This window comes from Thunnus maccoyii, chromosome 9 (genome assembly GCF_910596095.1).
Source record: "Thunnus maccoyii chromosome 9, fThuMac1.1, whole genome shotgun sequence".
Lineage (NCBI taxonomy): Eukaryota > Metazoa > Chordata > Actinopteri > Scombriformes > Scombridae > Thunnus > Thunnus maccoyii.
The window spans coordinates 7,844,918-7,989,096 of NC_056541.1; the positions used below are offsets into that span (position 1 = coordinate 7,844,918).

At 38.4% G+C, this 144,179-nt stretch overlaps 2 protein-coding genes and 1 long non-coding RNA gene across 4 annotated transcripts; all 3 read right to left on the reverse strand.

Annotated features, from left to right (window-relative positions):
* Positions 1–4,541: 4,541 nt before the first annotated feature.
* On the reverse strand, positions 4,542–19,440 carry hspb8 (heat shock protein b8). Its single transcript, XM_042422043.1, has 3 exons — positions 18,715–19,440; positions 13,709–13,772; positions 4,542–6,099 (listed from the first exon to the last, which is right to left on the reverse strand). Exons 1-3 carry the CDS (start codon positions 19,139–19,141, stop codon positions 5,925–5,927), a joined length of 666 nt encoding a protein of 221 aa, XP_042277977.1. The 5' UTR covers positions 19,142–19,440; the 3' UTR covers positions 4,542–5,924.
* A 1,828-nt stretch (positions 19,441–21,268) lies between these two features.
* On the reverse strand, positions 21,269–87,538 carry srrm4 (serine/arginine repetitive matrix 4). Its single transcript, XM_042420136.1, has 13 exons — positions 86,615–87,538; positions 44,272–44,412; positions 34,116–34,199; positions 33,905–33,985; positions 33,787–33,813; positions 33,433–33,483; positions 31,444–31,527; positions 30,660–30,825; positions 26,499–26,821; positions 26,086–26,280; positions 25,457–25,558; positions 25,189–25,338; positions 21,269–23,564 (listed from the first exon to the last, which is right to left on the reverse strand). The coding sequence occupies exons 1-13, from the start codon at positions 86,815–86,817 to the stop codon at positions 23,300–23,302; spliced, it is 1,872 nt and encodes a 623-aa protein (XP_042276070.1). The 5' UTR covers positions 86,818–87,538; the 3' UTR covers positions 21,269–23,299.
* Positions 87,539–130,430: 42,892 nt separating this feature from the next.
* Positions 130,431–139,901, reverse strand: LOC121904185. Of its 2 annotated transcripts, none has more exons than XR_006098182.1 (3): positions 139,693–139,901; positions 136,647–136,705; positions 130,431–131,799 (listed from the first exon to the last, which is right to left on the reverse strand). It is a non-coding gene; the product is annotated as an uncharacterized LOC121904185 (long non-coding RNA). The 2 variants fall into 2 exon arrangements; XR_006098181.1 differs by lacking the exon at positions 139,693–139,901 and adding an exon at positions 138,587–138,708.
* Between the last annotated feature and the right edge of the window lie 4,278 nt (positions 139,902–144,179).

The following is a 144,179-nucleotide window of genomic DNA, read 5'->3' on the forward strand; positions in this document are numbered from 1 at the left end:
CCACCGTAGGTTCTCCTACATGCTTGGAAGGGGAGGGGGAGTGAAAGGGGTATTGAATTGGTTGCAATCTGCAACTTCACTGCGAGATGCCACTAAATCTTACACACTGGTCCTTTAAAAGACAGATTCATAATTTTTCAATTCTGTCTGAAAGTAGAGAAAAACAAGGTAAACATCTGATTTGTATCAATTTTTGTTATATTATTTACTTTAAGGGATGATAAGTTTCCCTCTGCATATTCTTTTCATTTTTATCTCAAATTTCTATTACTGGAGGCATTGTCCAAGCTGTCACTAAAGCAAAATACATCATGATGCATTATAAAAAATAATTTGACTACAATTGGCTTTAGATAAACTAAGCAAAAGATAATCAAAAATGTAATCAGGTTGACACTCACATATTTGAGAAAAACTGATGCAATTCAAAATAATTTGCTCCAAAAAAGATAATAATATATTATATATTTTATATACAATATAAAAATATATTCCTCCAAATATCATCTTCAAAGCTCACAACTTTGACAAATTACATCTTCACCTCAGCCTCCCAAGCTACTTTTAAAGTCTAGCATGAACACCTTTAGTGCGCCGTGACCATATGTGCCTTCAATGTGAACAGGATGGAAGTCTCTGATGATGGTTGTAACAGAGGAACCAATTTTTCAGGCGACTCCAGCAGCAGCAGAGAATCCCAATTTAACCTCTCACAGCGTAACCTACAGACAGAATCTGTGGGTGAGGCATCACACAAAGTGTCAGAAACATCTGCTCAATCTGTTTTGTGCTCCAATGGACAGTATGCCAAGATCTCAGGGCACATGGCTCTAAAAATGAAACACTGACAAGTCTGTCACACTTGATAAAAGAGGGAACAATAATAATCCTGTTGAAACTGCAGAGCAAAAGAAAAATGTAGTGGAAGGGAGCTTTGTACACTCAATACACACACATGCCACTGAAACGTTTCAGATAACACAAAAAAGAACATTTTGAGTCCTTCTCAGCCTCTAGCAGAGGTATTTCATGCTCCAAACAAATCACTGCCACTGTGTGTCCTTTGAGGGGTGAAACAGGGGGAAGAGAGTATCACTGGCTCATGACAAGACTGAGGAGGCCAGTCACCACTGACAGAATAGAGTTCACTGAGATGTGAGAAGAACAGTCTTTAGGCAACAGATGCAACAGTTCAAACACAAACCAGCCTTAGCCAAGTGCTCGCTATTTGCCATCACGCCCTTAAAAGTTATAAATACGACTAATTAGTCTGCCGCCTTCTTCAGGCCAGCGAGAGGTAACAGCCTCCCTCAACGCCCATCACCCCATGCCTACACACCCTTCTCATGGGATCGGCATGAGTGCTTAATAAGTGCTAAAACAGACAGGAACACTATATAAAGCCCCTCAGAGATATCTCCATCTCACCACACTTAGCTTTGGTCAATCTTTCTTTTATCATTCCCTCACTCATTAAATAGATTTTAATTGCTGAGATTTCACAGAGTCAACCCCAAGAGTCCAAAAGTTATTCGCTGACTGTCATCAAAAGAGGGCTGCCATTTTTTAATCTGTGTAATTTTATTTCTGGAAGCATGAGCGAACAGGCCAAAACAGAGTCGTCATGTGGGGAGTACAGCAGGGGTGCCCCCTGGTACCCCCTGAGAAAATGGTGGCAGTCCAGCCGGCTTTTCAATCAGGATGTTGGCCTGCCGCCTTTCCTGGAGTCAGGGGACCCTCGGTGGATGGATGTGGACCGGCTCCAGAGGAGTCTGGCAGTCTGCTCCTGGCCAGGGTACATACCCACTCCCCTGTTTGTGCCCTACATCTCTCGGTCGATGCATCATACCAGCCAGGAGATTAGCAAGGAGGAGTACAAGTGGAGGGTCAGTCTGGATGTGGCTCACTTCACCCCCTCAGAGATTTCTCTCAGCGTCAAAGACGGATTCCTGGAGGTTGGAGGTACAGAACATTTGCATACAGCTCTGTTAATTAAACAGCTCCAAAGTTAAACTAATTACTTTTACACACAGGATAGTTTCTACTCTTGATAAAGTATTAATAATCTAATCTATCTAATATTATTATCTCAGAGTTATCTAAATAGAGTTCTCTCACAGTCCACTGAATAAAACCCTTAAAACTAAACACTGATGAGAAGGAAGCTGAATGTAACAAAATTAGAGCGCTGCTTAAATAATGTGCTTGGGGAAATTAAAATCACAGCTCTGTGGCAGAAATTAATTTCTGTGTTGAGTGGTTTCTCTGTGTTGCCTGATTCCTCTGTGTGTCCTCACATTCTTCCCCATAAATGGTAATCCATCCCCAGGGAAACACGAGGAGAGGCCAGACGAGCATGGATTTATTGCCAGATGTTTTACACGGAAATACAGGTATGTAAAGTAAACACTGATATTATTCTGCAGACGATGAAATATCCACAGTTTAAGCTATTCTAAACATCAGTCAACAGTCAGAGTGTCTCACTGAGGGTGTGTTTTTGATAGTATCCAATCTCTAAAATGCTCACTGGGCTGAGAAATTAGATATTATGTACATGAGTTTCAGTATCTGCAACATTGGCACACTGTATGTAGTGATACTCTAAACACGGCTGTGTCTTTTTCAGGCTCCCAGCTGAAATCGATGCTACCAAAATTGTATCCACGCTTTCTGTGGATGGTATCCTGACTGTGGAAGCTCCAGTTCCTGAAACCTCCGTTCCTGCTGCCATCACCATACCTATAAAGGTAATTACAACCGGGAAGTTTATTGACATTTAAACTGGAGATTTTCAAGAAAAGCTTTAAACAATATCCCCCAACTGTATCCAATTCATTATTTCTCTTGAGCCTCCACTTCCACTGAAAGGGCCTGGTGTAGAAATTCAGTACTGAGGTGGGCTGTTGAAGCTGAGTCAGCTGACCTTTAATCAAAACCACTCACTAAATTTCACTGCTGACATTTTCTACATATTTATCCACAAATGCAGATGGAGATGGAGGTTACTGAAGAGCGGGAAGAAATCACCCTTGATACAAACCCAGAGATTCCGTCTGCACATGAGGATCATGGGGAAGAGTCTCCACTAGAGGTCCATGGTGATCAAGCCCACCCTGGCAGCTCCACAGCTGGGCTTCAGGAGCATGAAGAGAGGAGGGAACAGGAGGAGGAGACCCATGAAGAGCCAGCTGGTGAGTCCCTCCCTTCAGCGCCTGCAGATGGCGAAGGCACAGAGAGTCTTCCCGATTCTTCTAAGCACCATGAAGCCCTGGAAAGCCAAGAAAGCCCAGACACAGACATGTCCCAACAGCCGGAGCACAAAGAACCAGCCGTGGATGTAGAGATCCAGGTAATGGCAGGCTCAGAAGCCCTGGAAAGCCAAGAAAGCCCAGACACAGACATGTCCCAACAGCCGGAGCATGAAGAACCAGCCGTGGATGTAGAGATCCAGGTAATGGCAGGCTCAGAGGAGGCTGCTGAGGAGATCACCCAGCCTGAGGTGCCAGAGCTGGGCCAAAGTCCAATGAGTGAGGTCCCAAGCCAGGAGCTGGAGGCTCCTGAACAACAACACACCAAGTAGACGGACACACAGATATCGCCAAAATGTTGTTCACACCACATGTAATGCATCAGCCTGCATATGCTTGCCTTGCATCAGTTCAACAGATGCATTTTAGTCGATACCTTTATAATAGCCATATAACCATGCTGTGTTTTGAGCTCCAATAAAGCAATAGCATGTGAAAATGTTAAATATTGTACTGGCGTTACTCATCATGTCTACATGTTTTTACATCCTCTCAATCTTAACCTGAATAGTTCTGTCTTTGTCTGAATTTGCAACTGTTTATGAATATGTGATCACATTCATGAGCATCATGCTCACAGCTAACTCCAAAAATACGTGAGTGCAAAATTTAAAAAGTGATTAATCATCATGCGGTTTCAGCTAAGAGGTTTTGACATTAATCAGATACTATACATTTGCACAGCTGTGCATTAGTCACTTCTACATGAGTAACTTGCTCAAGGAGAAACTGGCATGGTTCCAGTTATGCTGTTGCCATGGCAGCACAAGTCCACACATATCATCCGATACCAATAAATATAACAGTTTATGTGAGCTGCACATCACAGAAAGCAGTGCTTTTGTACAGCCAAAACTGTGGGGGCCTCTTTTTTTGTTGTTTCCACAATGTGGCTCCAGTTTGAAAACTTTAAAAATTCAAACTGATCATCCCTCTTGAGTCCAACATACAGAGAAGATTATATTATTTTGCATCACACAACATGCAATGGAATTGCCCCAATTTTTGCACTCACATTCAAAAGCTCTGGCATTGCTGCCTCCATGAGTTCGGCCCATTCTGCAACACACAGCGGTGCCAATCTCACCCAGCACTAAGCCCTCTGCAAATCTGCTGCCCAATTCCTTCTGTTATCCAACAATAACACCACAGGCTCCCTGGATCCCTGGAACCAGGCTGGTGAGTGGCACGGTTCTCAATAAAAGACACAGATGTTAAGACACACTGGGAGACTGGCTGGACATTTTTTATTGCATCAGCCAATACAAAGACATCAACAGAAAAGAAGGCAGGAAACAAACGTCTTTGGCAAAGAAGTCAGTCTGTCCGCACCAAAATCATGCAGCCATCTTCCTGAATGCTCAAATAGAAAAGAAAATGCAAACCATATTGCAAAACCTGGAACACTTCAGATCAATGTTTATAATGAATTGTCACATATTAAAGTATATTTACAATACACTTTGGTAGAATACAGTATTAATGCACACAGTTCACCCTCTAGTGAAGCCACAGGAGGTGACTTACTTGCGTTTCTTGTCAGTTTAAGTGACATTCATTAACTTAAAAGATAACAGTCGAACTGAAGGAAGACACTCAAGTAAATAAAGGCACATTTGTCAAAATTGCTAAAATACTTATTTTTTTAACCAAAGAAATCATATACAATAGATTTTATGCAACTGTACCACAAAATTAGATGTTAATATAAATACAAACATAAATGTGATTCTTGAAAAGTTCACATATGGTGTCATCTTAACTTACTGGTTGGTTGAAAATGCTATGACTTATAATGCATTAGTGGCCCAACAGCTCTAGCATAACCTCAGGATACATCCACATGTAATATTAAAGCTGCACTAGGCAAGTTCATACACTGAGGGCTCCGTGAGCTGTTTGGGTAACACTTTTTTTTATTTTGGGTAACACTTTCACAACTTTTGCATTCAAATAGAGGTAAATAATCAATCAATAAATTATTTATTAAACATTTTAACACACTATAATGTAGTTATATTAAGATTTAAGGACATTTTAGCAACTATAGTATAACTCCTTCAAAGCATTGGCTATTGTGTAACACTTAACGAATACTTGGTATCATAATGTAACACACATTAATTGCAATCTTATATATTGATATGTCTTCATTAATAAAACATTTTATGACACACTGTGAGGATTTTATTTGTGTGTTATCATTCATCATTATATATTATTACATCTATGTGATACTAATGTAAATGTAATTAGCTGTGTATAAACAAGTTATGGATGCTTCACAAAAGGATTTATAATTGTTGATGCAATAATTATAGAGTCCTGCCTCCTCTGGACATGTGTCATTTGTTTTTCAGGTTAAAATGAAAGAGAAGTGAACAAGAATTTCATTAAGGCAAACTATTGCAGCTTGTAAAAAGGTGTATTTTTAGATAAAAAACCTTGCCTGGTGTAGCTTTAATATGGACGTCAAAGAAGATCTCCCTACCATATTTTACACATTTTAATTCTAGATGTTTAACAACATGAAGCTGAAGGCCACACATTTCATATCAAACTTCAAATCAACTGTGCTGTTTGAACTGTTATGTCAGTGGGAAGGTTGGGGGTTTAGACCATGGTGGCCTCCTGGGGCTTGGGGACCTCTGCCTCCTGAATGTTGCCACCCTGCGAGCCATCGTTGCTGAAGAGGTAATATGGAGGCGTCTGCCGGGCTTCGATGATGAGGACGCCCTCAGGGGACAAGGAGGCGAAGACTGTCAGAGGGTCCACATCTATCGGGATCCTGGTGAAACGGAAGAGAAGAGGGGATGTGATTCAGGTGTTTTTTTATGCAAGGATACAAGTTTAGTTTTTGGTTGAGACTCTGTAAGCTGCTGTGTGTGTTCGGCATGTTTAACTCTCATCCTGCCTACATACAAGTTTAACATACAAGGACTACCAACTGGGGTCCTTGGAGACCCCAAGAATAAACTACTGTAAGAAACAAGCATCATAGCAAAATGTTAACTTATTTCTTCTCAAAACATTATGAGTTATGTAATTAATGTAATCTGAAAAAAACAAGATTATTATTATTTTAGGAAAGTCACAGTTAGTTTAGTCAAATTGCAGCTTTTATCCCAAGTACAATCTTTCCACAAAGCCTTCAAAATGACTGACAGAGTGCCCCCCCCCCCCCCCCCCCCCGATAGTGTGTGATACTTTAAATTAGGACCCATGAAAAACATGAATTCAATAAATAGCTCCATCTATTAAAATTGCATGGGCGTAATTGGGTCCTTTAGACGGGGGTCCCCCAGGACCCGAATACATTGGTATTTTTAAAAAGCAATGATTAAAACAGAAACAGAAAACAATGATGTGAAGTCATTAGGAACAGATTGATTGACAAAGTAATGAAAAATTGGAATGATAGAATAAAGCACCCGTGAGATATGACAAAAAGTATACCTCTGGGGTCTGCTAGTACCCCAGTCGGTAGGATTAAGGTTAAAGGCACAAGTGAGAGGTACAAAATAAGGAGAGCGGTGAGGAAAAACAGTCTAGAGAAACAGTAGTTACTTCCTGCTGGAGGTCATGCAAAACTATGTGACATTTTCCGCTATAGGAGCCGATGTGCTAACATTGTTAAATGCATGGATTTTTTATTAACACTTTGTCAATACCCGTAAACAGCTTCCAGTCGGATGATTTTACCACTGTATGTCCAGGGGGAGAAAAAAAAATGACTTGGCTCAGGATTGTGGCTGTTATTAAAAATGTTCACCCTGTCCTCCTCGGCTAGCACTCATTCTACACTCACAAAAACTATCTCACACCAAGGAGATGAAGTGAAAGCCATCCTCAGTTTTCATTATAAAAAATCCTCCTGCTCTGCGACAAAGTCGAGGGAGAGAAAACACACAGTTGACCCAGGTGTGAGGTTTGCAAAAATGAAGCCTGAATCCAATTAAAGCGAGTATCTGCTTGCAGAAGTTTAACACTTATAAATTTCCATCGACGTATACTTTCCTAATCGGCTGCTCTCATCTGTCATATAGGCAACTGCTAATTTGTGTCAAGTATATATATTTTTTTCCCTGTTTGCTTCATTTTTTGACACTTCTCATGGTGAAATATTATAGTTTTTATTTCCAGAGCAGAGCAGGATAATTGGCTTCCAAAACTTGCAGCAAGATCGGCCAGAACTGCAGCATGTGACAGCTTCATGTTATACAAATGTATAGAGACTTTAGGAACAATGATATCTTGTCATCTTAAAATGTCAAACTGATAAGTATTTAGTTCCAGCTCTTCGAAATAACGCATATATCACTTAATAGAAGCCCTCCAAAGTCTACTGTAGTGGTGCTAAAGTTCAACACATCCAGGCAAACTCTGCTCGTTGTCAGACAGCATAGCCAAATATGGGTATTCTAGGTTTTCTGTGTGAGCAGCCAAGTGTCTTTGGGAGTTAATATAAACATCAGGCTCTGTTGTTAAGAGGAGACTGTAGGTCTGCCCTCCATTTAATTAGAGAAGTCTCTCCACTGGCTTCCCACTCCACTGAGAAATACAAGTCAGAAGGGACAGAGGAGTGAAGACAGAAAGAAAAGGACCTCACCTCACAGAGGCAGACAGACATAGAGGTCGAGTATAGCAACAGTACGTCAAGCCTATTTGTGTAACCAAATACCACATACAATGTCTCATTGAGCTTTACAGGTTAACTTTAATAACAAGTTCCATACGTAGCCCAAGATCTCTAAAGGGACAAGACAAGGAAAAACTCTCTACAAAAAAATGAAGGAACACAAGGAGAAAACTAAAATTAGATTAAAAAAAAAAGTCCATGGTGACAGGACAACAGACTGTAACAGGAGCTGTAGGTGGGGGGAAAAGCAATTACAAAAAATAAAAAGAAAGATGTGACAAAAATAGAAATACAGATTACAAAAATAGTCATGATGCAATTATTAGACGAGTTAAAATTTTGACTTGATGATGGCCCTTGATGAAAAGTCAAGGGATCATATAAGTTGTTAAAACTCATTCCTAGGGGCGCCCCGGTGGCTTAATGGTTAAGACGCATAACACATAACCAGAATGTTCATGGCTTGACTCCTGGCTGGATGACCCTTGTCGCATGTCATACCCCCCTCTCTCTCTATATATCCTGAAGTTTCCAGTCAATTCCCTACAATGTCTGTCAAATAAAGGCATAAATAGCCAGAAAAAATAACCATTCTGAGAGGAACATGAATGTCTATGCCAAGTTTCAAGTCAATTTATGAGACATTTCAATCAAAATCATAATGTCAATCTCATGATGACGCTAGAAGAAATGTCAGCAGGTCACTTAAGTCAGCAGGCTTCATCCTCCAGGGACCATGACTGTTGGTACTAAATTTCATGGCAATCCATCCAACAGTTGTCCGACAACAATCCGACATTGTCGTCCCTGGATTCATGCTGCTAAGTCCCCCTGTTTAACACTTATAAGTATAATATAAACAATTAATAAATGGTTTATAACACACTATAATATAGTTATAAGAAATAAGGACATTTTAAGTGTTTATTAGTACTTCCTCTATGAAGGCATATTTTATATTATTACAACTGTGATTTATTATATTGTCATCATTATCTGTTTGTCATCATTATCTGTTTATACACCAGCTTTCAGTTATGGGTGCCCACAGGAAGAGCTATACTGCAGTTGTTAACAAATATATAAAAAAATACTTATATCTGCTTATAGTGTCTCATAAATGATTTATTAAATGTTTATGTACTGCTTACAAGTGCAAAATAGGGGGACTCAAAGTAAAGTGTTACCAAAGCCAGTATTTAAAGTTTGTAGAAGCCAGTATTAATATTGAATATTTTTTTATCAGTTCCCCGCTCCAGCCACAAACACACATAAACACACAAACACGTACTGTACCTACACATGTTTCAGTATCTATCTCCCTCCACCTTCCTTCAAGGAGCCAATTGCTGTGAAGCAAAGTTGCCCCTTCTGACAAAGTCAAATCACTCAGTCGGCCCATTACTTGGGACTCCGGCAGAAACCTTATCTGTGCAGCTCGGTGAGTTTATTTACCTCTGGCAAGCGCACATTTTATCTCAGACATTGATTTTGTACAACTGCCAAAAAATTGTCCAATATACTTTCCCCCTGCACAGATGCTGAGACAGAGACAGACAAGACAGTGAGACCTGACAGGGTGTGTGTGTGTGTGTGTTAAACATATAACCCATATGTTCCTTCCAACTGATACAGTGCACATATGGACTAAGTACTATAATGTGTCTCATGAGGATAGATACAGAGGAAGAACAAACAGAGATTCCTGAATAACAAGCCGATCTCACTGCAGACTTTCACATACAGTACAAAACATATAGGGGTTACTGTGTTGCTGCTGGGCCACATGACCTCAAGTTTCAAAGCTACCTTTGCTCTCAGAACTGATTTTACAACAACATATTTGGTTAATAACTGACATATTTCTCACTCGTTTGGAAAAACAGAAAAAATAACCCTTGGTCTCTGTTGTACCCTTCAACTTATACTTTTGATCAATTGAATAACAAGGGTTATCGCCTTCAAACTGTTTGTTTTGTCCGACCAATAGTCCAAAAAACAAAGATATTCAGTTTACTATCACATAAGATGAAGAACTGCCATAAAAATGCTATATTTCTAATGGATTAAAGGTTTTTACATTTTGCTGTCTTTATCTTGTTTTTACATGTGGCAGGTAATTGATAAATGTGATAATTTGTATTAATCTTTGAAGGATAATGCTGGTGATTTTCCATATTTCTCTTGTTGTCAACAAGCCAACAAGGGAACCATGCGTCACTGCACAAACGTGGGAACGTGGTTCCGTTTACTTCGCTTGTTTACTTAGCTTGTTGTGCTGCATATCACAACCTCTTGACTTTGTACTACGTTGCACATTGTTAAGATGATTAAAGTCAACAGGTTGTGATATATAGAACAACAAGTTAATGAAGCTCTATAAACTGAAAAGTGTTCTGGTGCATGCACAATGGTGTCTGCCTTACACAAAACTACTCTCCAGAGACTGAAAATGTGATTGTTTTTATTACTCTTTGGAGTTTTCTTTAAAGAAACTACCGTCATCATAATCTTCATGAAGAAACATGTCACCCAGTTTTTAATAGTTTTTTGGACAACAACAGAGCTGTGTATCCAAACTCTGATATATGTTATTCCTGAGAGCTCTAGGGCTCTTAGGAATAACATATATCAGACTAACATACATCAGACTTTGGATACACACACAATACTTGTAAGTAGATTAATTCATTGTTGGTTTTGGCTCCGCAGGAAATTTGTTGTCTATAAGAAAAGTATAGAAAATCACCAGCCATATCCTAAATATTTTGCCTTTTTAAAAACTGTAGTACAAATAAAGTTTATTGATATAATTACAATTTAAGCCAGAATAAAAAAACATAGTTGTGCTTCAATTAAAAGTACATTCACAGTCATACAAACTATCCAAAGGAATAATATGTCTGCCCTATGCTCTCTCTTTCTCTCTGTCTCTCATATAACCAGCGTATTTGTGTATTGAGGGCAGTTATTTATATGTGTGCCCTATCCCCCCTCCACCACCACCACCACCCTTGCTCTATATATTCTATGTCATTCACTTTAGGTTTTGCCCAGCGGAAGAGCACAGGCCTGATCTCAGAGCTTTCCAATTAAAAGGATTGTGATATGAACAGTGCGGGGCTAGCACAACTGCTTACTAATTAGCCAACAGGAAATTAACAGAACTGGAGTGACGCGCCAGTGAGACGGCGATTCGCACCAGCGATTAGCACTGCTGTTTGAAGTCTTCCCGCTGCCCAATTAAACAGGCAGAGGCGGAGAGCCAGGCAGGTTGTGGAAACTTCTGTGGCCTGTTTGGCTTGGATGACTTACAATATGAAAAGTCTCCTCCTCCTCCTTCTGCTCTACAATACTTATTACAATACTTATCCATGTAGTGCCTGCTTTAATATTCTAGTGTCAGTAAAGATTGTTTTTTATCAGTGACAGCTATTTAGAGTTGACAAGTTTTGATTGGAGAGTTACGTGTCCACTCGGAGCTGATATGACTCTGGAGCAGCTGTTCGAAACTATTTTAAGTGAGAGGGGTGGAATGACATAGTATTGACTTTTACACACTTACGAGATAAATAAACATCAATGATACTAGAGCTTCAACGATTAGTCGATAAAACGATTAATCGACAAGAGAATTAATCTGCAACTATTTTGATAATCAAATAATCGTTTTAGACATTTGCAAAGTGAAAATGCAAAATATTCACATGTTGCAGCGTCTCAAATGTGATGATTTGAAGCTTTTCTGTGTCATACTTGGTATCAAACTGAGTATCTTTGTATTTTGGACTGTTAATTGAACAAATCAAGACATTGGAAGGCATCACCTTGGGTTGTAAGAAATTATAAGGTGCAATTTTGACTATTTTCTGACATTTTATGGACCAAAAATTAATCAATTAACTGACAAAATAATCAAGAGATTACTCGATAATGGAGATAATCATTAGTTGCAGCCCTAATAAACACTCAGTGGTTTGCTATAAGCAATAAATTGAGATTTCTGATTTTTGAGTCATCTCTAAAATGTAGCACGTTGCATTCAGGGATTGTTAGCAGAAAGTAATGTACATGATATGGACACTACTTCAAAATGCCACCACTTCTTTTATTCCATTGTGGGGATTTATGAGGGCACTATAAAGAGAATAAATTTTACAGAGTACTCTGACACCCGGATTAAATAGTGAACAATAAATATAGTGCACTATGTAATAAATAGGGAGTGATTTTAGACACACAGTCTTGCCCCACTTCCAGCTTCTGATACATATATATATAGTTGGATATAACTTTTAGCTCTCAGTGTATCATCTGTTTTTTGTCTGTATTCTAAAGTAAACTGGTATCTATCACTGTAGTGGACAGTTTATTTTGAACACATTGTTGTGTATGTACATTTTTGTATTCAGAAAGGAAGCAATCTTTATATGCGTAGTTACAAACAGTATACAAAGTGATTTGCAGAGGGCAGAAAAAAAGAGGGACTGAAAGAGGCAAAGAAAACAGTATATATAAGAATATAAAAAATATAAAGTTTGAAATATTATGTGATAAAGTCCAGAAAAAATGACTACAGCTTCCATGAGCCTTTGCCACAGGTACGATATTAAAACCTTATTGGATGTCATTTGTTGGATGCTAACAAAACAATTTAGTTTATAGTCAGTATGTGCAGATTTTTATGTGATTATAATATATTTAAGATACTTCTGATAGCAACAGTTTCTGATTAACAACCACAGTGAAAATTGATACAATCTATGTGTTGCTTTCAGCTCGTTTATCTTTGAATCCCCTGGTTAGAATCATGAATGGAGGCTGGATGTTTGTGTCTTTTTTCATACAACAAACTACTGAGACACATCACTGTGAGACATGTTTAAATCCTACATATGGTGGCTTTAAACTAAAGGTGTGCTCACATTTTACTGTCCAGTTTTGTAGTAGATTTATCTTAGCACATGGACAGTATAATGTTTCAGCTTTTTAGAAAGATGAAGATGAAAGAGGCTCTTGATGGGAAAACACACTGTCTGGCTAAAACCATTAAAACAGATGTCAGCAGGAAAATTTGGGCTCACTGTGGCAGTGGTTCCCAATCTTTTTCTTCTTTTGGCTCATTAATATGAAGCCATATCTGCTTGTAGAGAGTCGTGTAATCGAAAAATGATTTTCCTCTCAACAGACCATTTTATTTAATAATTTTAGAGGTTTGAAAATATAAAACTGCTCAATATGTAATCAGGCAAAAGGCTGAGCAGCCTTTTCTCAGCAGCAGATTCTAGCAGAGTTTTGTTTCTTATTACTTTTTCTTGGTAATCATGTCTCGGCCCTTTTCAGGCGCCCCAACCATCAACCACAGCTCTGTAGCATTCGTATTGTATGTGCAATGGCTTCAGCAAACAAGATTTAAGTATATAATGGTAGATATGTAATTTAATTACACGGTAAACGGTCAGTTTAATTTAACACTGCCACCATAAAAATCAAAATGTTGGTAATATTTCTATCAGTCTTCAGCCATTAGGGATAATTTAACGGTTTTCATAGCTCTGAGAAGCCACTTCACGGTCCTATCAGCTCAATGTGTGGACAAACAACTCTCCATTAAACACTTCTATGTTCCATAATGATAAATTATTAGCTCTTGAATATGCGGCATGCGTCATAAATATGAAGAAAACTGAAGCTGTTTGTGTCCATAATGAGCAGAAAGCCAGTGAGGAAAACAAGAAGGAGGAGTGAAATTACTCACTGTATCTTCTTTGTGAAATTCTTTGTCACTATGCCTCCTTCTTCTTGCTTCTCTTCATGTTTCCCTGTTTGGAAAAAAAACAATGAGTGAGCCATGCAACCTTAAATAACTTCAGGGATGAGCGTTACACAATAGTTTAGCAAGGTCATGGATCATAAATGGATGTCCTCATCACCAGTTCAATAGGACACTAATCATAAATACCTGTCATGACTCTTTCAAACTTTAAATTTATCCGTGGTATTGGAAAGAAATTAAAAAGGTGATGATGACACTAGAATAAAAACAGATTTCATTTGGTGCACAAAGTTTCCATTGCTCAATCCAAATGTGTTTTTGTAATGTGACATTGGGTGGAGTGCAATGAACATGTTGAAATGATGAAACACCCTTTCATTCTCTCAGACATGTTGAACTTGGGGGAGAACAGCTCAGCCTGGAAAGCCCCCTTCTAACCCCCCCTTCCTTCCAGAGCAACAAGCCTGGTCTCTTCCCCGCACTGTTTATGGCCGTTCTATCTCTCGGGCCTGCTAGCAGCTGCTCTGGGGCTGCTAAATGTCAACGCCGCCGCCAGCAGTGTGGCCTGCCCCACCCCTCAACCCCCATCCAGCTCGACTATGCGCTACCCTATACCCCCCCAGTGACGTCTCTGCCTGCCGAAAGTGCTGGACTCCACCAGAGATCCAGACTGGAATATGTAAAGCTCCAGAGAGGACTGAGCTACAATCACCGGTGAAGTCATGGGATTATTATATAAACCTCACCATGACTTAAGAAGTCAAACTGCTCCCCTGATTATCTCTATAAGATTTTTCATGAATAACGGAGGTTTGGGCAGAGAGTATCCTCTCCTTTTTTTCAAGGCTTTTTATGACAGAGATACCAAATTCCAGATGCTCTGTGTAATATGTTCTGGGAGGAGTGATGACAGACAGTGTGTTATCGTAACGGATAACGCACTAAAAAGGTTTTCTGCCTGTACAAATATCAAGGACAGGGCTGTAGCTTTCACATTTGCAGACGCAGGATGATGCTTTTTGATACAACTTTTGTTGCGGGGAAAGAAGGAGGTTTATGTGTTTCCTTCTGTCTATTTTGCAAGACTTGGATAGAGGTAGAAATCAAGGATAGAACATGCTTCTGAAGGCTACATATGCTGCAACTAACAATTGATTATTCTGCCAATTATTTTCTTGATTTGTCTATAAAACACGAGAAAACAGTGTACAATGTCGATCACAATATCCTCAAATGTTAAAATGCCAAAAATATTCAATTCATTATAATGTAAAACCAAGAAAAGCAGTAAATTCTCAAATTTAAGAACCTGGAACCATCAAATATTTGGCATTTTTGTTTAAAAAAATGACTTAAATGATTATTTGATTATCAAAATCCTTGTTAATTAATTTTCTTTGAATTGATTATTCAATTGATGGTTGTATCTCTCATGTGAATGTATATTTCTTTTCCATTTCAAACTCGACTCATGACACTAAATTTAACCAATCAGTCACACAAGTTGTTGTTTGGGATTAAGCCTGTTTGACTAACCCATAAGGCCCTTTCCTACGTAGATCCACAGAAACATTTACACAACCTCCAACGTTATGAGTCACTTTGCTGACTGGAATTGTTCGATTTAACTCAAAGATTTGTTGTCACTTAAGTAGACTTTGACCTGATGTTTGAATACATAGTATATGGACAGCTGTCCAATCAAAGGTTTACTTCAGTGATTTAGTACTGCACTTCCATAAAGTTGGGGGACTAACAAGAGTAAGATTAACAAAACAATGACAAACATTGAAGCAGGAGAGGACGAGGTATGCTGATGTTTAGTCTCCGGTATGGGTCACTTGATCCTACATTTCCTATAATGCAACTTGATGCTCTTTCAAGACCCACATCTCCAGTTTTAACACAGACTTTCTGTTATGAATTTTGTTTAGGGCTGCAACTAAAGATTATCTCCATTATTGATTAATCTGTTGATTATTTTCTTGATTAATCGATTAGTTAGTCGATTAGTTAGGTCTACAAGATGTCAGAAAATGGTAAAAATGGTTAAAAATAAAAAAAATGGTTGATCGTTGTTTCCCAAAGCCTAAGGTGACGTCCTCAAATGTCTTGTTTTGTCTGACCAACAGTCCACAACCCAAAGATATTCAGTTTAACCAAAAAATATTCACAACTGAGAAGCTAGAATCAAAGACTTTTGGCGTTTTAAAAAATGTGATCACAGTGATTATCAAAATAGTCGCTGAATAGTTTTCTGTCAATCGACTAATCGTTGCAGCTCTAATTTTGAGTCTAAAGCCCAAGCCAATATAACTCTGATGATATCATTAGTGTTATTCTCTTCTTACTTTGGAAAGCTTCATCCAGAGCCACAGAGGAAATCAAAAAATCAATTTTTGTGACATGTAAACTGAACATAAGTAAGTATAATTGGTGGATGGTCCTTCTATGAGCCTAAAATTAAAGAGTCCTTGACAAGAAGATTCTTAAAAATCAAGAAGTTGTATCACTCTTGATGATGTTTATGTTGGTTGGTTATTGGTTTGAACTTTAGGGTCTTTCTATTGGAACTTTTGGCCATGCTGAGCCAAATCATGCCACATTGATTTGCGTTTCCATTACCAGTTTGTTGCCAAGTTGTGCCGAGTCATGCCAGAGATGGACTATCTCTGGAGTCGGGCCAAGTTGAGTTCAGTACAAAACCAGGCCTCTAAAAGTGCTGATTAAAAGCTCAGCAACCACCATTATGAAACCAGATTTTTACGTTAATAGTTTGTTAATTTACCCATTAATAAAGATGGAATTACGGTATTTATTAATGGGGTTTTTGGGTGGATGGATTGAAGTAAATCAAGGTATTTTTAATGTATTAATTTATACCTTAAAATACCTTAATTTTTATAGTTAAGGTGAGTAATTGGTGGTATTTTAAGGGATTCTTGTTTCATAGTGCGCCTACTGTATGTGCAACAGAGTTTCCGCATCATGACTGTTTTCTGTGATTTATCAGTGCAAGTCACTATGCAAAAAAAGCAACTGATTTGGTCAGTGACAACAATCAGCTGGACGGTTCCGTGTTAGGAAATTGTTGGTTCACGTAGTGAGCACCGCTAGCCTCAAACATTCATGTATCACACTCCCCAGTCACACGTTTAAAACGGGGTCGAGTCACCATGGCAGGCAGGCCCAACATGGCGCTGATTGAATGACCCAACTGGCATACCAACAATGTGTTTATAAAAAACTCAGAGTTAGGGGGCCTGCTCTCCTCTGTGCTCCCTTCAGTGCGGGGTATCCCTGGAATTTGTCTGTCTTTTGAAGCACGGACATGAGGAAGCAAATTTCTACAAGATTTAGTGACCAAGCTTGAACGTGATACCAGCGGAGACAGAAGCTGCACAAGGCCTTCTGGGTAAAAGTCTGGTCCTATTTCCAGAACATTCTCTCCTGTGTTTAATGGCAGCGAGTGGCTTGTCTTATTGTAAACAGAGACTGTTGTCACGGGCCTTGCCTTAAATCTAAATCGAGCTCATGTGTGACTGCGGGAGTGATTCTCCAGGAATCTGAAACAGGTGTCTAAGCTTGAGGATCTGCCTGCCAGCGTGCAAGTCCCAGTCCCCAAAATCTGTCCAGCTCACTCCATATCAAGACTCATTAACGATGAGACCATGTTACACTGCCGAGGCTTTCATTGTGCTGCTTCGAATCTGCTGCCAAACTAAAAGAGATGATCTTTCTTGGCCAGATTTGAACGAGAATCCTCAGAGATGCTCAGTAAGATGTTGTTTATGCTTTGTTTCAATAAAATCTGCTTGGCTCTGGCACTTTGATTTGGCTGCACTCCTGTTATTTAAACAATTAATTTTAGACTTCAATAGAGCTGCGAAGATTAGTCAATTGATTGGTTGTTTGACAGAAAATGAATTGTCAACTATTTTCATAATTGATTCATCTTTTAGGGGCACTTTTCATGAAAAAAATGCCTTAAATGTGTATATTTTCTGGTTTTATTACTTCTGTGATGGTAAACTGAACATCTTTGGGTTGTGGACTGACAAGTCGAGATATTTTAGGTTGCATCTTGTTCTTTGAGAAACAGTGATCAACATTTTCACCATTTTCTGACATTTTATAGACCAAAGGATTAATCAAGGAAATAATCAACAGATTAATTGATAATGAAAATAATCGTTAGTTGCAGCCCTCAGACTATTTTGTGATTTTAAATGTATTTTACTTGTACATGTGGACATTTGTCTTGCATGTTTAAGACGTTTTGTCTAAATGTGACTAACTGGTGAAAGTTAACTACAAATAAAAATACATTAAACAGGACTGTTGCTGAGACTTTTGAAATATCGAGGTCAGAAGTCTTAACTCCCTCTGCATAATCCCTCCCCCTTAGGTCGGTTTTGACTTGCCACCCAAAACAATCTTGTAAGATTTCCTAATTATTTATTATTTTAAATATGCCGTAACTGTTTAATTATATTTTCTGTCAATTTATAATCACTTTAAACTGTTTTTCCACTTGTTTGTGGTGAAATGCTTTTGCCTTAAAATGTGTAATTTCTATGTAATTATATAAAGTAAATCCCCCAAATTATGCTGGGTATATACTGAGGGCATGACCTCCATGTCCTCAATGGCAGCTACAGTCCAGCAGATAATGTTTTTCACAACACAATGTAGGCCTATCTGTGTACCTGTCCTGTTTATAATCTATTTAAAGCGGTTTCTGTGCAACTTTTCAATGTAATTTTTCATTCTGATTATTTAATTATTGTCTGTAAAAGCACTTTGGACAGTATGTGTTGTTTTTAGATGCACACTATAAATAAAACTCATTCGTATTCTGCACTGATGTTTGTCACAGTGGCAAGTTGTCTTGAGGCTCACTTTGACCTCGAGTCACAGCAGTCAAAATTGCCTTTTCTTCCATTTATCCATACAGGTTTAGCCATCAGAACAACCTCACAACTCACCTGACACTTCTACAAATCCATCTCTCGTTTTGACGTTTAATTCCTCTGGTTTAAAGCTGTGGACGTTCACACAAACTTTCCAGGGCTCGCCCCCGGTGGTGATGGGGGAGCTCCGGGAGGAGGGCTCGTTGTACCTGCTGGTGTACAGCGTGGGGCCTCCCTGGGACTGGCGCGGGGGGAAACCTGTGCGTAAACTGCTGCTGAAGGGCGAGGAACTGAGGCGTGTGCCTAACCGGCCCGGCCGAGCCCAGCCCGGCCAGTCCATTGCGAGATCATCGGGGAAAGGTGGCATCCCAAACTCATCTTCCATAAACCGAGGTCCGAGCTGATCCCTGAATGGAGACTGCTCTCTGAACGGCGATTCTCCAAACGGATCCCTGGGAAACCTCTGTCGGTTTCCCATCGTGTAGAAGTCTCCCTCTGCCATGTCCAGCTGAGGTCTAAACCTGAGAAAGTTCAGCTGTTTACGCGAAAACAACCCTAACACAAAATCTTTTCCTTTTTCAAACAGGACCACCCAAATCTATGTGTAGCAAAACTTTTATCTCTTTCGGATTACGTGCATCACCGTTACGCAATCGGTCACCTGTTGATCCAACAACAAACACTTAGGAGGACTCACTTTCTAACGCCTTCAAAGGAACTGATCTAATTCCTTCTGGCTGTGGGTTTTATACTGGGTAGCGATTTCCCAGACGATGAGTCGGCACAGGGCAAGTGTCTGGAAAGTGCTGGGAGGATCTGGAGATCATGCACACTGCAAAAAAAATACCAATTTGCGAAGTAATATCGTAACTTAAACACTTAAAAGTCCTTAAAACAAGAGGAAACTGTTCCTGTTATGATTCACATCAGCGTTTTCAGCTGTTTATTAGAGTCAAATTACATGTCAAGACTTTAATAAGGATTACATGACTTGCTACGGTGGATATTTTTTGCAGTGCATGCGCAACAGCTGACCAAAAGACCAGCCTTCCTTTTACCAAATTAAGTCGCTCTCCACATGTCACTCACACAGAGTTGGAGCTCCCTCCTCTTTGTGACTCACTGGCTTTTTAATAGAAAATAACGCAGAGCTTCAGGTCAAACACACTGATGTCACTGTACGGATAAAACAAAACCACTAAGAAGTCAACTTTGTGAGGTTAAATCATCTGTTTGTTTGAACACAAGAGAAAACTGCGATTGCGTTTTTTTATTCAGAACATGATTTTATATACTAGCTTATTCTGAACACGCAGTGAAAGGGAAGGGAAAGTTGATTTCATGGAGGTTTATGGCGGGGACAATTCAATTTCCAGGTGACACATTATTACAACGCGAGTTCACACTGACACAAGAATAAATGTGACAGTATGAAAAACATGTGTTTTTGCAATATGCTGGTCCATATGGGAAACGGGAGAGTAGCCTATGCATAATTTTAACACCAAAACACTGGATCACTATTGCTATATGAGCTTCTTATTGGAATTTTTCAAGATAACAAAAGACATGATCAGAGGGATCTTCAGCACAAAGACATCTAGAGTCCATTGATTGATGCGTAAGTGGCATCTTTTCCTCTTCCACATCAACACCATTTTAACACATCCAAGGCCCAAATATCACATTCTGTAAATGAAATTATCACATCCTTTGAATAATTTATACAATGCAGATGCATATTTACACCACAGTAATTACATATTCGACATTATTTTGCACAAGAACTAATGTAAACTTTACATTGTGAGATGGGGAGAGGTGCCCATCCATAAAGTTTATCAACATGACTGCACAAATCTTCCGCTAGCACATAGTCAACACTGGTTGAAGTCATCATCCTCTTATACTTTATGACTTTATGACTTTTGTGCCAGGTTCCTTCCTATTCCAGCGTTATATTTCCCTCATTCGTTCATTTTACTTGACATTCAGGGAAATAAGCTGCAAGTATTGAGTGCATAGAGAGCAGTCTGTCAGGCTTGGAGCAGTTACACAGACAGGATGACGGATACAAAATCAGAGAAATATGACTCTTAATTATGTGGAAAGGCAGTTTCAGACTTCTGCAGATTCAAACTCTGCAGTCAAAGCAGCCGCAAAATTAACTTTAAAGGAATAGTTGGAGATTTGGGGTAATAATCACTTTCTTGCTGAGAGTTAGCTGAAAAAATTGATACCGCTTTCATGTTTGTTTCATAATATGAAGTTATCATCATTAGCTGCTTGGCTTAGCTTATTAAAAAGACCGGAAACAGAGGGAAACAGCTAATTTGGCTCAGTCCGCATGTAAGAAAATCAACCTACCTCTAAAACTATCTTTTTTTTGTTTAATTTGTACAAAAACCAAAGTGTATAGAACAAGTTGTGGTTTTACAAAACATCATGTGTTAGACTGTCTGCTAGCACATAACACAACTGCACTTGAAAAATGAGGAAAACTTTCTACAAAGCAAAGAATACAAAGCAGCAACCTTCTGCCTTTCTTTATTCTTTGACCTCTATTGAGTTTTAACAAATATTAAAAAAAAAAAAAATCCAAAAATATAAAAACTTGGATTGCCAGAGAAATAGTCTTGTAGCAAGCTAACCTCCCTACAAAATAGGACCTTATATCCATTATGATTAAACAAACATGAGTCTTGAAGTTCTGTTACGGCAGAATCTTCTCTCAAATTCTTGTCGCCGGGCTAAACATTTTCAGCTCTGTTCAGAATATCTAGAGAAATATCAGATGATGAAGAGGACGCAGCTCAGTGCCGTTAATGTATTAGACAACAAACGTAATTTTAAACAACCAGTTTTCAGATTAAGCCTTACAAAACAACATTGTCAAACCCACAGCCAACGGTAAACCTGCCAGTAGATTAGCTCAAGAGTCTCTCATTTCCATCTTTATGCTAAGTTTAGTGAACCGGCTCCTGGCTGTTGCTTCATATTTAGCAGACAACTATAAGAGTGGTACTATTCTTATCTACCTCTCTGCAAGAAAGCAAATGCACATATTTTCCAAAATGTCAAACTATTCCTTTTTCTGTTGTTGTGTTTTTTTTTTTTTAAGCACCCAAAACAAAAGGTCAGACAGGAAGGAGCTTTTCTGCAATTCCAGTTTGTGCTCCTTCTTTATTTGAAAACACTGCCTTCTAATTTGAGGTTTATGTGTGAGTCAGGTGGCAAAACCAAAAGGGATTATTTACAACATACCAAAAATAAATTACAGCAGTGTCATAACTATAAATTGACAGTGTTGCATAGAAAGATTGACCACTACTGATAGGGACAACAAACCAATAAATATTAAATAAGTAATAAATATGTATGCTTCTGCACAATTCAAAACTTGACCTTCTGTGTTCATGTAACACTGGAAAAAAAAAAAAATCAGTGGCTATATGTGTTTGGTTCTAGTCTTGTAGCAGGAAAACATTACTCAAGTATATTAAGATTCAATGTTATTCATAAGTTCTGACTTATTTTCAGTTTGTTGCAACCAAGTGAGGTGCAGTTTTTTCTTCCTGTGCTCGCTTTTTAATCTAATGTATCAAATAAACAAAACTCTGAGACTAACACATGCAGTATAATAACTACAGACAATCTAAGATGAAAAATTAAGCATTGAAGTCGATAAAAATGTCTATTACTTTTATCTTTAAAGTATCTTTTTTGCAATTGTTTTCATTTTGAGATGTCAAGGAAATACCTCTGCAGACACTGAGGATTTTGTCAGAACAAATCCTCCTCCCTGTCCCTGCGCAATATTTCAATCGCTCTCTGTTGTATTACATGGACTGACATTTCAATTGTTTTCCACTTGATCAGAGGATAAATTAATTTGACATTTGAGCTGACAGGCTGTTTGCTCGCTGTCAGGCCACCCTCACCGTTTCATTTTTCAGAGAAAACACGTCTGTTCCCCACCTTGTGAAACGCTGAGATCAGAGCAATAAACCGTTTCCTTATTCCTGATAACGATCCCTCTGAAGCCATTTGTAAACACTCGGATCAAATGGCCGAAATGTTACCTCGATTCTTCACTTCATGGTGCAAAACCTAGAACATGCTGTCCTGTGAAACTCTGCCTTTCAAGAGTTCAGTGTTCACCCAGTGCATCTGCACCTGCATATGGCCAAAACATATATTGCAAGATAAAACAATTATGGGAATTAAGTAGTTTCAACCCATTTAAAAATAAATATTAAATTTACAGTTTTAAAGCATTTAAAGTAATAATTTAATGGGAAGTGCACAGGCATAAAAATAAGGATCTTAGTTGACCAAATACAATAAATGTGTTTCCCTCTATGTGATATTGTAAATATCTAAGAGATGAACAGTCTCAGGCCATTGTGAGTGCTGATGCAAGAGGATGCTGTACATGAACAAAACAAACAAAGACATTCGGTCTCCAGTAGTCTCTGTGGGCAGAGTGAACAAGACTGCCTCAATGAAAGACATGGTTGGACCCCTGCTGGGACATTTCCACTCGAGCGTCAAAGACGAGCACGGAGACGCACACAGTCGATTGTTCCAACATCCGCTGTCCTCGCTCTCAACTGGAAACACGGCAGATGTTTCTGTCCCGTAATGTTCTCTGGGAAACCTAATGCCTGGTTTTGTTGCGTTTGTTCAGCGAACTGCGGCTCCGGCTGCGACTGCGGGTCCCAAAGATTGAGTTCCAGGATGAACTACGACTGTAGCTCCTGTAGGAGGAGTAACTGTGGCTCCGGCTCCTGCTCCGGCTCATGCTGTGGATCGGGCTGCGACTGCGGCTACGCGTGAAGAGGCTGCTCCAGGATGACACGCTGGTTGATCGGCTGCTGGAAGAAGGACTGGGTCTGAAGTATGGGATGGGGCGCTTCCTGGCACTGTGAGGAGCCAAATAGATATAGATTTTTATATATGAACAATGGGTCGAATGACTATGTTTAATGTGAAAGAACCCACAAAGAATTTTCCACCCAACTGCAATTCACTTCAGCTCTATGGAGCGTTTTAGTGTCTTTCAGCTCATTGGTTTGAGTTTACAGACCGCAACATTACTGTTTTGGCTCACTCTCACTCCCCTCATTGTGTCATTTTCAGTCGCAGCAGGCAACTGTTTCAGTGAAAAAGTTCTAAAAAACCACTGTACACTACCTGCTCAGCACCAAACAGCAAACAGACACAGTTAGAGACTAGCTGGTGAACATAACGTGACATTTAGCAGCTAAAGTGACAGATACTTTCCTCAGGAGGCAAAAACAGCTAAAAAGAGAGTGAATATGAGATTTAAAGTTGTCAGGTGGACATAAACATGACTCCAAATGAATAATAATATTGCTGCGTATCTAACGGATAGGTAAGTAAGCAACTGTTTGCCATATCAACTTAGAAGGTGATAAAAAGTCAGGGTGTCGTGGCCAAGTGGCCAAAAGAATCAATTAATGGAGGTTTAAAGCTAATAGATTTTTTTGGTCACTCACAAATTTTATAGCGTTATAAATATGTTATAGCTCATTTCTTACCAAAAAAGTGCCTATTTACACATCCAGCAGATGACATTTTGGACATTTGTAAAAAAGACTTTTGCTTTAAGAAATACTGGCTGGGATAGATAATAAGCTTATTGAGCTGTTCTACGGAAATGTCGAAAGCAGTGCGACAGAGTGCGGAAGCAGGGTTAGCGGAGAGCAAGCTAGGCTAACTGCTAACCTTTACAAACCGGCAGTTCCAACAATCATGCTGGTTAATGTTCATTCTCTGGACAGCAAAATGGATTATATAACCCCCCTATCAGTGCTGGTCACTCGTTGACATGCATGACATGCCAGTTTTTTTTTTCTCTTGGGATTTATATGTTTGTTATTATTTTTAAGGGAATCTTTAGATATATATCTTTTCTGTTGTTGCACTCTTGTGGGCCGGGAGGAACAGCATTTTGTTTTTTGTGTATGCAAATACACAAGAAATTGACAATAAATTAGATCTTGAATCTTGAATCTTGAATTAACATGTCATGCTTCTGGCCACCTGATGAATGTAAGTCCAGCATTCACTCCTCTTCCAGCTCAGTTTTGTTCTCCACATAACCAGGAAAATATCTGTCTTTTTAACCTACTAGATGCTCCACTGTGTTCGCTAGCCAACATACACAAGCTAATACAAGCTAAATTTATCTGTCTGCCATATAATGCTGAGCAGGTAGCGGTTGATGAGGTTGATGGGAAAAGTTGTAGGCTGTAAAACCAAAAAAATGTAGCTGGGTTTGTCACTACAAATGATCAACTTGATCCATGTTTTTTTTTATTAAATTAATTTTTAAAGTATTGATTAGAAGAGCTTTAAAATAGAATTACAAGCACACAGCTCATCAACATGAGGGAAAGATTTCAGGTTGGGGCCTTGTCCAACTGAGGGGCTGGAGGGTGGGACCAGCAGTATGATTTTGCTGCCTTTGTGCATAAAAATATATGTTGTGGCTATAAAAAAACCACAAAAGAGAAGTTGTACCTCGTGATTCTGCGTGCTTCCAGATGGCTTGGTGAGTCTCTCCTCCTTTTCTTCATGGGAGAGTAGGATTTGCGTCTTCGTCTCTTCCTGCTAACCTTATGCTTCGCATCCGTCCCTCTGGAGCTAGGTGTTCTCTTTCTGTCCCGTAGTCTGAGAAGCAGACATAATAATGTGAAAATTTCAGCACCAACAATGTAAATACAGTATGGATTTGTTGTACGTCACTAATGAAGAGTCATTAGCAGCTGAAACATTCAGTAAAATTCACCTGTCAGCGCTGTATCTCGAGTAGCTTCCTCTGGAGCTCATGCTAGCCACGCTGCCTCGTCGCCTCAGATCAGCTGAATAACTTGGTGAGCGTGAGTATGAGCTGCAACCAGAAAATGACCATTAACCTCTTGAATCGAGCAAAGCACCAGTAGTTATGTCTCTATAATATATTGGACAAATTTTCATGCAAATTTCTGAAATTTCAGCAAAATAAAACATGTGTGTTTATGTTTCCATCACCGAGGAAGTCACTGCTCCCTGCCAAGAAATAGGCACTATATTTTACTGTCCACTAGTTTGACAGTGAAATTCATACACAACGAAAAAAGTTGTATCTACTAATGACCCCACAATGCAATGTGTTACATTTTATAGATGCAAAGATGACCATTTTATGACTCTACACCTGTTAGGGATGATGTAAAATGATGATAATACATCATTTATTGCTCCCTACACTGTAGAGTAAACTACTGAGTGGTATACAGGGAGTGTGTGGATGAGTAAATGAGGAACATAAGCACATAAGCCCCAGTAGTTTTTACACATTAAATTTTTTTTATACAAATTAAACAAACAAGACATAAAGTGTTAATCAGTGTTCCTCTCTGTTTCCAGTAAACCAACCTGCAGGATGACAGCGACGGGCTTCGAGAGTAGTGTCCGGAGTATCTGGAACTCCCCGATGATCTGCTCCTGCTCCTTCTGCTGGATGAGCGGTGTTTCCGACGCCTTCGAGACGACTCTCTCATCCTCTGTGAACAACCGGAGGTCTTTGGAGATCTCACAACCTCTACCTGACACCCCAAGGTTATCTGCTCTCTGCAAAGCAAACACATAAAGACATTTCAGCGCTTCGACTGATAAAGCTTAAAACATATCCTGGGTTGTTTTTAAAGAAATGCTCTTCCTCATTGTAGCACATAAGATGAATATTTCAAAAGGCAATGGAGCGTGGGAACAGAAGATAAACAGCTTGAAATTTCCCTGAGAAGAGTTCGCTCAGATGCACTATTTATTTATTACGAACACAACCTTACCTCTTGCCATTTCCACTGAAAAACGTGGCAGACAGGCCGTCCTCCCCGTAAGGTTTGCACAAGGAAGCGTAGCTCGTCACAGAGTTCCCTGAGTCAGAGGCATTGTCTCTGTCAGTGAACTTCAGCTTCTCTGGTGAGGCCAGACGTTGACAGTGTTCCCGCTTGCTGACAGTGACACTCGCCCGAGAAACACCAGTTTTGCTTGACGGCGGCGAGGACGTGTCATTCCCAGAATCGTAATCGTGTGGAGCGTCGGTCTGGCTCAATAAATGGTGAGACCCTTTTCCTTGTAAGAGCTCGCTTCCAGGTTTTGACGACAAAATCTGTAAACAGACAAATAGGCTACAGCTTAAAACCGAGCGTGTGTTGAAATATGGAACCTGCTACCTGTTTTGATGCACTGTGAATACTCTAGCACAAACGCACATATTCCCTTGAAAACACAGAGAAGAGATTTCTTTTTTTTTTTTTTTTTTTCTCGGGACAGAAAACTTTGAAAGATAAAGACATCATGCAAATTTGAAGCATGCGATTAACCTCAAAAGAAAGTCTGAACTCAACTAAAGTCAAAGAAGTCAACAAAAAAACAAACTTAGAAGAAGTTAAGTCTAAACTAATACAATTATATGAAAGGAACAACAAAAGAGCAGAGAAGAAAGAAAAAAACTATGCGTTGAAAGATCTACCGGCTCTAACTGGAGTGAAGAGAAAAAGAGTAAACAATAGCCCCCATTGAAAAGCCTCATTTAAAGAACATTGAACAAACATCACAAAAATGGGTATTATGTAAAAATGAAAAGGATTGCAGACAAAGAGAGATCCCATCAGTCTAACTAAGAAAGCCCTCAGAACAGGACAGATGACTGTGCTCTTTCTCCTGTAAGAAGTAAATAATTAGCCTGCACCGACCTACAAGTACATCCCTAAATCTGCGGATAGCATCGACTTACCAATCAAGATTTCCTCCTTAAGTAGGTAAGGTGTAAGAAAAAGGGAAGAGCGGGCAACATAAGTGCATCATTAGAGTCGTAAATTGCAAGAAAAAGACAATAACCCTCTCTTCAAACCCAGAGCCAGATAGACTATTATTGGCATGTTCCTTTTTCTTTCCTTGATGGTGTATTGTTTTAGAGTTTTTACCGGAGCGAGAAGTCCTTTACTTTACATGTGTGCTTGTATGTGAGTTCAAGGACTGCACACTGAATTTAGAAATGTTTTTTTTCTGTTTTTTTTTTCTGTAAACATCCACAGATGGAAAAAAAGATACTGGCCCTCCAAGGACCACAGTTGACTGATCTTATTAAAAATTATGATCTCTCTTTACTTATTGATTACGAGAAACTCAAACTTTAATCCAGTCTGTCCTCCCGAAGGTTTTCCTATTATCTAGTCTAAAAGTCGACACAAGAGACCAGCCCTGAGGGAAATTTAAACAAATCTTTACCAGTCGCATCTGCACACAATCTGTGCATACACAGGAGTAAAAGATTTCACTATCAGAAAGACAAATCTTAAACAGACACATTCTTCAATGTCACCTCGAGATATTTTGACAAGGCTGCCTGCTTCAAATAAACATTTCATCATCTTCATGTCTTGGTATTTTTGCAAATGTTTTTTTTTTTTTTGTGTGTGTGTGTGTTTGCTGTCTTTCTCTTTTGTTGCCGCATCGATTTTTTATGCTTCCACTACAAAACAAATTCAACAATTCACCACTTCTTTGTATACAAGAGGTTGACATATTTTATAATCAACCACATTCATGTAGATTATTCATATTTATGAGGGTTTTTCTGTTCAGTTACTGTATGACATACCTACCTTTCCCTTTATGGATTGCTTTTTTAAGGAAAGAAATATTAAGCAAAGGAAAATACTGCATTACTTTTGAAATTATGTGCTTTTATTAAAATCAAATCAAAGCCCATAAATAAATGCAAACACCAATGAATAACACTGATACAGTAGGTCTACCCCTCAGTAACCAACTGTGAAGTCCTCCTGAAATACTTTGGGATATTGAATGCCAGGCATGATTCAATCTATGGATTAATTTATTGAAATTCAATTAAAACCCTGTGGTGTGTAATTAAAAACACCCGTCTGTGCAATTAGCATAATTTAATGATTGCTGGAGAGAAATTCAATATATTTTATGCTCCAATAAGCATGAGACAATGAGTTTAAGGACATAGCTGCATTTATGAGGCTCTTTGGGGAAAATATGCCTTAAAAAAAAATCAACCTGTAATAAACAGCACAATTTTAAAATTCAAAGTCAGCCTTCTGGAAGTTGCCAATCACACTTTTAAGATGTTTGTTTTCTCTCTTGGTTTCATTTCGGTTTCAAGTCACGTCTGCGATGTGAACAATTGAAACTGTCTGCTGGAAATATAACATAAAACAGATGCAATGACTGGAGGGGACTGAGGAGGGCCAAAGTGAAAAGGCAATTTTTTTTTTTTTTTTTGTCGCTTCAGTGTCATATGAAGGCTCCAGGCTCCTGGGAGAATGCTAGTATGCAAGTATTTAGAGGTCAGAGACAAAATAAGTTATTTTTAAAAAAAACATACTCTGTATGCACAGCAGGACAAGATATACCTCAGTCTTATTCACTGTTTTAACCACAAAGGTTTCATTAGGTCAGTCTATGAAAGTAAATACAATCAACTTGGCATAAACTAAAATCTTGTCACCTGCTTTTGTGGTTTTGTTTAGGTCCAAAGGTGAATGAAAATGTTAATAATTCCTGATTATAAAATTATTTTATGTGTTAATTGTTCCATCTACGTCTCCTGCTTCAACCCAGACTATGTATTGCTTATGTTGATACTAGACAAGCAAATGATATGCATCCACACTGTTTGCCACAACAGAAAGCAGTTTGCCATTTGTGTAGCACGGCATAAACTAATGGTGTATGTCCCATCTCAGACTGTCTCTAACCTTTAAAGCACTGTGTGGTAACTTGGCTCAACTGCAGTCATTAGACAATAAACAAGTATGTGCTGCCTGCTGCTGGCAGATCAAAGTTTAAGAAACACATTTTTGTAATTTCTGTTCATTATAAACAAAAAATGTTTCACTTCCTGTCGCAGCACTACTAGTTTTGCACCAGTGTATTATCCAGTATAGTAGGAGTCCTACAAAATTAGTAAAAGCTAAAAGACGAAATTTAAAAGTGAAGACGTCTAGTGTGTCAAGTGTTTAACTTGCCTAACAGTTAAGCGTAACTGTCTAATAAACAGCCTTGTCCTGCCAACTAGTGGTGCTTTTTCCTCCCTCCTGGGCAAAGGTGACATCTGTAAGTACTGTGATGTTGAGTGTGGTCAGAGGTTAAAGAGGCTTATACCTTACAAACCTATACAAGCCAGTACAACTACACTTTTCCTCTTTCAGAAATCTAGTAAACTAATCTAAACCAGTAGACTAATTTAATGTACTATACTATAGTTGCAAAGTGCTTATTTTGTAGAAATAATTGATTAAAAAACACTGATACTACTCATTCATTCACATCATCAGTGAACATAATCTGGGAATTTAGGGCTGGTATAATGTACTGTACATATAATAAGACAATACACATGGATACTGAGAAATAGTGCTAGGGCTGTTCGAAGTCATTCTAATATTTGCATTTAAATATGACCCGTTATATATCTTGACAAAAGGAAAAATAAGCTGAGAAATCTCTACTCACATTGCTGTAATTTTTTTCAAAATTGTTGTTGTTTGGAGTTCTTTCTACCAAGCATGTTACATACTTAACGGTGTGGGTTTTTAAAACAGAAAAACAAGAACTTACTGCAAAATGAGGAATTACAAAACTGAGCTCAGAGTCAGGCCATGTACAATTTATTTAATATTAAAAAATTCACTCCTTACAGGATAGCTAAGTGGGTTTAGACATAATTTCCAAAAAATATTCTATTTTGGCTGGATGTCAGTTGAGCCGGGATGTGTACCTTGCATCTTAATTATGAGTTGATGAAGAAATTAATAGATGTCTTCATTGAAAAAAAAATATGTCCAAACCCAAGTGCCTCACTGCAGGTATTACTGTATATTTTGATTAATAAAAAGCTGTTTTACATGGCCATAACTGAGAAACCAAACTGAACCTTTGGCAGCATTGTTAGAGTCCCAAAGAGTACTTACGGTGCCGGTTGAGAGGATGGAGCGATATTTTGGAGCCGTTTTACACACTGATTTGGTTGCAGGTCTCCACTGCATGTCCGTGCGGTCCAGCACTCCATTTGTTTCCCCTCTTACAGCTGCCAGGTCTCCTAACGCCTGATGTACCACAGATTTCTGCAGATGGTGTCTGTGGGAAAATTCAGAATTTAGTTTTCATGACACAGCATCGTGACATAAAAGCTTCTGCTCTATTACACGCAACACAGCACTTCAGGGAATAATGCAAAAACTAGTATTCATGCATATTTGATGTCAGTGAGTCATTTGAATTTATATCAGCAACATAGAAAAATTTGTTAAGGGGATGGTTTCAAAGTGAGGTAAATATCACCTCCAATGTCAAAGTTCACTAACTGAGCTGTGACCCTGAATGCCATTCTGTCTCTAAATACAATATTCTGCATTCAATAGCGACTAATGAATGACCAGTGGAAGTGTCTAATTATTCCAATGCTATCATCCCCGTTCAGTGCAATCCATAAAAACTGTCAAAAACAACATCTTTAATATTATCACTTGGCCAAGATTTTGCAATATGTCATCATAATTTAGTGCATCGATCCATGGAGTGAATTTGGGGGCATTTCCTGTGAAGCTGTGATAAGAGCTGGTCTTGCCTGAGATCAGGAAGTCACCTCTGCCTTATCAGTCATCGCTGTGATGTGACCAAGAACTCAGCAGACACCTCGGCCTGATAAGATAAACTGAGGATCAGGGGGCGGAGGGGGGATGGATGGGTTCCTACCTGTCCTCTGTGGAAGACTGGCAGGAAGAACTGTCTGACTCTGACCTCCGATAGCGTCGTCTCCGACGTGAGTGAGTCCGGGAACTGGAGGTGATGAGGAGAGCAGAAGAGGAAAACACTCAAGTGGATAAGGAGCCAAAAAGCACCAGTGCCACAACTATAACTTGATTTACAACCAGTCGATTGAGAGAAATTACTTAGGAGCAATTTTTTAAATTAAATATAGCCGCAAGCGGCAATTTGTGAGTTCAGGCCTTTTTCGCGTTTAACAGAAGGAAGCAGCTCAATCAGCCAAAATTAAAGCTGCAAGAAGCAACGAGCAGGTTTCAGGCCTCAAACGGTGAGCGAAGTCACTTCAGCTAGTTTAATTCTGTTTAAAGGAGTGAGACCAATCACATGTGTTTCCATCTGTTATCTGTTTTATTACTGTTGCAAATTGAATACTTTTGGGTTTTGGACTGTTAGTCTGTGAGAAGCATTTTTGACCATTTGTTTGTATTTAACAAATTCAAGGTTTGTTATTTTCATAATTTTGTAAAGTAATTAATGAGATCTGGTAATATGCCGATATTGCTACAACAAAGTTGTTTGGGGTAAGAAACAGTTATATGATCAGACAGGTTGTAAACAAGCCAACAGATTATCTGAAACAACTTTCATTTAATGGTAAAACCGAAAGTGAGCTCAACGGTACTGCCTGTAATAAGCCTTCATTCTACAGGAAAAACTGAGTGTGTACAAATACGGCAAGTATGATAGGTCAAAGTTGAACCGAGAAGTTGGTCTGTTTGCTGTTATGGAGGATTACAATGGACAGTTTAGATTATAATTTTACTGTTTACTTTGTTTTCTTCTCCAAATAAGTTTGGCTAACCTGGTGGTTTATTTAAAGCCCCTGGAGAAGCATCTCTCTATAACATTAAGTATCCATGACTAAATAAGCAACAGCAAAATTCTTTAACAGATAACGGATACATTAATTAAAGATTAAAATAATCATTAGTTTCAACACAAAAGAGCACATACTGTATGTAATGTTGATGACATCTCCAAGTACTTGGATCTTGTTTTCTGATCATTATTCTTATTTGAGCTGAACTGTGTGAACAAGTAAGATTGTGTCTTTCTTTCCACCGTTGCGTCTTCACCTCTCTCTGTTAAGGTGTTGCATCAATTATCAACATTTTGGCACTTTTTCCAAATACATTTACACAGATCAGATTACAGATTTGGATCATCTGATGGATATGAACCACGTTTGAACAAGACAAGGTCAAAACCCAGTATATAGCTGGACCATGTATGAAACGCTAGAGGGCTTTTCATTTGAAACGATGGATACAGGAAGTGGCGACACTCGGACGACTGATGACGCCAATGGAAGCCAAACTTCCTCAGTCAGGGACAGACTTTCTCGTTTATAGGGCTGGCCTGTTGCCGTCCAGCCAAAAATAGGAGAGCACATCAGAGAAGGTGAAAGTACAAAGGAACAGCAAAAACATGAAAGCGCGATGTGATCAGAACAAAGGAAGAGAGAGTTGTGGTGAGCCGGAAAGCAGAGGTTTCTGTTGAAGTAAGCAGCAACTGAACTTGGCTCTGTGATTACACACAACAGCCTGCTCATCCAAAGTCGAATTATAAAACGTTGCAAGATCACAGCATGAAATTGGTTTCTCTTACCCTCTTTCACCTCCTTTTTTTTTTCTCTTTGTGGCTCAAGCTTTCAATCTGCTTTCCTCTTTATGAGGGTTTTTTCACGCTTTGCCAAAAAAAAAAAAAAAAAGCTGCACATTTGTGTATTCATCCATCGTACCCTACATGAGAGCGTTTTGGAGGATCCTCTTTCTTTCCTCCTCAGCAATGAGTGTTCTGAAAAAGGGTGGATGGGCTTATAGCACGGGGGAGGAAGAAGGGGTACTGTAGGGGGTTAAAAAAAGTTGTGTAGGATTTGGGATGTACATGATTCTGATGCAACAATCACAGACTGACCTTTTCTTGTGCTTGCGCTCATCCTTCCTCTTATGTTTTAAACTTGAAGAGCTGGTGGGATGAAAGAGAATAGAATCATGAGCGAGGAGTATTAAGACTGACAAAGGCTGCACAGACACCCAGCTCTCTTGCTGATACATAAAGGGCATTGGCTTTTATGGTAGAAATTCAACAATCTTATGGAAAGCAGGCGCTAAATGTTACAGCACATTTATGACAGAAATGCATCCAGGTGAGAACTGTTTGCTTTTGAAGTTGCTTTGAACTTTTAATTAAATATTTGAACCTTTAGAAATTACAGATACACAGTCAGAAGACATGCTGAAATTATGCATAAAGTAATCACATACATACCTGTGTTTTGACTTTTTGGAAGTATACCTGGAATGAAAAAAAGAGAAAGTTGTATTTGGTAAATATAAATGTTTTTCCATAAACAATGTCTCTATCATGTAAAGTAAGCAAGAACTACCTATGTCGCTTGCTTTTCTTGGAGCTCTTCTTCTTCTTCTTTTTCTTCTTCCTCAGTGGTGAGAGGCTACGGGAAGGAGACCTAAAGCGAGAGGACAAATAAATATGAGCTCTCGAGAGCGCTGAATGTCCTCCTGTACAGATGCAAACATCGCCGAAGGTGTCCGGCAATATGCCTCCTCACAAGGAGTCATCTCATTTTGGGAACTGACCTTCTCCTTTTCCTCTTCCGTTCGGACTTTCTCTTCTTCTTCTTCCCCTTGGGCCTAGGAGAGAGTTCCTCATCAAAGGAGGACCTGCAAGCAGAGATAGAGCAGAGGGGACATTTCTGTATTCATTCCAGGGATGGGATGTGAAATGTCAAATCTCAGCAGTGAGGTAATAACATTTTTGGACGTGAGTTATAGTTTCTGACTCCCAATATTTGGACTTTTGGACTTACATATTGAGTCTGCTCTTACTTAAAGTGTTACTCCCTAGAGTTCATCTGAATATTTTTTTTCTGCCTGTTTACCTTACCTGCAGTGGTCTCTAGACATATTTTGTTTTATTTGTCCAGGTTTTCAGAAATCTTTCTATCGCCATCCCAATACAATGGAAGTTAATGGAATTTCATCTGTTGTGCTCTAAATATTTTTTCCCATTTGAACCATTTTATGCTGAAGAAATAGTACCTATGAAACCAGTTTATGGTGTATTATTTTTTAAATGGCTTTTTAATTGCTGTGAGCACCACAAAGGGAATTCTATTCATCTCCATTATAGATACTTTTATATATGAGACACAATTCAAGGACGAAAATCTTCCAAGTAATTTCAGGTCTTATTTTGAAAGGAACTCAGATTCACTCTTACTCAACCAGACAGTCATCTGATCTTCATCAGATACAGGGGTCCTAACGTATGGAACTACTTCTCATTTGGTTAAAATTTTCTCCTCCTTACAGTCCTTCAGAGCATTTTTTTAAAACTGGCTTTAATCTTGGTTTTATAATCCAGTTTTAAACTGTGTCAATTTGTTTTTCTTCATACATAACATATATGAGCATACAGTATGTATATTATTGAGGGAGAGATAATAAATCTGCCCATCTGGGCTTTTTTCTTGTCCCTGCACATGAATTTTTAAAATGTTATTTGTGTGTCTTTGTTGGATTTTAACCTGTGCAAATAAACTGAAACTCAATTGGAGTCGAGGAAGATTCTGGAGAAATCAAAACCTGAGCAAATAAAACTTTGAGTTACTTAATGTAATCCCTGGTTCTTTGATAACAGAGTGAAGTGTTTCACTATGGGGAATCACTTCAGCTCAAATGACACCATGTCTGTCCGTGACAGACAGGTTGAAGTGTGCAATATGACCCCCTCATATTGCACAGTAACAGTTTCAAAATGGTGAGTGAGCACTCCAAATGATCACAGCAGTGCAAAGAACTCCAACAGACTGTATTAATAGCTACATTAATACATTATTCTAATGTGTCAGAACTTGCTCAGAAACACTTATGATATAACGAAACTGTTGCTTACAGTTTTCTCTGTGAATTTCATACCAAGTAAGTGTGAAACTCGCTCTACAAAAGTCTGCACAGCTTGTGAAAATCCACATCAAATATTTGTGGAATTGGTTCCAAAAGTTCAGACATTTACAAGGCCAAACCGAGACAAGTTCAAATGTACAATTATTTTTATAGAACCTAATGGGTTGGAGATCCTATCTGCTCAGAAAGCTACAAAATACTACAAAAAAATATATTCTTTCGGAGTTTGCTGTAATTTATTTACTAAATTCTTTGCAGACAAATACCCCCCAAACAAAATGGGTGGGGTAAAATAATCCTCATGACTCATCATTGGCATCACATAACTGCACATAAATACTTCTTGATTCCCTCTCACAACAATCATAAACAAGATTATCTGCGAGCTGAATGTCCCATATGAGATGATCCCATCACAACAAGATGATGAAATCCTCTCCAGACTGGTATAAAGCAGAAGACTGATCGAATGCCAGTGTGCTTCACTGAAGTCAAGACCGATGGCGACACGGCTGCACTCAGAAGGGGAGATAGATGTTTGTTGCATGCCGTGGACTGTCAGTGCCTATAGCCGACTTCACAGCAGTCTTCTATGTTTGATGGGCCCTTATCCTTTGTTCTCCCTTTCTTACTGTTTCACACTCTAACATACACAACACAGCAAGATACATAGTTTAACATTTCAGCAAAGTAAAGGCTTTCGTATAATGTGATGAACATTAGTTCCTGAACAGCAATGCCTGGTGCCTGATAAATGTGTAATTTAGTTTTTATAGCAGAACTGAATAGACATTTTAAATTATTTTTTTTATTTATGCCCTTGATATTGCAGCACATAACTTATCACCAAGGTACATGTTGGAGAGTAGAATTCTTAATCAAAGTTATTCTTAAAAGTGTACTCCAGTGATGTAGTATTGCATCTTCATAAAGCAAGAGGAGAGACAGTTATCTAGACTTTAAGTACCTGGTATGGGTTAAACTCCCAAAACACTGAATCCTATACCTCCCATAATCCAACTAAATTGCGCCTTTCATTATGATGTGCTCATGTTATGTTAAATACCACAATTACCCATTTGTTAATACCGTTCTAATGAACATCCATGTCATAATCACAACTAGGAAACTCAAAAGCTCTGATATATCCAATTTGACGCTAAAGAAGAGCCTGAAAAAGCAAAGGAATATGGATGTCTCTTGTCAGCCAAACTCTGTGTTTAAGGTAGTTTGTATATAGTGCTATATAACCTGCTATATAACAACTCTGACATTGAGTGGTCCAATGACATGATCGCTCAGAAGTCGTAATCTTCTGGCATTAAACCCTCACTGCAATGCAAATGAGTCCCCCCCCCCCCCCCCCAAAAAAAAGTAATTGTTATTCACCAGACTGAACCTAAAATTACTCAAGTGATGTCACTTGAGTTATTTTTGTCATAAGAAGTCAGAACAGAAGACATACAACTGCTTTCACAGTCTGAGAAATGCTCTTCATGACCAGTAAAACTATCAAGGAGTAGTGCTCCCTGTGTAGTAACTGGTAAAGTTTAAACAGTTAAAATACATTATCATGATGACACTTGCTTATTCAACAGACCTCCTCCAAAACAAACTCAAAGCCCTTATGGTTTAGGAATGCCCAACCACCTACTGTAAATAGTTGCAGTCTAGAACTCTGATTTTGAGACTGATCACATCAACTTAGGTGTAAACCTTTGTACCTTCCACCAATTTCTGTCCCCAAGCTGGTACATCAGATTTGTAGTCCTTAGCTTATCTAGTAGAAGCTAATGCTATGGCTGTGAGGACATCTTAACATAAACACGGGTTTCTTTACTGATTCTACCAGCAAACAATGACAAAAATCTGTTTTATTTAGACTCTACTTGCTCTCAAATAGACCTTTGTGCTCAACAAACACAGCATGTCTGCACACTACTGACACACATACTCATGGCTAGCCTGAAATATTCCAGTAAATTCCAACCATTCTTCTCAGAAAGTGTGAATTTGTCATTATAAAAAAAAAGGAAAGTGTCAGATTCCATCTGTTGACCAGCTTGATTGCTGTCCAGAGGTTCACTTCATTTGCTTGCTGAAAATGACTGATGTGGAAATGGAGATGAAGGCCTTTGAAGCACCACAAGCTCATTGAATGTGCCTTTCATGTACAGACCGACTGAAATTCATAAGAAGCAAAGGCAGGAGGGCGTGAGCGTGCATGTAGGGCGATACAGACTAAAGCAGAGATGTGCAAGAAGATGCTGTTGACTACAATTCATTCGGGCAGCTTTACCGTGGCTTTGATAATGATGTGGAAAATAAGCTTTTTTGCAAAAACTGGAAAGTGAAGTGAATTGATGTGAATTTTATGGAGGAGAGATGGAGTATTTACATCATTAATGGCAGGCTAGTAAATAAAAAAGAGGAGTGAGCTGGCATGGAGACATGAGGCACTTTCTTATTACACCAACATGTCCCTTTACTCTCGCACAGACAGAGAAATGTATGGGTACATGCAGACACACTGACCTGTTATATGAATCAACAGATGCAGCTGATGATGACTGATGTTTGTCTGTCCACATGATATCATTTTCAGTTAACACAAAGGATGAAATTAAAGCAGCTAGGAGTAGATATCTTGGGGTTTATCATTACAATCAAAGTAAGATGTTACTTGTGATATGTAAAGCTATGCTCATTTAAATGTTATTTTTATTATTATTTATTTTTACTTGATCCTCCATCAAGGGAGACACAACTAATCATGGATCTTCTTTACCCATTTCCCCAAATCTTGGGGGCATTTGGGCTCTGGTACTGTTAGTTGACCTTACTGTACCTACAGAAGCTCCAGTTCAGGGCTGTATCTACCAATTACTCTCATTATCAATTAATCTGATGATTATTTTCCTAATGATTTGATTAATCATTTAGTCTAGAAAAAACTAGTAAAACATGTTAATCACAAGTTCCTAGAGCCCAAGGTGATGTTGTCATATTTCTTGTTTTATCTGACCAAGAGTCCAAATCCCAAAGATATTCAGTTTACTATCATAGAAAACTAAGACAGTTAGCAAGTATTCACATTTGAGAAGCTGTAACCACTGAATTTGTGGTGTTTTTGTGTATCAATGACCTAAAAATCAACAATCAATTCCACTCTAATTCCAACCATGGAAACAACCATATAAAAGAGCAACGTTAGTCTTTGGAGTCGCTGGGCAAAATTTGGGATTCAAAGGTCTGGGGCTACAACAAAGGCACTTTGAAGCGGAATGGATAAAAACAGATAAATCATTTTTGCCATTTGAGATAAAAAAATAAAACCAAAAAAGTTTTAGAATAATACAAAACAGTAACTGAAAGATAATGAATTTTACACCTTACATGCTTTTGCAGGGCTTTCCATAAGGATATGGAATAGCCAGCCAATGGGAAAATGTAGCCAGCTAGGGGGTTCTCGGGGAATGCTTCCTTGGAGAAAAATTTTGTCCATAAAAGCCCAAATTTGGTGGTCTCTGGCACATTGTAATGACACATATAGACTGATCTTAATTATCACATGTTTTAATGAGTTTGTCTACCTGATTTTAAACATGTGGTGAGTTATTGTAAAGGAGAATTAAGCTTTAGCACACATAGTCTGTAAATAGCTATTAATATTTAAAACTATTCCTGACTGATCAGAACTTTGACATTAAGAATCATTAGACCTTATTTTTATCTATATATTGACACCTTCACTTTAAGGTTTATCAAGAAATGCTACAATGATGGTTAATGTATTGTTTTACTAGAAACATAAATGCACTCATATTCAATGATAATAAACAAGGTTATTTTAAGGGGGGACATGTTTTTAATCCCATGTTTTATCTAGTCTGTGCATTGGTTTTAAATTAAATTATTTATAAAATATACCTATGCCAAAAATAACTCTAAAATAACAAAACTTTCATTTTCTTTCTAAATTTTCATCCTGAGTGTGAGGCTGAGGCATAGACTACATTTTCCTCACATGACACAGGCCTGTTACTTTGACAGTGTTGCCTGTTTTATTGTGTGTTTGCAATGCGTCTTAGAGATGGCTCTGCTGTAAAAAGTACAATATAAATAGATAATTAATTCATTTGTTCATTCACTAAGCCCGTAAACGTACAGTGCTTTCAGTGGACTTTTTAATACTTACTGACCAATCGTCAAGTTGCTGCCACCGGTGTTTTCCAAAGTAGCCCGTCTAATGAGGATGTCCCCTGTCTGTGCAATAAATGCAATACTTAATGTGTTTTTTTGTCATCAATTATTTTGCTAATATTTGTCTGAAGGCAACTCTTCGCTCTCTACTCGGCAGGACACAACCACTCAGCTGAGCACACATTCATATAGAGGTGGTGGGACTGATACAGACAGTTAGGCACTTTTCTCTATCATCATGCTCGCATTGTTTTGAAGTGGAGGCTAGCTGCCGTAAATGTACACGCATAGAGAATTGCAATTTGTTAATCAAAACTATTTTATTAGAATCAAAAATTAATATAATAAAGTAGCCGGCTGGACTTCGCCTGTTTGGCCGGCAGCCGGTGTTTATGGAAAGTTCTGCTTTTGTCAGCTAATCTTCTGGAAAACATTACCAATATCCAGATTATATTTGAATAGCACAGACTTAAGCTTAATTTAGCTCTGGTTGGAACATATCAAAATATCTACAAGTAGTAGCCGCATAAGACACATTGTTAAACACTTTCATGCTTATTGCAGGGTAATCCTTTCATTTATGCATCAAATTCAATGAAATGTACCTCCACGTTACACAAACAGCAGGTCATGCACATAGGTGAGTGTTCAGGACTCATCCAGACATTGACAAACTGCACTCCTTCTTGATATATGCGACCACAGAGCTCTGGAGACTATGTGCCTGTTTCATTGGATGCAGAAGACTGTCTTGCTATAATAAATGGCCTTGCTTGGTGTAGTCGGCAGTTTGGGAGCATTAGGAACTGAAATGCATTAGGGCTGATTAGACAGACCAAGCCCAAGTACCCTCTCCTGGTAATGAGAACGCTTTGTCACTCATTAACACCTCTACTATTCTGGCTTTGTAGTAAGAGAGCACAAGGCAAGCATTTGCAGGCATTATTTTTTTTTAATTTTTTATTTTTTGACAGAAGAAACAGTTTCTTTTGATGAAGTGGAGAGAATAAAAGGGAGAATGAGAGAGCAGTCAATTGCCAGCTACACTGGGAATGGTGATTGTGCGAAACAATAGTGTATGAAAAAAGGGATTTGGGGACATCTGATGAGAATATGCTCAATGCTGAATGCAGCCTGTTTTCCTGAAGAGCGTTCTGCTTTTTTTCCAGGCTGCAATCATGCATGAATACCATAAATGAATACATGTAACTACATCCTAGATGTGTCATTATATTAAAAAATATACATCACTTGCTTGGTGATAAAATTGTCAGGCACTGTATTGTGCTGTATTTCATTTATATGTATCTATAGGCAGTGTATTGTGTTTAGTACAGTTGTGATCAGGTGGACTTTGTCTGTTTCTAGGTTTTTAGGTTTTCCGATTCAACAGAATTTGATGGAAATGATTTATTTCTGTGCTCTTTATAGACTCAGAGGCTTTTTCTTGTGAACCAGGTTTGGTTTACTTTCTCAAACTCACTGTCGCTAACTTACTGGTTCTACAGAAAGCCAGCGTCAGTGGCTTGTGGTTTCATGTTATAATTAACATTGGTTGCTCTGCTAAATTGGGCTGCCGCTGGCCAATTAGCAAGATAACAATCTGCAGAACAAATGTCTCTCTCAATGGAGGTAACTGTTCTCAGGCAGCAGCTTGCAGTGCAGCCCGTCCTCACAAGAAAAACAACAGTATAGATCTAAAATTCAGCCGACAAAAATGACAAAAATTTAGCGGCCATAGTATTTATGACCTGGAGAAGTGACGCAGTTCAGATGACGTCAATATAAGGAGACCTGATAAGATGATTTTGCCTTATTAGGAGGAGGCAGGTTGAGTGGATGGCTTGATAGTTAGATGACAGAAAGTGGATTTTGCTACAGGAGACCACCGTTTTCCTCCTGTTTCCAACCGTGAGTTGGGACAATTTTTAAAAAACGTAACATTGAGGTGTTTACTTTTGCCATGATGACAAAGGTTGCATAACTTTAAGGAAGTATAAACCACGTTTCAAGTGATCCTTTTAATCATCATTTCTCTAACCCTAACCAAGTGTTTTTTGTGCCTAAACCTAACCAGACCTTAACCACAGAGTTGTCACACCATAAAACATCATTATTAACAGTGATTTGTAACAGAGTGCATTACTATGACTACTAGAATTTGGAAATTAATCTACCTCATTTACTTTTATTGTAAAATAGAGATGAATAAACAAAAACTCAATATTTTTCAAGCTCTTTAATTCTTGGTTGCATTTGTGAACCTGGATGTTGCTGGTGTGTCCTCTCAGATCCTCCTCTTCTCTGCTGATGTTGTGGTCAAAGGTATTGACAAACAGGTATCTGGTGGTGATTATTTCTTATGACTATCAGATACTCAAAGTGTCTTAGACCAACTTCTTCAATGTGATTCTCTTAGTGAATAATATATGAGGGTGGATCCAAAAATTCCCGGAAGTCATTGATAGCACAGGAGTAGGGTGTGGTTATCGGATTTGCTGCTACTGTATGTCAACAACTTGGTTGAAACTAAAATTGGGACTGAAAGGGAGAAGATTCGCCACTGTGGAATAAATCTAGGAAGAATCGCAGGAGACATGGTGACAAAAGATGACTACAGGGAATGTTTCCAGGAGAAGCACCGAGACAAGTGTATTACATCTCAAGGAGAGAACTTTGAAGGGGATTAGAAAGGTACTACTGTAAAAAGTACTGATTTATAATGACAAGTAACAACATTTAACATTTCCAAGAATTTTGGGACCCCACTCTTAAATCTGTAATTCAGAAAGCCTTCAGTATTTCTCAATATGTAGTCAATGATATTTTATTTTGTCCACTTGGATGGTAGTTTGGATTTATCATTTTTTAGCAATAGTCTGCATAAAATATATAATTTCCTCATTGATTTTAATGAGAACACTGCACTGGCACAGTGGGCTATTTGGTGACAAAGTTGAACCAGTTCAACATTATCCTGGTTGGACAATCGAATTCGTTCAAGGACACATTATTAGTAAATTAATTTCTAGTGTGAACAATGTAATTGTATTGTTTACCACCCAATCACAATCATGGAGATGGCAGACAAAGATTGGTACCATGAAAAGAGCTATAAAGTCCTGTGTCATAGCATTATGAACTGCTGCGCAGTGTTTTGGCATCTGTTAGGCCTTCAGACTTATGGATGTATTACCCAAACTGGACATCATGGGTTGCACCTCACTGTCTCATAATTACATGACGCAAAACTTTCCCCCTGTGTCTCTGCCAAAATTAGAAGAGATAAATACACTTTAATGAAAAATAATATTAAACGAGCTGAGCTGCAACATAGTGAGACAGCAAAGCCTGCATATAAATGATTAAGGCGATCATTTAAACTGTCATCTAGTAAATAAATTGATAAAGAGACGTGATACGTTGTCACATTTTGGCTTCCTTGCTTAGGAATAAAAGCTGGTAAACATAAGCGTGCTGTGTCCACTTTACTCACGTCAACTCCCGTGACTCCTCAGTACTTGTGTTTTGATAACGACTTTATATATCTCTGAGTCATTTGGAGCTACTGAAAAGAGAAGTCCTCTAGTGTAGATTCCACTCGAGGAAAAAGCTCTCAGTTCCAAGGATAAAAAAACACATAAATCTTTCTCACCTTGCTGTTTCTATCAGATGTTTCTTTGCACAAACAAACCCGAAAAATGATTATCAGAGGCCTGCATGCTTTCTGTGAGCTCGCTGCTGAATTAAAAAAAAACAAAGTGAAGCAGCCGTTGGGTAATGTTCATCCAAAGAGATGTGATTCATGTTTATGATCCTCTCGAACACCTCAGATGTGCCTTCAGTCGTGTTTTACATATCACTGGCTGCTTTCCTGCTGTGTAACTGCAAAAGCTTTGAAGGTGTCAGATTAATTAAGTTTTCTTCAAAAACAACAACAACAAAAAAATCTGCTTGAAATGCTTTTTTTCCCCACCTCAGAATAAGAAGAAGAAAACATTGTTCTCAGTGTGTGAAGGAGAGTTTTGGCTCAAGGTGTTGGTGAAAGAGAGGATCTGAATGACACAATGTGGAATTCCTTGATTTGATTCTGTAATTCATTCTTTATTTTCATTGTAAATTGTCGTGTTTTTTTTATTTTTTATTTCTTCAACCCTGTTAATGCTGCTGCCTGTCTTGGCCAAGACACTCTTGTAAAAGAGGTTTTTAATCTCAATGAGACTTTTCCTGGTTAAAGAAAGGTTAAATAAAATAAAATAAATCTTTGTATTTCCCCACTGGGTCTGACCTGATAAGACTGTTTACATCCTCTCCAACAGAATATAGAGATTAACTCTCTTTTCTCACTGAGAGTCAAGCCCTGAAGGAGTTTTGGTGTACTGTTAAAAGGCTTTATCATCCGCACAGTAGTCTATAGAAATCACCTCCAAAAACATAACAAAACAAAACAAAAAAAAACCTGATTCATCATCAGAAACGTTTCACTCTCTGATCTACAATCTTAAAGGACGTCGATTTCTTGACTTTCTCTTTGTAAGCTCTCCTTCTTTGAACTCAGAAAATCTGCTTGATGGTTTTCAAGCGTTGCTGCCGGGCATTTGTGAAGTCATAAAGACTCACTCACCTCCTGACCCTGCGATGACTGTGGCGTTTGCGTCCCTTTCCTTTGATGCAACCATTTCTGTCTGCGACGTCCAACCGGGTGTCCGCGTCCACCCCTTTCCTCTCATCAGTCTTGAGCGGCAGGCAGGCTGTTGTCTCTGAGCTGTGAGGAAAGAAAAAAAAAAAGAGAAAAAACAGGATTAAGTTTTTGCTCTTGTGCCTTCTCATGAGAACTTTTCCAAGTGATTTTTCTTGTTGTCCGCACATTTAACGCTTCCATCATACAATAGCGAGGAGGATTTAGCATGCTTGGTTAGCCTTATTCCCTCTGGTCTACTGGGTATGTGTTTTATTCCCCTCCATTTCTCCCTGCCAGCAATTCTCTGGGAAAATTGGAGGTCAGCCATTTACCATTCAAATCGAGGTGTCAATTGAAATGTAGTTATTTACATGCTTCAGTTGCCCTGACATTTTAGGAAATGGAGTTTTCTATCTCGTGCTGGGCACATGCGGCCACAGGAGATGCATGGTCATAAGAATAGTTCTCCTTGAATTCCTGATAAACATACATTTTTCATTATTTGCTGTCAATAAAAGTAAAATAAAAGATACAAAAATGGTCTAGAATGTACACACTGAGTCTCATATTTGAGCCTATTCTCTGCAGATTTAAAATTGTGCCAACTTATTTTTGGCTCTCTAATAATGTTGCTATAAGTCAGGTGTTTAGTACTTCATCCACTTCCACCTGAACCTCCCAAAAATCTCCACTGACAGACAAATGCGGCTGCAGAACGAATGACTAAATAAACTGAATGATTAGATGTGAGCACACAGTTCTAGCCCTGCTTATTATCCTCTATTTTAGTCATGGGAGATTTGAGCGTAATTACACATTCTCCTCTTCTTCGAGTGGTTCCCGTCTGATTGTAATGAGAAGATAATCAGAGCCAGAGATTAGGCCGTCAACGCCGCCTCCTCCTCTTCCCCCAGCGACGAGCAGGCAGGAGCCGTCGCTTTCTATCTTCCTCACCTTCGCTTTCCTCTGCTTCTCTACATAAGAGGGATTGCCCCCGGCAGGGACCCAATAAAAAAATTTTAAAAAAAAACGGCGTACTGGATGCTCCGACATGACCGAGTATTTGAAAGGTGATAGGAGAGATAAAGTCAGCCACTGGTAGGATGATTAGTCTGATAAAGGAGGCTAGGAAGAGGAACCTTTGAATATCTTGGTGATGTGGCTAATGTTCTCCTACTGTTGTTTGAGATACAAATGAAACTCTGCTTATAATGTTTGCTGGATTGCTGCATGATATTGAAGATGTTTGACAAAGTGACAAATGACTCATTTCATTAAATCAAATTAAAGCTGAATTCTGAACAGAAGGACCATCAGTAGTGTTGTGCCTCTATATCGTCTGTCTTCATTTTATATAATTATTGATGGTATTCATTTATGTTGCAGAGTGAAATGTCGCCTAGTCTGGTTGCAGACCTTTGAATCATCGCACAAATCTGTTGTGTTGTCCCATTTGTTCAGTGATTCATATAAGTTTGGTGTTATGCTCATTGACGGCTGTTTTCTCTGGTTGGAGAGACAATCAGAGCTTTGTAGGCGGGATTAAAAACGGGAACGTCATCTTCATCATTTGTCATTTTCATCATTCGTCATTTTCATTTGTTGAATAAGTCAGACTAGTCATGTGCACATCTCAGTGGGGTCAGTGCGCAATATAAAAATCTATTAAATTGCAATACAAGGAGTGTCGGCGCACTAAATCAAAGCTCCCTTTAATTCTGTTAGCGACATTTCAAACAACTACAGATGACAGGAGTCGTCGCTTTCTATCTTCTTCACCTTCATTTACTGGTCTTTCTTCTGTAGTCGGTCGAAACGTCCCTTATAAAATTAAAAGGAGTTTTGATTTAGTGTGTGGGCACTCCTTGTATTGCAAACATTTTCATTTCTTGCCAAGCTTCAAGAGGGTGCATCTTACGTAATATGAGCCTGTCTGAGGGAAGACGCAAGGAGAGATATGGATGTCTGAGAGTGGCTCGCTGCAGATGAATGCACAGGGCAACTCTTTTATTTAGACCGAGATGAACAATGAATGATATCCCTCATCCTTGAAGTATTTTTGATTTTGTTTCTGTCTGTGTCTATTTGTTAACCTAAATGAACTAAAACCAAGGCCAAGGCCAATGCATGGCTGTCCAATCGAGAAGAGGATGAGTGCAACGATGACGGGAAGCTAGCTAGTAATTCAAGTAAGACCTGCATTCTTTTCTTGGTGATTGGCAACCAAGACATTTACTGTATGTAATGGCCTGTTAGTAGTTGGTACCACCATAAGTCCTAGTTGTAATTAAATCCTCCTAAACCTGACAACAAACAATTTTACCAGTGTTTACCTATGTTGTGACACTAGCCACATTCATGGAGAAAAAAAAACAGAAACATGGCCACGGAAATGGTGACAAGCGTTGCTGAGATTGATTCAGCTGGATGTAGTGCGTTACTTGTTACTGATTTGTTAGGGTAGATTGTCAGGCTATAAATACCACGGACCTACCAAGCAACCTTTTTATTAATTTATTTTCAACACACAAAAATGTACACATAAGAAGTCATCAGTAAGCACACAAGCAATTGAACTCTCTGCACCTCCCCTGTCTCCTCCTGCAATGTATTAGCATTTAGATTTACTGTGATTTTGAATGTTTCTTTCAATATGTGTTCATGTTCAGTACATGTGTACTTCAGGCTCTGACACAAATGTAAAAAAAAAAACCCAGACAAAATGAAATAAAACAAAATAGTCAAATCAAAAAGGTAACTTGATTGTTACGTTTTCTGTCTCTCTCAGACGGGACAAGAGTAATCTGACAACAAAAACAAATTAACCAATTAGTCAAATGTATTGTCAGAAGAACAATCTCTATTTTTGTATTATTATTTTGATCATTGAATATTAATTTTAGTCATTTTCCAAGCTTTATACAAAGACTTGTCTTGTCAGGTCTTACTTGAATTACTAGCTAGCTTTCCGTCATCGTTGCACTCATCCTCTTCTCGATTGGACAGCCGTGCATTGAGCTTGACCTTGGTTTTAGTTCATTTAGGTTAACATACCACGGACCTACCGAGCAACCTTTTTATTAATTTATTTTCAATACACAAAAATGGACACATAAGAAGTCATCAGTAAGCACACAAGCAATTGAACTCTCTGCACCTCCCCTGTCTCCTCCTGCAATGTATTAGCATTTAGATTTACTGTGATTTTGAATGTTTCTTTCAATATGTGTTCATGTTCAGTACATGTGTACTTCAGGCTCTGACACAAATGTAAAAAAAAAAACCCAGACAAAATGAAATAAAACAAAATAGTCAAATCAAAAAGGTAACTTGATTGTTACGTTTTCTGTCTCTCTCAGACGGGACAAGAGTAATCTGACAACAAAAACAAATTAACCAATTAGTCAAATGTATTGTCAGAAGAACAATCTCTATTTTTGTATTATTATTTTGATCATTGAATATTAATTTTAGTCATTTTCCAAGCTTTATACAAAGACTTGTCTTGTCTTTGTGTTATGTGATTCTAAAATGAAAACATTTGGGTTTGAGACCGCTGGTCAGAAAAAAAACTTGCTTTTATGACATCACATTGGGGTTTAGGAGATTGTGATGGATATTTTTCATCATTACCTGACATATCATTGACCAAATCAATAAATCTAGAAAGTAATTGGAATATTATTCAAATATCAAAATAATTAGTTTCAGCCCTGAAGAACTACGCAGTCAAGTATAACAGGTCTCCGTTTTAAGGGCCATCCCTCTCTTGGACGGACATACTGGAGTTTCATGCCTTTAGTGGATATTATGGATTCCTAAAACACATCACATTACATCCTGATTTGTGCATGCAACAAAAATACTCTTACAAAACTTGTTTCATAAATAATCCAATTTAACACAAGGATTTAGCTAAATCTCAGTCAATTCACACCCACAGTATGAAGCAGATTTTTCAGCTCATTATATAAAGGACACATTGCACAGTAAAACAGTACAACTATAGTAAGAACTATTTTCTAGTTTGCTGTTGAGCCTCCCTGCTTCTAATAGTAATTTATTTAACCTTAATTGTCCATGGAGATCTTTGGCTGCTGAACTCGTTCAGTCTGACAAAAGATATTGATGTTCCAGCCAGTGGTAATACAAGTGCCGTACTTCCTGCAGAGATCTGAACAATATACACAATTTACTCGACACAAGAGTACAAAAAACATTTGTGCCGTTGAACGCTCCGTTCCTGTGTCCCTGAATGAAGCAGGAGTGGAAAGTGGCCCAAAGCTCCTTTTACTGGCCCCCTCTCTGCTTCTTTGTTATTTGCTGTCACTCTAAGAGCTGCGTTTGATGAGTTCTAAATGAAATCGATTTCACCATCACAGATGCACATTCCCTTGATCCGGCCCTGCAATTTATGGCTGAAACTTTCCAAGCTATAAGCACCTGGATTTATCGCTGGCCGTTTGTATCTGTCAAACAACACCCCTCGCTCACTCCACACACACACACACACACACACACACAAACACATACACGCAAACTCTCAAGCATGGACAATCCTTTTTGTAGCTGTAATTCATAACCAGGCAGCGGTTGAAAGTACTTTTAAAGGGACAATTCAAAGTAAACCAAACTGGCAAAAAGCTTTAAATGAATGCAAATACTGAGCGGATTAAGTGAGAGTACTTTGATAATGAAGAATTACGTGGACAGTAATCCTCCAAAATCCTGACTGGATTTGTTTACCATAAAACAGGTAAAATGGAGTCATAGGCTGGGATGAGCTCCATTAAAATCCCCCCCTGGAATATGGTAGGATGGGAACGCCGCTGATTGAAACCGTTGCCTGAATATAGCAACGCTGCAGATACAGCCAACATCCCACCTCTTGACTTTTTGACCTCTCCCTTTCATCATGTGTGTCATACTTTACATGTATGCACTTTTATTGCTCCCTTGCTGACAAGTAATGCTGTCATCGGAGGCAGAGAGAAGTGACTGTACTGTGACTAGCTCCTGTTTCAGTCTTTGTCACAGAGGGAGAGTCTCACTCCTCTCAGCGTGGGGCTTCTCTGCTCATCATACATCGCTGCTGTTCATTGTCACGTGGATGGGTAACAAATACTGACAGATGGTGTAAAAAAAAAAAAAAAAAAAACATGCAGCAAACAGGAAGACAAAGCTTTGTTTAAGAGGGTGTGGATGTGATTATCACCGTTATGTGTTTCCAAATTCGGATGGGTGCATTGCAGGCATGTGTGTGTTCCATCCCTTTGTTTTTTGCTAATTTTAGCATTAACGATTTTGCCAATCGAGGAAGTGTGGCGGTCTCACAATGCACAAATCATAGGAAGGAGTTTGGGGGTTGATGGTTGGAGGCACTATACATGTGACTTTGACACCAGAGTCCAGCATTTGCACCCTGTGTCCAACATGTTGTTAGCCTTAGACTGCTAAAACACTTGCTTAAAGGAGACGTCTTGTGATATTTCTTTCTTATTGTCTACAAATCCCATGAAAAAGATCACAACAAATACACATAAACATACATACACAAATGGATTTTCTATGCAATTTGTTGACAAATACAAAAAATATAAAATATCATCAGACTTATTATTTAAGGTTAGCAGATAATGGTTTTACTGAAATAGAGGACGCATCCTTTATCATGCATCAAGCCACCTTGGACTTTCCCTGACCTTAACCAAGTGTTTTAGTTGTCTAAACCTAACTGGAGCTTCAACGATTAGTCATTTAATTGATTAGTCGTTCGACAGAAAATTAATTGGCAACTATTTTAATAATCAAATAATTGTTTTAGTCATTTTTTTAAGCAAAAATAGCTTCTGAGAGTTTGAGGATTATCTGTCTTGTAGATGATAGTAAACTGAATATCTTTTGATTTTGGACTGATGATCAGAGAAACCAAGACTCTAAAACATTACAACAGGCATTTTTCGAGAGATATTTTAGAGAGAAAACAACTAAATAACAAGAAAATAATCAGCAGATTAATCATTAGTGAAAATAATTATTAGTTGTAGCCCTAAACCTAACCTTAAAAATGGATACTAATGCTTTGGGTGCCACAAGAGAATATTGTTTAGAAAAACAAATAAAATACAGGTTTGTTCAGTATGAATATTTAATGTAGTTTGCAGATATGTTCAGTATGGACCCATCTTTGTTATGTTGATAGAAAACAATCTGGGGGCAATTATATTTTTAATGCAAATTAGTTTATGAATGACATTCTCAGGAGATGGTTTGTGCATGTGTATGTAGGATCATAGTTTTCCTATTGGGGCCCTAATGAAAAATGTGTAACATTGTCAACAGAGAAAAGGAAAGGCAAAACATGTCTAACCTTTTCATTTTTTTTTCCTTGCTAACCATCTGCTTGTTTGTTGAACTTCCAGCTCTGTGCGGAGATATTCATGAAACATCATCAACTGCCAAAGCCACAGGAGGATCATCATAGTTTGTGTACAGTTTCATTGTCCACACCCCATTGACGATGTAAAATTGAGATAAAGTGCCACGCTATCTGCCAGGAGCTGCTCAGTAATCTGCCAGCTGCTTTACACAACACCGGCTCGCTGTCGGAGGGCTCAAACTCACAACATCAGCTGACATTGTACAGGTGTGCGAGAGGCATGCAGGCAGCCATTAAACTAACCAGCGAAACAGTGCTACACAGCTACGGTGTTTGCATTAAAAAATGTGTCAAAATCACAACGGCGATTAACACAAATTGCATTCTCAGCTGCCCCAATTACATTCTGCAAGTTATGTTTTCATCTGCTCTCTTCTATTTCAAATCAAGTTTTTACTCGAAGCATGAGAAAAAAAAAAACACTTGACAGTTTGCTTCAGCAACCCTTCTGGGGTGTTCCAGTATGCTGGATGAGTCTGGGGGATCTACGGGGACACAACAAAACACAAAGCACTCGAATGTAACCTTTTCCCTCTGACCCCTGTGTCTGTAGAAACCCTGCTGTGACAGAATGAGATCCTACAAGATACAATTAAGAGACACTCAAAGGGCATTTGTACATTTTCCATTCTGTGATCTTATCTATTCTTGAAAGCACAAACAGACAAATGTACTGCCTTATAGTTTTGTTTTGTCAGCATAAATCTGTGTATCCTCACAACCTTTGCTTCTAAGGTCCATTTAGTTCAATTAATTTTCTTTAATTACCCATGTGTTCAGCACCTGCACACACCGCATTATCATTGTTCTCTTGATGCAAATTTGGGAAAAGTATTCCTCATTTAAAAGTGGTCTTGTAGTATCCCTTGACTATTGAACTGGTTAATGGTTCCACATACAGTACTTATGACTCCACGTTACAGGCTATGGTCTTAGAGTGGACATAAGTTATCATTTCCCTTTTCTGATAGTCTCATCTAAGGGACTTTTAGTGGCCTGAAGAGGTAAAAGTATCCAGTATTTCAAAAGAAGAATAAGGAAAAGAAAACTATAACAAGTCATTGAAAAGTAATCATGATTTTATGTAACAGAAATCTTTTTTGTTGTCTTTTTGATCCCTTTAATAATCATTCCAAGCCCAGATTGGGAACCAGTAGAATAGGTGACCTGCTAATTGTAAAGGTTTCGTGTCTCATCATGATCTTAATGGTGTTTTAGTGGCTTTTCCACTGTGCCAAGAACTAATTTCTGATATTTGGCGTGCAGAAGTAGACGCCAGCTTTCAAAAATCCATACCAATCGACCCTCCGTCATTTTGGTTACCATGCCATCCTCATAGTTGCTCTGACCTGCTGAGTTCTGTGAAGATTCACGGCTAATGGAGCAAGTGAATAACCAAGTGTGGCAAACAAGTTAGGGGATGTGCACGGAGGATCAATACAGCTACCCCTAAAGCAAAACAGGAAAACAACATCAGCCGATCGATGTATGACGCGTCACCTGAAGAGGTCCTAACAAGAGGGAGAATTTCAAACTGAAGTAAAATTACCATTCGGTATTTTTCTTTTCCTTCTAGATTTGTGAAGCATGCATACTTTCAGACTCAGTTAAGAAATCATATTGAAGATAAAGGTTGACTTTAACTGCAGAACTCCTACAAGATACATAACTTCCAAATAAATGAAAAAGGAAAAGAAAAAATTCCTGAGCTAAATGCAAAATGTCATTACTGTGCACAATGGAGTGGTCCTCAGTCTAACAATCCAAACATCCTGATTATACAGAGTGGAGGGTTGCCAAATTCTCCAAATTAGCACTTAATTAAGGAGCTCTGTTCTGAGTTACAATCTTGTAAACATGTCGAGCCTATCGGAGCTGATAATGGAGACTGAGGAAGGACTTGCATGGCCTTCATCCTCTCAGGGATCAGGAGAAATTTGTTGAAGTGACAGGAAAGTGTGTGGAAATAGGGATGTTTATATTTTGTCTCCCCAGTCCCACAGATGATTTAAGAGTTCCCCACTCACTCTTGAGGTTCAGAGAGGCTAATAAACTTTTCATTATCCCTGTCAAAACAGCCAGCAACAATTGATTATCGTTATTATAGGAGTGATGATAGTTAAGATAATTACCAGGGAAAGAGATGATCTACTACCACAATTAAAACCCAAACAGGGTGGTCCAGAGGCACTTTAATTTACACTGAGAGTGTTTACGCCGGTTTCAGACTCGAGTCAAGAACAACTTTATCATCACCCAAAGGACACAAGCAAGCAATTAAATCCAAGCAAAGTGAATCAAACACATCCCTCACCAGGCGAACTCTTAAGTCTCTTAAAACCTGTTAAAACCTGTTCAAACTTTTCAATGCAAAGTGGACACTTTGGGTGAAGTGTTAATGATTAAATGTTAAGAGATCTTGAGGCAATCATTCAGCTGAAGACCCACATAAAGACGAGCATGTAATCAAGCAGTTTCAATCAATTAGACACATAAGCAAAAGACCCCACCACTTGATCACTAAAGCCGCCTTCAAACGTTGAGATTTCTGCACTAAAAGCTTCAAACGCATGGAGAGACATTCAAAAAAATCAGGAAGTATTTACATTTAAATGAGCTTCTGAATGAGCTGGCATTTATTGTATAAGTATATTCTCAGATATCTGACTATTGAACACATATGCTGCCATGTGATTAATTGCTGCTCTTGTGGAAAGCAGTCTGGGGATTGTCATGTCCCCTGGAACAAGTATATTCATGTGAAAGTGCTGTTTCTTTTCTTACGGGTAAGAAAACCACCTCATGTATTCCCTTCCCGGTGGAGGTAATTTTTCTCAGAACATCCCAAACGTGCGCAGATGGGTAATAGATTTTTGGTGACATTCCTCCTGCCAGAATAAATTGCAAGGACAGATGCAAATCCTTCTGGGTGGCTGAGATCTGCCCCAAATTGGCAGTCTCTTCCTTACAATGCATGACAGGAAGTCAGAATGATAGAAGTGACCATCAAAGATTTAGTTGTTCAGCCCCTGTTAGGAGGCATCAGTTGCTCTGGGCTATTTTCCTTCTTTGCTAGTTTGTTCCATCCAACTCCAGCATTAAGCTCTGACAGAGAATTAGGCTGTAATTATGTAATGATGGGTGTGTGTTTTCTGTTTTCTATTTTAATTGACGGTTCATAATGTATCAATAATTAATTCTTTCAACAATTTTCACTGAGCTTCATTCATTGCCTATTTGTTGAAAACAAAGTGGATTATTTGGTCCTACCCCTGATGTATAGTTGATAATGTGGCTTTGTGATTAAATTTTAATAACAACGGATCCTGATTATTCCAATCAAAGAGACTACATTGTCTTTGAATATGAAATAAACCGAACATCCTCACTTCACTATCCGCCACTCAGCAATAGCGAACCCTTTACCTTTCCAGCGGGTATGTACGCTGCAAGCCAGAGTGACTTTGAAGACAAGTAAGGTTGGTTTATTCAATTATTGTGTCCTGATGATAAAATGGGAGCAACATAATGGCTTGATTAATTTCCTTATCACGGTGAGCACAAAGAGTAATTACAACCAAATCCACCGCTTGGTGAACCACACATCAATCAAATTAAAGCAGTCTCCACTCGGCAGCAATCACTTTCAAACTGAACAAATGAGTCGATTGGTTCAGACCTGCGCCTCCAGCCAGGGAAGTGTTTACCTAAGAACTGTAACTCCAAGCAAAGGTTACTCAGGGTGATTAGAATACTCTGAACATGTCAGAAACCTTAATAGAAATAATGTTTGCACAATTATAATGCCAGTGTGACTGAGGCAGTTCAGTTCAGAATGTATTTGCCTAGAGCAATCATCAAGCTCACGACAATCTTGACGACTGACCGCTTCAAACTAGCAGAATTGTGTAAATGTGAGGCTCCGTTCAAATGTCAATGCATAATAATGCACAAGTAACTCCATGACCTCCAATCTCATCCACCAAAGAAATACCCAAAATGCTCATTTTCTAAGATATTGGTGTAGTTACACGATTGTCCAATTGAAGACTTTGCCTTTATAATGTGTGCAGTGGTGGAAGAAGTATTAAGTATTAGTATATAAAAGTACCAATACAGCAATTTAAAAATACTCCATTACAAGTAAGACCAGCATGAAAAATCCTATTTAAGTAAAACTATAGTAAAGTATTAGCAGCAATTAGTACTTAAAAGTATTAAAGTAAAAGTACTAATTTCGTCCCTCTGACTGATATATTATTATAAGTGACATTGTTAGATTGTTAAACATCATTGCGTCAGCAGCATTTAACTGTTGTAGCTGCTGGAGGTGGAGCTAGTTTGAACTACTTCATATACAGTTAGCCAGTTTGGTTCCCAAACTAGGGGTCGGTCCCCTCCAAAGGGTCAGCAGATACATCTGAGGGGTTGTGAGATGATTAATGGGAAAAGAATGGACTTTTTCTCGAATCTTTACTTTTTGGTGAAATATTGGAGCATTTACTGAAACCGTCTGAGAAGTTTAGAGGGAAAAATCACTATTTGGTGGAGCTGTTAACAACTCATAGACATCTGAAATGTGACCCCGACTACACACTGCTTTTTGTAAGACGTCAAAAGCCAAAAAGGTTGGAAACCACTGGTTTCATATTTAACAATGTGTTGTATTTTAAAAGCTTGTTATATTATCCATTGTGTCAAATCATCATATGAAAAGTAACTAAAGCTGTCAAATAAATGTAGTGGAGTAGAAAGTATAATATTTCCCTCTGAAATGTAGTGGAGTGGAAGTATAAAGTAGCATCACATGGAAATACTCAAGTACAGTACAAGAACTTCAAAATTGTTCTTAAGTGCAGTACTTGAGTAAATAGTTGCTTCCCACCACTGAATGTGTGAGGACAGAATTGCTTGGCAGAGACTAAGCGAAGCTGTCTGACAGGTGAAGTTGGAGCGGGATCGATAGAGGAAGAACACTATGACCTCTGACCTCAACACTTGGTCCTAACATGGCTGCTCATTAGGGCAATGGCACAACTCAGCCTCTTTCAGCCTCCAGTGTGTAATTTGTCATAAGCCTTAATGACTTAATGCTCTATACCCAAGTCAAATAAAAACTAAAAAGTAGGATATAAGAAATCACTGCTTGATAATTTTACATGTTATGAAGCTACAGGTGCAAATTTACAAGCCATACATGACTGAAATACTCAAAACAACTTTTGAAGTCACAAAATTACTCTGTACTCATAAGAAAAGGAGAACTCCTGACAGTCCTTTTAAGATACTTGCTCTCAAAAAACAGTGAATATACATGCAATACAGTATAAAATACAGCAAACATACTGTTTTTCAGAAAAACAAAAATTTTACTGCATCAACACTGATATAATCTCCTCACTGCCTGCTCTGGCAGCTAGAAATAAGTTTTTTTTTTCGTTCTTGCTACTCTGAAAACAGCCAGAAGGTATTTTTCCAGCTAATTAGCTGTTATGTCTTAAAATACTGCACATTAAAGAATTAATCCACTTTGAGGAAAAAAAATATAACTAATGTTGGTTTGACAAAGTAATAACTTATATATAACGGAGAAAGTAAATATTACCACAAAAATGATCAGTGTGTCAGTAAAATCAGGCCACTCTTTCCCCAACACTCGTCTCCGAGCCATAGAACTAAAGTCAGAACATCTCATTAAAATTAAAATATCTCTAGATGTTCCTCTCCAGACAAATGTAAATGAGGAATGTAACATCAACTGGAGAATGAACATTTTTGTGTGCATCGTAGCTTAAAGGCTTCATTTGACTTGGGAAAACCTGCTGGTTTCCATTGGCAGCTCTTTTCTGTTTGCCTTCTCTCTGTAGAGCTAAAATCAAATCAAATCACAGCGCTAACACTCACATTCACAAGAGCTGTTTGTGCTGTGGTTCATTACAGGAGCCACTACAGGCCAAGAGGAGGAGAGAACTTGTAGGAAGGAATGTTGAGGAATGTTAACATTTGAATAACGTCTTCGTACGACATGCGGCGGCTGCTGCTGCTGCTGCACAGATGAGTAGGAAATGTCTTATTGGACAGTGACAAGTCAAATATGGTCACATGTATGCGTCAGTGCATGTAAATATTTTAACAGAGTGAGCTCATGGCTGAGTTCAGGCAGCAGCACTTTCCTGTGAATTAGAGGCTGAAGCTCTGAAGCTCTGAAAAAGATGGCACCATTCCCTGTAGCAACTGCTTTACATTTCATTCCTGTTACAAGCCGCTTTTGGCATGGGAAGCGAAGTTTATTCCAGTGGGGAGCACGGAGCCAAAGGCCAACGGAGTAATCAGCACCAGTTCAGTTCCAATAGGAGAACAAAGGGATTTTAACACGGGCATAAAGACTGTGCCCCCAGCAACAGAAACATGCACAACAAAGCTCGCCTGACTCTTGATTAGCCCACAACCTCATATGAATGCCAACACTGTGGCACTGCCATCATCATCCTGCTGCCGTCATCATCACCGTTGCCATCGTCCTTATGCCCTTTGTGGTCAAAATCCTCGTTATTTTAGAGACAAGACGAATAACTCTGGCGTCACATGTTCCTCTTAGCCCAGACTGTTAACATCTAAACTGGTAGTATTTCTCCTCTTTCACGCATCATAAACCTTGCATGTACATCAATTACTTGTTTCCAAATCGAGTTAGAAGTGATTAGAGGGTTCTTTGTGTGAAGGCGGAGGGAGGGAAGCAGGCATAGTTGGGTTTAATTAGCAGCTTGTGAGGCACACTTCCTCATTGCACTTCTTCCTGTGTGAAGGAGATTACTGAAGAGCCTTCTGCAGATGCTAATGTATGTGGAGTGCAGCGAGCAATAATCATTGTGCACCCTGTGTTTAATTAGCACAACTATGACACCAGAGATGAACAAGGCGCCAGGAGGAAGCTGCTAAGGAAAATAAAAAAGCCTCTGGGTGATTGACAGAAGGTGTTCCTGCAGAGTTTGACCAAAGAAGAAGACAAAGAGTCAAGTCTTTCAAGAAAAGTCAGATCCGGAAATGGGCCTGCCAGTCTATGCCGTGAAAGTAGACTTATTTTTCTAAGTGAGGTCTAATTTCACCACTCAAACAGCAGCTGACAGATGGGTTCAGGATCGGACATTTCAGTTGCTCTGATTCAAATGTGACTTTTGGGCTTTTGAGAAGAAACTATCTTTGTGAGAAACTAAACAACTGTTTTAAGTTTTGCAGCACACCTCTCCCATTTAATTGAGAGTATAAATAGGGAATAAAACTGCCATCTGGCTGAAACTTAATCAGCCAATTAAACAAGTATTATTTACCAGCAACTGCAAAGGAAACCGTAAATAACTTTTTCCATGACACTGAAGCTAATTTAAAATCTGCTTGACAGACCATCAGCCATAGCTCTGTGCATTAAGGACCCTGTGAGTTGCCTTTTCCCATTTCTGCCTCCAATTATCCACCATCACGTCTAGTAGTTGCTCTGTGGGAATAATTCCTAGCATTAACTTATGGGTTTCTCCACACACCTGTCTAGATGCACAACCCTCCATGGGCGAACAGATTGGGGCCCTACACTCTGCTATTTCAATCTCCCCTCTGCCTTAATGAGCTGCTCAGGTTCCACACTAATTTGTGTCAGTAAACATATCAGGTTTGCAGCCGGCCATGACAAGCAGAATGAAACTCAATGGGGCAATCGACACCTTGGTGTGGGAGAGAGAGTGAAGGAACTCCTGACAAGATCTAGATCTACGCTGGTAATTAGCGGGTTTAGAATGGACCAACATGTTCCATTAATCTCAACTTTCCATCTCCCTTTCTTTTCCTTCAACCTCATCCTTTGCTGTGACGCCCTTTACAATGCAAAATAGCCCATGTGAATTATTCATGATGGCCCTCTTATGACCACATTTCACAGTTTCTGTTGCCTCATTAGATAAATAATGTCAGTGGAATAGAAAATGTAACATAATTCTGAAGAAAGACGCCCCCCCCCCCCCTTATTCTGTCCTGTGTATTGATAAGCCCTCATGGAGCAGTGAGCAATCTGGCTTAAAATTATGTCACAAGTAACATCTGGATGCCTGGATAATGGTGTGTTTTCACTCTTCCTTCTCAGTCAGTCAGTCCACACTGTCCCATATAAATGACAAATTAAACATATGTATAGTAAATTACCTCTTAGCCAGAAAATTTCTAACCGCAACGCTGATGATTTGATGCACAAAATTCAATTTATTCTAAATCTAAAACTGCCTGCATAGAGAAAACAGATGTAAAGACTAAGCTTCCTTTTTAAACTACAAAAACAATGTTAAATTTGCAGCACCATGACTGAGATAAGTGCACAGCATAAACATAGACACAAATAGCATCATAAAACTAGCAGGATTATTTTGGGCTCAAAACCATCTTGAATTACCTGACACCTTCCCCTCACCTGTGCTATTAGTTTTCCCATTATGCATTGTCTTATCATGCTGGTTTTGGTGTGAAGACATGAACATGTGAACTATACTCATGATCCTTCCTTCCTCCTGTTCTCATCACAGCTACGTCTTCGCCACCTACCAGGTGTGGCGCACAGGCAGATGGAGGCACAGCATCTTAACAGATCCAGCAGACCTAACACCACTTTTGATGCTATAAATGTACCTTAGTGGATGGCATCATTCTCTGTCTCCAGCCAAATAACTCACCCACTTTACTCATATGCTTGTATCAGACCTCCAGGCTTCTTCGTCTTCGTTTCTGTGCTGCTTTAACCTTCTGTCTCTGTCTATTTGAGTCTTGTCTAAGAAGCTGAGTCCCAGTTTTGCAAGTAGTTGCTCTACAGTCCCATAACACCCGCTGTCTGTGGTGTATCAAAGTCAGGACCTCCTCCCACGCCTGCTGCTACACCCTGTGGGCTGTTACACGGGCCACGGGTGTCATATCCTCAGCGTAATCTCTCTCCTTCAACATCTCTGTCTGCTTTTTTCTGCTTTTTTTCTGTTCACTTGGCTGCATTCTTTGTCCCTTGCATTGTCTCCATCTCTGTCATATATCTCTACTCATGTCTCTTTCCAGCATCCTTAGAGAGGCAATTTTAGACATTGTTGCTCTCAGCACTCTTTCTTACACCCACCATGTCTACTACTCACACACAACAGCATTTGAAGGTAGTAGTCCACTGCTGACTGGAATTTGTGGAACCAGTATTACCATGCTACCCTTTATTCATACATGTATGTACCGCATATCTACGTAGGAGTGTGTGCAGGCGTCGGTAGAAGTGTGTCTCATAAATGTTGGCTCTTAAAGAGACTTGAATTAGCTATGCTAAAATAATCATCTTAGGGTTGGAGCAGGGCATGCAGTATGCGACGACTACAGAGAGTAATCAAGACACCCGTTGATTTCCCCTTCCTCCACCCATCTTTCCCCCCCGATGCTAATCAGCGTGGCTGCTCCTGGCTGCCTGACGGACATGATCTGATTTTGAGACGGAAATGCTGTTAGCCTGCACAGGATAAGAGGGGAAACCGACACAATATGGTATAATCAGAAGTGGCACGGTGGTCCAGTCATCTAAGTGTCTATGAGGGAGAAACTGAATGCTTATCGGCTGCAAGGGTGCTGTCCTCTGACCCCTCCTTTGGGGTTAAGTACTCATTTTACTTTTCTGTACTTCAAAGCGCAGAACAGAGTAGTTTTGCCATTGCCTGAGTACTTATGCATCTCTTTTGGATTGTTTATCTACAATAAAGTTTTTGTGTATCTGAACTGACTTATAAAGTTCGACTCTTGAATGACCTGCTGGATAGAAACCATGTTCTATTGAAAAGTCTTTTAAAATCACATTATTTTAGCCTTAGTCTTGTCTTAAATTGTTTTATAATTTGTGTCTCTTTGTGCTCTCACTTTCAATTTTATCTGCTAATATTTCATTTTATTATTACTTTGTTCTTTTGTTTTTAACTCCTGTATTTGCAGGTTATGGAAATGCATGAAAAGTTGCATTAAATTTATAATGTCTCATAAAACATAATATGAGTGGGTTTTTTTTTTCTTTTTCTTGAAGCTGTACCAGCAGACACAGATGGAAGTTTTATTACCTGTCTGTCCTTTGAATTAATTGGGAGGTTTATGTTGCAGCCCAACATCATGATTTAGACTGGTAAGACTGGGTTTGCAACAAACTTGTTTAGAGCAGGTTTTGCACGACATATTGTACATTTGAAATCCCCCCTTTTACATTTTGGATATGCAGAATGAATAAATAAGCACAAATGGAAACTTGCTTATTATAAACCGACTGAATGTGAAACCATTAGCATTGAAAAATTATACAGTAGAGAAGTGTCTATAATTAAAATCTCGACCTTTTCTTTCTTGTGCCACATAGAGATGATATTCAAGAGACTGTACTTTGTGGAATACGCATCTTCAGTTAAAAAGCGTAGAAATAACCCTGATGATGTCACCAGAGTAATCTCAGGTTGGGTTTAGAGACTACAATTTTTTTATCAGAAAGTCTGCACTACAAACTGGAGGTGAAGTTCAGGTGAAGTTCAAATATGTGGGTATTTAGTAGACAAGGAGGGTCTAAAGACAGACGCAATCAAGTTGAATTAAGAGAAGTGTAGGATCCAGCATTTTTGGACGTCTGCTGTATCATTTTTGATCATTGTTTTTCTAATCTGCCTCCTGAGAATCTGCTCTTTGTGGAAGTACAGCACTAAACCACTGGATTACCCCTTTAATTGTGCCACATTTGACTTATTTTGGTGAGATACATTTTTACAACTGAACTTTTTGGCAGAAAAGTAACAATTGTTCTATTTGAGTAGAATATTTCTTACTCTCTCCACCCATGCCATCATATCATGTTATATTAAAAAACCCAGATTACAAAAAATTATTACTGTGCAATAAATTCTGTACATTTAACGCAGTTGTTCATAAAGACGGATTTCCTCTAATCACCATAAAACCACACAAATTCAGTGACACATGCCAGTTTTGATCTGTGCTAAAACAACAATGTTCCACAACACAGCTTTACATACTTCCTCTCTGGAGGTTTTCTAACCTGTTCCTGGGGATGGCTGGAGGTGACCTCAGCCCATGTTGGTACACATAATTATCATTTCCCTGAGGGGGAACCTGTGATCAATGAGAGAGTGACCTTCCCCTCCATACGCACCTTCCTCAAAGTCGGATAATAAATTGGTTCATCTCACCTCACCTACCGTCCATGTTATTTAGAGGGCTATGTGAGGGAGTCCATTACCTTTTTATGGAAAGGAGGTTCATTCAATTTGCTGGAGATCCAATAAGAAGTTCTGTATGGATGCACGGCGAGGGGCTCAAGGGCAAGTGAATTATTCCATTATCTTTAATGTGTGGGAAGGCAAAAGCCATCAAGGTCCTGAGGGGATTTATTTAGATATGTAACCTGTGTTCCTCAAGAGGGAAATGACGAGAGTAAATAAAAAGGACAAATAGGCTCCTTTATGCTTATTCTGTCAGTTTTAATTGATTTGGAGAACCAAAGGTAACTTCTCTGCTCATTGTTATTATTATTTAATTCATTTTATATGCTCATCACTTATTTTGTTAATGATGTAACTTTATAGTGCTGAAACAACTAGCTGATTAATCGATTGACAAAAAATTAATTGGCAACTATTTGATAATTGATTTTGTTTTTAGCTTCTTTGTTGCAATGATTTGCTGCTTTTCTTCGTCACACATGGTTGTAAACGCAATATCTTTGGGTTTTAGACTGTTCGTCACCCTAGGCTTAAGGAAATTGTGAGATTTTTCACTATTTTCTGACATTTTGTAAATTAAAAGATGAATTATTTAATTGACAAAATAATCTACAGATTAATTAATAATAAAAAATAATCATTAGCCCTACAGCAGTAGTTTTATAATTTACCTTTAGGTTAATAATGAGTTTAATAATTTTTTTTTTAATTTTCTGCTCATCTACATGTGTATTTGTTGCACTGAACATAAAAATTAAAAACCAGGCCGCATCAGCACCCTGCCTTGATTTTCTCTTCATTCCAGGTTGGATCCTGATGTGACAAACAGGAAACTCTAATGACATTTAATTGAAAAGCATCACAGCCATATGGCTTGAAATGATTGGCTTAATTAAAGAGTCTTCTTAAATTTGGCTTAAACCTTATTAAGGGATAATCCCCCTCAAAGTCAAAGGTGGTGTTTAAAGGATTCACCATGTGGCGTATAGTCAGGCTGCACATACTGTACTGTATTAATGTGGATATAATGAATGGCATACACGGTAAAGCGACATGCACATATGGTGTTGTATTGTTGCTTGTTACTTGTAGTTTGTAGAGAACTTGTTTTGTAGGCATCACAGCTGTCTGGTCATTTTGATTATAGAACAAACTTCACCCACTGTGATAAAGACAGATAGAGAAGGTTTAATAACTGAAAATAAAAATCTATCCTTCCTTGAACACTGTTATGCTGTTTAAACAACTCCTTTTTTTGATGGTGTATTTTTCTTGTTTTCCAGGTTTCCCCCAAATTATTGTGTAGTTGTGATGGTAAGCCTACCGGGTCTCAGAGCATCTTGTTTTGTGACCAGTTTAGTAAGTAGATGACAACCTAAATGTAACTTAAACACTCTTTAAATATAAGGCATTTGCTGTGTGAAATAACTCCTCTGCACTTTTCTCCCTAAGTTTAATACTTTATTTCATAAAGTATATGATGATGATGATGATTAATGATGCTACTGGAGATTTTTTTCTTTGTTTTCAGGGAATAGCCGAATCCTCTGCTATAACACACTGTGGGAAGCCAAGTTTAGATGCAAAATAAGCAGTAGGGGGGTAAAATAGCCTTCAAGATTGTAGATGATGCGTCCTCTCCACTAACAGGAGCTTCTAAGGAGTATTTTGACATTTTGGAAAATGTGCGTACTTGCTTTCTTGCCGTGAGTTGATGAGAAGATTGATAGCATTCTCATATTTGTTGTTTAATTATGAAGCTACATGTAGAGCAACCAGCTGATTAGCTTAGCTTAGCACAAATACTGGAAAAGACTAGCGTGGCTCTGTACAAAGGTAATAAAATCCGGTACCTCTAAAGCACACCAATTAACATGTTATAACTATTTTGGTTAATCAGTACAAAAACCAAATTGTGACTTTTTTGGATTCTTGTCATCACTACTCCTGGCAAAAAAAATAGTCCTTCTCATTTCACTTTCAGTCAGAAAGTAATTAAGTGTATTAACCAAAATGCAGAACTATTGCTTTAATAGAAAAAAAACCCGCAATATGCAAAAAATGTTTGTTTTGTTGTGTTGTGTGTCTGGGTGTAGTCTCAACCAGGCAACGGTCACAAACTAGTTAGCTCTATCTAGTTAGCTTTAAGTCTTCACGCCTGTTTACCTATGTTATGATGCAATGATGCTTTTCTTTGTGTTGTTTGGGTCATTCTGGGAAATGTAGGAACTCTACATTCTCTATAAACTGAGCAGAAATATAAAAACAGCCGTTTCCTTGTTTTTTTTGCTTTTATTTGACCAAGTGGTAAAACATCCTGACAACTGAGGTATAATATTTCTCCTTTTCTAATGCAATAAATCTCAAGGTGGAAATATTGTGGATTCCATCAATGCAACAGGACACGCAATGTGTGGGCATACTGAGCATATTGAATTCTGATCTATTTTGAGAGCTCTCTGAAATGCATCATTGCTTCATAACATAGGTAAACAGGCGTAATATTATAAATTCCGAATTTCATATAATTTTCCACATATTGGGAAATAAGATATGTTGAGAAATAATCTCTTAAGGCATGTATGAGGCATTTGGCACACAGCCTGTCAGCTGCTTCAAACATCGTCAGCGTCTTGACAGCATGTTTTTTGTCACCTTGTTGGCAAACGCAGCCGTTCTCTGAGTGAACTGAAGAGCAGCGGTGCCTGAGAAGAATGTAAACTTGAATCTCTTCCCTTTGTCACAGAAATCCTCTAAGCGTATTTTCCAGAGAGGAAATAATTGCCAGGGAAGGGCGAAATAAAAGTGACTCAGGAGTGAAGAGTCCACTTTGTGTTCTCGGGGGAAATGGAGGAGAGTTTAAAAGAAGGTGAGTCTCATCCTGCAGTGTTTCGAGCGGAAGCAGATTATGAAAAAGAGGAGAGGCCTGATGGAAAATGACTTAAGCCTTATTCACATGGGTCCATTACCATACAGTATGTTGGGCACTTCTTGCAATTAATGAATAAACATGATAACCTCTTCATCCCTGACTACAAAAATCTAAATTTATAAGTTGTCACTTTGTAATTTAATGTAGCAAATGTCATAGTTCATTTAAACCCTTATATTTTCTGTTTGCTCAAAAGAAATCAGATGTCTGGGAAAAATCAGGTTGAAGAACAAGGTTACTATAAATGTGCATGTTTACATACAGCAGGTCAGTAATCAGATTTCTCTAAGACATTGTTTCCTGATTTTGTTTTGTTTATTTTTTTGGCAGAACCTGGCAGCACAGTGAGGAAAGTCTCTAATGTCTATAGTCTCTAATGACAGAGCACATACGTCTTCCTTACAATGGGAATGTGAATTTTACAAATAACTGTAGAAAACCGACTTATTTAGACTCCTACAAGACGACATTTTTCAAGTTTTAGTGTCGCTTCCAGTTCGGTGGTGAGACTCGGATAGAATTATTTTGGATAGAAGGATGTGCCGCTCTTAAGATGCTTTCTATCATCCTGCCACACTGCTGCCACAACGATACCTTCCCTGCCTCAAGTCTTTGTCATGCACATGTGCTCTTGAAAACACCCTGTTAGGGAAGCTGGTTATACGTATACATGGCCTAGAAATCGGATTTCTCCAGCAGATATCCTGCTGTGCTAACCAGGTTTCTCTAATTCCTTAACCCGATTACAGAAACCGGGTTTCTCGTTAACATGACATTTAAGATATGATGTATTACAGACAGCTGACAGCTCAAGTACATGCTCAGTAAATAACTGCTTGCACCTCTGTCTCCATTTTTCATGACAGCAGTAATGAAGCAATAGTACATTTAAAAAAGGGAAAAATATTGCAGTTTAATTTAGTTTTATCAGGGGACCTCTGTCTTCATCTAAATCATTTAACAGTTAGAAATTTGCCCTCAAACCTTAACTTAACAAACTGTAGACATAGTAGATTTGCACAGAATTCAAATCACCATCAATCTTTGAAATTATTGCCAAACCATCTCACGTCCCCAAGCAATATTGCTCCTGTGGGAATGGGGAACAGGGCTTTAGGTCAGGATTAGAGCTGATAGCACAGGCGGTCATCCACAATGATGACTTGAGGCTTAGTGTTACGTTGCTAACTGGCTTTTAAACTCGACTCCGCCATTCTGACGTACCCTCACCTTGGCGGCTGTCATTCATTCAGCGAGCCAGTCTGTCAGTCAGGCTGGAGGACTGTCCTCTCGCCTGAGAATTTATGAGAAAAGATAGGGTGTCTGTGAGATTATTCCTCCTTTCCAATACCATATTAGCTCCTAATCTCCTGCCTCTCTCGGCCCATTCTCAACAGGATGAGGTGTCGTTAAGGGCAGCGACAGATGGAGAGAGGGATGGTGGAGGACTTTGCGGAAGACGGAGTAAATATGTCAGTCACTTGAGGCGTTTGAGAGGTTTTCTTGAAGAGGAGAAGCAAAGTCAACAAGCCAAATGCCTTTCTTCCTCCCCCAAGTCTCTACATCCGAAGCATTCAGACATATTACTACACCAGAACACACGTCTCTCGGATAGTTATTATGCAGAACGAGTTTTAGTAAAATGTTTCCTTATCAACACCCACACACACTGTGGTTTTGATTCATGTGCACCACCTGTATTTCAAAAGCGTTGCATTTCAAAAGCATTTTTCATCAGGATGAATAACGAGGCAAATGTGCAGAAAATCAAGGACTCAGATAAGTGGATTAAAAATAGACTCCATTCTGCTCTTTGACTTTGACGTTGATATCTCAGTGCATTAAGTTTGCCCTTTGGCCATCGTGAGAAGGATTATGCCACCAGTCAGGATCTATTTGTTTACGCAAATCATCACCCCCCCCCCCCCCCCCCCCCCCTCCCACCCCGGTTGAATATATCAAACAAGATGAGGGCATCCTAAAGTCAAATTGTAGCTGGCAGCTCAATGTCCATCATATGATATGATGTATTGTGCTGTATTCTACTGCAGTAAGTTCTGAAACACTATCTAGATATAGACAACGTAGGTTAATTTGGAAGGTGATTAGATTAGGCAGATGTTTCTGCAACTCCAGTCTATGAGACATCATAATTATTGCAAACTTAGCTTGAATTCGTTCATTATCATAAACCTTTGGATTATTTGCCATAGGTTCCCTCGGTATAAGTCAAGGAAAGAAAAATCAAAAAGTCAAAAAACTTCTAGCACAGCCTTAATAATTTAGCAGCCTTCTCCAGAACTAGGAACTCATTTAGATGAGGACAAAAGGCACTCGTGCATCGCCCTGGTCGGATCAAAGGCAAATCATTAATTCCAAGGCTCCCTTGTAGTCAGATCTGGTGTTTTATTGCGACTAGATTTCCTTAAACTGTCTTCAGAGTCAAAGAGAGTGCTGAGACAAAGCAATTCTATTTCTCCTACAAGGGCACTGCTGAGCCCAAGTTTAAATTGAATGCCCCAAAATAACCGTTTAATTATGTGGCTATCGGAGAGGCTTTCATGTTTTCCAAATGAATCAGGGTGAGCGCGATAACCAATTCTTTCATTGATGCAAAACTGAGGGGGGAAAAAAAAAAAGTCCTCCCCGCTCCTATCAAAACTGATAGAAAGCCAGTGAAATTAGCTCATATTCCAGAGACATTAATTATATTTCTTATAATTAGGTAGAATATCCCCAGATCACCCTGATCCCTGCCAGATAAATTTAATTAGTGGACAAATTCACCGGCACATGCAGTGTCCGTATCTTTATATGACAGTCCTCCTGAAGTTTGTAGCTGTCTTAGTTTTTCATGTTTTACTATCAAGCTGTGGTCAAAGTCTAATTTCCACCACAGCAGGCAATAAAGCTATATTGTACTGTAGATTCAAGCACAATGTTGTAATAACCAATTCTCTATGAAGGGCTTTTTTTAAACTGAGGCATTTTATCTGAGTCAAAATATGGATCAATAGCATTTCACAGACATGCAAACTCAATAACAAATTCTCAAATATTTTCATTTTGACTTCTACTTCAATTATACTTGTCAGAGCAAATCTGTTATCGAGTGAATAAGCCTGTGATTCATTTCATGAAGGCTGCCTATAGCTAATGAATTACTGGCATTGAATATATAACAGATCACCACTCCAGGGTGAGGAATAAAGCTGAATCTGAAGGCTGAAAAGTTTATTAAAGATGGATTGTGGAGGACTTTAGTGGTGGAAAACTGTTCTTCTATGAATAGGCCAGTAATTGTGCAAAGAAAACATTTACATCTTTAGTAGATAGTTTCTATGGGAATACGGAAGAGGAGACTCAGCAATGTCATATTTTAATCTTCTGTGTGTGATGGGCGAAGGCCGCTAGGCCCTGTGTATTGTGAGAAATACGGAAGATGGCAAGTACAACTGATACACGTTAGAGAAGTCTGAGACAATGTTGTTTTCTGTAGCCGAGTCATGTCTGGATTATTACCAAAGTGTTAAGATCAAGCAAGGTGGGGTTTAGCAAGTAAGCGCCACATTAGGAGGGGTTATGAGAGGTATATAATTGAATGTTTTATGATTTTTCATTAGGTTCTTTCCCGGGATCAAGGCCTCGGTTTGCTTTGTATTGCTCTTTGTGCAAAGTAAACCTATTCACATTGAACTCTACCAGCTTCCAGTATATTTTTTTGAGTCTTTCTCTTAAGAGTTTAATACTAAGTTGTGGGTGACCTGAAGATTTATTGGCCCATCTGAAGATTTCCCACGACACTTACCTTGCTATTGACACAAAACTTGATTGATAAATTGATTATTTATGGATTTACAAGACAACATGTTACAGTAAAATGAGTGCACTTATTTCCAACATGGTCTCAAGACGTTGAAAAATCAAGAGGAGAGAAACAGAAAAAGCAGAATTAGATGGGAAAAGGGATAATTTATATCTTTGGAACTCAAATCAACATTTGCCCATCTTAAAAAAAATAAATCCCCATAATACTGAATATAACAATAACAGAAACCATCATGATAATTCATATAACCTTTATTTTACTAATATTCCTGACTGACTGGTTCATCATTAAACCCTTAAAAAAAACTCCAATAAACTCCAACTAAACAAACTGCTCACTGAGTGAATGACTCAGCAATGTGTTCTTAAATTGCATCTGCAATGTCATCTCTGCATTCACGACATCCTTAGCTACCGAATCGCTTAAACCAACCACGTTTAACATATGTCTAATGACTGAGCAGTTCACAAGGCTGTTACTAAACTTAATTAAGGAAACGAATGAGCCATTTCTAAAGACCACAGCAACAGCAACAACATTCTTATGGTATGCAGTATGCTGATGTCATATAAAAGTGATAACTTTCTGTAATGATTTTCTGCTGTCTGCAAATATGAAATTGCATGGTGGACCTATACTTTACTGAAGTCATTATAATTTGAGAGATAACCTACTTATCAATGACATAGATGTGTTTGTCCTTCGGGGGTTAGTTTAAGGATCATGGTTGATAAGTTGGTGATGACGATAAAGAGAAAAAGTATCAAATAGTGTGAAAGAGGTGATTCAAGTTCGCTAAAAGGATCATATCATCTATTTTCTCTCGGTGTGATTTGGCCTGACAAAACAGGAGATTTCCACTCGACTTCCTAGCATGTCTCTCTCGCTCCGAGAACAGCGACAAACCTGTCAGCTCCATTTGTCCTAATCAGTTCTCAGTGGGACTTGCTGGCTGCTGGAATGTCAGTGGGAATAACACTCACACTGGGAAGTAGCACACACTGGGAAGAGGAGCTTTTGCACAACAAGTCTGCACCCTCTTGCACAGCTCTCTACCTGCCATACTGACACTCTTTGACCTTGAAGTCGACCTTCGCATGGCAACATCTTCCGCTGCTCAGGATCAGCTTGTTGCTCGGCATACTTTATCTATCATCATTTGATGTGGCATTAGCAACTGAAATTTGACTTGAAGCTCTACAAGGTAGTTTTATACATTTGATTTTGGTGCGATATCGTCCCTTTTTAAATGTTTGCGCGACCGACGCTGCGCAGACCACACCGAAAAGAAACTAAACTCATATTAATTTATTTATTATCGCTCATACTCGAACTTGCTTTATCTGAAGGTGAAACAGAAGTGAAACTATCTTCCCATCCTGTCGGGTCATAATCAATTTCCTCTCAGCCCATCACAGTAACTTTCTTCTTTGCCGATGCTGTCCCATCCTGATGTCGTTCGCATTTCATCCCATTTCAATCCCAAGTAATTGAGTATAACAGAGCGTCTACCCATTGAATAACAGGCAAGATTTTAAAGTGATAATGTTGAGGCTCCTGCATTTACCTTTACTAATCCAGTTCAAATTTGTGACAACAGGCTGATGTTTAACAGATTTTCTGATCAGACAGCCAACAGACTGAACCAGGATCATTCACATATCTCTTCTTCTCTTCTCTTCTCTGTGATAGTGCTTAACTGTGAAGGGTGCCTCACAGTCTGTGACACTGTCCTTGTTACATTAAAATCTTCCCTAGAGCGACTATAACTGCACTAATGAGTAGTTGTTATATGCTGGGAGTGTCTTGAATTTGGGAGTCACTGGTATTGATCAACAACCCTGTCAGCCCCTCAGATATAATACAGTTATTTTATTGCTAAAAGGCAATAAAAATTATATTATCGCTTTTAAAAAAGCATGCAGCAAAAATGAAACCTGGCCAGTGGGTATACTTTTATGCTCATATAAAAATGGTAAAGCACGAGGCAACAAAATTGATTCATTATTTATGACTGAATATTGTAAACAGGAATAATAACATAATGAGGCTAAAGTGTTAAGACTAGTTAACTGGGATCATAAGAGGCCTGGTGGCATAAATTGTTAATGTAGACATTTTGTGGGCATTTGAAATGTTCTCTTTCATTGATTGAAAAGAGCCAAAGCAGGTAAAAACAAACATTTCAGACTCTCAACAAAGCGACTGCTCCATGATGCAACTTTCCCAGAAAGTTTCCGCACAGTATGAAATGTAAAGCAATCTTTGTTTTTCACCCGGCATGAACTGTAAATGTGTCATAGCTTTGGAATCGCCTGTCATTGCGTGACATTTCGTGTCAAGGAGCGACGGCAGAGGTGAGAAAGAGGCAGAGGGAAGGAAGTAATGCGGCGGGCTAATTAATTCCTCCGCTCCCATCTCTGATTGCATTTGTGACATCAACACCACCACAGTTTGCACCCTTACCCCTGCGTCAGTTATGCAAATGGTGGCAATTTCACATGAATGGCAGATCGTCTTCCCGAAATGAGGATGGGCAAGAAGCGAAAATGAAAAATGGAGGACGAGGCTGAGATGTGGGAGCCAGTCAGCCTTGAAATGATTTAATTTATGTGATGAGGAGTTGACTTTGATAAGTTTGCATTTTAATAATGAATACTATGACCGCTTCAGGGGTCCAGTTACAAAAAAAAGTAGCATACTCGGCAAGCAGAAAAGAAAAAAATCATTTAAAGACAAAACTGAGGCTGAAGCTCACTGTCTGAATGTCCTCTCTCTCTCTCTCTGTGTGTGTGTGTGTGTGTGTGTGTGTGTGTGTGTTGGACCTATTGTAAATAAGATGCGTCTGGGAGTTTTTCAACTCCAGAGTTAAATTTGCTGCCAGGGGAAAAAGGCTTCAGCCTATTATGTAGGATTTTTCAGATTTTCCAATATGCCAACTCTGGGGTGTGTATGCATATTTAATGAGGTCTTTGCCTCAGTGCGATTTTAGACTGAGAAGGATTTCAGCCCTCTGTCATTATGAGTGATTGTACCACCTCATGGCACATTGCAGTTGGATGTGGCAATAACTATCTGTCTATCCCCCAAAGCATCACTGATCTTATTATGATTATGACATTTTCAGCCGCTGTATATTCAAAACCTGTCGTATTATATAATTTACGTTGGGGTTCCTACAAACTTGGGAGTTTATTATTAGATTAGATTAGACAGTTTTATTAATCCCCAATGGGGAAACTCATTTGCCACCGAATCAACTCATACAGACAACAATATAGACATTGCATTCACAGTACACAACAAATAAATAACACCACAAAAAGCCATTTCGGACATGAATAACAGCCGACAGGTGCTATGGATCCACAGACCACATATAGAAGTGTTCATTAAAAAAATCTGAACCCTGCTGGAACAAAAGACCTTCTGTTTCGTTCAGGCATCACTAGTCGATCCCTGAATGAGCGTCTGAGTCCGTTAAAACACTGTGTAATGGATCGCCTTCAAAATACAGAACTGCTTTTAGTTTGGCCCTCTTTTTTAGTGACCTCAAGTGAGTCTCAGCCTTTGTGATCATCTTATCGATCTGGTTTTTTTTTTATCATCCACAGATTAATATTCCCTAATAAAAACCATGAAGAAACTTCTTACTGATATCAAAGGATGTACACTTCCTCCACACTGACCTCAGTGTCCTTTTTCCACTTTAATTTACTGTCCAGGTAGACGCCAAGATATTTGTGAGACTGGACAATTTCTATCTGCTGATCCGCTGGGAAGACTTCCTCCTTCTTCCTTCTGAAGTCAATAATTAACTCTAAAAATTGCATCACACCAGCTGGCAAATGACTAAACCTTTCTTTTGTAGGCCAGGTTATTGCCTCGGTTAAGTAGACCCACTTGGGCAGTGTCATCCGAAAACTTTTGGATTTGACAAGACACCTGACTATAGTCGATGATAGTGTGAATAAAAAGGAGGATAAAACCGATAAAACACAGAGTTTTGTTATCAAATCTGACAAACTGAGGTCGAGACAAGAGATAATCTAAGACCCAAGAGATATATCATTCATCTGTAAACAAAGAGGTGTGGTTGAATTGTATTAAAAGCACTAGAAAAAAAAAAAAAAAACATAATCCTAACAGAGATGGCAGTTGTTTGAAGGTGGCTGTAAATGCCGTGAAGCATAAAAAGTAGTGCATCATCTACTCCCACACCGTTCCTATACACAAGTTGCAAGAGATGTTGAAAGACTGAGACCTATCTACTCAGATGACCCAGGACAACCCTTTCAAAACATTTCATTTTGTGTGACAGCAGGGCTCCAGGTCTAAGATTAGTAAGACTACTACTCACGTTGTTTTTTTTTAACTGTAACAAGACAAGATGTTTTCCACGTTACTGGAATTTTTGATGAAGACAAAGAAAAAAATTGAACTCGATTGAGGACTGAGCACAACTGGTCAGCGCAGACTTTCAGGGTGCGTGGATGGACATCATCAAGGCCTGCTGCTCTGTTAGCCTCAAGGTGCCTTAACTGCTGTCGAACCTCATCAGCATTAACAACAACAGCTGGGCTACAGTCCTCAGGACTTATGTAGGACTCTAAGCTTAGTGTGTGATGTAAGTTCTTTTTAGTGAATGAAAGACCAATTCAAGTAACAGTCTGACAACCTTTTTCACTCCTTCAGTGAGTCAAAGCTTATTTTTTGACAGTTAGCAGTAGGTGATGTGTCAGCGAGAGGTACGTGCTGTAAAGATGTTAAAAGTTGAGTAAGTTAAAGGCACAAACACGATCAACTTTAAAACAGACTGCCCGATAAGCAAAAATGTCAAATTTTGTCACTGCCTTCCAAAATGGCACATGTCACTTCTCCAAAAGGCAAGAAATGCAGCTCAAAGTGCTTTACAATAAAGAAATTACATGCATCAAGCTGCTTCATGTAAAAATAGATGTAAAATGAACATAAAAACATAATTAACGTGACCTAAACAAAAACATAAATCTGAATATTGTACGGCATCTATACAAGTCAAACATATTATTAGCACATATTGGAAAATCCTCAATTCTGAACCAAGTTTGAATCATTTATCATGCTCCAGACCTCCTTTTTGCTTCAAGAGAGGCAGAAATGTCAGAGATATTGATGTCAGGTCCATGTATAAGGAACCTACACAAACTAATTGGTTTTCTCAACAAGTGTATATAAACTATAGATGTGGAAAATGTTCACACTGTCCAAACACATTTGATAACAAGACATTTAATCACTCTCATACAGGGAAGAAATATGATATAAAATAATGATTTAATTCTCTCTCTACACGTCGTTTACATCTTGAAACGCCCATGTGGCTTAACGTATGTACAAACAAAGCGCCATCTCAAATCGAGAGCTGCTGAGCCATAAGGCTGCCATTAGAAATGGAAATATGGATTATGCCATCGCTAGGCACTACGAGGAGAAAAAACCATGTCAAATTTATCGGCGTTGAAAAAGTGCGACCCAATCCGAGAGGTGGTAATTTGATTAAGCAGCTCTTAAGAAGGGAGGCGTTTTGGATTTATGAATTGAATACAAATTGAACCTTATAGACTTAATGAAACACAGGATTTAAGTTCTCCTTTGTGATATGAAAATAGTAATTATATCTCTCTCCAGGTAATTTGGACCCTCAGGGAGAGATGAGCCACTATGTCCCCTGACACTCACCTTCCCTGGTGTAGAGGGACAACTGTAGGACTGATAGTCTAGTCTTCTAAGGAAATTTAGCTCTTCCTCTTCAGTTGTTTACTGGAGTTAGTTTTTTAAATTAAGTTAAAATTATGTATAATAGTGTTATTCTTGTAAGTCTGTGTAATATTAGCCATGCCGTGCTTTTTAAAAAATGTAATTTTGTATAATATTATTGTCATGTTCTTCGTGAAATGCTCACCTTTGACATACTTAAGACTGTGATAATTAGTCATGTGACCCAGATGTATTTATCACACCTGTGAGTGTTCATGTAGTTTTGCTGAGCGAACCTGAAGAAGCTACAGGCGAAACGTGTTGTTCGCTCCTAATAAAGTCACAGTAAAAGTCATTTCAGTGTGCAGTGGTTAATTTTGATCTTCACCTAAGATGTTCCTGCGCCTGAACAGCACCTGATTGAAAATACTGGCTGATAAGACAATAGATAAGATAATAATAAGATACATAAATTTTGTTTATTAACTGGAAAGTGTTGTGACATGTAGTAATACCGATGTTATAATAACAAAAAATATCTTGTTATAACTTGAGAAAGATCTCGTTAAAATGAGAAAATGTTCATTGGGGTCATAGAGAAGAAAAAAAAACAAACAATATGATCATATTTCACGTGCAAAAGCACATCATCTTTGGCTCGCTCACATTCAAACGTGTTTTTGTTTCTCCTCCAGCGTGATGCCTCTTCGCTGCAGGCCAGTCGGTTAGCAGTTAAAGTTGAAAGTTGGCTCATATCTTTTTCATGTCCGGGGACATCAATGGTTTGTGAAGATCTAATAGGACGTAATGAGTGAGCCGTCCCCTCTCTCAGCCACCACACTCATTGGTAATGAATCGCTCAAAGGAATAGGTCATCTCTTACTGTCTGTAAGATTTACTACCGTCCATTTCATGTAGAGGACAAAGGAGTGTTTCACCTTCTGTCACATCGTCTATTATGAGTTTATTCAATGCTGTACATTATGTGCCTACATATAATTCAATTCCCTTTGGCCAAGAGTCAAGAAAGGATTTCTATTCATGGGGCAAAAATATGATATTCAGTAAAATGTAATAACCTTGGCTGCTCCAATGTCCTGAAACGGACAATCTCCAAATCTCACTCGCAGAGCCTCCCCTCTCATTTCTTTATTTTCATTTGTGCTTCCCTTCTTTTTCCCCTCCCTTCTTTCTTTCTTTTCTTTCAGTTATTACAGTCATGCTTCACACTGCTCTCATATTGATTTCCATCCTACCTCTTTATTGAAAATAATATATATTTCTCCTTTTCATTTCTCATTTCCCTTTGCCTCTCTATCTCTCCCTGTTTTTTTTTTTTTTTTCACAAAATACAGAAGCCAATTACATAAAGCTGATTGCTGCCGGACATAACCCACAGTGTGTGTTTTTTCCACACAACCTAGTTCACATAGGACAAAATGTATGAAACTATTGCAAAGTCTGTGTTCTTTGTCTTTTTTTTTAGCCCCTTCAGTTGAGTCAGCTTTAACCTTGTTATGTTCTGGTTGTCAGTGTTTCAATGTCAAAAAAAAAAAGTACACAAAATCTTATTTTAGACAAGGTTAAGCTATGCAGGAAGTACAAGAGACAAAGCTGAAAGTCCACTGAAGTATTTGAGGCAACATCTGTCTGTATGTGTTACTCGCAACTCCAAAAATAAAGCTGACTGGCCATAACATTATAGGGCCAAAGCTCATAGAGATAGGAAACCCTTAATGAGGTTTGAAAGACTAAAGCTAGTGATTCTTGACAGTTTCTGTAAAAACCACACACACACACTGAATCAACGAGAGCATGAAGAAAATATTACACTTTTTAAAATAAGAAATCTGTATATTTACATTTGATTTACATTTGTCTCATCTGTATCTCCATCTGTTATATTTATTCTCGCCGAGGCTGCACTCAGCAGACTGACATCCTGCGAATAAGCAACACAATCTACTATGTTAATGGTCTTAAATGCCACAAGCCTTTTTTTTAATGTCACTGCACTCCATTTTACCATAAAGTAAGCGCAACCAGGTGCAGAATACATCCGTACTCCAGTTTCAGTTCAGCCTAGATTTATGTACATGAAGAGTTCAAATTCCAGTCAACATGACAGTTACTTTCAAACAGGGTTTTTATTTTCTGTTATGACTGTGGAAATAAACTAATTCAGGCGTAAAAACTCGAGCGCAAACAAAATCAGTTCCCCCCTTCTCTGCCATTGGAGCAGAAAATTTCTCTTTACAGCATGTCAGATTATATTCTTGCCTTATGTTTTACTGATGCTGATTGAACATCTACATCTCTGAACACAGCGTTAATGAAACTTTTTTTTTTGTCGTCGTCTTACTGTCAATGCTCCGAGTTGTATATTTAGTTAAGTACAATTTTGAAGCATGAGTACTTTGAATATTTCCATTTTGTGTGATAATTGTGTCTTTCACCTCAGAACACATATTTAACTGTAGTTATTTTGCAGAGATATGAATACATTATATTGTTTGAGGTTAAATTAGTCAGTCTGACAGATGTGTTGGCTTCAATTTTTAATATATTTTCAGTCTCTCAGCCAAATGAAGTAGTGAGTAGTCTGTATAAGACATGCACTTTGTACTTCAGGTCTTTTTGCTGTACTTGATTTGAAGTGATTGTTCTGTATTAACTTCCTTTTTATGCCTAGAAATACTGATATTTTACTTTTGATACATTTTAAAACATACGTCTGAATTCAGGATTTGAAAGTTTAACGTAGAGATTTTAGAGATAATGTGGAAATCCTCCTCAGATGAGGATTTAAGTACATACAATAGGACATCATTAGTAAATATGTGAAACCAGGAAAGGTTATATTTTGTAATGCAGAGCTATTCAGATGTCAAATATATATACTGTGCATTTCTTTACACATTTTAATGCAGGGATATTCAAGGTTAAATGTGCACTCTAAGATGTATAAAGACATAAAAACTGAACAATAGTAGAAGTAAATATGTGGGATTGAAAAAAAAAACCTGATTGTGACATCTTTGGATAGAAATGAAAGACTGTCTGGAGGATGTGGAGGAGTCAAGGACATGCTTGCACAGATGATAAGATATCTGGATGATGTTAGAATCATACAAGCATATGTATAAACAAGGTTGCTTATGTTCCATGCAAACATCATAACCTGAATATGAACAAGAATAAGATGCATTGCAGGAATTAATGTGAGTAAAGTGTAAAAAATGTAATTAAACTAAAATGTTAAGTTATTTGGTTATAAAAAGATCAGAAGTGCTGCTGGTCTGCCCCTAAAAAAGTGGTAAAAAAGGGGGAAGAAACAAGCCTGCACCCTATCAGATCACACTTGACCTTCAGATTTGTAAGCAAAGTTTTTTTTTTCCCCCCAAAAAACTAGAAAACTCTTTCCAAACTACATAAAATGTTGAACATGAAAATCTGCTCGACCTTACAGCAGCCAGGAGCTGCGGGAAGAAGGCTGTGTGTGGCATTTTCTTCACAGAGGTGGACCACAGGCTGAGAACTGTGATCCCCGAGGGGGAATTTCACAGCAGCTTTGTGCTGATGTTTGAAGGAAAGGGTTAACTCTCAGCTCTTTGCTTTCATCTTCGAAAATGCTGCTGCTGCTGCTGTTGCTGCTGCTGCTGCTGCTGCTGCTGTTCAGCTCTGGAGGATTTATCATGTTGAACCCACTATATGGTGCAATGTCAGTCACCATATGTACTGTATGTATATTCCCATATATGTACATGCAAGCAGTTTGAGTGCATGTATTCTTCTGTATGAGCTTCTATAGCGACCAAATATCCGCACAAGAAGAGACATTAGAAGAAAATCCAGAGTGGAGTCTTCACTTCCTCAAGGCTTGTTATTATTATTATTATTATCATTATTATTATATCAGATTATATTGGAATGAGGGTCAAGATTCAGGTTAAAGCGACAATATACTTGCTGCCAAAACAAATGTAAATATTTGCCAGCTTGTAAAGACAGAGGAAGAAAATTGCTGCAATGACTCCAAAGTCTTTGCAGCATCAATAATCTTCCCTTTTGACAAAGTGTCTCTGTTTACTTCTTAAACCATTGCTTTTGTTTCTGCACTAGTATTTCATAATCAATTTTTCAAAATGTCTTGCTGAACAAATTAAAGGTTGTCTGTGTCTTTATGATGGATTCAAACTGCTTCTAAATTCTCGCATTTATCTAAGCTGTCTTTGCCGCCGTTTCACAGCAGCCGTTGATGTTTTGCTCAGAGCTTATGTCATTTCTATTTATGTTTTTTCTAGGTTACAGCCACCTCTCTATATTGTCATATGTTTGCTTGTCTGGCATGGAGAGTAAAACAATGAGTAATACAAAACTGCAACGATTGTACATATATTTGAATGAGTTTGTGTGCGTGAAGAGTGGATTTAGACATGTTCCTCTTAATTCCCAGCATATTGATGCCTTTGGCGGTTTCGATGTACTCAACCACTGTACACAGTAATAATAAGGAATTTATAATATGTGTGTGTACATCTGTGTACACTGCCCAGAAGGATTCAGAACAGCTCTCATTCTCTGATTCATAACCACAAACGAGCTCACAACCTGACACCTTCTTATGAAGTGTATATATGAGAACAAATAAGAAAGAGATTGGCTGCATTCAAATATCAAAGACTCTCTTGAGCTCTCTATTCACAGAGACTTGCTGCTTTCAGGCACATTCATTGTTAACCATCATGCTTTGGCTATATTAAACATCTATCACAAGTTAGCGCTGAAGTGCAGCATTTCGTCTTGCAGAATCTATAGGTGTGTCATTAAAGCTGAACTCATTTCTCACCGGTGCCAGGTTGAGCCTGCGTGGCGCAGAGGCAAGAGTGAAATTTGGAAATGTCAAAGTGAGTTTTAAAAGCCAGAAATATCACCACTTGAAGTAATTGTTGAGTCATTGGCATTTATCGATAACACGTTCAAACCCCATGATAAATTACAGTCATTTTGTGCTGTGGTCCAGTGAATGTCTTTCTTATTCTTTAACGTGCAGCCGTCAGCTTTTTGGCCCTGTTTATAAAATGAACAAACCCTTTCACTGAATCTACCACTAAATGACACACATCTGTGACAGACAAAGACAAAATAAGATCAAAACAACACAGTGACCTCTAAATTTTTCAAACTCTCTGCTGGTAAAAAAGAAATGTGAATGTTCAAAGTGTTGCTAATTTGGAGCTGCAGAAGCAATTTGACTAGTTGGCCTCTGCAGGTTGCCTTCACCGTGGCCTACATGAAAGCAACACTTCAATTTCCACTCACAACCAGCTCCAAGTATTTATGAAAGCATCCAAGTATTTATGTTGCCAAAATGTAACTCATTAAAGGTGCACTATGTGAGATTTGGCCAGTTTTAAACATTCAAAAATTAACAAAAATGATCAACAGAATGTGAAGAGATAACAGTTTTGACATTATGTCAAAGACGTATATATATATATATTGTTTTGCAGAGATACCTACTGGAGTTAGCATGCTAACCAGCTAGCCCCAGCCTGTTCTGTCTCATAATACCACTTTGTACCTCAAGGGCAATAGAAAGTCATTGTGGCGTCCAGTCTGCCCTCAATCCAACATGAGAGGAAGAGGAAGTAGCGCTGCCCCGAGCAACCAGCCAGCAATGGCGGAGATCCTGGGAGAGGGGGTGGGGGGAGGGAGACTGTGCTTTCTGGTGATATGCAGCCCCCTATTTGTTTGCAGCAGGAGGCCAAATCTTACATATTACATCTTTTAATCTATGTGAGAATAAAATTGCAGTTACATTAACAGCCCTCAAAAAAGTCCCCCATCCTGCAACTATTTAGCAATAATTCCCTCAACTAATATAGCAATAGCCACTGCAGGTTATTATTTCCCTGCAAATATTATAGATGCAGTAGCACCAAAATGGATTATTGCAACAACAAATAATTGCTGCTACTTTCTAAAACAGTCTTGTACTTTATAATGATTGAAAATCTGACAAAATTAGAATTTATTGAATAATTCCTCTACAATATAGCAAGCAAGCAGTAACATTTTGATTTTCTAAAACTACATTTGGAATGTTTTGATGAGATGGCCTAAAGTAGTGCATCATCACTTTCTACACTGATGTTAAAATTATCCTTTGGTTAGCTCTTGTTGGGTAGAAGGCTTTGAAATTCGTTCAAAGTGGAATGAAATTTTGTTTTTTGGGGTGTTCATTCTTTAAAAACCCCATTGATAAACTCAAAAATGCTTGATCTTTAAACTGTAAACAACTCTTCCTTAGTGATTGAAAAGCTCATATTTTCTTAAGAGGTCCTCATCCAAAAGTAACAATCTATCTTGGTTTCTTTAAAGGTGCCATGTGTAGGATTTAATGGTATTTAACGCGTTAGAGGTTACAGATTGCAACAAACTGAATCCCCCCCTCCCCTCCCAAGTGTGTAGGAGAACCTACAGTAGCTGCAAAACTTGCAAAAAATGTGAAAGGACCTCTCTAAAGGCAGTGTTTGGTTTGTCCTTTCTGGGCTACTGTAGAAACATGGCAGTGCAACATGGCAGGCTCCTTGGAAGAGGACCCGCTCCTTATGTAGATATAAAGAGCTCATTCTAAGGTAACAAAAACACAACAATTCTTATTTTCAGGTGATTATATACTAATTATGGCATATTTATGAATATTATATTCCATTTCTGCCAAGTCCGTTTCGCTAGATGTCACTAAATCCTACACACTGCACCTTTAAATGGCTTGTAATGCACAGCTACATGCTGTGACAGTGTATCAGGTGTTAATCATAAGACACTAGTTTGATTCAAATGGATTAGCCATGCAGAAATCAATGTCAAATATAAATCCACAGTCCCAATTTGCATTTCTGCTATAGCTCCTATTCCCCCGACATACTCAATGCATCCTGCTGTAAAACACAGTGGAACGGTGCATCAAGTGTTAAGCCACAGACACTGGTTTGATTCACATGGATTGGCTATGCGGGAATCAATATCAAATGTGAATCCATTTTGGCGATAAGCCCTATTCCAGCCTGGGGAGTCGGCATCATCTCCTGCTCTGTTGTCAGCATGCCTCAGCACCCGCATCCTGTGTGCTCTGAGTAATGTGACACAGACACAGAGAGGGCGAGTTAACGCGCACTGAAAAGATACTGAGAGAAGGAAGGAGAGAGATACTGATGTGAGTCGGGTAAAGATACTCAGCGATGAAGAGAGCAGAAGCACAGACAGAGAGATGTATAACGGCAGACAAACCCCTCGTCCGTCACTAAATCACGTCTGTCATTCTCACAGAGAGAGAAAGAGAGATGCTTTGTCCCGAGGGGGGGGGGGGACTCCTTGATGTTTTTGAGACTCTATATCTTATATTAATTTATTCCAATTTTTTATGCTTTTATTCTGTGTGCATCAGCACAAAGATGGCCACTAGGTATTACGGTATAACGGGATACAACGGTATTCAGAAATTCCAACAAAAAAACATGCACTCCTTTTTTTATTAAACTGATACAGAAACGCTCTGTTAACATAATATACTGTAGTGCACAACATGTTCCACCTGAGGTCAATTAGTCATGATATGATATACTGGTGGAACAGGCTCAGCTGATAAAGATGGGGAGCGCCAGTGGATGTACAGGACTCGTAAAAAATAAAAACATTTTGGAGTATTTTGGGTTCAGGTCCGATGATCTAGGCGAGTCATCTGACATGGACGAAGCTGTGTGCACTATTACAAGAACAAGAAAGTTGTGGCGAAAGAACGGTCGCTTTACGCTCAATCAGAATTTGTTCATATAAAGTGTTTATAGTTGTTTCGAATGGCACCGCTGCAGTGCAGAGTGAAAAGCCAGGAAGCTATTCGAGCCTCCAACAAGCAGTTCTAAAAGAGTATACAGGCCCAAACCTCCATTCGCACCTCAAAGAGCATCATCCATTAGCTGTTGCAAATGTGAAATGTCGGGAAGGTATTAAGGTATGAAAAAATAATTACTGCCCGAGCCTAATGGCCACCGTAGATTTAGCCAATTTTGCAATGCTAATGTAGGCCAGAAAAACACAGTGTCAAAGGATAATTCTGGTTCAGGAATGAACACAACAACTGTTGCTGTTGCTAGAAAGAATTTGGAAAAGGAAAGGACCCTGAGCAGTGACACAATCATTCAGGCTTTACAGAAACCCTGAGCTTAGACAATCTTATTTGGAAGAGAAACAAGGGTGAACGATTTATAGTTTACAAACCTGGGTCAGCTTTGACCTACACTATACTTGCCATAGTTGTGCTCACACAGTTTTCCTGTTCAAATAAGGACCCACTCAGGCTTAAAGTGCCCAATTTAGAAACAGGTCTGTCGAAGAGAGGGGTACATTTAGCGAAGTTGCTCCTTAAGAAGGAGGCGTTCCAGATTTCTAAATTGAGAACTTTAAGCCCAAGAGGGCTAAATGAGGAACTAGACTTAAGCCATTTTGAGGGCTCCACTGGTTTTTGTATTTGTCCTAAAAGAAACTAGATTTTTTTTGAAAACAGTTGATAGTTTAGTACAAGGATGGTCAAGGTCAACTGTATTTTTTTAAAATTTATTATCAATAAATATTAAAAGATGGAAGAGATTTGAGTGTATTGTGTTTTGAAAAGTGAGGTTGAAAGAGTCTTGAAAAAACTGAATTCAAGCCATTTTACCTTGGTGGACTAATCAATGGAGTGTATATAAGGACACCAGAAACAACCTCAGAAACAGAATTCATGACAAACAATAAATAAAAAACCTAATCTAATGTAATTGAGTACAACACCCCTGCAATGACTAACAATCCAATTTTAATGATCCGATTTTGATCAGACCACTTTGAAGATGTTGTCGATTTGACTCCTTGGTTGTTTTTGAGGCTGTAGTGTGACTGCACTGCATCGTAGTGTAAGGTGTTCCCGTTATTTTGTCTACCCTGCTGAATATTCCCCATGGTGCTGTCAGTGTACAAGCCCCTCCAAACCCTTTTCCTCTCTTCCTCGTTAAACCAGCATCTGCTAAGAGGCCTGAACCCCCCCTCCCCACCACCACATACACACACAAACACACGCTTTCTCCCCACCCTCGCCTTGCACTCTCGAGCCTGCCATCTGCCACAGAGTTGGACAAGACCCCACTAACACAGCAGCAACACACACACACAAACACACACACACAAACACACACACACACACGTAAGCACGCAGGCACACGCTCTCATTTCAAACCCTTGCAATTGCTGGAAAACATCTCCAGTACAGATGCACATGGATGCACACAAACCCTCTCAAACACACACACACACACACACACACACACACACAATCGCATAACCCAAAGTTAGCCAAGCTGCATTTTTAATGAGAAGCCCCCCCATGAACAAAACAGCTTGCAGGGTCATAATGGTTTCGAGTAAAGCCCCACCCGGCTACACAGAGCCAGTGAACTCCTCCCCTCTTCTCTGTGACTGGCCTGAAGAGGAGGAGACAGGGAGGACAGAGGGAGAACAACAAACTCTAATTACTCCTCTGTGGCTCTCGGGCCCCTCCAGCATTTTTATTTCAGGAGTAAAGACAGGAGGAGGAGAACGGAAAGGAAAGGAAAGGAAAGGCGAGGACAAACAGAGATTGCTGATTGAACATGAAACATCTCATTGTGGCTCTCCTTCTGTCTTCTCTCTTCGTTCCCTCACTGCTTGTTGTACATAATGCCCGCCTCACTTCCACTGCCTTTTGTTCATCACCCCTCAGTTATCCACAGTGAATAATGATGTTTCCTCTTGGAGAGAAAGAGGCAGAGGAGCAGGCCTAAGGCCATGCATTCTGATGGTCTAAGCATTCCCCAGTCACACTCTGCTCGGGAAAAATCAACAGTGCAGTATGGAGGGAGGGAAGACGCCCGAGCCTCCTCTTGCATCCACATTCTCTGGGTGTTGTGTTTGTTTGTTGTGTTTTACTCATTATTTACAATATGTATCACCCAAAAGTCCCTCTGCGTTTTCTCCCTCCTGCAAATACACACAAGGCTCGAGCGAGAGAGGGACGTTGGACCGACGGGGAGGCTGCCGTCGTCTTACACAAACAGACCCGAGCGAATTAGCGACATTATGTCTGCTCTCTGGGGACGTTCGCTCTCGTCTGCCCCTGCCATGCTGCCATCATCGTCACTGTCACCCGGACGGAGCCCGTGGAGGGGCAAAGCCACTTGAGGAGAGCTTCCTTCCTAGTGAAGCTAAAGCTGAAGAGACAGCTGGGCCCTGCTTCAGAGTCTCCGGCTATTTCAGAAAGGCTGCTCAGTTCATGGCAGCCAGCCATATCACATTTCTTTTTTTTTGTGGGTTCATTTGCTTTGTTTCTAATGTTTTTTCCCCAGTTTGCGCAAATAGATTAAACTCTTGCTGGCTGATTGACAGGAAAATTAGGACTTCAGTTTTTGCTTGGATCACTGAGCTGGGGCACAATGAAGTCAAAGCATACTTGGTCATATTCTTGCCATAAAAAGTGTTTTTTGGTCATATACTACAAGCTAATAAAATCCTTTATAACCAGGCCATGTGCAGCATTATGGTCCTGCTGTAATAGAAGCCATTAAAGACACATTATCTGGTTCAGTGTGTCTTTCCGCAGCCTGTGCCGATGTAGGATGAAATGGGCCATTCTAATCCTCATTAACATAGCTAATTTCACATAAGAGAAAGTTGATAGTGGGTGTCAAAACCATTCAAAGGTCACCCAAGCAAGCTACATCATTTAGTATGCGAATACGCATGCGCTTGTGTGTGTTTGTAAGGTTGTATAAATGTTCTGCGTGTATGAACATTTATTATGTGAGCTGTTGCATGTATAGTAAGCCTTCGTCAAAGTCAAAGCACTGTAGTTGCTTCTGATGTGTAGAGCAGTGCGTAATAAAACAGATAAAGTCATCAAAAGTCAGAAGATGATGGTCGATTGTGCAGACAGGAGCTAAGATGGGATAAAAAGAAGAGAGGAGGAATAAGGAGGAGAAAGGGCAAAAGACTTTCATCCTTCCTTCTCCTTCCTCCCAGGCTGAGCGTGCAGCTAACCTTTGGTCGGAGGGATGAAAGTGCAGAAACAGACACGTGACATGTTGCTCCTTCAGCAGTGACTCTGGCACAAAGCCATGTCAAAAGGGGAAGACGGGACAAGTCTGACATTAGAGGCATGGCGATGCTGCCACATGACCTTTAAAGGGGACAATTAACTGAACATCACACCCTTCATGCCGGCTGTGTTTGGCTGTATGTCACATGTGTCCTGCTGCATATAGAAGCAGATACTCATGTAGATGTATGTTTGATGATAGATCAACACCAAAGACAAATCTGGAGTTCTTTACCTCTTAAAAGGTTAATTGCTGGTTTTGGGGTCAAGAGATGTCTTGGCGTCTGTGGTCACATTTTGTTTGAAAGTTTTTAGGTGTCTAGGTTACACAGTATAACCATTGTTTCGTCAACATTTAATTGACTATATTTCAAGCGAGCAGCAGGTTTTAACAACACGTTATTCATCCCAGTTTCAACAAGAAAACTAGCCATCTTTAGACCTGTAAAAAAGCATGATCTATGGGGGGGAGAATTGATCAACTTGCTCTTTATGTCACAAGATCGTCAGCAGAAAAAAAATCCAACCAAATCTGGATTTCTCAAACTTACATCTTAAATTAGATATTAGAATCTTTAAAACTGACCGTCCTCTATGCTAATGTCTTAGCTTGAGTACACAACAAGGATACCTATGTGACACAAAAGATATTGTTTGTTGTGTTGTTTCTGGCATCGGCAAATCTAGAACATTGTTAAACAACAACTATCAGGGTCCAAAAACGTGCTGATGTTTTGTATGAACAAGCATGTGTTGCAGTTGAGGGTTACTTGCTCAAAAAGCAAAAGCTTGACAATCTTTGACAACACTCATTAGGGTAACTGAGTAGCAAATATCTTTCAAAAGGGAAAGAAAGAAGACAATGTATGCATGTTTTTTGACTGCAATTACAAAGTAGAGAACTCACTCAATCACCCTCCTGCGGGCGGTGATGCTGGCCATGATGACGCTCTCCGGTCTCGGGGTTGCCACAGCCTTGAAAGTCCCCTTCCAAAACTTCTCAAAGAGCTGCTTCTCTTCCAGCTGCTGGAGGCTGGCGGTGCTGCCCTGCGATCCTAAGGACGGAGAGGGGCCACAGGGGCCGAGCTGGAGCGAACAAGGGGGCTGCATTGGTGGTTCTCGGTCTCCAAACCAAACCTGTGCTGTTGTACCTCACCAGATAAAGTCAGTCATGGAAACACACACACTCACACTGGTTGTCGCTCAGGAGCTGTCCAAGTACTGAATCAAACTGTGTCGAGCGCAGCGACTGTTTTGCACCGTCTTCTCCTCTCACAGCAGCAGGTCAGTGTGTCAGCGCGTCCGTCTGCTCTTCGCTCTTGAGTGGGAGCATGGGGAGAGGGACAAAAGCTGACCCTCTCCAACTGGAGGCTGGGTATTGTTCTCCCAGATGAGGGAAGGAGGCGTGGGGGAGATTGTGTTTCTCTCTCCGCCTCTCTTTTTCTGTCACATCTGCTGCTTTGTGGGATGGGGTCTGGGTCGGGATTGGGAGTCGGAGCGCTCCTTTCCCCCCCCCCTTCGTGTGCGCTCCCGTCGGCAGTTTCACACAGAATTAGGCATCACTTACGAGAAATGAAGCATGTTTCAGTCCTTCTGCTGGAGTGAGGAGTGACAGACAGAGTGGCTTTCTTGTTGCTTGAGTGCAGTGTTTTGGTTTAGAGTTGATTGGACGCCTACGCACAGCGGCTGAAGGCTGAGCGGGTGTCGAGACAAGTGTTGCGGCGTGTCTGAGGGCAAGCATGAATGTGCGCTGGAGAGTGTGCGAGTGGAAATCGAGTGAGGAGCTCAGCGGAGAGCGGCTTGTTTTGTGTCTTTCAGCCTGTGACGTCAAAGTTAGGGGCTGGACACAAGGGAGAGGGACACCTTCTGTCATCCTCTCTCTCTCTCTCTCTCTCTGTGTCTCACTTGTCTCGCTCTACTATATCCATAATTAGATTCATCCTGACTCATGGAAGCATCACTTTCTTTCTTTCAATTTCTTTCTGTCTTTCTTTCTTTGTGTCTCCCTCCTGTCGTTCCTTCCTTCATTTTCCTTCCTTCCTTTCATCATTTCTTTCTTTCAGTAAATAGTAGAGCTGGAACAATTAGTCATTTAATCAATTAGTTCATCAACAGAGGATTAATTGGCAGATAATCTTACAATCAATCGATCGAGTTAGTCACTTTTTAAACAAATACTCTTCCTTTTCCGATGTGAGATTTGCTGCTTTCTCTGTTTTATCTCATTTTCAGCTGAATCTCTTTGGGTTTTGGACTGTTGGTCAGACAAAACGAGACATTTGTAGATGTCATCTCAGGCTCTGGAAAACTGTGATGGGCGTTATTTGATTAGGCCAAAGGATGAAATTGATAAAATAATTAGAAGATTAATCAATACTAAAAATAATCACTAGTTGCATTAGTTGCACAAACAAAGGTTGACTGTTTATGTATTCTTAACAAATTAGAGTCCCTTTAATTTTCAACATTTTCTTTACATGTATAGTATGAGTATACAGAAGACTGTTGAAATAATGTAGAAATCTAAATAAACAAAATAATCATAAATCCATAGTGTTGATTTGTCACCATTCTTGTAGTATGTATTGTATTGTATCTCTAAGAATTATCGTAGAGTCGTGTTGGAAACTTTGTCACATAATCTTTCTGAGTACTTTCAACTTCCCTTATTACACAGCATGTGTGTAATAAGTAATATGTCTTCTGTATGTATAGTCTGCAATATGCAGTAAACTCTATGAGTCTCTTTCTTTCTTGTCCTTTTCCCTCACACACACACGCACACACACACACACATACACTCCATCAGTGTCTTGGACAAAAGGCAGAGTAAATCAGCATAACAAAAAGGCCTGGCTCTGTGAGGACCAGCCGGAGCATGTGGCTGACACAAACCTCCCCCGGGGGTTTCAGCTTTTCCCTGCCGTTGGATACCTCCTCCTCTCCTCTCCACTCTGCTTCTACACGACACATAACACACAGCAACAGCTCAACCACCCCCCGACCCCCCCCTCCAAAACCTCCCTCCCTCCCTCCTCCTCTGTTCCTTTCTTCTCTGCTTGCCACTGCTGTAACGTATGAAACTCTGCTTGGAAATCTTGGTAGGGATTATTGATGTGGGACAAACTGCTACAGGGATATTACAGGGTTTAAGCTATATACAAGTCTGTGTAATACTTTAAAGGACAAATACTATTTATAGACTCTTGGAATTGGTTACAAGCTGTAATATGAGACAGCAAATTGAGCTGATATACTGAGAGCTTAAATGTAGAACTTCACTTTTCTTACTATATCATGGAGAGGCACTTGTATACCACTGAAACTGTGCACTCTCAAATGTTTTAAGCAATTTATTTTAGCTTTTTAAAGTGCTAATCTGTGATATTTCATATACATACTCTTAGGAATGCAGATTTTAAGCAATTTCCTTCATCGATAGTCGGCCATGTTGACAATCAATAGTAGATTAATCATTAACAAACCATCTTTTAGCCACTGATGTGACCTATGTTTGACGCAAAATCAGAAATTGCGGAGCTCCAGTCTGTCGCTATTCAACGATTGGCTCGACAAAATCCAAAGTATTAAACACAGCAAACAATGCTGCACAACTTCCAGCTTCATTAGAGGACATAAATTAAGTAAGATTACATGTGTTGGACGTATCTAACAATTAAAAATAAATTCCGACCCTTTTTGTTTGAATCAAAAGTGCTGTAGCCTTCAACAGTAAGTAACCTGTAAGATTATCGATTAAATATAAATCAGGTTAAACCAATCTCCCAAAAAACGGACCTCAGTCTGACTGGTTTTATATAAAATAATACGTATACCTGATTTACAGCTGCTTAGCTGCATAGATGTCACGTGGGCGCACAAATACTGTCGCTCCAGTTTAATCAGTCCAGGAAATCTTTCACCATTTAGCCACAGAAAAAATACATTTATGCTCAAAGCAAGGTAGTGTCACTTACACAGTTCATCACTTTACTTTTGATTTTTCTTCGAAACGTGTAATTAGATTTCTGCTTGTCCGGTACATTAGCACCACAGCTACAGTACAGCTCTCTCTCACTCACTGCCTCTGCTGAAGATGCAAGCTTGGCATTAGCATTAGCCTCAGATAGCTAGCTAAACCGGACAGCCACCAGACCACAACTCTGTGGATTTCTTACAACTTCCTAATGTGTTCATCCACATGACTGTCACTGTGAGCAGAGTGAAGCTGCAGCTTTTCATCTTTGGATAAATTATAAATTAATATATATTTAATTGATTAAATTATGAATGGCAATCAATCGATAATCGATTAATAATTGATATCATCTGTTTTGCCTCTATATCTCTGACTCAGAAAAGTCCTCCAAATTATACAAACAAAATATGTTGTTTGTCCATGCACTCCACAACAACACATGGAAAAGTTCTGTCATCTGATGAATTAGGAACCGACAGCCAAGGGAGAGAAAGGTCCCAGGACAGCCGGTGGTCCTTTCAACTGTTCTGCCTCATTGTAAATACTGATTGCTGATTGTAAATACATCTGCTCTGGATGACTTTGACTAATTCCTACTGTATATATGATCAAATCCACAGAACTCCCTAGCAATGTGTGTGGACAAGGTGTCAAACAGGTTTTCACACACTGAACTGACAATATCGTCATGTGAACTTCACTTTCCCCTAATGAGGGGTTGTGGGCGTGGGTGGGAATTAATATCTCTCTGCTAATAGGTATGCATAAAGACATAGCCCGGTATCTCGCCTGGATTAATAATGCATATATTAGCTGATAACATGGAACCTTGATGTATAACAACACCAGCCACTTAATGATAAGTGGCTGCTTCATCTGTGTGCTTTGCATAAAGACAGAGCTGAGGCGCTCTCAAATCAAACCAGAGGGCAGAGTCGAGCCGGTCCAGCGAAAAACACAGAATATGTTTCATTTATGGTGGGGAATATCAAACAGCCGTTTCTGCCGTGAGATGAAGTCAAGGTTATATTGGAGGGCTGCGCTGAGGGCAATGGGGTGGACTTCCTCCTGCTGAGTGTTTTTATGAAGTGCTTTTGCTAGCTGTGGTTTTTATATGGAAAGTTGAGCTGAAGGACACAAAGCTGTTGTGGAAAAAAGTCATTAAACGACGAGAGAGACAATCACTTCATGTGTTAGCCTTCGTGTTTTCATGGAGAGAGTTGCACCTGGTGACGGTAATTGGTTTTGAAGTGTTACATGACATCACATACATATAGGAGACTTTATCACATTCTTCATGATGGTACTATTAATGTAAAGAAAACACATAACATCCAACGCTGATATCGTTTCTGATTGAGCTTGTTTTCACGTAACGGTACATCAACAACTTTAAGCCAATTAACAAGACAACTGAACAGTCATCTGTAATTTTCTGGGTAAGCTGATACACAGCCAACGTGAAGAGCATCCATTCAAAGTAAATCACAAATTAGTTGAATTTTTTTTTTTTTTTAAAAGACGTAGCGAGAATGTATAAAAAGTTATTGAAGGGGCTCTATTACGTTGAACTGTCAGATCTCAAGCTGACAGTAATTGCAGTTGTTAGAGCAGATGGATTCATCTCTATGGATTTTTTTTTTTTTTTTACATCACAGATCTATTCGACAAGAAAGGGAAAAGACAAATTGTTCAGAAATGTAATGTTCCTTTCTCTTTACCGATGAGAATTCAAGTCGATAACGTTTCTTTTTGTGCTACTTTTGCCACTGATGCATAATTTCAAAGTTATTTTTGTTCTGGTGAAACTCACATGAAAAAAAAAAAACAAACATTTTTTTTTCCCCCTTTATCACATTGTTCTTTTCTTTTTCATTTTCTCTTTTCAGAATGCACACCTCCACAAAACTTCAAGAGAAATCAATTGCTGGTATTATCTGGGGATAAGCTGTCACCACAGCATTCAGGACAGCCGAGCTTACTTTCAAAAAAGTTTTGAAGAGATATGACAGTAATAACGTTTCTTGGCTCTACTTTTTTTTACTGTTGTGTTATTGAATTTTTAGTTTTTATGTTTAGGGCAGAGTGGTAAACTTTATATTTCAGCTAATGAGCCCTGAAAACGAGAAATATGAAAAATGTGAAGTCTCCATATTTGACAATTCTTGGTTTCCAAACATTTGTGATTCATGTTTTTGTCACACAATGATTAATCTTATGCTTCTGTGCTTTTTCCACAGGTGTACATCTGTCCAAGTTGTCGGCTGCCTTAGGAAGTTTAATACAAAGCTGCATAAAGTTGTACTTTGCATTACTTGTCTCATCATGCTTGCACAAAATAGACAAATGATGCCATAAAAATACTAGCAGGGAAATAAATACCAGTGCCTGGAGGGGTAAAGCAGCCTCCAGATCAAGATAGCAAGAGAAAGATTTATTAGATTTAGAATAGAGAATTTCAAGAAACTGCATATTTGGTGTATTTGAGTTGATCAACAACAAATGTAATTTAAATGTTATATTATAGACTGAAATAAGACTGAGTTAAGAAATTATGCTGTACCTTAGAGGGCTTTGAGTTTAGGACGCGCATGCCTCCTCAAAAATGTAACGACATGTCAGGGCTGCGACTTGATGTGTCTTTTCAGTCAATACACCATATTACACTGCAGACCTTCAGTTCAACTCAATAGCTGCTCTATGAATGGATAAATGCAGCACCTGCACAACTGTAATCTCCTGTTCAGTGATAAGACATGATGGTTAGTTGGATGTAACTCCAGTTCTAGTATGTGTGTAGTCCACCGTCACTCTGTATCACAAAGCATATAAAAGTATGTAAACACAGCAACCCTGTCGCCTGCGACGGCAAATACGTTTTGTAGGAAACGTAATTCTGGTCAAATTACATTTTCTCACAACATCATGAAAAATGTTGTTAATGTATTTGGCAAGTTGCAAAATTTGACAAATGTATTTCTTTTTTTTTTGGCCAAAATAACTGATCTTGCAGTTCAATATCTTCTGGTAGTGACAACAGCATTATTAAACTTTTTAATGGTTATGTTTTGGCATTGGCAGAACTTGGTTAATGTTAGGGAAAGAGGTCGCGACTTAATACAGGGAAAAAAGTCTGCATCACTTGAATCACAACGTGATATAACATTTAACCAAAATCACAATCTTTCACTAACCTTAACCAAAGTGCTTTTGTTGCCTATACTGAACCACACAAGGAACTAAAGTCTGAATCCTGTGTCTTCTACACCCAACATCCATCCTGACCTCCTCCCTCTGACTTCAGTGTGATATTTAAATGTAGTGCTTAATTCGGTTGAAAAAGCATATGTGAACATAATCCAGGTAGAAATTACTTCAGTCAACATAACATAGTTGGGAAAACAATTAAGTATTATATAAAAGTAATTTCTAGGAGAACAGACAGTTACTGTGGGGAACGGCCTGATCATGTACATTACAATGTGTTTAACATTGCGTTGGTAAAATCAGATGCTCAACTAGGATTCCCATTAATCCCATTAATCAGGTTGCAGCTGTTAAAACATTGTGTTAGCCTTTAGTACATGGTTTGAGACAAGTTGCATTGAAAAAGTGTTACACCGATTCAATGGGAAGAGAATCAATGATATGACCTTGCAAACTCAAAAAGCTGTGATTAAAAAGCTCATTCATGTTTACACTGTCACACAATTTTGACCGAGAAGAATAAATAAGCTACATAATTCTATTACACATCAATATATTCTCAGAGGGACTGTGCATTGGAGAATATTCATACAGAACACAAAACATCTATTCTCTAAGCAGCGTCTGAAATTTGTATTCCTGTAGCCTCTCAAAAAATGTTTTACACAGCCAAAGAGCTTTGCAGAGCTTTGATCAATCTCTTGTCCGTTTTGTACATGCCAGGCAGAGCTGTTGTTCATAAAGTGGTTTACATTAATGAAAAGTTTGTCTGTTGCCCATTTTTCTCTCATCAGCCAACTCTCTGCAGTAGCTCTGCTTCATTCATAAAAAAAGAGAGCGCTTCATTGTTAATAGCACTGTTAGCAAAGTAACTACATTAAATTTGAGTAGTGTCGGCTGCAGATCCCTATCCGGGGCTTGATCACACCTGGACAGAAAATGGCTGATGGTGAAAGTCTGTCTGAATTCTGAGTGTGAAATTTATGCACTATCCTACAATAAAATGTTGCATTTTATACAGAAATTATTGTTGTATTGTCAGTGATGCCAGTGATGGTTTATAAGGGTTCAAAGTCTTGATTTACTGGTCACTACAGAGAAAAAACTAAGGTTTTATTATATAGAGAGTAGTGAATGAACAAGCGACTCATTTAAGATACAGCCTATAGGTGACCCACTGCTTTACGTCAATAACGATGTAACTATGCAGACATTTATACAAAAACACAAGTTTTGAAATGTTCGACATGACTAAAATAAATCTCCCTCTAGTAAAACTTTGAGGCTCCTCTTTCAATTATAAACTATAAATTACTTTAAAAGTAGTACCAACACATTACAGGATAAAACCCAGCTCTCACTGTTACTGGGTTGCAATATGACTGCCAACAAAGACACAAGCTCTTCGATTGGTTTAATGGTTTACCCAGAATCCCCTCATTAACATGTAAACCCCAAATTCTTGGTGCCTTGGCTCAGGCTGCTCAAACCAGATAAGATATTTAATTTTCAGGCTATAGCAATTTTGAAATGACTTCCATGAAAATGGCATTTTGATCATCCCCCCCAGCACCTGAAGGTAAATAGACCTGGTTTCACTCTATTGTGTGATGTTGCACTGGGGTGCCAAGGTGTAAGGAGGTTTTCAGATAAAAGTAGAATTAACAAAGAGGAGAGTTAGAAACGCTGCAAAATGAATGCAGCAGCTTGGGGAACTAATACTGTTGGTATGTTTGAAAAATGTACTGTAGCATCCAAACACTGACAAATAACAGCGCTTCAATCAAGAAGACTGATTTAGCCTTATAGAAAAACCACAGTACGGTGCAAAATGACAGGAAATGTGGTGAGATATGTTGCTTTACTGAATCTTTCTATTAGCATATTATACAGAATACAAATTAATTTTCCAGTTGTATCTATCCCCACTGTCACAGAGATGGGTGGATACCTGCAGAAAAGTGTCTCAGCTTTAGAAACGTTGGATAAAACCATGAGCAGTCAATCTCACATTGTAATTACTCATCATGCTGTAGCTCATGGCTCTTCTTCCTCCCTGTAGGTAGAGAGATAAAATAAAGATTATGCCTCACAACCCAGCTGACTACATTGCAGCGCACGTTGTCACCATAGAAACTTGGGGCTTAATGCATTTTCAGGATAATAAAAATGTGAAAATTGCCCAATTTAATATGTGCTTTAACCAAAGAGCAAATAACAAATAGGTGGAAATCACACAGAGAGTGAAATGTTGAAAGGTTGTTCTTTGTTTATGATGGCAGACTTGTATTATGTATACAGCATACATTACCAGTCAAAAGTCTGGACACACTTTCTATTTCAAGTGAATGGGAAGGTGTGTCCAGACTTTTGATTGGTACTGTATATATGTATGTACATGTTGAAAGAGGAAAAAAATGTTACATAAAATAAGCACAGAGGTACCACAGCATGATGAACTTGAGCAATATCGCTCCACATTTCACATCATGTGGAAGTGCAGCCTTTTTCAAAAAAAAAAAAAAAAGAACAGCTTAATAAAACTCCTCATCCTCCTTCATGACTGACACCTTCACATATGTCATCAGGAATCAATAGGCTACATCTTATTGTCCTGATAAGAAGTAAACAAAGCCAATCGAATAAAATGATTGTAGGAAAATCTTTAAAAGAAAATCTCAGTGCCGATGAAAACAAGTGCATGACTTTGGAATTAATTTCTCATAATGTGCATCTGATAATCACAAGCAGAAAGACAGGAAACCATTACTAAAAATGAAAAAGGTGATCTTTTCCTAATCAAGCACATTTGCAGCGGTAATATTTTAGTAAGTTTGTCATGGGGTGGCATTTCAACTCTGATGAGAGCAAATAACTCCACAGAGATGCTTGAAAACATGATCCTTATGCAGAATTCAGAATTTAATTTCATTTCAAAATCTGATTTCATGCTAACAGACAAATTACAGAATTGTTTTTTTTTTTTTTTAAAGCAGATTAAAACAATCTATGCATACACTTGACTAACAGCCCCTTGCGGTCATGGTTACAGGTACTGTATAATGACTGCCCTTCTATAAAGCAGAGGAAGAAGTAGTGAGACATTATTATGGTGCAAATCCTCTTAGGAAAAGAGCTGAGTGGATGGCTGGCTTTTATAAAGTGTCATCAGTTGACATCAGAGATAACCTTTCACATCTTGTCTTGATTGTGGTTTCTTTCAACCATAACCACAATCTTTTCCTAAACCTTCAGGGATAAGGCTGTCAATTTTCTATATTTTTTTATTGTCAACAAATCTCATGTGCAGAGCCGAAACAAACAATGAACTCAACCTACTTGCAAGTATTGTGTGTGTATCCAAAGCCTGATATATCTTATTCTTCTGTATTGTAGTTCTCCATTGTTATCCAAAAACGAGCCACACACTGAGTGATATGTTCCCGTCATTACGAAGACTTTTGGACACTTTAGTTTATTTAGAAATGGCTCCAAAGACTAATAACAGCGATCACATTTTCAGTCTCAGGAGAGTAGTTCCATATAAGGCAGAGGCCACTGAGCATGTGCAGGAATGCTGTTTTGTTTACAGTGCAGGTTTGCTTACTACTAGCAAAAATGTGAAACCTTGATATTCTTGGTTATTTATATCACAAACATTACATCAAACTGTATGTAAGTTTTTCATATAAGCAAATGTTTCCCAAAAAGCTTGTTCAGCCAAGTTACACAATGATTATTTTTATATAATGCAGTCAAAGGTATAAAAATAGATACTTTTATAAAACTATCCACGTTTTCTTCCACAGCATTGTTTTGTCCTGTGCTTGCCAAATTAATGACTTTGCGCTTCTTCTTGAGATGAACACAAGTGCGTTTGTTCTGAAATAATTGTACAGACTTCCAAAATTAAAAACATGAGCATGCAATTTTAACTTTTCTGATGAGTTTTCTGGGTTGAAGTTCAAATATTTCCTCTAACAGACGTTTGTAGCTACCTTTATTATGAATCAAAGCTCTCAGAAATTGTCAAAAACTACCTTTTTTCCTTTACATTTTAAAAAGGTAAGAAAAAGATAAACAAAATTTATACTAGTAAGGCTGGGGAATATATCTATATTATATTGATATTGTGATATGAGACTAGATATCGTCTTAGATTTTTGATATCATAATATCGTGATATGGCATAAGTGTTGTCTTTCCCTGGTTTAAAGGCTGCATTACAGTAAAGTGATGTCATTCTCTGAACTTACCAGACTGTTCTAGCTGTTATATTATTTACCCACTTAGTCATTATATCCACATTACTGACGATTATTTATCAAAAATCTCATTGTGTAAATATTTTGTGAAAGCACAAATATTCAACCCTGCAATATTGTTGCAATATCGATATTGAGGTATTTTGTCAAAAAGAAGAAAAAGTAGTAAAAATATGCGATCTCAGTCATATGTATGGATCTCACAGTGAATGAACAGAGAACAAAACAAAGCTAACAACCATCTGCATGTCCCTCCCTGGCTCTCATTTTTCATAACAGACATGCAGACTCTGAAATACTTTATTCCGTGATTCAGCACAGTGTAAGCAGCGGGTGAAGAGGCGGTCAGGGAGGGGCGTGTGAAGGAGAGACCCAGCTGCACAGGGCAAGGGTAAGAGGACACTCCCATCTTGCTAAATTAAATCATGAGTCTCCATCAGGGTAAATAAACCGGAGGGTTAGGGGATGACTCTGTGTAGTGAATCTGCTTTTCCTGAGCCCAGAGGATACAGAATAACGCTCATCCATGGTGATTGTCACGCCAGGCCGTGGTACGTTACGCACAGTCCCTAAAGTCAAGCTAAGGGTCACCTCATGAACTGTCATCTGACAGGACAGCAGTCATGTTGTAAGGCTCACCCAGAATTTAAACACTTCTGGCACAAATGGGGGGGAAATTATTTGCCTCTGTGAGGTAAGAATTGAAATTTTGAAATTTGAACAGATGTTTTTTAATGAGTCTGTCATGATTTTCTTTAGTAAAATCCCTTCAAGTTACCTACTCAAAACTGCTGCAATCGTGTATTATTGTTCTAGTTGATTGCATGCAGTTATATTTTATTACAGGATGCTTGCATGTTATGAATGGGAATGAGAATTAATGGTTTCTTTACTTTTAAGTACACAAACAACACAGCATGGCTAAAACAAATGCATCTTTGAAAACTAACCCACTCGACAGATGGCAAAGGTCCAACTGATGCAATTGTTGCTCCACTCGATGTGCAGCGCTGCCCTCCATCACCTTGTGACAGAGTCCTTTATCTATAAATACAGTTGGCAATTAAGAGAAGGTGGTAGGTGATGCCACACGTCTGATCTTCATTTGCAGAGCGAAACTTTCTGCTGCCCCAAGAGGACCTGCTGTGACACAGGCCAGGCCTCTGTCACTCTCGGTGTCGCTGTTTCCATTATGCACTGTTGGCAAGGCTTTGAGTGTAAAAGCTGTTTTTGCAGACAAAATCAGGCCTGAGTTGAATAGGTTTAATGTTGTTTTTTACACTTACACTTAAATGCTAAAATACATTAATTTCCTCTGTTTCATTTAATGAAATACACAAGAAAGGTTCAATCAACCTTTTCAGGCAAAGTAATTGTTATCTCAGAGTCTTTTGTTCAAATGTAACAGGAAGGAATAGTGGATAGGTAGCCAATGTGTGTGTGTGTGTGTGTGTGTGAATTTTCTTCTGTGGTGTACTGTACTTAAGTGCAATTTTTAGGTACTTGTACTTTATTTGAGTATTGAGCTGCAACTATTAGTGGATCTACAGAAAATAATTGCCAACTACTTTTAAAATCAATTAATAATTTTGACTCTTTTTTTAAGAAATTAGAAATACTGCCTTGCGGTTATACGCCTCTACTAACTAGTCGTAGATACAATTTACATCCATGTCTGTCCAGACTCATAATCTTTGTAGTGAAGACTTTCAAGGAATTTAATAAAAGGTATTAAGTGTATTTTCCTTGTATGTGTTCATGTGCGTTGCCAATAAAGCTGATTCTGAAGGTTGTAGCCTTGACAGTAGACAATACTTCAGAAAGAAACTATAAATTCTAAAACGTGGCTGCTTCACACACATCTTCAACCCGGCGGCACAGAAGATCTATACAATCACCACAGTTTCAAGGTGGATACCCAAGATTAGTGACACCATTTCAGTATCTGACCAGATGTGATATATGGTCACAATCTCCCCTTCTGTTCCTGAGTTATGGTGTCGAATAACAGCCAGAAAAGTGTTTTTGAAGAACATTATGATATCACAGTGAAGCTGACTTTTGACCTTTTGGATATAAAATGTCATCACTTCATCATTTCATCCTATTAGACATATATGTGACACTTTGTCACAGTTAGCGTATGAATTCCAATAAGTTATGGACAAAAACATCACAATGACCTTGACTTTTGACCACCAAATTCTGGTCAGTTCATCCTTGAGTCCAAGTGGATGTTTGTGCCAAATTTGAGAATTACGTTCATGAGAAACGGCTATGGTTGTCGCCAGTGCAGAGGCATAAAAATCCTAAAATTCTCTCATTCCAATGCCTTCAGTATGAATATTTTTTGGGTTCTTTGGTCCTCTGTGATAGTAACTGAATATCTTTGGGATGTGGACTGCTGGTCGAGACAAAACAAGACCAATACTGTAAAAGTAATGCTTATGTAAAGTGAGATTTTGCAAGACTTTTGCTTGTTATGGAGTAATCTTCCATTGTGGTTTTGCTACTTTTATTTTAGCACTAGCATGAGACTCGAAAGTACACTCCTCTCCCCGCTCCGTTGATATCTGTCCCTTCACCTGCATCCTTGTGATTGCGTACACCCGATGTATTGATTTCACCCCTGAGACTTGAAGTAAGTGATTTTTTTAAAGCAGGTATTTGGAGCTCGTGAGAAAGCCATAGCGACATTTTCCAACAGCTAATGCTAGCTTGGAGCTTCAGTATTAGAGGAGTAGTTGGGCAAAAAGTGCATTCAATATCTCTGTACTGCTGCCAGTCTGTTCAATGTTCAACACCTCCACATTAAGATATGCTTTGGAGAATTTTTTTTTTTTTTTTTGGTGGAGGCAAAGGAGTTGTATCTTTGCTAACCTCACCTCCTCCTTTCACATCAGTGACTGAAACATACACTGCACAACACATGCAATAATTCGTACACTGCCTATAACACTCAGGAATTCACCAAACAAAACACACATTCCTTAAAAAAGACTCAAAGGGAGTTTTTGTTACAAAAATTTAATGAGCTTTAGCCGTGAATAAATAATCCCTGTTCTGCAGCATGCAACCCATTTAATTGCATTACTTATCAACTTGTCAGAGAAATCCATAGCTGGACGGGAGAGAATCCCACAACAAACACCGTCTCTTATGGAGCTCAGTTTCATAACAGCTGTGTTCGTCAGAAAGTCATAATTCTTTTTTATCTTATTTAAAATTAGTCATCCATGTAGAGAAGAATATGTGCATGGCAGATAAAGAGAGAGGCAGACAGACAGAAGAATGACGGTGATGGTTAAGAAACACGGAGAGAGGCAGAGAGAGTAAAATGCATTCAAGGTAAAGAGAGAGGAAGAAACCGAGAAAAAGCAAAATACCTCCAGGCAATGCCTTTTTCAAGTCGCTCCTGTTGGCATTCAGAGTCTGCCCTGTTTGCCACTGTCTTTATAAACAGCAAAATCGATATGGCTGCTGCTCTGACCCCAAAGCAGGAGCAGCCCATCAGTGGATTCACTTACAAAACAGGCTGTTCAGGAAGGGCACAGCTCAGCACAGGACAAAGAAAGTTTTCAGAGGGGATACGTTCTGCTTTAGAGCTCTGAAAAAAAAAAAAAAAAGAAACTATTTACTTAATGTTCTGACCTGATGTAGAAGAAAAATGGTCTTACTGTTAGCCGAAAAATGGATGTCATGCAGTTGAATACAAGCTGTTTTCAAAATTTTGCAAGTTAAAAGAGTGGTTCAACGTTTGCGGATTCTTTTTCAGCTCACTCTTCTTAGTGAATATCAACACCAGTCTCATGTCTGAAGAAATATAGTCACTTTTATGTTTGTGCGCAGATTAATCAAACAGGATACGACATGTTAATGCGTGAGCTTCAGAGGTGTTAGTAGTTTTTTCTTAAACTTTGGACGGAGCCAGTGTTTCTGTCTGCCTTCAGTCACTATGGTGAGCTACTCTAATCACATCTGGGCTTCGGCTCCATACTTAATTTCACTCTCGGAAAGAAAATGATTAAGTGTATTTCCCAAAATGTTACCCAAAACTATTCCTTTAATGGCTCCAAATGGCATAAAAACATTTCATGATTGAATATAGGCATACTTAATTTCAATTCATGTATAGTATATGAATGTAAATGGAATAAACAGCAGTCTCACAATACAAGTTCATTATGAGGTGTGGCCTCAAAAATCAGTTCAATCAACACTTCTCTGATATTATCAACAAAACTGAGTATTTTAAGCTTCACAAAGGAAAAGTCTATCGCAGGGCTGTTGTTTTCAACTACATTAGATTGTACTGGCATAGCTAATGAATTGTTAACTCAGTGTATAAAATGGCATCAACAAGCAGCACGCAGCCCACTCTTTATAGTTCCCTCTAGGGTTTCTTTGCAGTAAAAAAAACAATAAACTGCGGAGGCCTAATAGTTAAGATGCATGCCATATACTGTGAAGTCCCTGGTTCAAGTCCCGGCTGGGAGCCCTTGTTGCATGTCATTACCCCTTTCTCTCTCCTCTCATTTCCTGTCATCTCTCTATAATCCACCTTTAGATAAAGGTAAAAATTAAAAAAAATATTTGTTTCTCCTATTAGTGAATATACCTTTACATGTTAAGAAAAGATGATAAGACAAATGCCTTTTTACTTTAAATTTTTAAAAAAACATCACGCACATCAGTGGTACATAAGCCTATAAACAATGAACAGGACTTGAAATCAAAGACAGCTGTGAGAGGGTTGAGTATATGTGTATGTGTGTGCCCAACGACGTCTTCCTGAGATGACACCTGACAGCACAAGGTATATGTAGCTCCCTGACGAGCACAACAGCCTTCGTCTCCAGGACAGAGAACAGCAGCGGTACAAAGCAAAAAAGAAACCAGCAGACAAACACGATCTGATGGCCTCAGCTTCATTCTGCCAATCTTTCCTCCCCAAAATACCTGACTTTCACACCTCCTTGACATAAAACAAGATCCACTCCCAATACCCCGACGGAATCTGGGATTTATTTTTTGCGTACGTGCCTATAAAATAGACTCTTATGCAAGTGCTCCAGTTTTGAAGTGCTCAGAGGGGTTGAGAGTCCATATTGTGCCAGTTCTGTGCACTGAGGGAGAAAAAAAAAAAAGAAAAGAGGAAGATGATGATGACTTGACTGAATCCACTCTAATTGATGGGTCCCTTGGCCTGAGGCCCGAGTGTGTTTGTGCTTGTATGTGTGTGTGTGTGTGTGTGTGTGTGTGTGTGTGCTCTCATTCAAGTGCACGCTCGTTCTGTGCACACTAAATCATTGTAATGGACCTCTTATGCCAGAAGAACTCAATGGGAGAGGACACTCACAGAAGACGGCCCCGTAACAAAAATCGTTTGAAGGCAAATCGCTTTTATGTGTGGGCTCTCATTGAAATGCATCATGGGCAACGAGGTGTTTTGCGGACTTTACCCACTAGACATCACTAATCACCGGACTGCGTGACAGATAGTATGGTTTGGTCATCACTTTATCTTGGGGAAAATCTGATGCGGGATCTCACTGGTGTTCTGAAGAAGAATTAAGTTGGTTTTCTGCTTAATAACATCTGATTTTGAAAAGGTTAATGAAGGAAAATGTCTTTAATCTTGCTTCAAGCAACACTTAAAAGGGAAAACTGATCACTTTGTGTATCAATAAGTATTTTACATAAAACTTTGTGATGTAAGCAACATAGAGAGATGTGACTGTTCATGACCACAGTTTGGCAATAATTTCATCCAGCTCGGGATGTAGAACAGATTAAAATCATGAGGAGGAAAAGCAAAACATCTTTTTCATCTTTGCATCTTAAGCTGGGATGTACATTTACTGATTTTTCATGTTGCTTTAACTCACACTACATGTTTGAATCAGCCAAAACGTACAATTTCTATGTTCGCACTGTATGGATCGATTGACGGGTCATAATGTGTTTGCTCACACAAAGGACACCCGATAGATTTTGTCCGTTGACATTTGCAATATAGTGTCATTCAAACATGATGGGCACATCCTCAAAAATGCTGACAAAAAGAGAGGAAGTGTTCTACTTAAAACAGAAGAAAGACTGGGGAATAAATGGAAAAAACTAAATGGAGGAAAGAACAGAACAGACCTACAGATGGTCTGCCTGTTTTGCAGAAAAGTTTGACTTTTATTTATATCACAGTAGTCTCAAGACTACAGTTAGCCCTGACATTTATTATCAAGAACAATAATATTAATAATATCAAAACAAGCACAGTAAAATTTCTAATGGATATTTTGACAGCAGCCATATGGGGAAGTGGATCATGGAACTGATCAAATTACAAGACAGCTGACCAAAATTTCTGACATGCCAGAAATCCATCCAATTAATCAGGAGTTGCCCTCAAACTTAACATAAACATAACTGCTGGCCTGATGCTAAAGATGCTAAAAGCTAGTGCGTGGACTTTGAATTAAGATTTCTTGTCAAGCTTCTAAGCTATTTACAGTACAATAATGCAATATTATGGTATAAATTGATGCTTTGTGTCACATTGTTGCTTAATATAAAGAGAAACAGACTTAATATACTGCAGACAGTTGTATCATTAAAATACTGATCTGTTGAGATCTATAAAGGCAAAGTATTTCTCTGTTTTTTTTTTTTTTTGAGGGGACCAACACTTATATTAATGGATGCAAACAATATCACCAAAATACAAGTGAATCACTTGTGCCTGCGCTCCGTGCTTTTAGCACATGCAAGTAGAGAGGTGATAGTTTCACAAGACACCCTGCCTCTTCTTGTGACTGTTAAGCTCATAAGAAATGTCACACCATCCTCAAATTTAAAAAACACATTTTTTTTTCATCGGACTTGTGGCTGTTTTCCTTTGACCTACAGTATTGGCTTTGATATAAAAAGCCTCTGGCATGGAAAAAGATTATGTACTGTATTGTGTGAGCATTGTCATTATAATCCCGCTGTAGATGCAAACCATTCTGAATGCATACATGAATAAATACATGAATACCGTATGCTTGATCATTCTAGTGACAAATGGTTGCAGTGTACGATTACAGATGGTGGAGATATCTGTATGCTCTTTTTGGATACTGTCTTGCACATCGAGAGCTGAGGTGTTAGAAGAGTCATTACAAACAGCGGGAAATTATTAAATGAGACACACAAATTATCATGAGAGAAGGAAAACAGACTCTATGCCACCAGTATTTCTCATTTGATCAGATGGCCAAATCAGTTAAAGAAAACTCAATCTGTGTTTTATGCACATTGTATTATCTGATTATTCACTCACAGAGTTCTATTAATTCCACTTTTGTGAGTTTTTTTACGGTGTAAACAAACTTGAGGTAGACTATAAAGCTGTATAATAACTCAACTGTGGGCAGCTTTGTTTTGCACACATATAGTACATCACATTAACTATGCACCGGTATCTATCTCCAGCATCGGTTTTGCACATATATTACTGTCAGTGTAACTGATATGAGGAGTTTCAACCCTAATGGAGTGAGATGTAGGAGCCGAAAGCCATGCTAGCAGCTCTGTGAGACTGTAATTAAGCACAGTGGTGCTTTAAGCAAAATGCTAACATCAGCATGCTATCATGATGATGCTGACATGCTGATGTTTTGCAGGTTCAGTATAATGTTGCATGTTCACCAACTTAGTTTTGTTTGTTAGTATGCTAACAGTAGCGTATCAGCAATAAACACAAAGTGCATCAGCCCTCTCTGCACCTTCTGAAGCTGAGGCTGATGGGAATGTCAATGGTTTTTGCAATGACCTGGTGTTGAATGAAAGGTTAAGCAAACATTCTTACAGTTTAATCTGTGGGGGACATGAATATCTGAGCCAAATTTCACCGCAAGCATCCCAATAGTTGTTGAGACATTTCACAAAAAAACACAAATTTCAACCTCATGGTTGCACTAGCAGTAAAGTCAGGGGATCACTGAGGTTTAGAGGAGTCATCCTAATACAGTAGTTGTTGAGTATTTTTCATTCTTAACCAAAGTGGAGCCGCTAGCATGGCAAAAAAAAAAAAAAAAAGTAATGTATTAAAATATTATCTTACAAACTAGTTTGACGTGGTGGATACAATCTCAACTGGGTGAATTCAGTTCAGTTTTTAAAAATGTTGAGCAATAAACTAAGTAGCAACATTTGTTGCATTTGACCCTACTTAACATTTGAGCCTCTGAATAAAAGACCTCCTTTTCCTGATATTATCCAACACAATGTTAAGTCATATTTATTTAATAAAATACATAAATTCTGGGAGCGGTAAAACTGTCAGTGCTCACCTTTTTTAAAAGGGCCTCAGATTTTATTATCACTTCTCACACGAAAATCACACAATTGGAAAATGTATATTTTCAACACATCTTGTGTGCAATTTCAATACAGTATCAGTTCCAACCACCCAGCCACCTAAATATTCATGCAATATAATTTAATTTTAGGTTTATTACCACCACCAAGGAGGTAATAAGATACAGAAGCAGATCAAAACTCCAAATACTTTCCATTATGAAAATAATAAAGGTGAGTTCTTTCTTGTAAATATGTTACACTGACACTGATTCTGTTTTTACAGTTTAAAAAAATGACATGGCAACATACTGTATCTTTTCTAAAATTGTACCCTTCCTCACACTTAAAGCTTGGCTCCTATAATAATTACTCATTTCTAGTTAAAAGCAAAGAAAACACTGAAGACTAAGTAACTAAGGGCATTTTTGTAATTATGTGTTTATTTGGCCTCAGCATGCTTTGGCACAGCATGTTTTAAATTACTGTATGAAACTTTTAGGATGTGAATTCCCTCACACTTGTAACAATTAGTAAAACCCTTTTCTACATTAGAGCTGCAACAATTAGTCAATCAAACAGAAAATTGTTATGATAATCAGTTAATTGTTTTAATTTTTACAAGCAAAAATGCTTGATTTGATGAAGAATTGACTGCATTTTGGGGGGTTTGGACTGTTGCTCAGAAAAAAAACAAGATATCTGATGACTTTACCTTGAGCTCTTGATTTTTTTTTCTGTGTTTTTTGATGTTTTATTCACCAAACTAATCGATAACTGATAATAAACATTAGTTGCAGCCCTAATTCCACACATAATATAGTAACACAAGAAGGACAAAATAACAGAAACAACTCACAATTGTAATGTAATTCAATATTACACCACCACAAACTACAGCTTCAAATTACCATACAGTGGAATCAGCACTTCTCTGATATTATTAGGCTTGATTCACTCTCATACTTGAGGCATTTGCCAGCTGGGGGAGACAAACAAACATACACAGTGATGATGAAGAGTTTTTATCCCTCATAATTACTTGAAGAAGTACAGTGTGGTTGAAATGCAGAAGGCTGGAGAAGGAAAGCGTGCAAGGGCAGTATGGCATGGGTAAATGTTTTATGTACCATGTGGATCCTTCAAATTCCCATGCTGATCTTTTACAGCCGTGATAAATGAAAGCAATATAAGAAAAAGACATACAGTGTGTAGCAATTTTCTTTCTTCAAAATGTTCTTTTATTAACATAGATAATGTCTGATTTTGAAGCGTGTTCCTAGAAATGTTATGAGTAATTTCAGTGGTTGATTTCATAGAAAACATTTTCTGTTACGTACCCAATAATAGTGTGAATTGACAATTATAGTGACCTTCATGTAAGAGTAATGTGACCAGTGTATTTGAATGAGTTGGTAAATAGTATAATGACAGAATCAAAACCAAGGTAATCTGCAGCATTAGTCTGCAGCATTAGCATTAGTAATTTAGTCTTTTTTAAGATACATGTACGTTTTTGTAAGTAAGTCTTACAGCTCAGTGCCTTTAAAGTCAACACACTTCATGCAAGAACACTTTCTTACTCTTATTCTGAGCTCCTTGCTTTTTTTATATGATACTTCTGTGTACGACTGTCTCAAGTCAGTTTCAGCAAACCCTCTTTCATTTAATTTCTTGTTTTTAATTCACAAAAATATCACCCAAGAGTAAAAATAACTAGGGCTGCAACTAACAGTTACATCTATTATCGATTAATCTGCTGATGATTTCCTCGATTAATCATTTAGTCAATGAAATGTATTCTGTGCTCGCCTGAGGAGTCAGTGCCAAATTAGACTGATAGCCAACATAGCTGATCCAAAAAAGGACTTGAGGCTTGAATAAGTTTAGGATCTTTACCAAGCAGCAACCTCCGAGGCTGAGAAGTGAAGCCAATGCGGAGGAGCCAAAAACTACTCTTCCTCCAAATAGCCGTTTTAAGCTGGCCCCAAAGGAAGTCAATTCCAATAGACTCCTATGTTAAAATGCCCAACTTTACAGCAGAAATAAACAAATAAACAAATAAACACAGCCTGGTACAAAAAATGGTTTTGGTCTCTAGGCAAGCAGCTAGCTAGCATTTCTCAGAGCCCGTGATGATGTTTTCAATTTACTTGTTTGGTCTGATTAACGGTCCAAAACCTTACAGTATTTAATCAACTGTAAAAAAAAATATGAAAAAGAAAAATAGTCGTCACATTTGAGAAACTGGAATCAAATGATGTTTGGCATTTTTGCTTGAAAAATGACACTGAAAATGAAAATGAAACAATTCATCAATTGTCAAAATAGTTGCAGATTCATTTTATTTCGATTGACTAATTGAGTAATTGAGTAATTGTTGCAGCTCTGAAAAGAACTTCACACTATGAAGATGTAAGTCTTGCTGTTGGAAATCAGCAAACAAAAACAAATGCAGCTGTGTCAGCGGTGGTATCTGGAAAATAAAGCAGCCTGACATGAAGTTACATGCTAAAATACATCTTGCTAAAGCAAAGTGGTCCATGACTTAAACAGGAGGTGGTCAGGGGGATGACTACAGGTGATGTTACACCATCAGATGCAACAGAGACGGTTTCCCCTGTACAGCAACATGTATGAGGCAGCTGTTGGAGTGTGAGTTGCCATACCAAAATACCCATACCAATACAATCTAAAAATAAAAAACAGCAACAACTGCAACACAAGACTGTTGTCGAATCTCTTAGTAAATCAACAAGCCATGATGCACATTACAGAGACGCAGTGAACATGATACTAATACTACTTTTATTTTTATTCATGTGGTTTTCAGTATGTAAACCACAGATTCATTTAGCATAAGGTGTAGGCTATGTATCACGTAGGGCTGCATCTAACGATAATGGTGAATGCAACCAGTTCCTTTACATCACTTCTTGCACGAGGCCTGATATTTTTCATATTTTCAAAGAGATTCATGCAGTGGTGCGCTGTATGTGTGAAGCCAAGTGTTGATATAACTATTCTTAAACTTGACCTTACTTGCTGGTTGTGCCACAAAGTGATACATCTGAGTTCAACTGTTCTGTGGTGATTGGTTCAGAGACGTAAGTGGGGACCTGCTGAGCCACACGTCGACGCTGCAACGGTTGCCATGGGATTAATGATATGCTGTAGCTCCCTGAAAAAAAACACTCTAATGCCATTGTTGCACGCTGTTCATTATAATTAGCTTTAGATTGCCTCTCTGTTCTCTGAGGGCATGAAGGAATTGGAGTGTTTTTGAGCTGCTTTTTGAGTTTTTCTTCACTGATGGATACCTTTGTTGTTAACCGCTTTTCATGCTGGTGGAATTCAAAGCAATAAATACCAGTTCCTATATATAATGTATGCTAAGGTGTTGCAACAAACACACAATAAACAGTGGGTTTAATGTCACAAATATATCTCGACAGTGAGTCAGGATGACACAGAGGCCACTCTCTTTCAAGCAAAGTAATAACACAAATTATTAAAAAGCAAAGCCTATCTGCTCCTCACAGACTTCAGACTATGGTACATGATATGCTACACTGTCAGAGTAGCTGAGCTTGCACTGCTGTAAAAACATATTACAGTCAAGAATGTACAATGTAGGCAAGGCTATTGCTTGTCAAAGCATATCCATGAAAGACTTTCTTCACAACCCCTCACGTTTGTTGTCTGTAATACATGATGTACAGCTCTTATTAGGTTGGATTTTAAAGAGCATAAATGGATTGTGAAAATGGGAAAAGACAGTCTGAAGGACTGTGTGAAGTACTGTTCACCTGAGAACCGCTCATGAACCCCCTCCTCCAGTCACCATTGGTCAGTGTGACCTATGACCCATGACATCAACAGGTAAATAAAAGGGCCAGCTCCCTGTCTGCGCCACACAAACAACAGCTTTATTTTGGGCACCAAACATTTTAAATTGGTGGCTATCAAGGACCACAGAGCCTCCAAATGCCACAAGGAGGTGATCTGCATTAAACAAGAAAAGTCGACACTGGAGAAAATGGCTGCAATGAGTGTATGTGTGTGTGTGTGTGTGTGTGTGTGTGTGTGTGTGTGTGTGTGTGTGTGTGTGTGTGTGTGTGTGTGTGTGTGTAATAATATGTGGTAGACTGCTGAAGTGATGTTAAAAGACTGTCAAAGTTCTGGCTTAAAATGGATACAATTCACCACTGTTTGGGTGTCTGTATTTTGTTTTTGTACATTTGAAGAGTGTGTGTGTGTGTGTGTGTGTGTGTGTGTGTGTGTGTGTGTGTGTGTGTGTGTGTGTGTGTGTATGTGTGTCTGTGTCTGTGTCTGTGTGTGAGTAAGAGAGAATTAAAAATGGATAACAAGTGAATAAATATTAAATTAATACTTTTTATGAGAAAAATGTGTATTTCTTTTTCTTCAAAGCAACACAAACTTTACACAAAAGTTAGCTACACACACAAGTACGATTACACAATGGTGAAAAAAAAAAAAAATAGAATCCAACCAGTTTGGTTATAAAAAGATCTTGACTTCATTTAGAAGTCTGCTATATGAACACAGTCAAAGAATGCTGACAGGGAACAGCTGTGCAAGCACATCACTGGGTCAGGTGCAATGGCAGCTAATGGACAGGTGAGAAATGGCAAATGTGCAATGACAAAGACAGATGAAACTGCCACCAGATGCAGATTATGTTGATTTGTTTTCATTCGATTTGACCAAAAAACAGTACTAATGATATGCTATTTGTAGGCTATTAATAAGCTAATGTTTTGCAATTTTCCAAAAGTCACCAGGGACCAGATCTCTGAATCGTTAACCAATTTAGATAGTTAGCTTGCTACATCAATTAAAAACAGTGACAGAAAAATGTGTACATGAGATTGATGCAGCTATAAAGGTTATTTTGGTCAACTTGCAAAACAAACAACTCTTCAATCTACATAATTCTTCAATCATAATGGAAAACATTAAATTAAATGCTGCTAGCAACCACTTTTGGAGCTTTTGTGTTGCTTGAAAATGACATTAGTGGAACGGATAGGTCCCTGGGGCAAAACAAAACAAAATACCACCACTTCCCAACAATGAACAAAATGTTAGGCTGAATAATTAAGTGAAACAAAGCAGGAATCCAGTCTGATGGTCAGGCTACCAAATGTTAGCAACAAACACATTTTATTAACTACATGTGAAATACTGTATGAGCCTAACACTTCACTGACCACAGAAACACCTCTACACAAGTAACATGATTTCACAAAGTGTACGACCTTTGGAGCTCTTGCACCCTCCTGAACTGTTACATCAGTTAAAGTCTGAAGGGTAGTAATTAATTAATTTAGTTTAGTTATTTAGTTAGTTACTGGTCAGCCAGTACTGGCATTTTTCTACCAATGATCCAACACCTTTCAAATAATTCCAGTGCAGAAATAATTTCCACCTCCGTTGGTGCCTTAGAAGCTTTTTTTTAAAAAAAGACTGATTTCCTGCCTGCTCGGCTCATTCTAATCTACATGGGTAATTGCGCGACTTGAGGTCTAAATACAGATACAGAAGTCCAGCGGGGTGCCTATTCTTCTGATATATAATAACAGTGTACATATAAAATATTCTTGTCCTGAGTACAGCACATGTTTCACAGAGAATGGGCTAATGGAGAGGCAAAAGCACATATGACAAAAGCTATGGTGTTTGTTGTTGTAAATTTCACTCTACAGAGGAGAAGATTTATGTTGTAATTCATTCAGGGATAAAAGAGACATTAAAGCTAAAATATGTAACTATTCTGCATTAAAATGTCTAAAAACAACTTGACCTATGTTAAATATTTTGTTGAGTTGTGTACTTATATTATCCCAAATGTTTCCAACAATTTTCGAACCCAGAGAAATCACTAATTTTAATCAAGGTAACGGTCCGTTTCATTTGTTCACCTGTCAAATGAAAGGGGATTGGAGGGGAGGAGCCCTCTGCGGATAATTCAACTCATGGTAAAAACCTGCTGAACATCTGTCTCTTAAGTTATCAGAGAAACAAGCTAAGCAAAGATTAGCAGCAGCTCAGCTCGCAGCACCTATCGGACGTCCTGTGTCCGCCGAACAGTGTTGGAGAAACACTGATTTTTAACATGAAACTGCTTTATTCAGTGTTTTTACCTGTTTTAATCACTGAGTCTGTTTGTTTTGGAGAGGAGGAGACCTCTGCGGATAATTCAGCTCCCAATAAAAACATCCTGAACAATGAACACTGAAGTAATCCTATCCCGGAGAAGCTGGTTGTTTAACAATGAAGACAACAACTCCCATGATCCCATGCTACTTCACACTGTCATCACACCCCATCTTTTATTATTATTTTGATTGAGAGACCCCTAGCAGCAGAAATTACATATTGAGTGATCTATAACTCCTTTCCTGTTTATTGGCAACCTGTGGAAACTACAACAATATCTTCTCCCACTCTCCTGCCCTGTTTGATTTACAGCAGGTTATAATTTATATCAATTGAGTCCCATTTGACGCAAATAAATCACCAAAGATTCTACAAAAACTGCAATAAATGCAATATACTATTACTTTACCACTTCATAGATATAGTCATTTTATGCTACAGAGCAATTAGTAATCTCTACTTACTGCCCTGTGCTTAATGAATGAGTAAATGAAAACTTCATGCTTTTGTATTGTGAATCCTCAGACAGATGCATCAGCTTGTGAACATGTACAACTTTATCTTAAAAGCTAGCCTATTCCCTGCCTCTGCTGGCTTAGCTGTGGTTTGTCTGGCTGGCAACCAGAACCTTAACACTGCCATTAGACCCCTGCCAAACCTGGCAGGACCTGGACACAAGCAGCCACATCTTAAGACCTGGCTAATTAGGTTTGGAGAACACTGGCCACAAGATCAGGCTGGCATAATGATTACCAGCAAGTGACTGTAAACAATATTTTGTAAAAAAAAAAATAAAAATGCAATAATCAACATGTAATACAAGTGTTTTATTTATAACACCAACAAAATAAAAACCTTGCAGAAATGACAAATTGGCATTTGTGCTGCATGTATTCTGCATGTTTTCTCACTGGTGTATATTTTGTTTATGTTGGTCTGAGAAATCCAGGAGATTTGCTTTTTGTCCATTATCTATTCATATAACAAAAAATGAACAGAACATCAGTTGGTCACCAAATGAGGGAGGGGAGGGAAAGGGAGATGAGGGATGAGAGACAGACAGTGATGATCGGTAGATACAGATTAAAAGAGAACAAGCAGCTTTACATTACAGTACTGTATTGTCTCTTAACTTTTGGGATTGTACTAAAAACAATCCTTTCATCCCCATGTCTAAACTGTGTGAGTGTCAGCATGTGTGTATGTAATACTGTAGGTCAAGGCTGATGATTAGTGTGATTACTGCAAGCAATCAAACTATGGACAGTAGAGGATGATTTTTCACCCATCTTCATCCAGGAAATCAATAGGTGAGTTCCTTTTTGCTTTGCTTGGTAGCATAATGCATTACATTTCCAATCAATTTGAACTGTGCTATACGCCCCTTACTTTTGTCATGATAATGATTTGGTTCCATGCCATCCGATCACAACATCAAACAAAAAACTATTTTAACGCTATTTCACTAGTGTACCTTTCCCGAAGTGAACTTTATTCCAATGAAATGCAAAAGGAATCGGACTTGAATTAAGGTTTGAAATCAGTCTTGCTATCTAGCTACATCTGTACTGTTGCTAAAAATAATGTCATGTTTCAGTGGCAAGTCAACATTTCTGAGAGTGGAGCTGGACTTGTGATTCTGATGCTCCAAATTACATGGTGAGTTTGATTTCACTTTTGTTTTTCTATGGCAACGTCTCCAAATGATATATCCCATTGCTGTCTGCATTGTAGCATGCACCACTTGAAATTGTTTTCTTTTATGCTTAAGTTCTAGTAGCTTTGGTACTATAGTGGCCTATATGAAACACATCAGCAATTTACAGGAATATCCCAGAATGGATGTGCTATATAAAATAACAACAGTAACAACAACAACAACAACAATAATAATAATAATAATAATAAAAGTCATACAGAAAAAGATGACATCAGCCAGCCCTTGTATGTTAAGTCTACTATCGAAACGAATGGACTTTTGAGTGGGACTTTGTATAAGTCAGTCAACCCTCTCACTCACCTACACAATCAGTCTCATAGCCACACTCTTCAGTTACTCACTGAGTTATTCTTGGTCTCTCATAGTGACTGTCATTCACTCAGTCACTTTCTCAGTCTTTCATTCACTTACTACAAACCCTTATAAATACACACTTGGACATTTTTTAATTGAATTTCATAGAAAACACCAATTAAAAACAAACAAACAAAAATATAAACAATAACAAACAAGCAGGCAGGTAACCAAACAGACACTGATATAAGATAGGCAGTTATTTGGTTACAATAATGTGGTGAACATTAGTACATGGCAACAATTACAGATGTGCTGTACCAAACAATCAGATTCTTGTCAGGGTTAGGCTGCTCCATATGTACATATACCCATTAAAGCTGTCCCATTGTTGTTTAACCATATCATTTTTCCAGTTCAATCTTCCCAGCATCTTTTCACATGCAACAGTAAGAGGAGCATGTTGATATTTTTTGTTTTATGTTTATTTGTGTACAATCTTTAAACAGACTGCATCACTTGTTTAAGTATTTACTTTTTAAATGACTTTTGAATGTTTAATTACCTGAGTGAGCTCCATGCTTTGTTTTTTCTATTACTTTCTAATTGTATACAAATGTTTAGCATCATTAATTTAAAATGTTAATAGAGTGATACATGGTTTGAAAGAAATACCTTGAAGTACCTTACTAATACTAATACCTTACTTTTAAGTCACAATTCAAATGGCTGTTTATTCACTGTTGTAAATACTGTCAATGAGTAATTATGTCAAGTAACAAGGTTTGTAGAAGAAAATATTTAAGATTTAAGTTCATTGTAGTCCTCACTGTTAGTAGTCAGTTACACAATAGTGTTGAGTAGTATGTTGTTCATTTTGCAGTTTACACTAAAAATCTGTAAATATGCCACTTGTGAAAAGTGCAAATTAACAGTAATAAACAATGCAATCGCCCTGGCAGTATTTTGCTTTAAAAGTAGAGAATAACAGTTATTATGCTGTATTTATAAAAGCAGCAACAAGCTGTTAATTTCAGCAACCCAGGGGAAAGGGGGAAGGCAGCAGTTCACTGCGACTGGTCCTGGTTTTCTAATGGGGAAGTATCCAGAGGGGTGTGGGAATGGTGGCCGAGGCACTGGGAAGGCAGGTGCCTGACGGATACCTCCAATTGCACCCACGAGCACAGGTGGTGGGATCTGGAAAGCAACAATTGAATGCAGCTGGTCTGGGTTCACACCAGTGCTACTGGTGCTGCCCAGATACAGCAACAACAACAACAACAACAACAACAACAGGTCTCGGCATGCCCCGAGATCCACATGGTTCTCAAAATATATGCATTCACGCTATTGTTCTTCAGTGGTTTATTTATGATACAGGGCAGGTGTGGGGAAACACATAGCAGGGCAGGGCTAATGATGCTACCTGCATAGAACCACCACAGAATAAACATGAATACAATTCAAATACCCAAGCAACACTACAATCTCTCATCCGCAACAAACAAAACCAAAAACCCCAAAACACAAAAAGTCCAAAAACACAGAGTCCATGACAGAAAGTCAATGGATTGGAATGTTTGCAAGGTGGTATCTCAAAAACTAAAAGTGCTAAAGTATTCATACTGCATGGACAGGTGTCCCATGTGGAAATGCTTAACATATTCAAACATGGGAACAATAGCGCCACCATGTGGTCAGTTATTACATGTTTTACATAACTCATGAACTGTAAGGCATATCAAAACAATATTTGCACAGTGTCATCCTTGGACAATGCTAATTCAACTGATATAGGCCATGCCCATTTGCGCCTGGAAATATTTTCTGCCATCCAGGATTTCTTGCTTCTGTTGGCACATATTTCATCTAATCTTCACCAAACTTGGTAAACACCACATTTAGATGACCCTGGATAAAACTTATGAGTTCATTTCTGGGTATCACTTACTGTTTGTCTGTAATTGTTTTTTTTAAGGTGTGGATGATGCCCTTAACGGGGCCAGAAATCTTCAATGCTAAATTGGATTGCAACCAAATTTGGGAATGTTGTACATAAAGCATTTAATATAATTCTACCCACAGTAAAGTAACATTATAACATGATATTCCTGCAATTCTGTTGTCTTTAATAAAATGAAACTTCTTCTCCATGAGAATCTGCACAACATACTGAATCATGGCACCTACAGAGGCTATGGAATATTGTTTTTTATTATAAGTCCTGTAAATGGTTTCAAGACTACCTATTTCATAGACAGCAATGTGTGATCTTGGGAAATTATTATTCTGTATTTTTACCACTGTCAAAGGGGGTTCCACAAGGTTCAATATTGGGTCCTATCTTGTTCACAATTTACATCCTTTATAACAAATTGTAATGCCCATCTTTATGCAGATAATACAGTTCTGTATTGTTTTGCTGATACTGCACACTCAGCCACTGAAGTCCTACAACAAGCCTTTAACAAATTACAAGGTGCACTTTTTAATTTGAAACTAGTTCTGAATTCAGACAAGACTTAATATATGTTATTCTCTAGAGCTAGAGATATTGGGGACAATAGTTTGCATATTACCACCCTGAATGGACACAATATTGAGAGGGTCTTGGAGTATAAATATCTTGGTATCTGGCTGGATCAAAAACTTAATTTTAGATTTCACATTGACACACTTGTCAGCAAGCTGCAAAAATCCAAAACTTGGATATTTGTACAGAAACAAAGCTAATTTTCCTCTGTTCACTTGGAGACAGATAATTGAGGCTGTCTTCTTGTCTGTTTTGGATTATGGTGATGTTATCTATAGACACACCTCTGCCTCAACTTTTAAACCCTAGATTCAGTTTATCACTCCACACTAAGATTTATTACCAGCATTGACAGTTATTCCACACATCATTGCCTCTTGTATGAAAAGTTTGGGTGGGCATCAATAACAGTAAGACACGACAGCTATTGTTCCTATTTATTTATAAAGCCCTTAATGGCAATTTGCTATCATATATGTCTCCTTTACTGAACTGGTCCTATAATCAATATTTAAGTTGTTCAACTGATTGGCTAATACTGAAGGTCCTGTGTACAAACACTGAATTTGGGAAAACTGCTTTTAGTTTCTGTGCTGCACACATCTGAAACACTTTGCAACATAAATTGAAACTTGACATTATTGTACCTCGGTCAATTTAAAACCATGATTTCAAACTACTCCGCGCTTGAAAGTATCTGTTTTTAAATCGGTGTTGGTTGTGCTGTTATTGTTTGTTTGTTTGCTTTCTCATTTGTTGTTTTTTGTGTGTAATTATGCTGTTTTGTACACTCAACATCACAGTAAATGAGGGCAGGCCCACATTGATCTTCAAGTTTAAATAAAGGTTGAATGAATTAAAAACACACCCCTAAAATGATGAAAATGCTATAGAATAATGGCAACGGAAAAAATGAGACAAGTAATTTTTTATCATCAAGAGAAGTTCAAATAGGTAATCACAGAAAATTGGGTCTAAACTGAAAAAATCAGCAGTTCTTATCAGCAGTGAACTGTCAGTAATGAGAGTGACTACACATTGTGTCCTCGGGCTAGGCCAGCTAAACTCCAGGATGTAGACTCCAGGATATAGTTTGCTGCCAGCATATTTTCAATTAGAATCATGTACTATCTCTCATAAAAAAGGTATTATTTTACATTCAAGTGAGAGTAGGACTGGATTTTTGTATGGAAGTATTGCTAGGCAATTTTGCAGAACTCCAGTAAGACCAGAACGATAGACTCCAGCTGCCGGTTGTGTTCCTTTTTTCCATTTGGTCACAACCCTGAGCCAATGATGTGAGAGAAATTGTAGCATCTTTATTGGAAACCTTAATGGTCTCTGTATTATATGTCGTACAGGTAGCAGTATATAGTGCCTCCCTGAAGCAAGCTCCCATCTGTGGTGCACAAAATGGCTTTAAAGTGTTTCCAGTAATTGCTCCTGCTTCACACAGAGAAGAAGAGAAAACATTTGTGAGACATAAGATTTGTTTCTCGAAAGCCATCTTTATACTATCTTCTTTCCACATCTTGAGTTTCTTAAGATCCTGAATATAAAAAATAGCCTTTGATGCCACCAGGACATTAATTGACCCTGGAAGGTGTTGACAATTACCGGAACTCAGACACGGTGGATAGTCTGCTATTCATCAAAAACCTTGTTTTTGATGTGATTTCTGGCCCCAGCTGTCATCAAACAGCAAGACAGAAATGAATGAGTCAGTCTTTTCCTTTCTGGCACTTATCATCTGCTGCAATAAAAGACAACTCTGCAAGAATATTACTATGCTCACATGAAATATACAGAACAAAAATGGAACAACATAATAACTATCCCTTGTTATTTATTAAATAAAAACTGTGCACAATGAGAAATCATTGCAATGTAGTTGGTAAACAATGAGTACAGGTAGGTCTTGCCAAAAATAAGTGTTTAATGAGAGATTCATTCCTAATTGTACAGATAATTATCATAAAGTAAACTGAGTATTTTTCTTTTACATAAACCTTTCAACTAGCTCACTTACGCTGCTACAGTAACTGATTATTATTGATTTTGTATTTTCATTTCCAGCTGTGTTGAATGTTCAAACAGTACACGGCACACATGTCCTGTTTCTCTGAACTGTGATTTTCATACCCTGCTGTTTACACTTTTGGATTTCATCTTCAAGTTAAGATGTGGTTTCCTCATCACAGAGAAGAATTTTTTAAACCACTACCCATGACTAACACTAGTGCCATAATTCCTTTTGGACAAATCAGATAAATCTACTTGTATCTACAGACCCAATTACTGTGATTTATTTGTTGTTCAAACAAACAATCCACATATCATCTCATACATGAGTTACACATATCTGAGAATACAAAACATACAAGCAATGGCATAGATTTAAATGTTAATATCAACATCAATATGTATCAATGCATGCATCACATAAATGACTTACACACCCCTCTTGCCCCTCTACAGTATCAGTCAAAAGTTTGGACACACTTTCTCATTAAGTGTGTCAAAACTTTTGACTGGTGTTGTACATGGCAACAGCCCACAAGACCAAAAATATTTGGCCCCTTAACATAAGCTGAGGTTTTCCCTTTTCAAATTGTTTACATGATTCTTCATAAATCTAGTAGATAACGATGTAAACACAAGGCTCACGTAAATCCCACTAAATATGACAGATTTGTGTCAATAACAGTACTTTGCTTCAACCATAAATTAAGCAGGCCACTGTTTTGTGGTTGGATAAACAATCAATTACATTTCTAATCTGGTATTATAACACAGAAGATATGTTCGTGTTTATGAGTCATTTTTGCCAAACGAGTATTAACATAAGCTGCTGTACTGTTTGCAGTTGTATACTAATGGGAATTTTGACATCTGCTCTAAGATACAACTCCAAACTGTTTTTAAAACCAACTGTATTCTTAAAAAAACAAAGCACAAAACATATTAGGTTGTGTTTTCAAGGTGTCTTTACACCTTCTGCCCCCAATAAGCCGTACTGAAAAAAAGGGACATGTTTGAACCTAATTGCTGATCCCTAACCTTCAGTATTATTTATAATAATAACACATTTTATTTATTCAAGGTACTTAGAGACGAAGAAAAACTATCTCTATACAAAATACATGAAAAGTAGTAGTACTTAGTATTTAAGTATCCAAGCTAATTACTGCTGCGTAAAAAAGTCCAAGAACTACCAGAACCACAAGCACAACAATCACAAAACACACAAAGTGAATAATTGACTTAATAGCCACTAAAATACATAAAACTACTACTCTTTATTTGACAACATCCAACAACACAACAATGTCAATGTCCAACCAAACCAGACACATTTGACCAATAGGCCCTATATCATCCAAAACACCAACAACTAAGTTAGCTACACAACACATTAGCTCAGTCATGGTGGGTCATTTAGCATGATTGAACCCACATAGCAACTACAGAAAAACATATATCTGACTGACCCTATTTGAAGAGGCCATTCTTCTTTCCTTTAAGGACACAAAGTGGTCAGTATCCACGTCATGTAATTTTACCGCACTTGATGCTGCAATGGCCGTTGTTGCTTTCTCTCCTGCTTGCTTTCTCCAGCTGCTAGCTAACTGGTCAAAAAACAAGCTAGGATAGCTAACTTACTCTCCTAGTTGTTTCATTTAACCTGAATGACATTTCTAACTTACTGTAGTTTGTTGTAGGGTCATGGTACTTGTTTAATTTCACAGTTTTCTTTCCAGAGTCACCATATTTGAAAACTCATTATTTTTTTAATCAAAAAAGGATGACAACTTAATGTTAGATGTAGCGTGAATTGTCCTTCCTCTGGGAGCACAATAACATTTTTCATCACACAAAGTGACATTCACTCATCATTTTTGAAGATTGATTTGAAGAAAAAGAAAGAAAAATGAGGTGGAGAATTCTGCCAATACAAAGTATTGTATACACAGTGGCTGATAAGTCACTTTTATTTGTGTAGCGTCTTTCATACATAATGGAAGTCCAAGGTGCTTAACATCAGCATAAAAGCAATTGATCAACATGATCGTTTTAAAGCAAAGTTTAAAAATACAGAAATACAACAATTAAATTAACACCAAATCAAGCACACACACACAAACACAAATTATAATGATAATAAAAATGACAGAAAGTTGTAAAACAGTTGTCCAATCACACACCCCCAAGTAGGATATTGGCCAGTCATCAACCTGAGAAAACAGAAAGGTTTTGAGTTTTTTTTAAATGTGGAAACAATATAGTGACTCATCCAGAGAGCAAAGTAACTAAAAGTTCCCCCTGGAGACCTGGATCTTATTCTAGGTACAGTTATACGACAACTACCAGATGACCTCAGGGCTCTGGTTGGACTCTAGTCAGTGAGCAGGTCAATAATATACTGGAGAGCCAAACCAGTAAGAAAGGTTCCTGAGGAAATTATTGATTTTCTTTGGTTCCTGAGAGAAAACACCACACATTTTGGTGGGGCCACAAGGGGATCCGGGTTTGTTTAGGGATACTGGCACCCCCTGCACTTACCTGCCACAGGTGCTTAACACAGCAAAGTTATATATATGGATGTGACCAAATTTGAGCTAAAATGAAACCTCTTCCTCAGTCCATGGCCAAATTTTCCATAATATTTCACTGAAATATGTTTACCATATAAAATAACACAAAAACAAATCAAATATAAACCAAATAAATAATAAACCCAATTTTGAATTTTTGTTTTAATTTAGAAAAACTCCAGTATGTCTGTCTGACCTTCATCAGTTCAGTGGGCAAACATCACAGCACTTCCAATTACGATATATACACACAGAAGCTGCACATAGAAGCTGCCTCAATCGTCCGTAAGAAAACATGGCAAAGCCTAGTAAAATAGAAAACTACACAATGGCAAAAATGCCAATTAATCATTAATCTTACAATGTTGTCATAGCTTACATAAAATATTAAAGCAAAATCCATGTGGCCCCCAAACTATCCAAAGGTGAAAAATGGAGGAACAAGACTGATACATTAATTGTACAATGTTATCATAGGCCACATATTGCAACAAAAACCATATTACTGTACACCAAACTATCAAAAATGGGAAACAAAGAAGAGAGAGAATAAATTTAAGCTCAAAATCTACATATATATGTATAAACAGTGTGACAGTTATAATCCAATAAATAAAAAAATCTTTTTCAGGACATCCAGTTCTGACATAAACTTTGATGTAAATATTTTTTTTAATCAAACAGCCACTATCCAACATGATTCAAGCACACATCTATTCTTAAAATCATCCAAGAATACACTAATAAGGAAACTGATCTTTCAGAAGGTCATTCAGAGCAAGTACAAGTCAGCTGGTTCCTCTACAGTGTACAATTACACAATATGACATTTAGAAATTGGACAAATACAGAGCGCGTTTAAATGCACATTAATATTTGATTTATATTAAGGAGTTTTTACATGAGTTGTAAACACCTAGCTGTATATGAACTAAGTTTCATAATTTCCTGAATATAATCATCTGAATATTATGTTCTTGTATAGTTTGGAATGTGAACACTGTATATTGTTTACTTTTAGGTTCAGCATAAGTATATCCATGGAGACGCAAGGATCAAAATAAGAGTCCGCTAATGAACACAGTTTGAATGTCAAACTGTAGAAAATTAGGCTCTTCATATTCAGTTATATTAAAAAAAAACAACAACTGAGTAACACCTGAGCTGAACTCAGGTTTAAATTTGGAATATCAATATGCATGTGAACTTTAAAAAAAAGTTCTCAAGTACACACATAATAACTCATAAAGGCACTTTTGCTTAATTGTTACAAATCACTCGTTAGTTAACAGTGTGTGTGTGTGTGTGTGGTGGGAGGGGGATGGTAGCTATTTAACAGTTGACACCAAAGTTTAGTTACAGATTACATTTACAATACAGCAAGCTACAGTGGCAAATAAAAAAAAATAAACTTGAGACTTGATTTGGTCATAAATTGTACCTTTTCACCTGATGCCTTTCAGAAGCCCCTTCACCTACACTCCACCTACACAGCTGTTTAAATTTCGCCTGATTAGACCTCTGTGTGGACTGTGTGGGCATGTACAGCCTCTGTTTGATTGACATCTTTACTCTCCTGTTAGTTTTATTACACTCGTTGGTGGGACAACACACTTTTTTTTCATTCTCGGTAGTGCATGATGTACAGTACTTTTCTTTTTCTACGCTTACCAGAATTTATGTCAAGATTTAATTCTTGCTTCTTTGGTTTTCAGAAAACTCTCTGGAGCTGCCTCACTCCCATCCACAATTTATTTGAGTTTTTTGTGGCCTTGACTTGCTCCTCCATCTCCTTTTTGCATTGCATCGTAGGACTATAGTATCAAGCATTATCTAGTGTGGACTTTTTGATAACACTTCACTTTATTTAGCTTTTATAAGCAGTCTATAAACAGCTGATAAATTGCTTATTACTCTATAAAATAGTATTTATAGTAGTTATCAGCAGATTTGAGGACATTTTAAGTCTTCTCCAATGAGGATATATTAGATATTATTACAACTGTGTTTTACTATATTGTCATTCATTACTTTTTTATACACCAGCCTCCACTTATGAGTGTCAACAGGAAGAGTTATACTGTAGTTGTTAACAAAAGTATTAATAAATACTTATAACTCTAACTAATTTCGTCACTTTTCCAGTGTGTACACACACTCAAAACCAGCTTTTTCACCTTTTTCCCAGCAAACATTTTGACATGTCAAAGCAGAAAAATCACAGGTGCAATTAATAACATTAATGACGACTGAATCCCATTTAGTTCTTCCAAATTCATGACCCTGGTGTAGTGCATGATGGTTCACCAGAATGACTTCCTTGGACACTTAAATGGAACTGAACCATTGTTCATTTTAATAGTTCCACCTGTGCTTTCCCTGCTATGATAAGTCAAAATGTCTGCTGTGAAAAAGGTCTATATAGGGACACAGTTTTGGAGTTTGGTGAACTAATGTGCAGCATAGCTCTCATCTTCAACCTGAGTAGAGGCCCAATCAGGAAGAGATTCCAGATATGTCTGATAACTGACAAAACATACTGGATCAATGTGATACGTATTGGACAGTCTCTGATTTTTAAATTCTGTATATTGAACTTCACATAGTCTTTTGTCCAGCAAAAAATGGGTTTTGGAACAGAATGCACATCAAGCATGTAAATTGATGATTACACTGTTCAGAGCATAATCTTACTTGAACATTTTGTACAGATTTTACACATGGGATATTTAAATTCAGCGTTCAGTGTATTTCATTCTGCGTAGCTTCCCTCATTCCTCATAACTTCACTTAAACAAGGTTGCTGTGTTTGAAAATCCTCTCGTTTAGTTGTGCCTTGAACTGTCACTGTGACATTTCCTTGGCTTGGCGCCTGTTGAATTGGCAGAGGCAGTTCATTGTTGTCCCAGTGTAAATCCCAGACAATGGAAAATAAGCAGTTCCCAGTTTGCTCTGCAATGCTTCCCTCGGTCATGTGTTTGAGGAAGCAGGTACGGCAGGTGCTCAGTTATTGAACATTTCATGAACTATGTTGTCACTCGTTCAACTTTTCTTTAATTTTAACGTCCTGTGCCCACCCGCACCCAAAAGCCTTTGTAGTTCACAATACCCTCTTGGTAATCTGCCATTACTGACTGCTCTATATTCAACACCACTCCAGTCTTTTTCTTTCATATTTGCATTCTGTGGCTTTATCTTTCTTTCTTACATTTTCATATAAACAAATATCTGTTTTGTGACTGTTCCTGACTGATAAAACACAGTGATGACTCAGCCCTTTAACAGTTTGTGAAAGCTTTTACTTTTGGTGTACAATATCTACTGCAAAATCCTCTGGTGTGTTGCATTCATTAAACAGGAGAGCTAAACAGAGAGAAATAGCATGGGTAATAATTGCCACAGTGACAGGAAACTTCAGAAACTGTATCCAGAGAATGATGAGTGTTCAAATTCAGTATTTCTAAAAAAAAAAAATCCTAAGAAAGCATTTCAGCTACTCTGAACTGAAATTAGAACACAAACATCCTCCTTTTTTTTTTTTAAGTCAGACAGAGATTAGGGAAATATTTGCAACCACAATACTGAACGGTCCACCTCCCCCACCAATACCTTTTCCAGCAGTATGCACCACATTTGTGTCCCACATTATACAACCCTGCCGTTTAATATTCACAAGGAATCCTCACAGTAGCTGCTTGGAAATAACTTAATTCAGGCTCCAACTGCTGTATAATTCTGAACCTCGAAATGCAATTAACACAGGGGCCAGCCCTATTATTTCTTGGCAGTCGTAAAGTATTTCTCCGAAATGAGAAGATTGGCTGATATGAGGAACCATAAGATATCCTGTGTATATTAGGTTCAGTATTTACTGCATGCACCTGTAATTGTGACTATGTGTGTGTATGGGAGGGGGGTGTCATTCCCGTTGCAATCTGTGGTGGAAGATTCATCTCTCTCCCTAAAAAGGTCATGCGGTTGTCCCTGAAGAGGAAATTATTATTGAGTTATCAGGAAACATTATTGAGCCTTAATTTAATGCTACTGTACAGCAGTGACCATGACACACAGGGGAGCATCCACTGGTTATGTGTGTGTAGACAGTGACCACAATGTGCATTCAATGCTGCAGCAATGTTTTTTTTTCCCAAAGATGCACTAAAACAATCGATATTTAACTAAAGGATTTTCATGTTTAAAATGCCATTCTTACTCACTAAATCATAGCCTGCAGCTGCAATAGAGAGGATTTTTCTGTCCAGAAATACTGTCTCCCAAACAACAAAGAGAGGCTGCTCCGATCAGAGTGAGCTGGACTGAACCACGTCAGATCTTGTACCTCTCTCATCCCTTTGGAGTAAAGTGATCACAGATTGGACGAGCTGGCAAACATGAGAGTGCTGAGTGCAGCCACTGATGTCAGAGAAGCTAGAGACAGAGATCAGTACAGTTTTTACTTAAGGTTTAGATTCATTATTTAAACAGGAGGCATACTTTCTAAACTAACTTCTTTGATTCCAAATTAAGACAATAGAAATTGAGCAAGCACCTGCAGGCGCAAATTCAGGGGCAAAACATATCATGGATATTGGTTTAACAAAATAATCTTTTACTCATTTCCATTTGCAAGAATGAAATTCTATGCATTTAAATGAGAGCAACAACAGTAACATATTGTATGTACTGTAAAACTAAGCTGCATCTAAGTAAAAACAATACATTCTTGTGTCAGCACATTGTAGAGAAGACAGTTTGCACAGTTTTGTAGATTGTGCTCCCATCATTTCAATTATCTTGTTTTCACAACAACAAAATTATTTACTCACAATAAGAGCTTATGTCGTTATCTCAAGGATACAAAATATTACTCCTGTCAAGATAACAAATTAGCAGAATAATTATCTCGTTATCTTGAGAAAAGGTGTTTGTTATCTGAAGATGGATTAATCAATTAAAACAAATGTCAGATGTCACTGTGGGAAAATAACATTTCTGCGTAGCGGCTGATTTGCGCTGAAAATATCAGATTCATTATTGACCCATGATTGATCAGCGCATTTGAGTGTACTTCAATCAAGGTCTAATGCAGCCAGAAATTGCATTGGTTTCATGTCAAGAGATAATATTCAAATCAGTCTTCCTCATATAGGACTAGCGTGTATGGTAAAATTATTAATGTTGTGAGTACATGGGCTGTCCTTATCACTCTTTATCTGGAGATCACAATCTTTTTCTCATTAGAACATCTTTATCATGTTATCTCAAGATAAAAACATTCATTTTATTGAGATAAGAGGGTGATGATCTTGTTAACTTGAAATAAGGACCATTTGTTTTCTCAAGATAAATTATAATTAAACTTGCAGTAGTTCATTTTATGGCCATTTGGGGGCAGCAGAAACAAGTTGTGAACACATCATTGACATATCATCACCTTTTAAGTTGATATGGTGAACTTCTTATCAAACAGTTGCTTATTTACACATCCAGCAGTTACTTTTATGGTCTCTACCAACTCCTGAGGGAGATATCTGCGTTGGATAAATGCATTTAGTGTTCAGTGGGTTTTTAAAGCTAAAAACAGCTTTCTGCTGCAACCAAAAATGAGACTATGAGAGCAGTGAGAGTGAACCTCTAAGGCACTGTAAAGCTGTAGAGCTCTGTAAAGCCGAGGGGAGCTGCAGAGTCAGATGATAATTCGATCTTGTCTTCCCAAGAAAAACGACATGACCAGTTGTAAATGCAAGTGCCCCAAAACGACATGTATTTAAGATCAAGTGACAGAAGCCTTCTCGCAGCTGTGGTAATTATGACGGGAGAAAAAGAGGAAATCAGATGATGTTTCCTCTCTACTACTGCCGATAAGGACATCAGATTAGGAAATGTTTCTATGTCATTCTGGAGCGCATGTTAATGATGTATTTTGCCATTTTATTTTTGATGATGATGATGATGAAACCTCATTGATCCCTACAGGGGAAATTCACTTGTTACAGCAGCTCAAAATTAGAAGAAATAGAGTGAGTGAGTGATAAATAAAAACTATATAGACTTTTTGAGGAGTTGTTGGATAATTCTCATTCATCACTACAAGCGATGGCTCTCACTTGATTTGATACATTGTTATAAAAATATCGTATATCTTATATATCTTATATGATTAGGAAAATCATAAACACAGCCTTTAACAGGCTTCTATAGGTTTGTAATTTCCAGTGTGTAAATGTGATGTGGATGTGTAACGTTTTGGAGATTAAGTTCTTAATATATTACCCTTCAGTATCTGATAGCGGGAAAACATTCACCACAAACAGCCTCAGGGTTTGAAAGGAAAACAGAAGATAACATACATGGACACACAGAACAACCCCCCCACCCCCCCATACACACACACACACGCACACACACACACAAGTTAAACTGTGTTGCTTCCTATTAATTACAACAGAGATAAGATGTCTTTCTGCCCTTAATTAAAATGGCAGGATGGTGAATTTCCATTACTTGAAAGAGTTTTAACCCTCAGCTCTCTGCTAACTTTTTGAGTTTATTAATTTAACCTCACAATGGAAGCACTGGTAATTTCTCTGTTGAAAATCCTGGAATCAAATCAAAAGTTTAAAGGAGGTTATGACATTTAAAGTAGACAAGATCTGACTGAACACACGTACCCAAGTCTGACATGTGCTTTATTTTATGCTCGGTGGATGTCAAAGTCCAAGCCTAAATCTACCAAATGCATTTCAATAATACTTACGCACCACTTATCCAAACAGTCTTCTGTGGTTTCCATCAGCCTCTTTCTAATGCAAATAAATAAATAAATAAATGTCCAAGTGGTTTTCCTCCGGCTAAAGAATATAAAAGGATATGCTTACAATAGAAAGCATTTGCCAACCTTAATGCTTTGTTCAGTGGCACTGGGGTGGAAAGTCTGCACCAGTAAAAACATCTTCCTTTTTTTCTGTGAGGGTGCTGTCAGATGGACTTATGGTTGTTCATATTTTGATCTCCTTGTAGACAGAAAGAGGACTGAAATAGCAGAGACGTATTTGAGTATTGTGTCTACCACTAAACAAAGTTTTCACGTAAAATAACAGTTTAAGTGTATGTAAATTTCAAAGTTTGGCTGCGACAGAAATGGATCATATCACTGTTTTATGCATGAATACATAACCACATTTAAAACCAAAGTCATGTACATTGTTAAAACAGCTTGATAATGCACAACTCAAGTTTCTGTTTTTCTATGTATTTGTAATTGATGACTGTTCAAGTCAAGTCAGTTTCATCTGTTTAGCCCAATATTACAAATCACAAATATGCCTCAGGAGGCTTTATAATCTGTACAGCAATACAACATCCTCTATCCTTAGACCAACGATTCAGATAAGGAAAACTCCCAGGAGAAAAAAAAAAACAGTGTTTACTGTTGCCATGACGATGCAGGTTGCACATTACCAGTAATGGAGTGCATTACTACGGCTGCTAGATGGTGTAATTTTAGACCTATACTGGTCTCGACCTACACTGTTGTTTAATTATGAGGATGTGTTTGCAATAGATGTTGTGTGTACAAAATAGACCAGATAGCAAAATTACAGAATTATAGCATGGAAAAACAGGAAGAGAAAATTATACATAGATTGATAACATACATGGTGAAACTAAGATATCAAAACTTCATTACAGAATCTCATATTGTTTTTGTTTATGCTGTTAGTATTTACTCTCTCTATATTCACATGGCATTCACAGGTGAATGAGTTATGTTATTAACATTATGTTTGTTGAAACATTCTCGGAAATGTCTAAATGTGGGGCAGCCAGAGGGAACAGAGCCTCATAACCAAATAACAATAGGAAAGCCTAATGGTACTGTAAATTATGTTGCAAAAAGATCTGGGGGTGGATTTTAGCTTTTAAAAGAATATTACCTGCCTCATAAAGAGCTTTGACTGAGCACTACATAGAAATACAGAGAAGGTTGAACTCACTGGTAGTAATAAAGTTTTTTTAGTAGCACCTCTAAAAAACAAAGTTACAAAGTGCTTTACATAAAACAGACAATTAAAATGAAAATGTACAGTTCATAAAACACGATGAGAGTCAAGATAAAAATGATTGTTAAGCGATTTAATGACACAATCATCATGGTGTATTGAGTTTAGTTAACTGATGTCACATAAATGATTTGTAGAGGTTCCAGCAATAAGTTATCTCTTGGTAGAGCTGCAGATGTTGTATTATAGTACCAGCTTATTTGTATAAATGGTTCCTATGAATCCCAGGATGCCGCTCAGTATTGGACTCCTTGTTTACTCCACAGATGACAGAAACTCTAAAAATTAATCACTCAGCTGGATTATGACGAGTAAACAAGAACAGGCTCTCTTCACACTCAGTTTGTTCTGGTGAAGGGCAAAGTTGACAGCGGGGGGTCAACATTAAAATCAATCACAGGGCAGAGACTTATTGATCCTGCCACCCCTCCCACCTCCAGAGACACAGTAACTCATACACAAGTATAGATCAGCTGTCACGAACGGGATTTGTGGCCTTCTCTTTCTGTCTTTCTTGCAACCATAATCAGCGAAAGCATGAAGGCAGTATATTTTTCATGAGAACAGCCAGATGGCGACCAGTTTCCTTCCACATCCGCCTTCATAAGTATTGACTCTGTTGCGTCTCAGTTCATTTTTTCTTGTTTTGCAATTTGACTGATGTAGCTCATAAATTCCCAGAATGTGATGAGATAAAACACTTCAGAAAAGATAAAAAATGTACATCAACTGAGACTTGCATCTCCATTTGCTCAGCTGTCTTCTTGTGACATTGTCTAATGGTGATTGGAGATTATTTTTTTTGTTTGGTGCTGTTGTGTCTGCAATTCAATTTATAGCGACAACTCAACCAAACTTAAAGGCGCAGTGTTTAGGATTTAGTGGGACCTAGCAGTGAGGTTGCAGATTGCAACCAAATGAATACCCCTCTCCTCCCCCTCCCCTTCCAAGCATGTAGGAGGACATACGGTGGTCGCGAAACTCGAAAAAAAAAAAAATGCAAAAGGCCCTCTGTAGAGCCAGTGTTTGGTTTGTCCGTTCTGGGCTACTGTAGAAACATGGTGGTGCAACATGGAAGGGGACCCGCTCTCTATGTAGATATAAAGGGCTCATTCTAAGGTAACAAAAACACAACGATTTTTATTTTCATTGGATTATACACTAATTAAAACATACTTATGAATATTATATTCTATCTCTGCCAAGTCCGTTCTGCTAGATGCCACTAAATTATACTTTTGTTATTGCTTTCCAAAAACACTTACAAATGACTATTATAAAAATTATTCATGTCTGCTCTCTAGTCTGCCACCTATTTAAAATTTTAGGTTTAGGCACAAAAACTACCTCCATTTTTTAAGATGTCTGATATGGGTTTTCCACAAAATTGTTTAAAAATTATTGGGTACATACCTTAAACTCAGATATTAAGTAAACACAGAGAAACTTTCCATTTTCAGCAGATGAATGTGAAAACAGCCTTCTAGTGTCAAACTCTGCACATACATCATTCAGCACAGTGAAGCTTAAACACCCAACTGAAGGAACAAGAAGAAAAAAACACATTTACTGGACCACAGCTGGCTCCAAAACAATTGTGATGTCACCAATAATGCTCATAGGTACATGGCTTAAACTCATATATCTGGTGAGCACAGAGAATCTTTCCACTTTCAGCAGATGAATGTGAAAACAACCTTTTAGTGCCAAACACTGCACAGACATCATTCTGCACAGTGAAGCTGAAACATCTAACTGGAGAAACAAGAAGCAAAACACATTTTGGACTGCAGGGGGGCTTTAAGGTTAGGGAAATGCATGGTTAACAGAAAACAACATTGACGGTTGGTTGAGAAAAGGGAATTTAACAGTTGTCTCCAGTGTCACAGTCTGACACTCTCCTGACCAAACAATCCACTCCAGCCTCCTTCCAAAAAAAGTCATAATTTGTACAGCAGCAAGAGGTCCTTGCCAGGTAAACATATTGTGTTATACATGTTTACTTGCCAATCTAACAATGAGAGTAATGTGCTGTAATCTTTCTTGCGTTTTCCTCTGTTCCTCAGGCATGTTAATTAAAATTTAGGGGGCATACAGTAGTGCAGACCAGAAGTCCTTATCACGGCTCTGATATGAGGCTGCTTCTATTCTGTGTTCTTGAATTGGAAGATGACCATGTGTGCTCAAAATATATCTATACGAACGCAAATGTACTCGTTTAATAGTGATAGTGATTATGACATAATGTGCATAATTTTGACATTAAAACATTGGCTTCAGGTTCGGTTAGGACTGAACAAATCTGTCAGACCGGGTCAAGCTCAGGTCATGAAGAAGCCTCTGTTGTGAAAAGAGTAGGATCTTCGTTGCTTCTTATTATCACACATTCAGTGTCATTTTATGATAAAAATGATATTGTAAATGATTTGTAGCACACTTGGATTAACAACAACAACTCAAGCTTAGATTCAGGCCCATTGTGATGAAGTAAGTCAAATGTTAGGATTTGTTCACAGCTTCAGGCTGCTTTTCGAAACGTATACTACATTTTCCACCTTCAGATACAGATTAGTTTCTCCGTGTTCTTCCACCAACTACTGTGAGCTCAACAGGGTTCTGCAATGTTTGCCGTGCTTTGAAAGATATTACAAACACTAAAAAAAAGCTTTTCATTACAATGTCATTGACATTTTTTTTTTATCAGACAGAAGGAGCACTCCAGGAGTGGAAAAGCTAAAGATTACTCTTAAAGTGACTCTGTGCCCTTGTGTGGGAACGAGTTAGTCGTATCTTAACCGGGAGTTCTTCAGGAGGAGATAAGGCCTGCTGCGCTTCCAACCACCTCGTCTCCGACAGGACCTTCATATCACCGGAGTCAAATCTCAATCAGTGCTGCTGCATGCCTGGAAATACCTGGGGAAAAAAAGAAAATCACTGCCTGGCCCAGTGCCCTGTACACTTTAAAGGTTTTTCATTTGATCGCTATCACTTTTTATTAACTTAAAAACATGTTACAGAGACAGGTGTCGCAGAGGCGCCATCCTCAAGTGTCTTCTCGTTAAATGTGTCACGTCTTGTCATTTGGATCTGCTGAATTCTGAGGAGGTTTGAAATCCACTTTTTTCCCCCACTGTTCAACTTCAACATCTTTGCTTCGTCTTCCTCTGTGTTTCAACAGTGGCCGTTAAGAAGCCAAATACTGTGATACTCTTGATCAATGATCCAAAATGTTACTCTCAACAAGTGGACTCTCAAGCTTGACATCGCCATCAATCAGTTTTGCTCCACAAGCATATCATCAACATGACAGAGATATAGAACTGTAGAATGAATCTTTCTGTGAAGAGGAAATGATGCTGCCGAGCAAGAAAACAGATGTTTGCGAAAGTACGATCCAGCTGTGATGAAAAAGTTAACAGAGTTATTTAATGGCTTTGACACAGGAATTAAAGGGACGTGTGCGCTATATCAGGAGCTCAAATGCACACATAAATGTCAACGTGAAATTATAACAGCATGCTGTTGGAATGTTCCCCTCCACATAAATGTGTCTCAGATACATACAGGTGATGCTAACGAACTGTAGAAAATGTTAAATCAATGAAGAATGGTAAATGGACTGCATTTATATAGCGCCTTTCTAGTCTTACCGACCACCCAGAGTGCTTTACACTACATTCCAACATTCACCCATTCACACATACATTCATACACTGATGGCAGAGGCTGCCATGCAAGGTGCCAACCTGCTCATCAGGAGCGATATAGCGCTTCCTATCCAAAGCTTTCCACAATGTTTCTGTGCTTACACACTCACATACCAATGGTACAGCCATCAGGAGCAATTTGAGGTTCAGTATCTTGCCCAAGGACACTTTGATAGAGATACAGAAGGGATTGAACCACCAGCCCTCTGATTAGTGGATGATTTGCTCTACTTCCTGAGCCACAGCTGCCCCACAGCCACAGAAATTTAAGGTTTTGAGACGTTTAAAGGGATTATTGGCAACATCAGCGTCCAATGCTACACTTGTGGGAACATCCTTTGACTGTGTTCAGTGCCAAAATCCTACCGCTACCCACAAAGAATTTGATAGACATTGATATGTTTAGGATATCAACCCAAAGCAGGCACTAACTCTTCTGATGATACTATAGCACATGAGAATGTTTCCGACAGTTTGGAAAATGCTGTTATTTTCTTTCTTGTCAGGAGTTAAATAAGAAGATTCACACCACTCTTACGTCCGTTCATTAAGTTGAAGCAGAAGACGAGGCCATTAGCATGTCTTAAGGGGGCTTGATGGATGGTTTAATAGCTTAATAGCTAAACTGCCTCCCGCTACACCTTTCCAATGTTGGATTAGCAGGGGCTGTGTATGGCCATATCTGTAACTTTTCCAAAACCAGCAACTCGACATTCACACCCACTTGGTGAGAAAAGAGCCAGGGTTTGAACTTCTCTTTCTAGCTCTCTTTATTTATTCTTGACACATTTATTTTAGTCACTTTTCATGTGAACAACCGAGTGCCACACTATGAATGCCTTCCAGGAGAGAGTGTGTGAAAACATGTGCCATTATCGCCATATTTAAACAATATGACATCTACTCCTTCTCTATGACAACCGGCTTTTTACTCTGCTTTTGAGTGTGGCCATTCAGAACAGCTGTCTATCTTTGATGTGGTTTTGATCTAACATAAATCGACCTATTCTATAAAGACTGGAGGCTGGATTGAAACAGTTACCCTGGCTCTCTCAAAGTTAAAACGTATGCCAACCCATACTTCTAAAACATACAAATTAACATACTGTATCTACATTGTTATGTAACAAATCTCAAACCAAACATCATGGACAGACACGGCAAGAATGCAAACAAGCTTATTTCCCAAAATGCTGAACTAATCCTTTAAAACCATTATGAAAAGAGCTGAGAGGTGATACTGAAGAGACGTTTATGTAGGTCCCACTTTTTTTAATTGATTCAGGTTGCAAAGCTTGAACAATTACAGATGTTGTTTCAACTTTCATTATGGTGAAATCTGTATTTGGTGTGGTGCTGCTCTGGTGAACCCTTAGCGTTTTAACTAATCTTTATACCAAAAAAACACAAAATAATTCTCACATCTTAAAAATTATATCACCGTGTATGAACAACCACACACACACACACACACACACACACACACACACACACACACACACACGAGTCTACTTATCTTCCAAGTATTTTATGATTAATTCCCAGAATGTTTTAATCTGCTCCCTCACTGTCGATGTATTTAGCACTTTGCCACCGTACAGGATCGTTCTCAGCAGGGCCAGAGGAGGTAACAGTCAAATCTAAGCGTGGCAGGGAATGGTAATGTGGCATTTACTCAAATAATGTTGTTTTTTTTCTTCTAAAATCCACTTCCACACTTTATGAAAATGACTTGTAAAATCACACGTTAGAGTTAAATAAAAAATGACTGAAATAAATGCTTAAATAACTGAAAAAAAAAGTCTTTTGAGAAGTGAGGGGAATAAAGCAGCCTGCTATTGCATCAAATGTGTGTGTTTGATGGAGGGGGTGGTTGCATCCATAGACACACACACACACACACATAAAAATGTGCTATCTCCCTCAGTCACAGGCACACATACTGCAACACACACAAAGCTGCATTAGACTCTGTGGTGAAACTAATCCTGTTACAGTGTCTGAAAATGTGTCTGCTCTCGCGCCCTGTAACCTTGATTTTGCTGAGACAGAGTCACCCCAGTTACAAAAAAAAAATCAGTGTTTTTTTTTTTTTTTTTAGCCTTTCCTCTTTTTTTTTCTCTCTCTCTCTCTCTCTTTGTCCTTTTATTTTATCTACAAGTGGCATGCGGTTCTCGTCTCTGGGCATCCTTATCAATGGCTGTCCAGAGCCCCACCCCTTAACCCTCCACAGCCCCAGGAGCAAGTGAACTGGATGATTGCACATGCACACGTACATTCATAAGCGCAGTCAGCTTCCATGGTTTTATGAGTATGTGAGGCTGAGGGTTGAAGTAAGGTGCTGTGAAGATTTTGCGGTCTAAGGGTTTGTCCCAGTTCCCTGGTGTAGTGACACAAAAACAGAGTCACAAGAGGTCATAGTGAAATAACTCCAACCTTTAAGGTCCATTCATGACTTGTGGAAGTCATGCCAGTGGCATAGAAATGTATAAAGTTCTACAATGAAGATGTGGAGGACCATCTTTCCCCTTATTGTGTTTTTTAGTCACGTTTTTCTCCCTTTATTTGCAGGCTCATGGCCATAGACTGTAGATGGATGTAGTAAGCTGTGACATCACCCATTAGTTTGCATTGGTGCCAGTTTGAAGCCCAGAGTTGCTACTTATGGTCAGCGCCATCTTTTCCATTTACAGCCAGGACCTTCCATATAAGGAGTGCAGGGTGTTGCCTTTCATTCTCTGGAAACATGCCCCGCTATCTCAGACTGAAGCAAATGCTAGCTTACTGGGAACACTGAGCTATGCACACTTGGGCTAACGGTAGCTACTTCATTTAAATTGTGCTAACAGGGCAGGTATTGTAATGAAGTAACATTAAACTTACAAAACATTGGCAACAATAGTCCAACTCAGTGTGAGTGCCAGAGCCGGGGAGAGCAGCAGGTGAGCAAAATGTTAATCACAGTTGTCAATCAACGCCTGCATGTCAGACATCAAAGCTACTATAGGTCTTCAAATCTTATTAATGAAGCAATAATTTCCAAAACTTTGTTTCCAAAACTTTCCAAGACTTTGTATTTTTAGAGAGAAGTTGAAGTTTTTGAATGGGAGTCTGTTGGGACTTTTTGGAGCTAGCATCTAGCAACCGTTGGTGGCATTGCACATGAAGACTTGCAGGCTCGGAAACTATTGGCACCCATTGTAAAAAAAAACGCATATGTCCATTTTCACTCACAACAATCCATATAAGTCCATTTACAATGTTAAGCGGTTCACTGATGACTGTCTAAAGATAGATTTTCATTTGTGGTGCTAAATCTATCTAATTACAACGTCTTAGGTTTATCTTCTACATTAGTTTCTGAGAAAGTTTCTGAGATTTTTGGTGATACACGGTTTTCATTGGCCTGTATTTGTGTACATTTTTGGCAAATCTAGCAGTTGTTGTTTGTGCTGTAACCACTGATGTAGCTACAGACAACAATCAACTTGAACACTTTTGATAGAGAAGAAAAATTCAATGATAATGAGACAAATATTAGGATGTTTTCCATATGATTTCTCACTAGATTTATGGATGTTTATTCTCAGTGGACATCACAGAAACTGAAAAGAGTCACAGGTGCAGTGGTGTACTGATTAGTGACACTAAGGGGAAAGGGTGTTTGATGCAAATGTGTCAGTGTCTCATTCAGATTAATGTTCCACTACCACCCTCTATGTTAGTTCATTCCTTTTTTTGAGCTGTTCACAAGGTCTTACAGGTAGCCCTTCATTCTAGGTGTGTTGGTGAAAATCTTCATTTGGGAGAGAAGAGGGTGAAAAAGAAGTTCTGAGTGGAGAAACTGCGTAAGTGAACACACAATGGGTCGACAGAAAGTGCGAAAGGGAAGAAATGGGAAGCAGAAATGTTTCTTAGTTTGTGTAGCCTATTAGAGTATGCGTGTAGTGAATGTACAGCGTGGTTACAGTTCAAAGTGCGAGCAGCAGTGTCAGCATGTCTATTCATATTTCAGCATGGAGAAGCCTGACATGTGTCACTCAGCTTTGTCACCTCTGGCACGGACCTCTTGATCCCGTTCACCCTTCAGCTCTCTGACTGACAGCTCACATCTGTGGTGAGAGGGAGAAAGAGAGAGAGAAACATAAATTGTATGTGCAGCACTAGAAGACATATCCACACACAACATGTAAAAAAATCCCAATCTCAGTATTGCTCTTTATTATTACTAAATATAAAGCTGTACCATTTTCCACACCAAGTTTAAGTATACAGGTTCAACATCAGTCCAATGAATTATAAAAGTTTTAAACATTTTATTATTAATGATACAATATTTCAGCAACTAAAACTTCTGATTAAATAACTTGAAAACTTGCAGAAGTTATGGTCAACTGAGGATATCATCGCCAATTTAATCATGATGCAATATTTCCATTGGTTTTTGATATTTGATATGTCATCAGCATCTTTTCATGTCTTCTTAAGTTTTTCCCAATTACATACAGCTCCAAAAAAATTTATAAATAACTATGTTTTGCATGCTCACTGATCTTCATAATGGATCGATTGCATTCATTTTCCCTTAACATTATACAGGAATCTAACCTTACATAAATAATGTAAAATCAATCATAAAATAAGTCAGTCGTAAAATTCAATAAATGTTACAGTAGTTTTGAATGGGGAATGTCGCCGAGATGAGACCCAACTCATCACACTGGTTGATAAACTTTGCAAATTGAAGAACTTGTTTACTTCCACTATGTGGCTGAATAAATCTGAATATATTTTGTCTGAAAGTTTGATTTGAGATCAAATTTGACAGTCACATCAAAGATGAACATATTCTCGTTTTGTGAAAAAATACTGCTATACTAAATGTATTGGATCCTTCATGATATCTGAGACATTCACCTGTAAATTTGGCATATAACATGTTATTATACTGATTTCAGCAATCCTCACACATCCTGTGACCACTGATCTAAACAAGTTTCGAAATACTGTTCTGTGTAATCGTAACCAAGGGTGAACAATGAGACCAAGGTCTCAGACCTTGTGCTGTATATCTTCAAAGGAGGTTACATAACAGATCTGTGAAATCAGCCTCCTGCTCCTGCTTGTCCTCTAGCTGTATGAAATGACCTTTATCTGACACCCTTGTTAGAAACATGGGTCACTGAAAGATCAACTGGAAGTTGACCAGCAGTATTTTCAAGCACCCTGTCACTCTGATGTCAAAGAGGCCTTAATGAGAGTGTAACTCTATGTCCCTGCAACAGCCTTCACTTCCAGCTGCCGATCTCACAAAAAGTGAAGCCAAGAGAGAATTAATCCATAACACAAAGGATTTCTTCTATTTCATCTTGTTCATAAGACATTTGTGAGAGCCCTCATGACTGGTAAATTATTCCAGTGCATAGCAGGAAATCAGAAAACAACATAAATCGGTTGAATAGGTTGCTCCTACACAACCAGCACTTTGATGAAATGTCAAACTCACAAAGATGAGACAGTATAAGCATCCTCTACTGTGTATTTCCTGCAGTGAAAGAGCAACATGGGATTTGTAGTTTATTATAACTTAAAATAAAATAGACCTTTCACTAAAGTCCTCCCCCAAACTGCAATTTTCCATTTTCCAGCAATAGCTTAGCAAGTGTAATCAGGCAGGTCTGAGGAATACTTGACATTTAAAGAGTCTGGAGAATGAATCAAGAAGAATCATGCTAGCACATGCACTGTATTCCCCCCCGTTTGGAAGACGGTCATGGATGCTAAGATAACGGTAGCTTTAGCAGCTCTGTCCTGTTCTTTATTGGATCTGGGGAAGTTTACACTCCAACAACCCCAGTCAAATAGTGCTAAACATCAATTAGTCTTCATCCTACAAACCTTTACTCTTGTAATGTTAAAAGTGAAAATATACTGTTTGAAAATATGAACATGTAAGCAGCTTAGCAGTCGGATCTTATTATTTTTGTACTTACAGTACTAGGAGAACAAGAAGAGCAATGCATTGTATTTATTTCCATGTCTTCTACATAGGGCATGCTAACTTTTTGCCTGGGACATGTAGCTTTAGCCTTAGTCTTTTTTGAGCGATGCTGCCGGAAACAGCCTTCTCGAACTTAAGCAGTTAACGTTAGCTTAATTTGTTAGCCAACTACAGCTGATAAAATCTGCTTGAAACAGTTGTCATTTCAACCGGCAAAAACAATCTCTGGCTAGAAATGTAAAGTCCGCTGTTGTCTACTTCTGTCTGAAATCAAGGACCACTTTTTTTAAATTATGTAGAATTTTAAGTGGTAAATCTGCCACTTTTTTTGTAAACTGCACATGCAATACCTGAAATCTTGACATGTTTAAAGGTCCAGTGTGTAGAATTTAGTGGCATCTAGTGGAACAGACTTGGCAGAAATGGAATATAACATTCATAAGTTTTGTTAATTCATAAGTTTTCCATCAGTGTATAATCACCTGAAAATAAGATTTGTTGTGTTTTCGTTACCTTAGAATGAGCCCTTTATATCTACATAGGGAGCGGGTCCCTATCCACAGAGCCCGCCATGTTGCACCGCCATGTTTCTACAGTAGCCCAGAGAGGGACTTTCGCCACTGTAGGTTCTCCTACATACTTGGAAGGGGAGGGTGAAGGAAGGTGCGGTATTCATTTGGTTGCAATCTGCAACCTTATCGCTAGATGCCACTAAATCTTACACACTGGTCCTTTAACAATAGTATGTAATAGGGGAGCGGGGCTAAGCAAACGTTCAATTGGCAAATAAAACTGCCCTAAAAAGAACCAGAACAGACCAAATAATCACACCTTTAAACAACAAAAATTGCTCCAAAAGAAAATTTAACCTCTTACTCCACCATATTTATGTTGTTATATTGCAGTAAAGGCAGTGAAGGTCACTGAGGAGGTGGGTTAGCCTACACTTTAAAACCAGATTCAGTAAAGACATTTTTTAGTCATATCTTTTTCCAAATGTGTTCAGAAAAACATTGAATTTCTCCTTTCTCTCTAATATAATCACGTGCTCTGTGCCTCTGTGAATGAGTCATCGCTGATGAAGAATGCGGCACCTACCTCTGCTAAAGATATCAGTAAAGTGCACACGCCATTATCAGAGCACGGTGAAGAATGCCTGTTTCCAATGGATACCAAATTGAAATCAAGCGAGGCAGACAGGGGGGATGTTTGATTTGTCTTATACCCTCAACCTCCTCCTCCTTATCTTCCTATCCCAGCGTGACATTGTCAGAGAAAAGCCATGCAGGTGGAAACAAAAACTCTGGTTGCTTAAACATCCGACGGCCGAAGGAGGTCAAAAATCAGTATGAACAATTTAATTCCTGTAGAGATTAGAGAGAAGCATTGTATCGGTTTTGACAATGAAGAAACACCTTTTTTTTTTCTCAGTGTTATCGTAAAGAGGTCCTGAATGCGATGGTGGGAAAGTTTGCCATCTCACTTTCAACAAAAGATGTTTTCATGTGGAGAGTAGAAAATATCATAGGACTATAAGACTGTAGTTATTAAAAGATGAATAGACAAATATTTAGAAACTGCAAAGAGTTGACATTACATATATTTATATCAGGACCAGGATTGTGGTTCAGCAGCATTATTAAATCTAAATCCAGTATTGAATTTTACAAATTCAGGTTCCTTCAACGTCCTTCTCAAATCCGTTTAAATTTTGCTTTTATTGTGATTACAGGAAATTAAAGTTAGAAATAACTAAAACTCAAAGATTCAATGGATATCTAATATCGCCTCTTTTGGCTGACTACACCTTTTGTAGTAGCCTACTTTATATTCACAGATATGAAATGTAGATTAAATATGTATCTGACAAGTTTCCATCCAAATGCAGCACAAATTTTAAACCGAATTTCCAGAAAACCTGCAAAAGAAAATTAAATTTAATGCACGTTTCCATCCACATCCATTATGCCATCAGTCGAGGGCATAACAAGATAACAAAATTAAACGAGCACCAGTCAAAAAGCAATGTTTAAAAGATGATGGAAATATGGCAAATATTTATGCTTGTTTCATGAATTATTTTGAGGAACTTTACAGTCTCCTCATCGCTCCACACAGCGGAGGTTTAACTCACATTATTCATGTGCGTAATCACTTTGTCGCACTTTGCTTTTATTGATACACCAACTTTTCCACCTCAGCCAAGTATAAAAACATTTTGCAACATTTCAGGATTTTTTTTCAAATTTTTCAGTGTTTCCAAACAGGTTTTTTAAATGTGCAAATTGAAACTGCGAATAAAAACAGGCAAATTGAAACACACCTAATGAAATAACAGATGTACTTGCTACACATACTGGAGGTCCTGAGTCTACGCTATGGATAAATTTATTTAATTTATATGCATCAAAGTTTAACTGGGGGATTCAAACTACAGTCCACTCATGATCTTAGAGTGGTTTGGAAAACTGGTGTTTCTTTCTCTAACAAACGATCTTGACCAAGTACAGCCACAGTCTTGGAGAGCACGTATTAACATTTGCCAAGAATTGATTTTTGTTAATAAAAACACTAAGAAGAAATACAGAATTTGTTTCAAAATATGACTGGTGTGACATCTCAAACATACAGTAGCTCCAGTAACATTTCAAACACCAAAAGCTTTGCATAAGGCACCTTTTCAGCTTGTCAACCATAAAGGCCAAGAATTGTCTATTTAAACCCATATACCTGTGAGCTCTGAGCAACCCAAGAGTTTTCACAGTATTTACAAGAAAAAAGCAAAAATTTGAAAAAAGTGTTCGAAAAAAATTAAAGCAGAAATGTTTTTCTTGTTTTTCTCTCTTGTGAATCGTCATTGAAAGGAATATTGAACTGCAGGTAACCATATCAACAGTACTTCTGCACCGTGCTTCATTACCATGTACAGTAACCCTCACTGGAAAAAACAGACATAAATGATTTGAACTGACTAAAGTAATATTTAAAAAAACGGTTGGTGATTTAAACACCTGCTTTTTTTCCCCTGTGGTAGTCTTCACCTCAACATCCTTCTTATTATTGCTACATAAAAATGGCAAATAACTACTGTAAAGGGTCTAAAAAGTGTATGTCTGACCATTTGAAAATGAATGAATACTCTTTCATTAATACTCTGTTTTGCCTCTTTCACTGAAATTCAACCCACTCAGAATGCTTCAGTCAGCCTCTTTGTTTATCACGTAACTTCTTCTTCTTCTTCTTTGTGTACAGGGTGCAAGTGACTGATGCCTGCACATTCCAGTCCACTAGCAATCCTTTTGCATGTGTTTGCTTCAGATGAATCTCACTCTGGGCAGTGGTGATGAATGTTGATGAATGTTGGAAGGAATGGCGGATGACAGCCGGAGTGGCCCTTGTGCGAGATGAGTCAGAGAACCTGCCAGTCTCTTCCCAAATGATGACATTTGATTTTGTCTGGCGCTCTTTCTTTCAGTATAGCAGGTGCAGAGGCGACAATCAATAGCTCTTTCTTGTTCTCACTTTCTCCCCTCACCGTCCCTTCGACCCTGTCTTTTCTCTCTCCTTGTGTATGTGTCCATGCATTTTCTTTTCAATCTCTCTGGCTCTATTGAGCTCTCTTTTCTCATTCTTTTGTATCTTACCTAGCTCGTCTCCCACTCCTTTTTCTGTCTCCATCCCGTTTCCTCCTCTCCATCCCCTTTGTTCTATCATCCTTGACTCTCAGCGGCACATATCTGTGGATAACTAATGATAATGGACTTTGCTCCCTGATGTGGGAATTCTGCAATCAGCCACTCCACATGACACATGCGTTGATGGCCTTAATTTTCTCAGACTTGAATGCCCCTCAAGATCATCAACAGTGAGAAGACAGAGCACACAAATAAACACTGCTAACTAAGGAAGGGTGATTAATTCTGTCAGCGATAGCGCGCTCGCTATGTTGATGTCCTGGTGATTCAGTCAACTACGACAAATACAGTGTTCTTACTTCACCGTGAAATCTAATCCATGACCTTCACCGCACGGCTTCCTGTCTTGATCTCTCTCCCTCGTCTTTGCTGATTTCACTAAGATACGGATAGCCGTTGTGCTGTCGCGGAGAAACGACTAGATTATGACACGTTTCGGTGTGATTTTCTCCTCAAACTATCGTTCATTAATGTGTCTGATAAACATAACTCGTGGTAACTCATGCAGTTCTGTATACATCTATCAAGCACTGATATTTTAGAGGAAGTATTAATCTTTGGCACATGCGCCGAAGCATTCAGTCATCTGGAGAAGCTCATTATGAACTTAATAAATAACTGATGTAGTAACAAACATGGAGTTACCATTGCATCTTACTATTACCACAACTACTTCAGTTGATTTAACATGCACATCACCCAAAGAGTCCCTACACACTTTACAAGTTAAAAAAAACATGACTTCACATATGAAAGCACACACATACACATTTAATGATGTTAATATAACAACAGGATTGAGGTTAGAATTTTTAAAAAATAGCGATCGTATAACCAGAACAGAATTGGGGTAACTACTTGTCAAAGAGGAAAGCAGTTAGTGATATAATCTCCCAGTTGATGAAATTAGGAGAAACCGTAGCATGAAGAGAAAAGATGCGTTTTCAGCCTGGATTTGAACATCTCAACAGAGTTTGCCTCCCAAACGTGCAGTTGAATTTTATTCCAAAGAAGGGGAGCTCGCTGGGGCTCAACCACCAAAAGATTTTTTTTTAAATTGAGGAAGAGTTATAGTAAGTGGCAGCATCAAGAGAACATAAAAGACGTGCTGGAGTATACAGGGTAATAAGGCTGGAGATATATATGAAGGAGCCAATCCATTTAAAGCCTTATGAGTAAGAAGGAGAGTTTTGACATCAGCTCTCACTTGAATTGGTAATGCAAAGACATCAGGACAGCTGTTATATGATCCGACTTCTTAGATCTTGTGAGAACTCTGGCAGCTGCATTTTGGACCAAATCTGTCATAGGTAGCCCAGAAAAATGTGAAAGTAGTCGAGTCTGGCTGTTATAAATACACATACACACAAGGATTTCACTGTTTGAATTTGATTAAATGGCTAAGGTATGACGGTGAAAGAAGGGAGTTCTTGTAATATACTTGATATGTGGCTCAAAGGTAAAAAAGGGATCAAATACTATTCCTAAATTATTAACTGTATGTCTCTGAGAAATTATGTTGATATCTATGAAAGTGATCTGAGTCTAGCTGGACCAACACGCAACATTTCCGTCTTCGTGTGCAATCAAATATAGGAAGTTACCTACTTTGAGATATGAGTTTGATTTAAATTCAGTGAAAGTTTTGGACCATTTTGTTAGAATTCTGCAGATCTATTCCTGAGAAAAAAAAGCCTATATCTTTATACACGCATAACTTTTCATCTCACATCTCCAACAGTATGTATTATAATCTAAGTTTCAAAGGGTCACATCTCAGAAATCTATCAGCAGTATGCAATCAAATACAGATGAGATGTGATACCTATCAAATTTGCCTCGAGCACTTCTTACAATCAATACAGATGTATTTGCTCATCCTTGACACCC

Coding starts and splice junctions, on each gene's coding strand:
- hspb8 (XM_042422043.1), bottom strand. CDS start 19,141: ATGGCAGAGGGAGACTTCTACACGATGGGAAACCGACAGAGGTTTCCC. Junction 13,773..18,714: donor TGGATTTGTAGAAGTGTCAG/GTGAGTTGTGAG, acceptor TTTTCCAAACAG/GGAAACATGAAGAGAAGCAA. Junction 6,100..13,708: donor AATTTCACAAAGAAGATACA/GTGAGTAATTTC, acceptor CCGTTTCACCAG/GATCCCGATAGATGTGGACC.
- srrm4 (XM_042420136.1), bottom strand. CDS start 86,817: ATGCAGCCCCCTTGTTCGCTCCAGCTCGGCCCCTGTGGCCCCTCTCCG. Junction 33,814..33,904: donor AAGAAAAGCAAGCGACATAG/GTAGTTCTTGCT, acceptor TTTTCATTCCAG/GTATACTTCCAAAAAGTCAA. Junction 23,565..25,188: donor GAAGCACGCAGAATCACGAG/GTACAACTTCTC, acceptor GGCTCCTCACAG/TGCCAGGAAGCGCCCCATCC.